This window comes from Notechis scutatus, chromosome Z (assembly GCF_049901735.1).
Source record: "Notechis scutatus isolate UNSWTSFEM ecotype Mainland chromosome Z, rNotScu1.2, whole genome shotgun sequence".
NCBI lineage: Eukaryota > Metazoa > Chordata > Lepidosauria > Squamata > Elapidae > Notechis > Notechis scutatus.
In genome coordinates this window covers 99,907,036-100,051,214 of record NC_142025.1, presented here as the reverse complement: position 1 = coordinate 100,051,214, position 144,179 = coordinate 99,907,036, and the positions used below count along the sequence as shown (strand labels likewise).

At 37.9% G+C, this 144,179-nt stretch overlaps 1 protein-coding gene across 1 annotated transcript; it reads right to left on the bottom strand.

Annotated features, from left to right (window-relative positions):
* Window positions 1-63,885: 63,885 nt before the first annotated feature.
* Window positions 63,886-137,666, bottom strand: NGFR (nerve growth factor receptor). Its single transcript, XM_087945900.1, has 8 exons — window positions 137,416-137,666; window positions 119,256-119,394; window positions 91,467-91,823; window positions 82,348-82,452; window positions 81,245-81,373; window positions 79,875-80,094; window positions 76,608-76,768; window positions 63,886-72,635 (listed from the first exon to the last, which is right to left on the bottom strand). The coding sequence occupies exons 1-8, from the start codon at window positions 137,461-137,463 to the stop codon at window positions 72,334-72,336; spliced, it is 1,461 nt and encodes a 486-aa protein (XP_087802026.1). The 5' UTR covers window positions 137,464-137,666; the 3' UTR covers window positions 63,886-72,333.
* Between the last annotated feature and the right edge of the window lie 6,513 nt (window positions 137,667-144,179).

Here is a 144,179-nt window from a genome sequence, read left to right as displayed (position 1 = left end):
GTGCCGTGCCAGAGCCGTGTGGACTGGGCAGAGCCAGGAAAGCGAACCGCAGGTGCACGCCCGCCTGCCAAGCAAAAGAGCCGGGCTGACCTGAGCTTGGCTTCCTTCCCAAGTCCCTCCAGTGCGAACCCGAAGGTGCCACCGGGAGAGGCTGCCTGAGGCAGTGATAGCGCCCACCTGTCTGCAGTGAGAGAGATCCCAAAGCCCCCCATCCTTTCCATCCCTCGCCCAGCCCGTCCCCATCCCCACGATCTCCAAATGTGCCGGCAGCTCCAAACGCTGCAGCGGAACTGGCATCAGGCAGAGGTGCTGACTAGGCGGGGCTCAGCTTGGAGGAGGACGCAGCGCAGGCCCTCACCTTGCCTCCCTGTCCACGGATGGGTGGGTGCTATCACTGCCTCGGGCAGCCTCTCCCGGTGGCCGCTTCAGGTTTGGGCTGGAGGGACTTGGGAAGGAAGCCAAGCTTGGGTCAGCCTGGCTCTTTCATTTGGCAGGCGGGCACGCACCTGCGGCTCGCTTTCCCAGCTCTGCCCAGCCCACACGGCTCCGGCGCGGCCCTGGTGGGATGAGCAGAGGGCCCAGCGGGGAGGCGCTCGCCTTGGTGAGAGCTCTGCTGCCGGGCAGGAGGGCCCGTCTGTCAGCTAAGCTGGGCGCCCCAGGTGAAGCTCTTGCCTGGTGAAGCGCTCTGCCCGGCTCCAGGCAGGGATGGCGGCTGGGTGCTTCTCCCGGGGTGGGCCAATCCTGCACTGCAGCCCTGGGATATTCGCCTCCCCATGTGGGGTTTGGCTGCCCTCTCAGGCAGGGGAGGCTTTGCTGTAGTAGGGTGTTGTTTTTAAAAGAATTCGCTTTACCTTCGAAGGCAAAGGGAAGGCGGCGACAGGAGCGCCTGAAGCCAAGTGTCTCCACAGGGCTCCAGTTGCAGGGAGGAGCCCTGGCTGGCCACACGTGGCTGCGCCAAACGCCGCGGCATTGGTCTAACGCCGCAGCAACAAGGGAGAAGGGAAAGCAACGGTGGCGGAAGGTCTCCTGATATGAAGTGCCCCACCAAAAGTATTTCCTAACGGCAAGCCCCCCGCCCTTCCCCCCCATTTTGCATGTTTAATGTGGGCCTTAATTTGGGGGGAGGGGCTTAATTTGATTTTATGCCAATAAAACATGGTGGGGCTTCCTATTGGTGGAGGCCGTATTGTTGGAGAAACACAGTATTGTGTGCTCTTGTATTGTTATGGTTGAAGCTGAAGTATTCATGACAGGTAGAACATTGCAATGTATGATTTTATATACTATACTTAGATCGGACCGAAGGCAGCATAGTTCTAGGTTTTCTAGGTCTAGAATTTCAAGTCTGGTGGCATAAGGTATTCTGCAATGAGTAGAGAAGTGGAGAACTCTTCTTGTGAAATATTTCTGGACTTTCTCAACTGTGTTAATATCAGATACGTAATGTGGGTTCCAGACTGATGAGCTGTATTCAAGTATTGATCTAGCAAATGTTTTGTATGCTCTAGTTAGTACGGATAACAGATAATCAAAGTTGGAAGGGACCTTGTAGGTCATCTAGTCCAACCCCCTGCCCAAGTGGGAGACCCTACACCATTTCTGACAAATGGCAATCCAATCTCTCCTTGAAAGTCTCAAGTGATGGCGCTCCCACAATTTCCGAGGGCAAGCTGTTCCATTCGTTAATTGTTCTCACTGTCAGAAAGTTTCTCCTTATTTCCAGGTTAAATCTCTCCTTGTTCAGTTTCCATCCATTATTCCTTGCCTGGCCTACAGGTGCTTTAGAAAATAGCTTGATCCATTCCTCCCTGTGGCAGGCCCTCACATATTGGAAGACTGCTATCATGTCTCTCCTGGTCCTTCTCTTTACTAGACTAGCCAAGCCCAGTTCCTGCAACCGTTCATTGTATGTTTTAGCCTCCAGTCCCCTAATCATCCTGGTTGCTCTTCTCTGTACTTTTTCTAGAGTCTCAACATCTTTTTTATAAAATGGTGAACAAAACTGGATGCAGTACTCTAGATGTGGTCTTACTAAGGTTTTATAGAGTGGTATTAGTACTTCCCTTGATCTTGATTGTATCCCTCTGTTAATAGGATTGCGTTAGCTTTTTTGGCTGCTGCTGCATACTGCTGGCTCATATTTAGCTGGTTGTCCTCTAAGACTCCAAGATCCCTCTCACAGTTACTGCTATTGAGCCTGGTTTCACCCAGTCTATATGTGTACTTTTGGTTTTTCTTGCCTAAATGTAGGACTTTACTTTTTTTCTACATTGAATTTCATTTTGTTAGATATGTCCCAGTGTTCTAGTCTGTCAAGATCCATCTGGATCTTGAGCCTATCTTCTTGGGTGTTAGCTATTCTTGCCAGCTTAGTATCATCTGCAAATTTGGTAAGTTCCCCTTCTATTCCATCGTCTAAGTTGTTAATGAAGATATTGAAGAGTACTGGGCCTAAGATGGAACCTTGTGGCACCCCACTGCTTACTTCCCTCCATGTAGACTTAGACCCATTAAGGACTACTCATTGAGTACGGTTTGCCAGCCAGTTGCAAGTCCATCTAGTGGTGGTGCTATCTATTCCACTTTTTTCTAGCTCACTAAGAAGTAGGTTGCAGTCTACTTTGTCGAATGCCTCGCTGAAATCTAAATATATTATGTCCATAGTATTTTGCTGGTCTACTAATTTAGTCACTGTGTTGAAGAATGAAATAAGATTGGTTTGGCATGATCTGTTTTTAACAAACCCGTGCTGACTGCTAGTTGTTTCTAGATGTTGGCAGATCTGTTTTTTTTATTATCTTTTCCAATATCTTCCTGGGTATTGATGTTAAGCTGATTGGTCTATAGTTTCCTGGGTCTGTTTTTTTTCCTTTTTTGAAGATGGGAACCACATCAGCTCTTTTCCAGTCCTCTGGTAGTTCCCCGATGCTCCAGGATTTTTGAATGATATGGTGCAGTGGTTCTGAGATGACCTCTGCCAGCTCCTTTAAAACTCTGGGATGTAATCCATCAGGCCCCAGTGATTTGTTTTCATCAAGATCAGACAGGTGTTCTCTTACTATTTTTTTTGCTTATTTTAACTTTTATTTCTGGTGTCTTTTACAGTTATGTTTTTGGTGGGTTAAGCTATAGTTTCTTTTTGCGTGAAGACGGATGCAAAGAATGAGTTAAGGGTTCTGCTTTCTCTCTGTTGCCTGTTACTTCCTTGTCATCTTCTCTCTTTAGTGGACCGACTGTTTCCTTGATATTTTTTTTCTTGTTATTTATATGTTGAAAGAAACTTTTTTTTATTATTATTTTTGACTTTTGTTGCAAGTCCTTTGTTCGTTCTGAGCCTTTGCTATCCTGACTTCATCTTTGCAAATTCTGGCTATCTGCTGATATTCTGCCTTAGTTGTATGTCCTTCTTTCCATTTTTTGTACTTGTCCTTTTTTTCTTTCAATTTGCCAGAGAGATCTTTATGCAGCCATGCTGGTTTCTTCTTGGATTTCTTGTTTTTCTTTCTCAGTGGTATTGTGCTGGTCTGGGCTTCTATGATCATACTTTTTACTTTTTCCCAGGATTCTTTATTTGTTTTCCCCATTAGGATTTTCATCCATGGAATCTTTCCCAGGTTCTCTCTGAGTTTATTTAAATCAGCTCTTTTAAAGTCCAAGACTCTGGTGTCATTATGTTCTGTTGCTTGTGTTTGTGTTATGTTGAATTCTAGTATGACATGGTCATTCTCACACAAGGTTCCTGCAGTTTCAACTCCCTCTATCACTTCTCTGTTTGTAAGAATTAAGTCCAGTATGGCTGCCCCTCTAGTTTCACCCTCTACCTTTTGGACAACAAAGTTATTAGCTGGGTTGGTTAGGAACTTATTTGATTTCTCACTTGGTGCAGAATTAGTTTTCCAATTGATATCAGGATAATTGAAGTCTCCCATTACTATTGTTGTAGGTTTCCTGCATATGTTTGTTGGTTGGCTGGCAAAAAGGACATTATATTTTCTGCTTGATTGGGTGGCCTATAATATACACCTATGGCCATGTCATTCTTTTTTTCTTTTATATTGACCCATATGCATTCTAGGAGATTTTCATCTTTGGTTTCATGTAGTGGTTTCATAGTAGTGTAATATTACCAGAGAAAAAGCTACGTAAGATTAGGTTAATGCCTTTTTGGTTATGTAGTTACAGTGGGTTCTAGCACTTAGATCATTAGAGATGAGTACTCCAAGATCCTTGACAGAGTTTGGATCATCAACAAGGTCTTGACTATTTAGCTTATATTTTATTTTCTTATTTTGTTTTGCCAATATGTAGGACAGAGCATTTATTTGTTAAGATTTGAAGTTGTCATTTCTTTGACCATTCTGATACATAGTCAAGATCTTTTTGAAGGGTAGTAGTATTGTCTGTGGTGTTGAATAGCTTTACATCATCAGTGAAGAGAACACAGTTGCTCTTAATATGATCACATCAGCACCATAGCACAATTTTTCCATGCATGGCCTTATCTTCACCCAGGGCCATATTTAGGAAGTTTTATAGTGCTACTTTATATTTCAATAATCTTTCCTGCTTAAGCTATTGGAAAGCCACCAAGTGGCAAATTCTGGTTTTCTCTTCCTCTATGATGGGGAATGTTGGGTTTTGTTTTGTTTTTGTTTTTTGGACTTGGCTTGATCTAAGATGCTCACAATTTCCCATTTGAAACTGGAATTGAATTCAATTCTACTTGAATTGAATTCAATTCTACTTGAATTGAAATCTGGAAAAATTGACTACAAAGGATGTAGTCAGGTTAGTATCTTTGGCAGCCTCTTGCATAATTGGATCAATTCAACCTCACCCCCCCTTTTTAAAGCAAACAATCAAGACCTAACTTCTGAATGAATCTAATGTATGCCAGTCATACAAATTGTGAAATACATACAGAATCTACTCTTGTTATTGTTTTTTCTCTGTATATCTTCCTTTGATAGGATCATTGAAGTCAGATCTAAACCTGGCAGGGAGCAAAGACGACACCACATTTTTTTGAGGTATGTTTAGGGGAGACACATACCCTGAGGCTAAGAGGTAAGCTTTTCTCTTTCTTGTTTCTGGGATAGGTGAGTGCTTTCAGAAGCCTTCATTCTGGAATGATGGTCTTTCAAAGGAAGCACCTAATTAGAGGTGATGGTTCCCAAAACCAAGTAATAATAAGATCAAGATGGGCACTGCTTGAAGTCATTCAAAATCAACATTGTGGGGAGGAAGAAATTTCAAAGAACAGAAAAAGGGTCCTGGAGTGGTGATGGGGAAGAAGACCATGCTTTTTTGTTTACTGAAGTGATCTTTAATAACTTAAATGCTTCTGTTTTCTACAGCTGGCTTTACATACTACACTAAACCCTAAGATCTGTCTGTGCACATTTGTGATTCACATAACATGCTATCCCCAAACACATGATGGAATACCTTAATGTAAATGCCTGGTTTGCAATAGCTAGCTTCCTACAACCTGCTGAATTGTTAACTACTCGATTTGAAATGGTTTAGTGACTTATTCAACAAGCCATTTGCATTTGCTAACTACATGCCCTCATTTTAGCCTAGCCAAGCAGCTTGCATTGAAATCAATCACTAATTCAATTTCTCTCTTTTTGGCAAAGTGGAGGGGGCAAAATTATGGAAAAGGTATTTAGTTGATGAGGAATTGAGGATGGATAACTCTGGCTTATGAAGAGTAAAAGGATACTAGGTATAGATATTGAGTGAAGGGATGATGTTTAGCAAACCTATTAAGAACAATTGATTGGTTAAGTTTCTACCATTTGTTTGCTAGATTTGTTTTTGTCAGTATAATCATTGTCCCAGCAGTGTCTTTTGAATGGAAACTATTTTGGGTGAGTTAAATAATTCTGTTTATGAAAGGCCAGTCTATTATGCAGCCTGTTAACTGCTAGTCCTGCCTATATAAGATTTTGGGTTTCTGGAGACATATTTGAAAAGGAAGATTAAAAGGATTTCCTTTTTGAATTTAGGAGGAAACACATAAAAGAAATGTTAGCAGCCAGTTCTGCCATAGAAAACCATCTCTAGACACTCCTTAATGCCATTTAGCCTAGGGAGGGAGGCTCAGGCTTTTCATAAAGCCAAAAGAAGAGGTGGAATATTTATTTATTCAAATATATTAGCTGCCCAACTCTGATGTACCCTGCTACAGATTGAACAAATTAGCAATGCTTTTCTATCTCAGCGTTTATATCGAAGTGTGCCCCTGTTGCCACTTGGAAAGCTGAGTGTCAACTCATAAAACATTCTGTATACACGTTTTATAGTTGAGAACAGAAAGAAGGGGGGGTTTCAAAAAGCAGGCAACAGTGTGGAATCGAAAGTACATTTCATTCATACTTTCTTCAAAGACTGATTAGATGGCTGAAGCTTCTGCTGTGAAAAAATCTAATTGAAGAGCATGATTGATGACTCTTGGCTATGGACATTTTTTGTTGGATGATACACCCAGAGAGGTGGGGGGGTGGGGGGAAAGCAGGATCAAGGGTGACAGTGAATTACATATCTCAGAGTTGGCTACGCCCAGGCTAGTGCCAGACATAGAATGGTAGCTTTAAATAAATCCTCTTTAGTTTTGGGAGTGTGGCTTGAAGTTCATGATTTAAGTGGAGCAACTGCCGGAACCCTGACAGATAGCCAACTCTCTTAATTAATCACTAGGGTGCCTGGGTCCCGATTCTTCCATTGCTCCCCGACATCTGGGGTGTGTGGAGAGAAACTCAGGTAACCATGGCAGAGGCTATCAGGAGAAAGCATGGCTTCCAGCCAGAAGCAAACAGAATAATTACAGAAGGAGGACAGCTCCTCTTCAACTCCAAAGAGCAGAAACCTGCTCCATTGGAAGGGAGAAAACCAGATAAGTACCTGATGGAATACCTGGGGAGAACCATAGAGCAGCTGAGGGAGGGATATGAACAGGCCAGCATTTGAAAAGATGGCCTGTCCTGCCACTCAAAATAGAGGGGAATTTTTACAGGGCCTTTTGAAGTGGGGAGAAGCAGGCAAGACCACAGCCCTCCTTCTCTACATACCAGAAGAAAAAAGAGTCCACAGTGGCAGCCTCCCCCATGCAGCATGCAATCCCTTCCTGCTGTGCAAACTAGAGCCGGGGAGAAAGGTTAGCCACCTCAAGTGCAGGCTTACAGAGGGCAACAGGGAGAGGAAGGACCAGAGCCCAACGAACCGCCTTGGTTCAGGGAGAAATTTGATGGAGACCCAGACCAGCTAGCTTTATTCCTTGACTTCAGCTGAGATCTACCTGGAACACTATGGACACCTCTACCCCTCTCCTAGAGCCATGGTGAATGCCATTTCTGAGGGGCTAGAGGGAGAAGCAAGAGGATGGCTAGCAACCCTCCACAAGAAAAAAGGCTGCCCAACTACATGACATAGATGACTTCCTACAACTGCTAAAGGTCAGTTTTGAGGTGGCACAGGAGACAACTCCAATATTTAATCAAGTGGAAGGGCTACCCCTTATCAGATGCATCATGGGTAAAGAGTAGGAATGTCCAAGCCAATCACCTTGTAGCAAGGTTCCATGCAGAAAATCCAACCAAGCCGGGGGGGGGGTTTCTTGAGCATAAGCTTCCATATCTGCAATCAAATTGATTTTGTGTGTGTTGTACAGGTCACCTTCAAGAAGTGAGGGGAGCTGAATGTCAACTTATAAAACATTTTGTATACACGTTTTATAGTTGACAACAGAAAGAAGGGGGAGGATTTCAAAGAGCAAGCAACAGTGTGGAAACGCAAGTACATTCCATTCATATTTTCTTCAAAGACTGACTAGATGGCTGAAGCTTCTGCTGCAAAAAAATCTAATTGGAGAGCATGATTGATGACTCTTGGCTATGGACGTTTTTAGTTGGATGATACACCCAGAGGGGTAGGGGGAAAAGCAGGATCAAGGGTGACAGTGAATTACGTATCTCAGAGTTGGCTACGCACAGGGTAGTGCCGGACATAGAATGGTAGCTTCAAATAAATCCTCTTTAGCTTTGGGAGTGTGGCTCGATGCTCATGATTTAATTGGAGTAACTACCAGAACCCTGATACTGAGCTGATTAAATCTGGGTGCAGCTTTGACATCAGAGAGGAAGCGCAAAGACGGTTCTGCAGTGTTTCTCCTAGGGCACTTACTACTAGTAGAAATTGAGTGGTTAGCGGCAGCAGGGTCCAACATTGCAGTGAGGACACCAACATGATGGCAGGTTGAAAATGGTTGGGGAAATGTTTCTAGACTTACATGTTGCACTGATGCTAAATTCCAACCATATACATTGTATTCTAGCTTTATATACTTTACATACCCTGCTTTGATTTTCCTTTTCTTAAAGAGGATATCTTTCATTTAATCCCAAAATTTTTATTTTTAGTTCCAAATTTTTTATTTTTTATTTTAGTACTGAAAAGGACAGTTCCTTGGTCCATTGAGCAGATTTTGATTTTTTTTTTAATTTGGTGTTTTTAAAATCCTGCTTTTACTATTTTTATAAGCAATTCAAGGCAGTGGCGAATATATTTAATACTCCTTCCTCCTGCTATTTTCACCACAACAACAATCCTGTGCAGTGAGTTGGACTGAGAAAAAAGAATGGGCTCAAAGTCACCCTGCCATCTTTCATGCCTAAGGCTGGACTAGAATTCATAGTCTCCTAGTGCCTTCAACACTAGACCAAACTCGCTCTCAATCAAAAGAATACATCAGATAGAAATCAGTAGCAAACCATTTTCATGCTCTTACTGTACCCTACCAAGAAATTACGTAGAAATATTATATGATATATAATGTTTTGTTTTGATAATCCTATTATGGGTTTCACTTACTGGGAAAAAGAATCAAGATAGTAACTCTTAGGGTGCAATCAAACTCTGCCCTTTTTATGTGTAGAAAGGGACAGTTTGCCCCTTTGCTTTTGTGATAACAGTAAAAAAGAAGCAAAGTTTCAGTTGTGTGGCTGTCTGATTGGGGCTTTAAAAAAACCACAGGTCAGCCTCACTGTAATATTATGAAGTAAGCCAGTGCAAAGGTTTTTTAAAAATGGGAGAAAAATCAGGCAAAGCTTAGTGTTCTCTCAGACTTTTGGTCTGCTCTTGATTATGGTATCACATTATGCTTGCAAAAGAAATTGTAAGTTTTTTTTTCTTTTTAAGAAAAGCAATCCTGTTGAAATAAACAGAGTGCAAGATCCAGTGTTTTCCTTTCCATGCATTCATTGTGAAGAGTGAACAATCACTGCAATTAATTGGGGCCCAATACCACAGAATGTGTGACACAGAGCTAGTGATGATGTCAGAAATTGGAAATAATTGGTTTATTATATACAGATATGGTGCACTAATTATGCATAGCTGTATTCCAGTTCCAAAAAATTCTTTTTTTTTCCTCTGTGGCACTATTGAATTAACTTCACATTTTGGTGGGTATATCAATGTTGTCCTCAGTATTTATCAGAATCCACTGATAATGTTGATAATATTTCTGGCAACTTAACAGCACCCTCAAGAGCATTTAGTTAAAGTTGCTGTTGATATTAAGGAGAGATGAATCAGTGGAAACAAATTCGCACTCCTCTTCCTGATTTGTCTATGTATCCCTGGCTTTTCTTAGAGGAAAATCTGAGGCAGGGAAAGAAATTCACAGTGGATTCTTCACACAGGATGCTAATAATCAAAGTGGTCTGCCCCAGGGTGCAAAGATTTTTATGTGATATTTAAGAAAAAGAAAAAAGCCAGTGAAGTGTGCTTATTTCATTTCATTAGTGTCTGTTTAAGAAAGGCATTAACCATCTGGCCCTACCTTCAGTCCTTCCCAAAGGCAAATTTTGCTGAATTCCAGCAACAATTCATTCATCACTGTGGTAAGGACAGTGAAGATCACGACAACATTTTGTTTTTGAAGCAATAAGAGGCAGAAAGCTGGGTCAGCCACTATTATTAAATTCATAGCTTCTGAAATGGAATAGGAAAACTGTTGGTGGATATAATTCCTTACATTACAATTAATATCAAGTGACTTGTTTGTTTTGCTGTCTTTCAGACTGTATTTCCTAGAGTTCTTAGACATTTGGTTAACCTGCCAATTTGGATCAACCTGATGTTTTTTATAAAATGCATTAAGGCGTTCTAGTCAGGTATTTCAGAACAATGTAATGCATTTAATTGTTTTAACTTCATTAAGACCAGTAGTTACAGCAATCAACTTGATGGACATAAGAAATATATCCATTAAGTTGATTGTTGTAACTACTGGTCCTAATGAAGTACAAGACCAATTAAAACAATGTATTGCATTGTTCTGAAATACCTGTCTAGAATACTTCTAATGCATTCTTTAAAGAAGTATGGACTTCAAGTATCAGAATTCCCCAGACAGCAATTGCTCTTCTATGCAATAAATGATTACTATTAGGACTACATGCACCATAGCCTCTTACTGCTGAGCATTTGTGCATTCCCAGGCTATGGTGCTTTCCTTTATTTTTAAAGAAGGTTTGTACTGGACAGCAGAAGTAGACTGGGAATCAAAACTGCCAGGACAACATGGGCCCCGTCTGTTCATGCTGTTTAAAAGCATCTTCCAAGAAAGTAGAGGTAGCCCTCATTCTCCTCAAAAAAATCTCCTTCCCATCTGATTATAGCTTTCAAGCCAAGCATTGGCTAATAGAGTCAACCTATATTTATGGTCTTCTTACATGAACCTTTGATTCTGAAAAAGAGTCAGGGCCACTTTGTATGGACATCCTCAGAAAGTGGCTCTGTGTGACAAGTATTCTTTAAATAAATTAAAAACAAAGTTCCATCATAAGTACAAAATTTTAAAAAGACAACAGCCAAGGAGAATGTTACACTTCATGATTGTTAACACAACCAAGAGATAGGACTCTTCACACATTTGGAGCCCCAGGCCCAGACACTTTAGGTCAGGGATCAGCAACCCCCCAGCTCTGGAGCCGCATGTGGCTCTTTCATCCCTCTGCTGCAGCTCCCTGTCACTCAAAATATGCATCACAACTGCCAATGTGTGACACCCGCTGGCCTGTGATTTATTAAGCTTTTTAACCCCTGGTAGGCCAACCATGGATAAAGTTTCAGAAGAAAACAGAATGTTTAATTCAACTACATATGCTAGTTTTGTGGCAGCTCAGGAAATAGTCAGGCAATAGGAAGGGTTTTGTGGCTCCCGGTGTTTTCTTTTCTGTGGAAAATGGGTCCAAATGCTTTTCTGAGTGTTTAAGGCTGCCGATCCCTGCATTAGGTCCTTATGAAAGGCCAGCAGGGTCTGGATCATCCTAATCTCTGTTCCATGAGAAGCCTAATTAATCACTCCTCTTCCATATTCCAGGCATCGAAAGGAGCAGAAGGTGGATCAGGGCTATTGCAGCTATTCCTTAGCTTGTCTCTTGACCAGTACACATGGATACATATGATGGTGGTGAGATGCCTGAAAAGTCACCTTCCCTACAGATGTCAGCTGATGGTGACCTGTGAATAGCATTTTTCTCCAACCCAGATTTTCTTGCTGTAGAATCTTGGATCGGAAGAGACATATAGCCTGCAGAGCCAACTAGAAAATGAGAACCTATCCCAAAGCCAGAATTTTCTAAGAGGTATTTGGCTCATTTCCTGAAAAAATAAAACAGTGAAATGTCAAATCAGCAATCATCGGTGATTGAAAAGGGTTTTTTCCCCCCCCCCCTGAAATAAAGTGCCAGAAAGGAAAACAGATATTCCTGTGTATGACGAGCGTTGTTTGCCTCTGTGAGAAAATCTGCAGGATGTTCAGCTGGGAATATCGGTCAGTGGACAATTTTGAGCTTTATAAAGCTCTGCTTGATTTGAAAAAAAGGGTATTCTGATTTGTTTTATATAATGAAAATGGTCATGTAATCCAGTTACGACAATTATGTTAATAGTCACTGTTTTACTTGTATTTCATGCAGGGATGGGTACCTTTCCTCAGGGCTCCGTACAGCCCCCTTTTTGTGCTGCTCAGAACCTAATTATCTGAAAGTCTTCTAGAAGACTTCCCACCATTTTGAGAGACGACATGTAGAAAAATGATATTAAACCCTACAATGCAGGATTCATGTAGCATGAACATGAATAGGAGCAAAACACACACAGAACACACTATGTGTAACATAGCCCTCCCCATTTTCCATCCTTACCTTACATATTTTCCCTGAAACTCACAAATATTTTTCCTATTGTCCAATTGGTTTTTGTGCTTTGCTGGTTAGTGAGAAACAATGTGCTGGTTTTCTACTGGCCTTGGAGCAAACACACTGGGACAAAGCTTCCTATGCTTTAGTGCTGCTGTTCAAAATCACTGGTTTTCTGCTGCTGTAAACTCACCTAATAGGAAAAAGAAAGAAAAACTTCACTGGATTTATACAACACACTAAATTAAAATTTGATTTGCTTGTTTGTGCTTTGTGTTGTGTGAAACCCCTAGCCAATTGTTGTTTATTATGAAAAACATAGCTTATTTAGATTTAAAAAAAAAAAAAAAAAAAAAAGAAGCCACATGATGCGTGAAAACTAGTTCATGCCTCCATCCAGAAAACTTGGTCAAGATTTGTCAGAATAAAGACAATCAGTGGGTATATGTTATGTTTGTGTGGTTGCCCATTTATCAGGGTTGTGCAGCATTTCAGAGTCAAAGGTAAAAAAGATCTCTTGAAGTCTATGCAGTAGTAATGCAGATGTAGCCTTTGTCTACTTTTATGGGCAAATGTATCTTTTTTTCCAGTATTGCAATGTGAGAATTGTGCAAAAAGGCACAGCTGCTTTACATTGTTAATAATGATTGTGTCTCCACTTGCTTCACAGTATCATTTTGCCATATTTATGAAAGCGTAAATAAATGCAGAATCACTCAGCAGGCGATGCAGTCCTTGGGGCCCTAAATATGACCCGTATCTATTATTAAGCAACTGGGTTAGGAGATTAATTTAGAAAATAACTGTGTAATAATAATAAGCGTGGTGTCTTGTTTTGATGAAGAAGCTAAGCGGAATGAAATCAGTACTCGGACCTGAATGGAAGAACTGATAGACTGTTATGAAGTTGAAACAAGTCTTGTAAAAAGACAATGGTAAATCATTTTTGTAAGATGCCCCAAATCCCTATGTAGTTATATCCATGAAGTCACCATGAGTTGACCCAAATAGTTTTTTTTTTTCAAAAGGCAACTGAACTTTCCTTTTTGAAGATGTTTTGTATCTCATCCAAAAAGCATCCTCAGTTCTGATGTCTTCAAGAAATAACAAGGAAAGTCTTACAGAAAAGCATCTTTGGGACAAGTATGACCTGGATGACTGAGAATCTCCATAGACATTCACCATTTGTTGAGTGTACTTTGAAGGACACTATATCTAATGCGAGATCCTTGCATTTAGACCCTAGGATTACAGGCTTGCAGCAAATTTACCTGAATTTAAACCTTGAGAGGAAGTTGGGTTAGGAACTATAATTAAAGGAAGAATGGTTGTATTTTGTGTTCTTGCACACCCCTCCATAATTTCAGTGAAACATCATAGGAAGAACTTCCCAATAGGAGTCATGGCTCCCAATTTAATTAGGAAAAAACAGAAAGAGTGCCAGAAGACAAAATTCCTGGGGCCAATTCTTCAAGTCAATTGATGGAAGTTTTATAAAATATTTCTTTCATTGATTGATTAATTGACTGATTAATTGCAAAGTGTTTGAGCAACTACAGTCAGCAGCTGAGGGAGATTGAAACCACTGTTAGAAGCTGGATTCATCTAATTTATCACAGCTTTGGGTATAAAAGATTTTTCCCCAGGAAACAGCAATTTTTATATTTTTAAAAGCATCATTAACAAAAATTAAAATACATTTTAGCCCTTTTTAGTCCTTGGGCATGTTATACCAGAGGACAGATTTTTTAAAAAAAGACTTTCTTTCTATGGTGAATTAATTGTTTCTGATATTTTTAAAAGTTATTTCATTGTCTTTGCATATCTGTATGTGAAAGGCTAAAATATTTCCTGTACAGAGAAATCTGAAACCATGTGAAAGTTGATTGACTTTGGAGTTTAATATAAGCTCTAAACTCAGAGCAGATTCTTGGAGATAATTTGAATACATAGGCTGAAATTCCTTTGTAGCCAAACATTTAACTTTTCAGCCTTACAGCTTTGCTTTGATGATGTCTGGAGATTTCCCTCAGTCTGTAGTCTTTGAAATGTGGAGTAAAAACTATTAAATTATTTAAATAGGCATGAAATCCAATTAAATCCATGTTTGGTATTGTTACAGAAGTTGAAAAAAACAGAGGAGTTTTACACACACGCATAAATACACAGGCAGGCAGACAGACATATAAATATAAATAAATACAATAAAACAGAAGTGGACAAGATGCAGCCCATGCTTGGAGCCTCTCGATTCCATTTCATTTCCCCACTATTCTGAATTATACGAAAATTACTTTCCCCAGCTTAGGAAATTTCCAGATGTGTGGATTTCACTTTCCAGAATCCTCAGTAATTGTACACTGACTTGGAAATTCTGGGAGTTAACGTTCACATGTCTGGAGGGCACCTATTACCAGAGGAAGCAGATGCTATGTAGGTCTAAAATAACTTAACAAACAACGAACAAACAAATAAGCCTTTTCCCTGTAACTAGGGGGAAAAAACCCCAAGATTTGTTTAAATGTGTATAGGTTGAAAATAAAATTAGGAGATCAGCACCCACAGCATAGCACCGTGTTTCCAAACCTTGACAATTTCCAGATGTGTGGACTTCAACTCCCCAGATTCCTCAAGCAGTATGGATAGGGCAGAAAATATGGGGGAATTGAAGCCCACACATCTGGAGACTGGGAAAGTGGGGGAAAATCAATTCTTCTTTCTCATCTGCCACCTGCCTTCTCCCACTCCCCCTATTTAGCACAGCATGATTCCACCTACGTCCCACTGACCACACAACAGGCCACACTCATTCTGTTCTCCTCCCATGTGCTCATTTGTCTGCTCTGGGGAAGAATGGACTCTAGCTCTCTTCTTAGTAATGTTATGTTTAAATATACAATAGATTTTTATTTTATTTTGTTATGGTTTATTTTGTTTGTTTTTCCTTTTCAGAACAGAACAGAAAAACAGAATTGGAAGGAACCTTGTAGGTCATCTAGTCCAACCCTCCATCCAAGCAGGAGGCCCTACACCATTTCTGACACATGGTAGTCCAGTCTCTTCTTCAAAGCTTCCAGTAGTGAAGCTTCCACAACTTCCAAAGGCAAACTGTTCTATTGGTTGATTGTTCTCCCTGTCAGAAAATTTATCCTTATTTCTAGGTTGAATTTCCCCTTAATCAGTTTCCATCCATGATTCCTTGCCTGACCTTGGGGTGCTTTGGAAAATAGGTTGACACCCCTCCTCTCTGTGACAGCCCCTCAAATATTGGAAGACTGCTATCATGTCTTCCCTGGTCCTTCTCTTCTCTAGATTAGCCATGCCCAGTTCCTGTAACCGTTCTTTCACACACACACACCCTTTGTATACTTTCCTTTTTTAAGTTTAAAGATTATTTTATTTAGTGTTTTTAAAGGCATTTTGGTATTTTGTTTCTTTTTTTGTATTTTTCTAGAATAAAACAAATAGTATAGATTGCCTAACTCTGATCATTACCGTATACCCTATACACAAAGATTAAGGAACTTTCCGTGTTTTTTTTTTAAATGCCACGTGTGTCTGGACCCAGAAAGTAAGCCTTCTCTTCATGGTGCTTGCTCTCTGGATTAACATTCCTCTCACTCCTCCCCACCCAGAGATCTGTATAAACCCCATCCTGGTTATCTTTTAAAAAAAACATTTTTTTCCCTTAAGCCTTGATTTAAAATGGGTGGAGACCGTGAGATTTTATTTTTTAATTGAATGTTTTCCTCCAGGATTATGTTGATTTCTCTTATTTTTAATGTTGTACATTGCCCAACATTATCCAGAGTTGAGTGATTTTACACATTTAATAAATAAATCAAAGGAAGTTAGAGAGATTTTAAGAATCTAGATATGTGTCATTTGGTCTATGCAGACCAAACCAAGAACTCAAAACCCTGACTAATCTAGAATTACTTTATTGATATTGGCTATAGTAACACAATCTGGCAAGTCTGGCTGTGTTTAACTCCCTACCTTCCTCCACCAATTCATGCAAATTAGGGGGGTTACTGCCTGAGTCTTCTGGGCATGCGGTTCCTTGGTTTAAACTTAAACCATGTTTTGGTAATCTTTCATGGCAATCCTGCAAGTCCCTTGGACTGCAAGGCGATCAAACTGGTCAGTCCTAGAGGAGATCAATCCTGACTGCTCTTTAGAAGGTCAGATCTTGAAGATGAAACTCAACTACTTTGGCCACCTAATAAGAAGGAAGGAATCACTGGAAAAGAGCCTAATGCTGGGAATGATTGAGGGCAAAAGAAGAAGGGGGCAACAGAGAATGAGGTGGCTGGATAGAATCATTGAAGCAGTCAGCGTGAACTTAAACGAACTCCAGAAGATGGTAGAGGACAGGAAGGCCTGGAGGAATGTTGTCCATAGGGTCGTGATGGGTCGGACATGACTTTGCAACTAACAACAAGATGGGATCATGTAGAACCACCCACCCAACTCATGCTTTTATTAATTCATAGGTTCAAAGACTAGGCTGAATTGGAAACCAAGTTCACAAGTGTCCCAAAAGTGCTTTTTCAACCAGACTTTCTGTTTTTTTCTTTTCATTTCACTTCTCATCCCAAAAATCTTTTTCAGAGCTGAAGAAGTTTCTTGGGTGAGAAGTGAAACATCTTCAAAAACAAACAAACAGAAAGTCTAGTTGCCTCTTGAAAAAGCATCTTTGGGACATGACCCGGATGAGTGAGAATCTGCAAATTCATGAGTGTTCAGATTCCTGATAACCAACTCTGTAATTGTGGACCTACCTAGAAAGGCCAGCTTTTATTAATTTATTTAATTACCAAATTATATACAGCACTTTTCCAAGGTTGTGACCCCAGTTTTTTTTTAAAAGCAGATAAACTAAATAGGACCACTGTGCTATGGTATGTTGCATGTGCAAAATTTGAATTACCAATAAGTGTCAGTATAGAATTCCGGAAGACTACTATTTGCTGCCATCTACTGGTCATATTTATTACAGCTTTTAAAATTATGTATACTGCCCAAAGTCTTTTGGGATCAGAGTTGGTTGTAAATACCATAAAAAGAATAAAATAAAATATACTACAAGATTACTGTAGAGGACAGAGGGACAGGAGGAGGCAACAGCCAGATAAAATAGCTCTTGAGTCCAGAACAAGAATGTAGTATGAGTAAAGAAGGGGCCTCCTGAATTCTCATGAAAGTAAAGGGAAAAGGGGTAGGGGGATTGAATTCAGACTTGCAAGATTCTGTTATTCTATAATAAAGTAACACTGATCTATGTAATATTGGCTTCCTGGTCTGGTTTGCCTTGAGGGGTGACAATTTCAAAACTTTTTTTTTTAAACAAACTTTATTAATTATACAACTAAAATGTCAAACAAACACATACACAACACACAGAAAGAAAAAGAAAAAAGAAAAAAAACAATTAAAAAACTAGCAATTCTATTATCGACAGTCTACGATTCCTTGTTTGTTATCAATATTGGTGACATATTTACAAATACATCTTATTGCGAGTATATAATTACTACCTCTTTTACAGTTTACGGTGTTTACTAATATATTTTCTATTTTTGTTCTACCCAGTCATACAAGCATTCCCAGCTTTTATAATATTCTGATGTTTCTTTTTCCTTAAGTGCTAAGGTTAATTTATCCATCTCTGCACAGGCTGTTATTTTCTGAATGACCATTTCCTCTGTTGGAATATCTGCTTGTTTCCAACACTGTGCAAAGATTATTCTGGCTGCAGTAAGAATGTGCAGTATTATATATTTGACTTTTTTAGAAATTTGTCCATTAAATATCCCCAGTAAGAAGAATTCTGGTTTTAATTCAATTTGCTCCGCCGTTATTTCCTCTAACCATTTTTTTTTATTCTGTGCCAGTATCTTTGGGCTTCAGTGCAGGACCACCACATATGAAAGAATGTTCCGTGTTTCTTTTTACATTTCCAGCAATTCAGATTCATGTTAGGAGACATTTTCGCTATTCTCGAGGGCGAGAGATGCCATCTATAAAACATTTTATAGGCATTTTCTTTATATGTTGTTGCTTTTGTGATTTTATTGTTCCTTGTCCATACCATTTCCCATTTTGATAATGTAATGCTACGTCCTATGTTTCTACTCCAAGCTATCATGTTGCCTTTGACTACTTCCTCTTCTAATGCTATCTCTAATAAATAATTATAAAATTTAGTTATATTTTTTTTATCTGGGCCTAATAGGATTTTATCTAATTGTTGTGGCTTAGCATAAATTCCAAAATTTTTCTTATCCTGACTATATCTATTTTGAATTTGCAGATAAGCCCACCAGTCTACTTGTAGACCTTGTTCTTGGAGATCTTGCCATGATTTTAAAGTTCCTTGCGCATCAAGAAGGTCTTTGTATTTTATCATTTTGTAAAGATCTAGATTATTTGGATGTATCATTGCCTCCATCGTTGAGATCCAGATTGGGATTTTTAAATAATATATTTTTTATTTTATTTTTTATTCCAATTTGCCAATAAGGAATCTCTAATTATATGTCTATGGAAATAGTTCTGTTTGATTTTTCTAGTGTCCCATAAAAATGCGTGCCACCCCCTCTGTAAGTCTTTTTAGAAGTGGCCTTCTAGAAATAAGATTCTTTTATTCGATAGGTTTACCCACTCTTTCAACCAGAGTAAGGAGGCTGCACTATAGTATATTTCCCAATTTGGGAGTGCCATACCTCCCCTGTTCTTCATATCTTGCATTTCCTTTAGGTTTATCCTCAGTTTTTTCCCTTGCCAAATAAATTTGGTGATTATCTTGTTATGTAATTTTTATGTATTTTTATTGGTATTGTTTAGAATAAGTAAATAAATTTGGGCAGAATGTTCATTTTTATAGTGGCAATCCTCCCTAGTAAGGAGATTTGCAATTTGACCTATATCTCTAAATCTTTTTTGACTTGTTGTAGTAGTTTATTATAATTATTTTCCATTAAGGTTTTGCATTGAGCCATCAACCAAATTCCTAAGTATTTAACTTTTTTTACTATTTGTAATCGCATTATCCTTTCCAATTTTAATTTCTGTTTTTCTATTAAATTTTTAGTTATTAATTTCATTTTTTCCCTATTGATTTTATGTCCTGCAACTTTCCCAAATTGATCTAACTCTTTCAATAGTTCTTGACCTGTTTCAATTGGTTCCTCTATGAAATAAACCATATAATCCGCAAATGACTGGAGTTTATATTCTTCTTTCTTAATTTTTAGTCCTTTTATTCCTGGGTTCTGTCTAATTCATGTAAACAATGTTTCCAAAGATAATATGAAGAGCAGGGGGGATAATCGATATCCCTGCCTAACTCCTTTCTCTATTTTTATTGAGCACGTGTACTCTCCGTTAATTATAATATTCGCCTTTTGTGAATCATAAATTGTAGTCACAATGTTTTCAAATTTAGTGCTTAAAATCATATTGTAAATTTTCTGGATTAGGAATTGCCAATTTAGGTTGTCAAAGGGCTTCTGTGCATCCAAGAATACAAGGGCTATTTGTTTTTCTGGGTGGGCTTTGTAGTATTCCAAAACATTTAGTACTATTCTTAAATTATTCCTAATTTGTCTATTGGGAAGGAATCCGTTTTGATCTTTATGTATATATTCATTCAATATTTTTTAAAATCTATTTGCTATAATTGTGGTAAATATTTTATAATCAGTATTTAACAGGGAAATTGGTCTATAATTTTGTATAAGTCGTAAGTCTGAGTCTTCTTTCAGAATCAACGATATCAGTGTCTCCTTCCATGAATCCGGCATTCTTGCTGCAAGTAGGACCTCATTATATACTTCCATCATGAGAGGTCCTATTTGTTCTCCTATTTTCTTATAAAGTTCCCCTGGTATCCCATCAGGTCCTGGGGTTTTATTGTTCTTTTGGTTTTCTATTGCTGTTTTTAACTTGGGCCATGTAATGTCTCTAGTTAACATTTCCTTCATCTCCTCCTTGATTATTTTATCTTTAGTAATACACAAATAATTTCTTATCATGTCCTTGTTTACCTCCTTCTTTTTATAAAGATCTTCAAAAAATTTATATGCAATTTCTTTTTTCTGTTCTATTCCTTGTTGGGCATCCCCGTTTTTATCTATTAGTTGGTAGATCAATCTTTTTTGTTTTTCTTTTTTAAGTTTATAGGCCAACCACCTTCCTGGTTCATTGGCCTGTTCAAAGAATATCTGTCTGGGTGTATTTAACTTTGAAACCATTCCCTCTTGTTCGATTAAATTTAATTTATGTTTAGTTATTATCTGATTTTTCAATTTACAATCTTTTGGGGTGTTTTGTAGCTGAGTTTCTAATTCTTTGATTCTTTGTTCTAATTTATTTTGTTGGGCATATTTTTCTTTATTTCTTTTAGCGGTGTATGATATTGTTGTGCCTCTTATTATTACCTTCATTGTATCCTAAATATTCTGTTTCGTAGTTGCCTCATTGTTATTTTCTTTTAAGAAATAGTCTAATTCCTCCTTAAGTCTATTCATAAATTCTTTCTCCTTAATTAGCTGTGTATTTAAAGTCCACCTTTGCCTTGGTTTCTTCCTACCCTTCCATACTATCTGAATTGGATTGTGATCTGCCCATTGATTTGGTAAAATTTCAATCTCTTTTAATTCATTTACTAGCTCACCATTCATCCACACCATATCAATTTGTGTCCATGACTGATGAGGATTAGAGTAAAATGTAAATTGTTTTTTCTCAGGGTTTAATTTCCTCCACATGTCTATCAAATTTAGTTCAATCATCATTTCCTCACATGTTTTTGGTAGTTCTCTTTTTTTCTTCTCCCCACCCCCACTTCTGTGATCTTTCTGATGGTCCACAATAGCATTGAAATCCCCCAAGATACAAATATTCCTTTTCTCCAATTCCACTATTTTCCCATGTAATTGTTTAAAAAATTACTTTTAGTTATCATTAGGGGCATAAATTACCATTAATAGAATTGGAATTGATTTAATCCAAATTTGTAACACCGGAATTCTTCCACTGGGGTCTGTTCAAATTAGCTCTGCTTTCATGTCATCCTTCACATATACTGTTATCCCTTTCTTTTTCCTAAGATCTGCTGGCGACGTATACAAATTCCCTAGCTTGGGGCATTCTAGATATTTTTCTTCTTCCTTCCATATATGAGTTTCCTATAAACATATCTGCATTTTGTTTAATTAGTTTGGTTAGTATTATTTTCCTTTTTATCCTAGAGTTTAGGCCATTTATGTTAATTGATAATATTTTCTTTTCTTCGTCCATCACCTAATTGACTCTTGCTCTTTGCCTTGTAGTTACTCCTGTCTCTTTTTTTGTGGCTGATTGTGTATCTTTGGTTCTTCTCTCTCTCGATGTTGTATATTTTTTGAGTTCCTATGATTCCCACCTTTATTCTTTTGATAGTCTTGGTTGTCTTGCGAATTTGTTTCTAATTCATCTTTATTACTCGATTCTTTAGGGCCTACCAATCGTTCATAGAATTCTTGGGCTTTTTCCACAGAGTCTACTTTAATTTTTCTTTCTTCCCATGTGATTAGCATTCTCTCTGGGATTAGCCATCTGAATATGATGCCTTTTTGGTTTAATTGGTTCACCAAGAATTTATAATCTCGCCTCTGTTCTCTCATTCTTCCTGGGGTTTGTTTAAGCACCAAGATTTCTTTTCCTTTATATGTAATTGTTTTTTCTCTAGAAAATTTATATATAACATCCCAAACTTTTCTTCTTGCAAATCTCACATGGACCTCTTTTGGATATTTATGTCATCTTGCATAATTTGTGCTCACTCTGTATACTTCGTCTAGCTCTTTCAGGATATCATCCTTATCTTTTTCCAATAGGTCTGCTAATATTCCTGCCATCACTTGTTCCACATCCTCTTCTTTAGATTTGGTTATATTTTGGAATCTCAAATATGCTGCAGCCTTGTCCATTTCCAGATATACCAAGGAATCGTCCATTTCTTTACTCACATTTCTTAATTGCGCAGCAACCATTGCCAGCTTCTTTTCCGTTTGTTCCATCCTTTTCTCAACCTCCTTTATTGTTGATTCATTCCTTTCTAGTGCTTGCTGTATTGTTTCAATTTTTTGATCCAACTTTAAGATGTCTAATTTCATTTCTGCCTTTAAGTTCCCCATCTCTTCTTTTAATTCATTTGTGTCAGCTCTTGTTTCAGTATGATTTTTCACCATTATTTTCTGAAGCTTCAGCATGGATTCTTGTAAAGTAAGAAGGGTCGATTGGATATTGGCATTCGTGATGACGGGTTGTTTCTCTCCAGGTAGAGTTTCTTCAGTTGTCTTTTGTGCCATCACTGAGGGTGATGGCATCACAGTTCTTTGTATTGAAGGGGTCTTCTTTCCAGTTTTAAGCATTGTGTTAGTCATAGAGGTCATTTCTTGTATAATTTGTTTTTGTATTATACTAAATATGTTGTCCCAATTTAGCATTCACTATTGAGAAGTGAATGTATCAGCTAGATATGGCCACTACTCTAATTAATATGATATGCTATAGGGTTAACCTCTTTTGTCAATATATATATTCTCCAGAAAAATTTTAGAGCTATTTTCTAAATCAAATATCTGGATTTGTAGATCTTAATAATATATCAAATTCCTCTATTTAAATTTAAGTACTATTAATTTGTATATCTATAAATGCTATAAGATCCCTAATCTCAAAATAGTGTTATAAGATAATATTTCAAATACTTACAAATCTAAATGAAAATATATCAACCTTGCTATACAATAATTAATTAGTTAATCTGTAGTAATCACAATTAGTCACAATTAATTATTTAATTCAATATAATCAGCGCCTATAATCAAATATCAATACCTAAAAAATTAATTAATTATCACCTCATTTTTTTGTGTTATAACCAAATATAAACTTCAATATTTACTAATGTATCAATTCGAAAGTCAGTTTAGTTGGTGTCAAGAAACAATTATTACAATCCGCAAAGTTTAAAGGCTTAGAGTGTCTTAATGTAGTTGTTCAGTTCTTCATCTCTAAATCAAAATTCCTTCACCGAGTGCACCGGAAGCACAGACTTGCTGAGTAATGTCTCTGGTTTCACCGTCTCACCACACTTTCCGCTGTAGCCGTTTCTCCTTTCATTTAAAAATCTTGTAAATCAATCTTTAAATTCATATAGTCTCTTTCTTTAATAAATCTTCTCCACTTACTACAGCTCCGGTCCAATAATCCAAAAAGAGTCCAGTAAATTATTCAGTTTCGTCCGTGGAATATTTAAAGTTGTAATAAGACTATTTAATTCCTTACTTCGGATCTCCCCCTATCTCAAGTTTGTCCTTCCAATTTTCCCCAAAATCCACAGTTGAAATCTCTCGAAGTTCCTTTAAATTAAATTCATTGTTCTTTTTTTCCCCCCCCACAATTATTGTCAGTCACTCAGGTCCCTCCGATTCTTTTATCTTCTCTATCCGATCACTTGCGTCCTTACCCTCTTTCATTTTACAAGCCCTTTCGCTTTCACTGCCACTCGTATCTGCTTTGGCCGCTGTTTTTGGGCTTCCCTCCGACTAAGGTTCTCCAATATTCAGCGCTCAATCAGGATCGCAAATTCTTTCACTCGCACTCTTCGTTCACCACAGTCTGTCACTCACTTGCTTCCTCTGTATGTAACAATCAAGACTTCAGGACCGCCATTACTGACAGTCTCTTGATGTCGGTCTCCACAGGGTCTCTCTGCGTCGCGATGAGAATCACCTCCTCCACACCGTGACTCGAGTCTCCCCACACTGGCACGCTTCTCTACAAGATGCGTGCACCCCTAAGGGTCACTCCAACAGCAAGAGGAGATAGCGTGAAACCCAGAGCGAGTTTCAGCACCTCCATTCGTCCATATCTCGTCATCGGAAGTCTCAAAACAACAACCCCTAATTTCAGTGGCAAACCATTCTTTCAGTATGAAATAGCAAATATTTTTTTCTAAAAAAGGATAATGAGATTATTAAAAATCACTTGATATTACATATATCCCATAAAATGCCCACTCAGTTTGAATATTTTTTTTTAAATTCAGTATAAATCCCTTTCTCTTCTTGCCTGAAGTACATATACTATCTGAGACCTCTCCAAAAACAACAACTGAATGAAATCTGGTAACCTTCTACCGCTGCACCATAGAATATCTTAACTTACTGCACCTCTGTATGGTCTGCCAATTACACAGTGGCAGATAGGAAAGCACTCCAGAGGGTTAACGTCATTGCCCAGAAGATTATTGGTTGCCCTCTCCCCTTTTTGGAAAAGCTTTATAGCTCCCACTGCCTTAAGAAAGTTCAAAACATTCTCAAAGATCCATCTCATCCTGGGCACCTTTTTTTTGAACTGTTAAAATCTGGCAGACGGTACAAAATAATAAAAAACAAGGACAAATAGGCTGAAAAACAGCTTCTCTCCCAGGGCAGTAGCTCTTTTAAATTCTACTGTATAGTGCAGTGTTGGTGCAATGTTGGGGGTTTTCAATTCAATGTATAGAATGTGAAGGATGTTTGTTGTTATTTTCATAGTCATAATGTACACTGAAGATGGTATTTAATTTCATTGTAGGAGGTGCAATGTCAATAAACTAAACTAAACTAAAGCCAAACAAAAGCACCAGGTTTCCCCTCAAATATTGTGTTCCCCTTTGTTTCAAATAGATTAAAAACGTATTTATCAGTATATTTAGCAAAAGTCTATTTTCTCTTATTTATGTTTTTATAGCTGACAGAGCCTGTGGGGTTAATTCCATCAAGGGAAAGCTTTATCTCTTTCTTCCCTCAACTTGCTAGCTTCTCTTAAGGGCTTCTGTTCAGATGAGGTGTGTCTTTTTGAGAACTCTACAAATGAAGAGTAAGGGGGAAGAAAGGAAAATAATAAGCAAATATGCAAACATGCAGAAATGCTTGAAAAAATAAAACTTGTGAATCCTACCAGCTGAGTTCATCCATCATCTAGAGCCATAGATTTGTTTAACTATGGCTTGTTGAATGCCATACTGTAAGATTGTTTTCATATACCACACTAATTTATCAAAATCTGCAGGTCATGGTTGTTGAATTCAGTCATTATCATAGGATCAAACAAGCCATATTTAGGCTGAGCTTGATGAATGAACCTAACTATTCTGTGAGACTTCACTGAATAAAGACCAATTCTATAGACCCCAAATTGGAGGAAAGCAGTCAGGATATTAAATAAGATATCTTAAGTAATATTTTTTTTAAAAAAAAAGAAGGAGGGGGGAGTAACTATCTGATGATACAAAATCTGCTGGTTTTGATTCTTAAAATGAAACTGAACAGGAATAAACAATCTTTATCGTATGCTTTAGATTAAAATTCCTTTAAGCTTCAGTCAGTAATGATGGTAAAGAAGCAACTATTTACCTATTCCTGAGCTAGGTGGACATGGATCAGATGAGTCTTGCTTGCTCAGTATCCTCCAGATGTGTTGTACTTCATCTCCCACATTCTCACTTCTTAACTGGAAATTATATCTACTACAATAAAGATATAATTCAATAATAAGAACACACATTATTGCACATGGGCCAAGAGTTAATGAGAGGTGTCTTCTTTCGTCCCTTAACCTCGCTCCATCTGATCTCCTCTGGCAAATGTTGTCTAATCTAATTCCTGTTCTTTTTGCTCCTTCTCTGTAGCTCCCACAGAATGCATCAAAGAGATGAGGGGACTGACATTCCCTTATTAGGGGAGAACCTGAGCTTTCCATGGAAAGATGGAGCTCCTTTGTCTGAAGAGAAATCTTAGCTGGCAGAGAAGATATTCAGATATCTAAAGAGAATAAAATGGCACACTGGGAGGAGAAGGCAAATGGGTGTAATTTTGTAACCTGATCTCCCTCCTTTCTCAGCAAACAAAAGAGAGAGAACAGAGGAGGCTTTGTCAAGGTGAGGAAAGATGCTCTCACCAATGGAAAGGAGGGAGCTGAAATCATCCGAATCTTTTGTCCCTGCCAGGTGACACATTGTAGTTATATGTCACCCTTTAGTCCTCAAGGGTCTGGAGCATTGGCTCCTCCACCTCATGTGGCGGCTGGTTTGAAAGGATGGCTGTCATGCCAATTCCTTGTGAATGCCACATTGGACAATGCAGTGGAGAGGCAGGAAACTGAGGAAACTTAATAATTTTTGAAAATGTCTCTAATTCAGGTACTAATATCCAAGTTATCAAACTCCCTTTTACCCAACCTCTCCCATTCCTTAACAGCCTGTTTCAGTTTTCCTCGAGGTCAGGATGACACAAAGTAAGGCAAAAAGACCACTTTACTCCACTTCTGGAGTGAGAAAATGATTCTCACAAAGATCTTCATTGAAACACAACACTTTGTCTGTGTCTCTGTATGTCTGTGTCGAGAGGGGTGTCGATTTCATTGAGGGCTGCTTCAGAGTTGTGTTTAACCTTGGGGGCTGGGGTGGGTGTAGCCAGGATGGACATGGACAGCAGGGGCATGACTCATGTCGTGGGGGCGCCTGTGGCAGCCCAAGCATTCTGCCAGTGAAAACGGACTCCTGAGTTTCATTTTCAGCTGCAATGGCTTCCTGCAACCCTCTGCCAGCGAAAATAGAGCTCCATTTTTGCAGGCAGAGGCACTGCAGGCTGATCTTTCACTGGTTCCAGGGCAGCCCTGCGGGCCAGATCTAAGCATCCCATAGGCCAGATCCGGTCTCTGGGCCTTGAGTTTGACACCCTGATGTAGCGCATTACATAGCTCTATACATACACTGCTTTTTAGATAGTTATTTTCCTGATACAAAAAATAATGTCACAGAATAACATTAAACTTGAAGCATTGTGTTTATCATGAGGAAGTAGTCTCCTGGGCACAGGGACTCAACACAGGTAGGGCATCTGCTGAGGAATCTCAAAAAGAACCAAGGAGTCCACTATTTCTATGTCATTGAAGTTCCACCCATGTATGAACCTTGATATTACAATGCAGTATTGCAGGTCTATATCTGACTCCGCCTGCATCCTTTCAAGATCAGTAAAATGAGGAGCCAGATGGTTGGGGGCAATATTCTGACATTTGTAAACTGTTCCAAGAGTGCAGTGAAGCGCTATGGACCGGTATAGAAGTCTAAGTACTGTTGCTATTGTTAATCATGTGGATACGCTACCATCTTGATTTTTTGAACTTCCCTCCACCCTGGTGCCCTTGAAATTGTCATTAAGACTCTAAATATATATCATATGAACTGTGCATAGGCATCCATTACTCAAGCAGTAAGCCAACAATGAGCCAGCTGTGGATATGTTGCCACCTGTTTTATTAAATGTATAAACTTCCTAAAAATTTCATGGAAGGAGCCAATCTTTTCTGGTTCCACAAAAAGTTGGCCATGCCAACCTAATGCTGATTAGACTGCCTTTACAAAAATTTACAATGCCACTTTTCAGTTTGGCTGTGCTAGGTTTGCCACCTCCTCCTCTGGATAATTTCAAAAGACTCAGTAGGAAAGGTCACCAAATAAATGCTTAGGCCATTATGCATGTAAAATGCCTGAACAAATGTAAATAACTTCAGCCTTGGCACTCAAAAGCTTGTCTAAATTTGGGCAGGAGGCAAATCCATTTAAGAATCCTAGTTGTGTATATGTGGGCAGTGGAGAATGAGAAAAAGCATAATTTGCCTGCAACAGGAAACTGCCTGAACCACATTTTCATAAAAGGATGCTCCCTTCCCCCCATATAAAAATGATGTTTCTTTTCCTAACATTGTAGGTAAACAGCTGGATACCAGCTTTATGAAAGACTTACTACTGGTGAAGCAAAATGTATTATGGCACTTTTAAAATACACTGATACAACTTCAGCTTTACTGAGAACATTTATGTTTCTTTGGTGCTGGAGAATGGGGTGTGGTAGGGAGAAGAAAACTGCTGGTGTTAATTTTTCACAGCAATTCTGAAAGCAGAAATCTGTTGGAGGATTTTGGCATGCCAATGACAGTGCTCTTTAAAGCTATGAGTGTTGCAAATTTATCCAGTTGGCTGGTTCTTGAACAGAGGAAGATTAGTGTTCGGATCTTTCTTTCAATGAAGAAATAATTTGCTATGGCAATGCGCTAATTGCACAAAGGCTGGTGCCTTATGTTTGCTCTTCAGAAGCTTGAGTACTAACATTTTTTGTGTGACCACTAAGGTGAAAGAATCAACAGCAGTTTGCAATATGGCATGAGGTCTGCCAACATCTTTTCGCTATTATAATCTTGGAGCAATATGGGAGAGATTGGGTGCACATGCTTACCTATCTGGTTAGAAAGAGACAGGGGCCATCTCCATTCAGGGTCTGAAGATATTCTGAACCTCTTTCAGTGTTGTCTTGCTGCTCTAAAGACTTGGTGGATTGTGCACATGGTTTCATTTGTAGGGAGAGAGGAAGACCATCTGTTTTATCCAGTGCCAAAAATGGGAAATATTATGAGTTGGAATGCTTAATCTAGCTCAGCCATTCTCAAGATGTTTTAAGTGGAAAGGAGGAAATGGAGAGATAAATCTCTTGGAAGAGAAAGCAAATGTATGCTTTTTTAAAGTGTTTTTCCCCCAAAGTTGAATGTGGTTGAGGCTGTTAATACAAATCAAAAAGTTAAGTACATTAGGAGAAAGTGTTTAAGGAGTAATGCCAGGTTTAAGCCTCCATTATAAATAGAGACAAATGGACACTTTGCTGAGACCAAGACTGATCCTGAGCCAGAACAAAAGCAAACGCCACACCTCCTTCAACTTCTGAAACTGTTTAAGGTCCCAGTTTGTCACCTTCCACATCTGTGATAACCAATTAAATAAACTGAACATATGTAGACTGTCTTATCTGTGAATGAACACAGCAGACTGGCCTTTCAAAAATGTTAGCTGGAAAAACAGATACATCCAGAGGTTTTGGAGCATCTAAGGCATCCTTCCTTCCAATCTCATATTTGTAGGTTCCCACCATAACTAATGTTTTTTTAATAATTTTTTTTTATTTTAAGAAACAAGCATATACATACGAAACATATAAACATAAAACCATCTTCCATTTTATATACATACAGTGTGTCAGTTGGTTACGTATCTTTTGTGCTATCCTTTTGTAGTCACAATTTATATCAGTCTTCACATTGTCAAATTAACATATGCTTATATATTTATCAGTTATTAATCATCCATGACTAAACTATTTATTCCATCATTTTTTACGAGATGTTCCAAGTTTTGTCTTAAAATTTGTGTTATACTTTCAACCAGTGGTTATATATATCTATATTATGTTTTATATCAATATATTAAATTTCTATCACAAAATTATCTAGTCTATTACATTACCATGCCTTTATCCAACTGTTGATAAAATAAATCCCATATCATATAAAAATGCTTGTCGTCTTGTTCTCTAATTTCAAATGTCAGTTTACGCATTTCAGCACAGTCCATAATTTGTTTGATAACTTCCTCCTGCACAGGTATTTTGTCATTTTTTCAGTTCTTCGCAAATACAATTCTAGCCGCTGTTAAAACATTTACAATCAAATATTTCAGTTCTTTATTATATATGTCTAGTATGACTCCCAATAAAAAGATCTCTGGTTTAAAGTCTATATGTTGTTTTATCATTTTTTTCCAACCATGTGTAGATTTTAGTCCAATATTTATTTGCATCTGAACATGTCCACCACACATGGTAATATGAACCAGGTATCTGATGACATTTCCAGCATTTATCTGATTTGTTCTTAAACATTCTCGCAAGTCTCATCGGGGGTAGGTGCCACCTGTAAAACATCTTATACAAATTTTCTTTATATGCAGTTGACATTGTCATTTTATAATTTTGAGACCACAATTTTTGCCATTTTTCTAAATCAATCCCATATCCAAAATTTTTTCCAAAGCAATCATCATTTCTTTAATTTGTTCCTCCTCCAATTTAAATTCTAATAGATATCCATAAAGTTTTTTAATTATCCTTTCATCAATACCCATCAAAATTTTATCTAAGTCAGTCAACTTATCATAAATACCTTCTGCCTTAGAGTCTTTATCAAACCTAGATTGTATTTGCAAATATGAAAACCAATTCATTTTTACACCTTGTTCTTCCAACTCTTGCATAGATTTAAGTTCACCCTTTTCATTCAATATCTCCTCATATCTAACTGTTCCTTTTTATATATTATTGGATAAGAAAAAGCTTCAATAGTTGATATTCATGTTGGAATTTTTAAATAATATTGTCTTTTTATCTTCTCCCAGTTCAAAAACAATGCCTCACGAATGTAATGTCTTCTGAAATACCCCTGTGTTTTAGTTCCCTTATACCAGAGAAAGGCATGCCATCCCAGCAGCAAGTCATAACCTTCTAAAGTCAATAATCTACTGTTCCTTAGTGTTATCCATTCCTTTACCCACATCAAACTTGTCACCTGGTAATACAGCTCCCAATTAGGCAAGGCAAACCCTCCTCTTATTCTTGCATCTTGTTTTAATTTTATTCTTGCTTTTTTACCCTGCCAAATATATTTCAACACAATTCTATTTAAATCTTCAAAAAACTCTTTCCCTAATTGAATAGGAATTGTCTGGAATAAATATAAAACTCTAGGCAATATATTCATCTTAATTGTAGATATTCTCCCAATGATAGTTGCAATTTTTTCCCATTTCATCAAGTCTGTCGCGATCTGCTGTTTGAGTTTAACATAGTTATCTTCCTTCAGGGTACTACATCTTGGTGTAATATGAATCCCTAAATATTTAACCTTGTTCGTGACCTGTATTTTTAAAGTTTCTTCCAACTCTTTCTTTTGTCTTGTTAACATATTCTTTGTTAATATCTTTGTTTTGTCTTTGTTTATTCTCAAACCTGCTACTTTTCCATATTCTTCTATTTTTTTTCTATTAATTTGGGTGCTGTTTCCAATGGGTCTTCTAATATATAGTAAATACCAGGTCATCTGCAAAAGCTTGTAATTTATACTTCTATATTTTGAAATCTTAAATAAAATTCTGATTTGTCTATTTCCCATCCTAATGATTCACTCCTGCTCTTCTCGACATCACTCAAACGAATATCAATATCTCCAATTTTCTTATCTCTTTCTTCAATTTTTTTGAATCTGTCTTCATATTTCATCATCATCAGTTCAATATTTTCCACTTTTTCATCTGTCTTTTCATTTTTTTGTTCAATTTTCTGAATTCCTTGCATAATCATCTGTAGTGTCACTTCCTTCTCTTTCTCTTTCTCTTTTTCCTGTTGTAATATTGTCTGTATAGATCATTGTCCTCCAGATGGTGAGGGGGTTGGTATTGAAGAAGCTGGGGCTGTTGTCTTTCTACTCATCTTGTAGTGCTTATCTGTAGAGAAAGAGAGAGAGAAAAGAGAAAAGAAAAAAAAGAGGAAAAAAGAAAAAGAAAAAAGAAAAATGAAGGCAAACAATTGCTATTCCAAAGGAAAAAAGAAAATCTTCAGGCACTTGTATACCTTAATCCAATTAATTGCAATGGTAGATGTGAAAAATAAAAAAATAAGAAGAGAAAAAGAAAAAAATTCTATATGTTCCTCTTAATAAACAAAAAGAAAACCAAAATAAAAAAATTACATTCAAGTTCCTGGTTTAAAAATCAAAATCTAATTTAAGAGAAAAAAAAAAGGCCCAACTGGGGGGGTGGGGTAGAAAGGGAGGCAAGAGGCAAAAAGCAATTCTAATATAAAACAAGCCTCTGCCACTAAATATCCAAGGCTCTTTGATAAATCAGCTCAGAATTTTTCAAGGTCACTTCAATCTTCTTTCTTTCAACTTCAACTCCAGACTCCAGCTATCTTTTCACAAATGAGCACCTGAGTAAACAAACTGCCATGCTCATCTCTATCTTTTCCAAAACAAAGCTTGGAATCCTTGACTGTAACATAAGCTCATAGGGGGAAAAAAGAAAGAATGTATCCAAGCCTCTGGGCTGCAGTGCTACTTATTTTCTTTCACTTTCACTTCCCCCTCCTCAATCTACAACCAGGAACTTAAAAAAAAGTAAAATCTTTTCCCTTCTTTTTTAAAAAAGGAGAAAAATAAATCTTAATCAAGCAGAAGAATCCTAATCAAAAAGAGAGAGCGAAATACAAACAAAAATAAAAAGATTAAAAAGAACCAGTCCAGCTTAAAGTTAAACAGCTTTGCCAAATTTAAAGTTACAATAAGAAAGAAAAAAAACTTCCACTTTAATAGTTAATCATGCCGCTTAAATTCTTTTCTCTTCACTTTTAGTCCACTTTCATTTTTTTAAGGGTGTCCTCTCCAAAAAATAATAAGCAAAAGTTCATCTCACCAAACTGACACACTTTCTTTCCAATCTCTTCCGTTCTGGAGCTGTCCCAGCTTCAGCAGTTTGGAAGGCTGCCTCTCTGCTGCCGGCAAAAAGGGCTTTTTCTGGATCAACCAGGGACTTTGCGATGTCTCTGGGATCAGCAGGATGTGCCCTTATCGATCACCGTCTCTACGGGATGGTTTAGGTCCATCAGGACCATCCAGCGGCTGAGATATCGATGGCGATCTTGGATGATCAAGATTGCCCGTCGTACTGCTGCGACGCCAGCTCCGTCCTCTCCCCATAACTAATGTTTAATAGAGACATTTCCCAAAAATATTAGGAAAACTTTTATCACTTGTTAAGGTGGCCATATCTATATAGGTCTAATAGTTCATCTATGTGAGATAGTAATGTCAGTTGGATATTAGAATGCAAATTTCAATCCACTCTCCAAATGCTATTTTCCTTCAAATGCCCACCTCCTCACCCATGCTTTCAAAAGAGCTTTTGGGCAATCATAGCTTTTGTGTACCACCAAGTACAGTATGTTTCAAAGATGCAACATGCTCAGCTTTATTAGTGAGATGATGCTAGAATGACCACAGGCTACCTATATAAACAGGAAATTTTTATCAGCCTTGCAAAACTGGCTGTAAGATTAACATTGAGTTGATCTGATTCTTTTACAAAATGGATTGTGAAATTCACTAGAGAATAGGCAGTATGCCGATTTGTTGGAGGAAAAAGGGCACTCATTTTCTTGGCTTTTCTTTGGCAAGCCCCCCCTCCCACTAAACTAGGTACCCTCTAGGTAGGATCTCATCAGTTCCCAGAATTCTTAGAAATGGCCACACAATTTAATGGACACCCTGGTTGGGGAAATGAATGTAAGGATTGCTGTGCAAAAAAGGAGTGATTCATCAAAAAAAAAAAAAAGCCCCTTCCCCCCAAAAAAATTCTACATGAAATGGTCAGGAATGAAAGAACCACCATGTAAAGATTTACAGATATAAAACTGAAATATAAATCAGATGGCAGCACAATGGATAGCAGCCAACAAACCCATTGCTGTCACTTGCTAAAACTATATTGTCTTTCTGATATCCCATTTCTTTGGGTATGTGGCTCATGCTGATGTCCTAAACACAATGGATGTTGCACTATGTCTGCCGTCAGCAACTGCATTACTGTCATGTGCCTTTGGAGCAGTAGGAGCTTTTTGGAAAAGTTGGTGTGTCATACAACCAAAGAAATTTCAGTGTAAATCCTGCTCCTGTGCCCTACTTGTCAGCAGACAGACCAGCATTTGAAGGGTTGTCAAAAAAATCAGCCTCTGTTTGAAGTACTGTCAGAATTCATGCTTCTATTGACCCAGAGAGCTAGCCTGACTCAAAAATTGTTGATGGGACTCCAGGTCCAACTCCTGCTGGGAGTCAATAAGAGTCTGGGAAAATCAGCAGTCATTGAAGGTTATTGCAAAGTTCCCCTCTTCTCAGGAATTCTCTGTTGGCAGAGAAATAAGTTCAGAGCTGCCAAATGTAAAGCACAAAGGGAAGATCTTGCACATTAGAGTTTGCCTGTTTTCGTATCTCTGCTCTCGCTTTCCAAATCTCAATAAGGGTTGGTAATTCGAATTGATATTTTATTTTATGATTCTGGCAGATAAGGTTTAGGCCTTCCTTTAATGCACGAACTAATTTCAATGACTTTTCAGATGCTGGGAGTAACAGTAAGAACAGAGTAAAAATGGAAAAGCAAAGGACTTTATTTATCTTCAACCTGATGCCATCTGATTTTGTTGGACTACATCCCTGTTATATTCAATTAATACAATTAATTCCCCCCTAACCTCTCCCCCTCCCCCTCTCCCCTCTCCTTCTGCTGTCCAGGTGCTGAAATTGACTGGCAATTTCCAAATTTCTTTTTTCTTTCCCCTTATGTGTCTAGTTCGGTACTGGATGGCCTCTGAGACAGAGGCAGTCTTTTAGTTTTTTCTGCTTCAATCAGAAAAATGTTCAATGTAAACTAGGGTACACGACCACCCTGTTTCCAGAAATATAATATCCTATATTATATCTATGTAGCTTTTCACCTTCAGACTTTTCCACCAAAGCCTCTATTTTACACACACCTTTAACCTTCCCTTGTTCCATATTGTATGGCACTGCTGCCCCCAATATAGAATCAGAGGGTAAAGCTCAGGAGTTGCCCTTTAAAACTAAAGCAAATTAATCAAGGAGATAATGAAAACCAGAAGCTCAACAGCTCCTTGCATTCAACAAATTGTATGTCCCCAAAGCAAAGTCCAGATGTTGTAGAGCAGTCTTTCCCAGGAACTTTAGCCTTGACTCCACCATAAATGTCTTAACTTTTTTATGTCATTTGAGATGAGAGATGGAGAAAATCATCCTGAAAACTGGTTGGTTATGCTTAGAAATGTACATCCTCCTCTGAGTCTGCAGTACATAGTTGGTCAATAAAGACAATAACCAAAGTTCAGGCAAAATGAGGAATCTTTCTTTTTCACTTTTCTCCCCTTTCCAAATGAGAATGTGATTGAAACAGCCTGAAATGGAGAATATTCATTTTGCTTTCACAAATAATATCCACAAAGAATTGGGCTTTGGTTATGTTCCATCAACTAACCTGATCTTCCCTTAAGTATTTGAATATAATGGATAGTTCTTAAAAATATTGGTCCAGGTTAGCAGTATAAAGCACCTTCTCAAACACTGTAAGAAAAACTAAAAAGATTTTATATTAGCATAAGCCAATGTTGCTAAGAGGCCACTAAACTTGAAGGTCATTGTAGTAATTCTAAAGGATCTGAGGTTCTAACCTTGAAAAGTCCTTGATAAGCTAATTAGGATGTAGGAACATATTATTAAGTGTTTTTGACAATTAGATATGATAATCTGCTTAAAGCTTGGAAATTTCCATGTTTGTACTATTTGTTTTGTATTATAATTACACATAACAGAAGAGATGTTTAATTAAAGGAGTGAAGTTCAGCCACAGAACCTATGTTTTGAATGCAGAAAGTCCTCTATAAAATCTCTACATTCTCTAAGTTGTCTGACAAAGACAATGGCCGAAAGTATTGCCTGTCAATTTGTGTCAGCCAAAGGAATTAGATGAACTAAGAGTTGGACAATTATAATTTTAAGACAGTTTCTTACAATCTGAGAGTGTGCCATTTCACATTTGATTTTCCAAAATGGTAGGAATTTCCAAGCCAGCATTGGATATAGCCTTTTAAAGATTCTCTCTCTCTCTCTCTCTCTCTCTCTCTCTCTCTCTCTCTCTCTCTCTCTCTCTCTCTCTCTCTCTTTTCTAAACAAAAGTAAGCAAGCAAGGTCACCTTTAAAATATTTTGGAGTGCTTTAAAATTGGCTTTCTATATTAAAAAAACACAGCATGTTGGCCATGGGTTGTTGCTTTTTTGGTGCATGTTTGCTAGCCAACTATAAAAACTCTCTCTTTCTTTTAAATCAGAAAGATGGGTATCCCACAAATACTGGTTGTGACATTTATATTCTGCAATGCAGCAACTATGGAGATTGAGAGTGGGAATTATGGAAATTATTAACCCTTGTCTGAGACACCGTTTCCCCCCATAACATCACACTCTTTTCCTCATTATAATTCCCACAGCAAGGCTTTCTCGTATTACAATGCTAATTCTACCATTGGGGAACATGAGCCTGATGCTTTAGAAAGCAGATAAGGAGGACTGAAGCTTCAGCCTTGCACATTTCTTCCAAGACACAGAAGGCCAGCCTGTAATACTCCAGATGTTCCTTAACTGCAGCTCCCCACATGTCTCACCTTAGGTCACATTAGCTGTGGATGCTGGGAGTTTTAGTTAAAAACATCTGGAAAGTCTGAGGTTTCTTCACCTTTGTCCTAAATGGATCTCATCATCCTGATTGCTTTGATGGTGATGATGGTTCTTGTGTGCTGCTTGGACTGGTTACTGCCTTCCCCAACCACTTTCTCTATTGTTGGGAAAGTGGATTGACTGAAAATGAATGGAGACCTGGAATCAAGACTCTTCATTCCAAAAGGCAACCTGAGTATAATGCCTAGCTTTTATTTTACATAAGAAATTCCCAGCCTGTCACAGCATGAAATGAGTGGTTGATGTTGTATTGCATTGATGAGGCTTGTGCACTGGTTTCATTTTCTGCTTGGGATTATTGCTTGGAAGTGCTTGCTTGGAAGTGCTTTTGGGGAAGATGGCAGATGGCACCACTATAAGTGAACCAATGTTTGTGGCAAAAGAATTGATAAGTAGACCTGTTCCTTTAACACTCTCAAAAATATGATCCCCCAACCTATGCTCCATATCACCGTTTTTTATAAGAAATGAATCTCTGGAGAGTAAGAGAATTGGGAGCTGAGGGAATTTGCCATACTTGCACCAGCTACAATCACTGCCTTTCAAAGACTGCTAAATTCACACTTACCTTGCTAGCCACTTTTGAAAATTGCTTATTAACTGCTTTAAGCAAGTTAAACATCTTTCAGATGATAAGTACCAGGCAAAGTGCTTTCAATTCTAAATGTAATAAAATGCAAATGAATTTTTATAATATTTAAGCATTTAAAACAAACAGCAAAAAGTCAGACAAGGTTTTGGTTTTGGAAAGTTTTAAACAGATTAAAAAATAAGACTTTGAACTAAATTTTAAAGAATAGGTGCATTTTTGTGAGAAAGAAGATTGTTTTTTATATTGGAATCATAACAAGTAACTTACAATGGTGTTCAGAGACATTTTTGAATAATTGCATTGGGAATTTGAATCAATGCAGACAGCTATGTTGTGTGTTCTTGGAAACAGTCTGTTCCTAAATGTTATAGAAAAAGAGCTGCAAATTATACCTAAAAACAACATAAAAAAGAGCATGAATAAGAATTTATCTATAGAGTAAAAAACAAAAAGTGGGAGAAATTTTAAAAATTAAGAAAATAAAAATGACAATTCCAAACAGAAATTGGGATAATTCCTGTTTTCTAGGCTCACAAAAGAGCTGTTTAAAGTTTTGAAGATATTTGAAACAAGGATTAACAATAATCTGAATGGATTAAACAACAAAATTGCTTTATGTAAAAAGAAGAGCACAGGTTGGTTTATTTGACCAGGGTTAAAATGAGAAATGTTGCTATTTTGGGTACTTCTTGTTGAGTTTGATGACATAAGGGCTGAAAAAATGTTAGATTTGCTCACAGTTAACATGGTGTTTAAGCCTTTTTTCCAGTGGTGGGATTCAAATATTTTTACTACCAGTTCTGTGGGCGTGGCTTGGTGGGTGTGGCTTGGCTCGGTGGGTGTGGCTTGATGGGCATGGCAGAGGAAGAATACTGAAAAAAACCTATTCCCTCCTCACTCCAGGGGGAAAATTACTGCAAAATCCTCCCTCCCTACCCCAATAACCTGCTTTCCAGCTCCATTCTCCTGTGCAGGGCAACAAAAGAAGACCTAGCTGATCAGTTGGGACTTAGAGGCAGAGAAGAGATGGGGGTGGGGCCAGTCAGAGTGGTATTCCAAACTACTCAAAATTTCCACTTCTGGTTCTCTGAACTACTCAAAATTTCCACTACCGGTTCTCCAGAACTGGTCAGAACCTGCTGAATACCACCTCTGCTTTTTTCCTATAGCTACTTTATATATTCTAATCTGATAGTATTTAATTGTTTTTCTACTTAAAGCATTTTTATGAGCCTGTTTTCTCTAAAGGAGATATTATCCCTCTTGTTAATGCTAAATTTTAATATTCTAAATGTGCATCTGTTTGTAGTTAAGCTTTGAGAGAAGGTCCCATTATTTGAATGGGATCTATTGTTATTCGGGGTGATTCTCAGAAATACATACACCCACCCCCTTCGTCTGTGAACTGAGATACCTTTTATAGGACTATTGTATTGCCTAGTCTCTGGCTCTTTCTTTTGTTCCGAAGGTCATTCCCACAATTACGGAAAGTTTGCAAATTAATATTTAAAATAAGAGATTTACATTCAAACTTGATTTTATTTTGTTTCCTCTTGGAGACTCTGTCTGGCTGTTAATTAGAGGTTGCAAGAGAGAAGGGAACCTTACTATTCTTACTTATCTTATCATTCCACAAATTTTGCCCAAATTCCATCCTCCAAGAGGATGCTGGACATAGAAAAGGGTGGAAGTGCATTAGCTGATATTACAAATGGGGGAGGTAAAGGTACATATGGAATTGTTACCACCTTTCACTCTATTTAAGGCCAGGTAGTACATCTTTGAAATCCAACCACTTTGCAACATGATTTTTAGTTGCAATTTCTTTAATCCACGTAATTGCAACTAAATGGCATAATTCTAGCTGAGGAGGAGGAGCACTAAAAATGGGGGCATTTTATCTCCCAGAGGTCTGTTTCCATTCTCATTATTATTTTCCCGCTTTGAAAAGAAATTTGTGTCACTGGTATTGGGCATTCTGGTACCGTTATAATGATGTAGCCACATCTTTCTTGCATGAAATCAAGGTAATGAAGGCTGCCCATACCTGAAATAAAATCATAAGCATAAATAATATCACCATCATTTTATCAAATCTTCCACAATCTGGCACCTTCAATTTTTAGTTATTTTATGCCTCTAGTTGCCAACATGACAGCATGGGTGCCCATCTGCCCGGTAATACCTCTTTTGTCACCTGTCAGGCTCCATCTGATTTTTATTTTTAAATAAATGGAAAGAAAATGAGACACTGGCATATGTTCAAAAAGGTTTTGATTCTTATAGGGACTCCAGGCAAAAGCGTCATCAGGAAATAAAACATGTTAGACATGATCTGAAGTGGTAGAAAGTGAATGTATGGGCTATTAGAACTTGCATGAACCCATTAGTTTATATTTTTGTAAAATGAGTATTTTATATCTGTGTTTAATCTCTGTGGCAAAAAGCCTTGTAAGAGTGCCTGGGACAGGTGTCAGAATTCCAGTTGTGCCCACACATCCAAGAAAGTCCTTGATATCTGTTTTACAGCATTCTCTGATTACTTATAAATCACTTTGGGGTTAAGAAAAGAGACGTGCCATGCAAATGTATTTGTAAATTAACTACATTAAATTCAGTACCCTTCCATTTTCCAGCTTTATCACCCTAATGTTCTTGTACTCACATTAATTAGTTTCCTAGTGCTTTAGTTCTATGTACATAAAATAATGTTCTTTATTTTCTTAGCAAGCTGGACGAGAAAATATTTTGAAAATCCATCACATGGCATGCTTACAAATATATCTGAAGTTTTGCAAAATCTCTGGGTTCCAGCTTCTACTCTTTTCGTAATAAGTGTAGATACAAAATATAATGCACTTAATTCTTTCTTCTTCTTCTTCTTCTTCTTCTTCTTCTTCTTCTTCTTCTTCTTCTTCTTCTTCTTCTTCTTCTTCTTCTTCTTCTTCTTCTTCTTCTTCTTCTTCTTCTTCTTCTTCTTCTTCTTCTTCTTCTTCTTCTTCTTCCTCCTCCTCCTCCTCCTCTTTCTTCCTGCCAAAAGAACATATAAACTCTAGGCTTTGAGCCTGACCCATAGAAGCCAGGTGCTTGGCTGATCAAAAGGGAGACAGCTACTTTGTTCCCTAGAGTGAGTTCCTGCGTTTTGATTAGATGCTGGCATTGATCCATCAGGTTTATAAAGCTGGCAGGAAAGGAGGAGGTGTGTCATCCCAGATGCTTAATTGTCACTGACACATTTATCTTACAAGCCTGTACAACAATCAATGTAAATATTTCAAGGCGTTCCAGAGGAAAAGGTTTTCTAAATCTTAAAAAAAAAAATCACTATTGTGAAGTTCTTTATGAATGTTTTCCCTCACTGATTATTTTCCCTTGCCGATTATGGACCCAGGATATGCCTGGAAAAGGGGGCCAGCCAGGTGCAGGAACACAAATGCTGCAGAGGCCATAAAGCTGATCTTGGCAATCTTCAACAGAGGAAACCCACTCTCCTTCCTACTCTCAATCCCACTAGCTGTCTAATTGTTTCAGGGAATGTCAAAAAATTTCCCAGCCAGATCCATTTTCATAAAGATAAACACTAGAATACCAATTTTAATCCTTTGACTGGATAAGAGAAAAACATAACCAAGCGATACATTATCCGCAGCATAAGAAAGTGAGAAGGAGAAAAATAACATGATAAAGTATGTTTGGGGAAGTGGAATTTACTGATAAATCCACCAGATCATCATAAGGAGAGGATGGTTTTGTAATTTGTTTCTGTGTTTGGATTCCATGGAAATCATACATATACACATATCCATCACAAATTATATATATATATATATATATATATATATATATATATATATATATATATATATATATATATATATATATATATATATATATATATATATACATATATACATATATATATATATATATATATGGTGTTCGGCTTGGTTCGGTATTTTCCCACGCCATTGTAGTTCTTTTAAAGTTGTAGCAACGTTTCAGCAGAATCTCATCTGCCATCATCAGGCTTCTGTATTGTGTCCGTCTGTGGGTCAGACTTTTACAGTGGTTTCAGATTTAAATTTGGGGCAGCCTATTGCTGTGCCAGAATGGTTTTTTTCTTGATCCCATGGGATCACCACTGTCACCTGTCATTGCTAACCTGTTCATGGAAGAATTCGAATCCAGAGCCCTGGCCAATGCCATCCTCAAACCCAAACTATGGTTAAGATACATCGATGACACATTCGTGATTTGGCCCCATGGACAAGAAAACCTAAACAATTTCCTAACACACCTAAACAGCGCACACCCCAAAATCAAGTTCACCATGGAAACAGAAACAAACAAACAACTACCATTCCTAGATGTACTAATCTACAAAAAAACAGATGGCACACTAGGACACACCATATACCAGAAGAAAACACACACCAACCGCTACCTCAACGCCCAATCCCACCACCACCCAGCACAGATAAACTCCGTGGCTAAAACACTAATTACCAGAACCAAACGCCTGACAGACAAGACACACATTAAGACTGAACTATGCACCCTGACTAAAATACTGACAGCCAACGGCTTCCACAAAAGCAAAATCACCAGCTTGATCCACAAAAACACACTGAAACATAATAGAGACCCAGAAGATGAACAGACCTATGGAACAGCTGTCCTGCCCTACATAAGAGGTACTACAGACAAAATTAGTAAGGTACTACACAGACATCACATCAGGACTGCCTTCAAAACAGACAGAAAAATAGCAGCCATCCTTAGCAACCCCAAAGATAAAATTGACCTGGAAAACCAAGGCATATACTGAAGTCCCCTGTGCATCATGCCCGGCCACATACATTGGACAGACCAATAGAAGAATAAGTACCCGCCTGGATGAACACAAAAATGCAGTCAAAAAGCTGGAACACACTTCCTCACTAGTCCAACACATGGAAGCCACAGGTCATAGCATCAACTTCAATGGCACCAAAACCCTGGCCACTATGGAAAACCCTAGCCACAGAGTCATCAGAGAAGCCATAGAGATTGAAAAAGACCAGAAAGCATGAATAGAAGAGATGATTCCACCAGGCTGTCAATCATTTGGAAGCCTGCACTCACAAACAAAAAAATCTCCACACCACAAGCCAGGCAAACACCTGGGCACAAACAGATCCCCTGATACCTCCAGCTCAAACACACCCCAACCAGGCACCCAGATGAAACCCAGCTTCCTAACTAATGATAGCCGTCCATTTACCCGGCTGCTGCACTAAAGGCCTCCATTAAAGTAACACAATGCTGCCAGCCAATCAAGATACAAAAAGAGCCAAAAAAACAGACAGAAGATATCAGAGACACCCATCAAGCAGAACACAGCAAACTCCGAGACCAATAAACACAGACCAAGACTCCCAACCAATCAGGATGAAGAAAAACCATTCTGGCACAGCAATAGGCTGCCCCAAATTTAAATCTGAAACCACTGTAAAAAGTCTGACCCACAGACGGACACAATACAGAAGCCTGATGATGGCAGATGAGATTCTGCTGAAACGTTGCTACAACTTTAAAAGAACTACAATGACGTGGGAAAATACCCGAACACCATACATGTAAGTACCCGCGAAAACTTAAGAATATATATATATATATATATATATACACACTGTACGATCCTAATAGCAGCATTTGAACAGGACATGAAAGTCCCAAATAGAACATGATCTACTTTAGATTATATTCTCTGAGCAAACCTAGGCATTTATTCACATACAGATAATACGCATTCTGAAAGGAAGAAAAGTAGAGAGAAAACAGCACCCATGGAGCTTTGATTGCAAGGTTGTGATCACCATCATGACTTTTTTTTTTTTTTTAAACTACATTCTGTGGACACCCCTGAAAAAGAAAAAGTACTCTTTTATTCCACTGGCCAAACCAATGAAAGGGAGATTCCAAAGAACTCTTTGTGGAGAAAAATAGCTTTCCAAGGCCATGATGGAATCATGGAATCACTGTGGATTCTAACGTTTTATTCTGCCCTAGTCACTTCTCCTCTTATTTTCATATGTCACTTTTCAAGGAAATAAAAGACTTGTTTATCAGTGCCATTATCCCATTGTGATTGATAGATGTTTATTTTTTTCCATCAGTCAGCTCTATCTAGGTAATGGTTTATTTATTTTATTTAAATAATTAATCTCACAATTGTTACCAAGGATGATATTCAAGGACTAAAATCCCAACAGTTAAAAACAAGTATGTATGACAGCTGAGGAATCATGATAGATTCTACTCCTAAACTCACATCAACCACAGATCTTAGCTGATCTCATTATTTCTGTACAACCAGAGTATTTCAACTTACTTCTTTCTTTTGTTCATCTACATTTACAGTACATCCAGTCTACAAACATTCAGCATCAATCCATTCTTGATCCTCTCCTTGCTTTACACACATAGCTCTTTAGTGTCCTATTTTCTCCGCATTCCATTTACTTGGCAACAACCAGGTCTTCGGAGGCTTATGAAAAGCTAATTGTATGTATTATTTAGCTCTCTTACTTGTTTTTCCCTTTGCTTTCCTTTTCTACTCAGAAATATAGAACAGAGCGATTTACAAATGATCTAACAGAAGGATACATCTAAGGAACAGAATAAAGAATGAATGAAGATATATATGTAAAGAATGAACAATATTTTAGACATTACACATCCCCAAAGGACATTTCTAATTCCTTTGGGGATGTGTAATACTATGCAGACCATAGATAAGGAGTAAGAAATATTGAGCTAGAGAAATAAAAGTTAAAATGAGATAAATATTATAGTTCTCTATGCTTAGGTGTTTTTGTTTGCACTACTTCTGAATGCCAACTCATCTACTGCCTTTTGTTTTTAAGTTTTTCACTTGTTTCCTTTTTGATGATGTCATCTGTTTATTTATTTTATTTATTTATTATTTATTTTGATTTGTCAGTCGCTTACAAGATAATAGGTATAAGTATATACATAGTTATTAATACATGAAATGGGTACATATAAGAAAAATAAAAGAAACAATAGGACAGGGCATGTTGGTGTGTTTATGCACACCCCCTACAGACCTCTTAGGAAAGTGGTGAGGTCAATAGTAGACAGTCTAAGGTTAAAGTTTTTGGGGTTTGGGGAAGAAAACACAGAGTCGGGTAGAGTATTCCAGACATTGACCACTCTGTTGCTGAAGTCGTATTTCCTGCAATCAACTTTAGTGCAGTTAACCTTGAGTTTGTATCTATTGTGTGCTCTTGTGTTGTTATGGTTGAAGCTGAAGTATTCATTGACAGGTAAGTCATTGCAATGTATGATTTTATATACTATACTTAAATCAGACTGAAGATGGCATAATTCAAGGTTTTCTAGGTCTAGAATTTCAAGTCTGGTGGCATAAGGTATTCTACAACAAGTAGAGGAGTGGAGAACTCTTCTTGTGAAATATTTCTGGACTTTCTCAACTGTGCTAATATCAAATACATAATGTGGGTTCCAGACTGATGAGCTGTATTCGAGTATTGGTCTAGCAAATGTTTTGTATGCTCTAGTTACTAGTGTGATATTACCAGAGAAAAAGCTATGTAGGATTAGGTTAACAACTCTTAATGCCTTTTTGGCTATGTAGTTACAGTGGGCTCTAGCACTTAGATCATTAGAGATGAGTATTCCAAGGTCATTGACAGAATTTGGATCATCAACAAGGTCTTGACTATTCAGCTTGTATTTTATTTTCTGATTTCTATTTGCCAATATGTAAGACAGAGCATTTATTTGTTGAGATTTGAAGTTGCCATTTGTTTGAGCATTCTGATACATAGTCAAGATCTTTTTGAAGAGTAGCAGTATTGTCTGTGGTATTGAACAACTTTACATCATCAGCGAAGAGAACGCAGTTGCTCTTAATATGATCACAGAGGTCATTTATGTAGAGTATGAAGAGAGTTGGTCCTAGAACACTGCCTTGGGGGACACCACTATTGACAGGTACAGAATTTGATAGGACACTCCCAATTTTGACCATTTGTTGTCTGTTTGACAGACAATATCCAGTTATGCAGTTGTCCAGAGATACCATAAGATTTTAGTTTTAGGAGTAGTTTGTCATGTACCACTGAATCAAAGGCTTTACAGAAGTCTATGTAGATTGCGTCTATTGTTTTGCCCTGATCGAGTTGTGTAGTCCATATGTTATTGCAGTGTAAGAGTTGCAGATTACTTATGCCATCCAAGCACACCTTCCTCTAACTATGCACTCTTGTTTGCAGTTTGATCCTCATTCATTTTTTCCCTATATAACCAGAGCACCTCAACTTACTTCTTTCATACTATTCACTCATGTTTACATCCAGCCTACAAATATTCAGCCTCATCCATTCTTCATCCTCTCCTTGTTTTACCACACATAACTCTTTAGTGTCCTGCATTCCACTGCACTCCATTTACGTTTCTCTTTGCATACAAAACTATAGATGGGCAGGAGAGCATTCTTATACATCCTTGACCCACAAAATCGTTCTGCTATATGATTCAAGGTGATGTCAAATCAGTTTTCCAATTTGAATCTTTGAATCGAATTAACAATATTAATTTGGTGTGTCAGTTTAAAGCAAGCACCTTCAAACTAATCCTTATTAATTTCTCATAGATATAGATAGGCAATCATTTTAATTCATTGGTAATATTTACAAGAAAAGATAAACTACAGTAGAATCTGTGTTTCTCCAATACTGCTGAACTAAAAATTCTAGCAGTACCGATAAGTACTGTGAGATTTTTAATTCTTGGCGTAACCAAAAAGGCTTTCTAATTAAAGAGAAAATTCCATTCATCCATAATAACTTGCTCATAGTTTCATCATCAGTCTCAGATAACTAAGACCGAAGCTGGGATCTCATCTGGGGTGACTATTCTGCAACCTTCATATTAATGCATGTTGGGCTTGGCCTAATTTCCAGAAGCCTGGAAATATCTGGAGAATATTTTGCAAAAATTTGTCATCCCTACCCCCAGGAAAGAAAGCACTTTTTGAAAGAAATGGATGATAGTGATCCCAATTACATTTGGCTCTCATCACATCTACCTGTGGCTTGATTTGGCCCACTCCTTTTTGTTGTCTAGTGCAAGCAACAAAAGTTTTCCTACCCTTGAATTAAGACTTTTGGTATTCTTTTGCCTATTTGACAAAGTTACCTTGAACAATTCCTCAAGCAATTGTTAGGAAATTTTAGGTTCATTATATTTGTTGAATGTTGGCGGTCTCTATCTTGCCTCTATAACCTTTGTTTTGGCTTCCTGCCACATGACAATGTCTTGATTTCTGGGGTGCCAATCTGTCTACTACTACTAAAGATATCCACTACCATAAAGAGACATTGTACTTCTTTTATATTAAATCTTCCATCTAACAAACATCTGTTGGCTTGAGGGTCACATTAGGATTTGAATGCCATATTGCACTCAAAAATTGATCCTTTACAGTTTTAGATATAAAATAGATGGCTTGCAATGTCTGAGACACCTATTTTGAGCCTCAACTGCCCAATGCAAAACAAGAGGAAGACCTAAATGTCAGGCTTTATCCATGCTGGTGGGCACATAAGGGATGCTTAGTGGGCAACATGTGGTCCTCAGACTATACTTTTCACACCACTGAATAAGAATCAGAATAGATCTGGAAGGGACCTTGGAGATCTTCTAGTCCAGCCCACTGCTCAAGCAGGAGATACTATACCATCACTGTCCAGTCTCTTTTTTTTTTAAACAAGTTTTATTAATTTTCAAAACACACAAATCATCATTATCCATTACATGTTTAAACCTTTTTCCATTATAAATTTAACAAGTCAGATAAACTATCATTCTGTTTTAAACCATTTCCATATAAACATACAAAAACCTCTTATCCAATTTCTCTTTATTTCTCTTTACTCTTATTCAATTTTATTATTATTATTTCATCTATTTCTTTCTGACTTAGTTACCATTATTCTCATTCTATATTTCTGCAAGGTTTTATTAATTCTCCCCCCAAAAAAAACATATACACACAACACACAAAACATAAAAAAATCTTTTTGGAAAGTAACTTGGACCCAGGTATCTCTCTCTTCATGGACTTCAATTATATTCATGCTCATCTTACATATCATTACTTATTTTATTTACCATTCTAAGTCTTCTATATTAACTTCTCCACATATTTCACTCTTCTTAATTCTATCTTAATTAATCATCTTAATTTGAGTCATTATATTTGTATCTTTTGTCCATTCTTTATTGTCCCTTTGTCTCGTTCCTTATAAAAAAAGAAGAAGTTTCTCCTGAAATCACTAATCAGAGTATGATGCCTTTCTATCTCCCCACTAAATTAATCAAATTAACCTTTAAAATAACGCCCAATACCCAATCCGATTTTGCTTGGTACATTACATCCAGAATAATTAAATACATAGTTAAACAATAGATCTAAATATTAAAAACAAATACTATAATAGAAATTTTATAATAACATCAATACCATAATCTTATTAATCTCTTTAATTAAAACTCAATATTCTAAACCTCCCTCATATTATTAAATTTTAAAACCAATCATTATTAAACATTTCAACATTTTAATCTCTTATCAACTCTTAAACCATTTAAGTTTTCTATTTCTAATACAATACTACAATATCATCTTATGTTACCTTGCAAAATCTCTTTGAAGAAATTATACTTTATCCTTTATCCCTAAAAAGATTCCTTTTTCCCATTTAATTTCAAAACTTTGTAGCTTTTCTCCACCTTTTCCCTTTCTTTCTTCTTCCAACAAACCTTTCTACCCCCCTTCTTCTAGCCTCTGCCTTACTGGCTTCCCTTCTCTGTCGTATTCCTTTTCCCTTTTGTTTACTATCATTATATTGATTTTGCACCTTATTTTTCCCTTTCTTAAGTGTTTTTTTAAATCTTAAGTCCTTTATTTCTCTTCCTTTCCCTCTTCCTTCTTTCTTGGTCGAGTTCTGAAATTTATTAAAAATGGCTTCCTCTCCTTCTTCTTCTTCTGCTGTCTTCATCTGTTGTAATGTTTGTTGATAGTTAATAAGCGCCATTTCTAAAAAAAAGGAAGGCTTCTTTCAAACCAGCTTTACCATTATTATTTTTTGCTTGTTCATAATCTTTTCTCAGTTCCTCAATAGAAAGAGCCATTATAAATCTTTTCTTTTCTTTTCCCCTTCTTTCTTCTTACAACAACCAGAATATTCCAAAGAAAAAATAAAACAGTCCCAAAGTTATCAATCAGTCCAAACCAAGGCAGAGTTCTCACTTTCTCCTCCTGGGGTAGTATCAATCAGAGAAAAAGAAAGTCCAAATCTGTTTCTTAAAATCTTATTGCAATATATTTTAGTCTTCAAATCCTTAAGGCATCTCCTCCAACAAAGTCTTAGCATACAAATATTTTTTTTTTAGTCCTCTCTCTTCCCACTCATCGCTTAAAGCCAGTTTTCACCTAAAAAAATAGGTTTCTTAATATTCACTTATTTATTCCGTAGGAAAAGAGGGTAAGCTTTCCTTTCAGCACCATCAAACTGCCGCTTTTTCCTCTCTTCTAGAAGGTATCATTCAGAAAGTCATACTTTTCAGGAATTTTGTTAAATATGTCTTAGAGTCCTAGGAACCAAGAAAAACTTTCTCCTTTCAAAAACTTTCTCCACTTCCTCCTGCGCATTCTTACCCGGCTGCCAGCTTCTTTGTGGTGGCCATTACGGACCGCCGCTGCACCGTCTTGGGAAAAGGGGGTTCTGCCGGCCGGGGAGGGGGTCTGCAACACCCCCAAACCCCTCTCCGGATCCCCCTACCTTCAGCTGCCCCTGCAGGGCAGCCTAGCTCCGTACCCGTCCGAATCGGAGCCCCAAAAGCGGCTAGCGCAGCAGGGATCGCGCAGCTTCGCGAATCCCTGCCGCTCGCGAAGCCAACAAACCGGAAGTCCCCTGTCCAGTCTCTTCTTAAAAACCTCCAGTGATGAAGCACCCACAACTTCTGGTGGCAAGCTGTTCCACTGGTTAATTGTCCTCACTGTTAGGAAGGTTCTCCTTAATTCCAGGCTGCTTCTGTCCTTGATTAGTTTCCATCCACTGTTTCTTATTTATTTATTTATTTTATTTATTTATTTGATTTGCCAATTGTTTACAAGATAATGAGTATAAATGTATACATAGTTGTGAATACATGAAATGGTTACATATAAGAAAAATAAAAGAATAAGAGAAACAATAGGACAGGGACGGTAGGCACGTTGGTGCGCTTATGCACGCCCCCTACAGACCTCTTAGGAAAGGGGTGAGGTCAATAGTAGACAGTCTAAGGTTAAAGTTTTTGGGGTTTGGGGAAGAAACTACAGAGTCGGGTAGAGTATTCCAGACATTGACCACTCTATTACTGAAGTCGTATTTCCTGCAATCAAGTTTGGTACGGTTTACTTTGAGTTTGTATCTATTGTGTGCTCTTGTGTTGTTATGGTTGAAGCTGAAGTATTCATTGACAGGTAGGACATTGCAATGTATGATTTTGTATACCATGCTTAAGTCAGACCGAAGACGGCGTAATTCAAGGTTTTCTAGTTCTAGAATTTCAAGTCTGGTGGCATAAGGTATTCTACAGCGAGTAGAGGAGTGGAGAACTCTTCTTGTGAAATATTTCTGGACTTTCTCAATTGTGCTAATATCAGATACGTAGTGTGGGTTCCAGACTGATGAACTGTATTCGAGTATTGGTCTAGCAAATGTTTTGTATGCTCTGGTTAGTAGTGTGATATTACCAGAGAAAAAGCTATGTAGGATTAGGTTAACAACTCTTAATGCCTTTTTGGCTATGTAGTTGCAGTGTGCTCTAGCACTTAGATCATTAGAGGTGAGTATTCCAAGGTCCTTTACAGAGCTTGGGTCATCAACAAGATCTTGACTATTCAGCTTGTATTTTATTTTCTGATTTTTTTTGCCAATATGTAAGACAGAGCATTTATTTGTTGAGATTTGAAGTTGCCATTTGTTTGACCATTCGGATACATAGTCAAGATCTTTTTGTAGGGTAGCAGTATTGTCTGTGGTATTGAACAGCTTTACATCATCAGCGAAGAGAACGCAATTGCTCTTAATATGATCACAGAGGTCGTTTATGTAGAGTATGAAGAGAGTTGGTCCTAGAACACTGCCTTGGGGAACACCACTATTGACAGGTACTGGATTTGATAGGACGCTCCCGATTTTGACCATTTGTTGTCTGTTTGACAGGAATGCTTCTATCCAGTTATACAGTTGTCCAGAGATACCATAGGATTTTATTTTTAGGAGTAGTTTGTCGTGTACCACTGAATCAAAGGCTTTACAGAAGTCTATGTAGATTGCGTCTATTCTTCTCCTGCCCTCTGGTGCTTTGGAAAATAAATTGATCTCCTCCTCTATATGGCAGCCCCTCAAATATTGGAATACCATCATGTTCCCCCCAGTCCTTCTTTTCTCTGGACTGGCTGCTCTCAGTTCCTGCAACCATTATTTATATGTTTTAGTCTTCAGGTCTTTAATCATCCTAGCTGCTTTTCTCTGTACTTTTTCTAAATTCTCAACATCTTTTTTGTAATGTGGTGACCAACACTGGATGCAGTATTCCAGTTGTGGTCTTACTAAGGATTTATAAAGCAGCACTTCACGTGATTTTGATTCTATGCCTCTGTTTGTATTGGCTTTTTTGGCTCTGCTGCACACTGCTGACTCATATTTAAGTGATCATCCACTAGGACTCCAAGTCTCTCTCACTGCTACCTAGTTTGGATAATGAAACACCTGCAAGGAAACAAGCAAGCTCAGAGAGCACCAAGGACTCCCCCCCCTTATTAAGATTCTACTTGCTCCAAATCCTCTGGTGCATAGCTTTATACAATAAAGCCACAACTTTTAAATTTGCAAACATACTTTCTTTCCGCCTATCACCTTTCCACCTAGTATCACTGATACTAATATTTTTGCAAGCATCATCAACTTTAAAATCCATTAGGTGATCTGTATAAATTTTGCTTTAAATAATGCTCAGGGAAGAATTTGGGAATTTGTGCATTCTTCCAAAATGTTTGTCCTGCCTTCTTCCACCTATCTCTCTATTCCTTTTACCTTTTGTACTTACCTTTCTGCCTCGAAAGGCACTACGAAACCTAGCCCTGATGGATTATGTGCATACTTCTTAAAAAAGCTCTCCTCTGCCATAGCGGAACCCCTAAGCATTATATATGAGATATCATTCAGAACCAGCTCCTTACCATACCTATGGTCCTTAGCTACGGTCATCCCTATCTTCAAAAAAGGTGGCCCCAGGCCTGCTTGAAAACTACAGACCAATCTCAATGTGTTGTGTCATGAGAAGAGTACCACACTCCTCTGCTCGCAACAGAATACCCTATATCACCAGGCTTGAGATTTTGGGCTTGGACAATCTTGAACTACGCTGCCTACAGTTGGACTTAAGAGTAAGTAGTACACAAAATTATCTGCTACAATGTCCTACCAGTCGATGACTACTTCAGCTCCAACCACAACAATACAAGAGCACACAACAGATACAAACTCAATGTTAACTGCTCCAAACTTGATTGCAGAAAGTACAACTTCAGCAACAGAGTGGTCAATGCCTGGAATGCGCTACTCGACTCTGTTGTTACATCCTCTAACCCCCACACCTTTAACCTCAAACTAACCACTATTGACCTCACCCCATTCCTAAGAGGTCAATAAGGGGTGTACATAAGTGCACCATCGTGCCTACTGTCCTTGTCCTATTGTCCCCATTTATTCGTACCTATTTTCTGTATTCTTACTCATGTTTATACTTATATCTATTATCCTGTAAGCAATTGACAAATCAAATCAAATCAAATAAATAAATGATAACTGTTTATAGTGCATAATTTTTTCATTTCCTTATTCCCATTTAAAGTATAATTTGGAAGTGAATTGCCTCCATTGTTTGAAGGGAAGCATTTAATTCTGGAACCTCATGTTTACACCATAACCTTAATTCTCTCTATAGGTTCCAAAAGATGGTATTAAAGGCCAGTAATAAAAATTACCAATCTTCTCTATTCGGCAGGCTTTTATTGGTGTTTAGACTACAGTTTTCAGAATTCCAAAAACAGGGCCAACAAGATATTAGAAGATAACCTTGGATTCAGAACGTGAAGATCCCCAGCCTGTGGACTTCGTCTAAGCTAGTGTGGAATGTTGGGGATTGTAGTCCAAATTCATCTAGATCAGGAGTATGAAACTCACTTTCATGGTGGGCCACATCAGGGCTAGTTGACCTCAGGTGGGCAGGCATGGCTGACTGGGTGGGCCTGGCCAGCTTGACACCACTCCCCAAACTGCTGGCATGTTTTTTCTTCACACTGGGTAGATCAGGATGAAGCCATGCTAGCCCAATGTTTCCTCTTCGCATTGGGTAGACCAGGCTGAAGCCACATGGGCCAGCCACTTTTTGTTTTCCAGGATGGCCCTGCAGGCTGGATCTGACCACATTGCAAGCCAGTACAGCCTTCAGGCCTTGTGTTTGACACCTGTGATCTAGACAAAGACTGTAATATATTTATAATAGTCCTAAAGAGGTGAGTGAGGTATCAATTAAAACACAGAACTAAGTAGAGTTTGTATCACTCTTTATTTCAGTATTTTTCAACCTTGATGACTTTAAGATGTGTGGTCTTCAACTCCTAGAATTCTCCAGGCTGGCTGCAGAATTCTGACAGTCAAAGTCCACACATGTTAAAGTTATCGAGGTTGAGAACACTCTTTTATTTGGTGATCAGCTAAGGAAACTGCGTATGGACAGAGAAAATTGAATTGTTTATAATCTCTTTACAATTTTTCCATTTGGCCTCAAGCACTGAAAAAAAAAACATTTTCAACTCTGTTCTATCTCAGATTAAAAGCCCCAGTCTGCACAGAGACATGTCATCTTTCCTGAGATGGGGAGAATGAAGTGTTTTGTCATTTTTAATCTTTTCCACAAATGCCTTGGCATCTTGGCTAATCATTCTTCCCAGATTTGCTTCTTGACTTCCATGACTCTTTCTTGTTAACAGCATAATTTATTCTTTTTTCTGGGATATCTGCAGGGCAGCATCAGAAAAATCAAGATGGTGTTTCTTCTTAATCATGACCAACAAATGGCATAATGAGAAGGCCAATCAGAGTTCTTCACTGGATCGTCACAGTCAATCATAGAGAAAAATTTTTTATTGAGCCATGTAATGCAGCTCTATTGTTAGTCCAAAGCACTGAGGTTTAATCATGCCATTGTGGCTGCTGCTGCCTTTTTTTTTTTTTTTTTACCATGGATCCTCCTACCCTGCCCTCTTCTGACTCATTTATCTACAACAGGGGTGTCAAACTCAAGGCCTGTAGGCCGGATCTGGCCCACAGTGTGCTTAGATCTGGTCCACGATGCCACCCTGGAAACAGAGAAGGATTGGCCCATGGTGTCTCTACCAGTGAAAATGGAGCTGGGGTGGGCCACACATTGCAGGAGACCGCTGTAGCCAAAAACGGAGCTCTGAAGCCCATTTTCGCTAGCACTGATGCCACCACCGGTGCCCCCTACACTAGTGATGTTGAGCTGGCCATGCCTACCCTGGCGATTCCCACCCCTTCTCCCCAAGGTCAAACACAATCCCGATGTGGCCCTCAATGAAATTGAGTTTGACACCCCTGATTTACAAGAACAAGAGAAATGAAATGCAAACCAAAGAGAGCAAGAAATGGAGGCTTGGAATACAGATCTCTAAGGAGTTCTAGTCAGATTAAATATGAAATTTTACATACGAACTAACTTTGTTTTCATATGCTATGGATTTGAAGCACAAGGCATCATTTTGGGTGGGGGAAGGGGGTTTCTATTCCCTTAATATTCTTATCTCTTGTAGGAAGTTTTGGAAAATCAGAACAAATAACTGTGGATAATAACACATTCCATTCTTAAAATCATAGCATATTTTAGGAGCCACATTCTAATGCTTACTCTCATGACCAGAATTAGTGAAATATTTTAAATTTTAAAAAAATCAAAACATTCAGAAATCTCACAAGTTGAGGAAAATGTCATTTGAACTCTGAGAAGCATCTGTTGAATGGCAGGGACACTCATGCTGGCCTGTTTCATTCATGCTGGCCTGTTTCACACATTCAATTCCAATTCCAGGAGGAGGATAAATATTTTAATATAGCATTACCTGACTTCTTATAAGGACAGTGCGCAATTTGAAAATTATTGAAGGAAGTGCTGAGACTTTCACATATATACAGCACCTCTCTGAAATATATTTAACTCTTTCCAGAAAACTGAAAAAAGCCCAATTACTTTAATGAATAACAGGCAGGTACTTGAGGGCTGAAGCATTCCTTCCAAATTATTGCCAAGTCCCAAATTATTGCTGAGTCATCTTAACTTCCTTAGTGCTTCTGTGATCAGCCATTTATTTCCTCTGTGGCAGAGAAGAGTGACACATTGTTTATTATCAATATTGTGGCATGGGAAATATAGTACACATGATTCTCATGCATGATGACAATCTTGTGTAGTTAGGAATATTATGGATTGATCCCAACTTGCCTTTTGTCAGCCGGTACAATAGAAGTACATTTATTAACCTTATTATTAAATCATCACCTTTTTCTGGATATACACAATACACTGAAGAGAAAATGACCAACTAGCTAGGCTTGCCTTCTTTGCTTAAATTCAAATCAGCTGACTAAAATTAATTCATATCTATCTTAAAATATTGCACAAATGCAGTCATCAGGCTTTCACTGCTCTATACAGATGTGACATTTTTGTAAATTACATGGTAAGATAAACATAGTGGATTATCAGCTACTTTTTCTTACTTGAGAGATATGTTAAATCTAGTGTTGCTGATTGTGCAGCAAACAATAATACCAATAATGATGATGATGATGATGATGATGATGTTTGTGATATAAATTATATGGGAAGAGATTTAAGGAATTATACCACAAAACGCTGATGGTTTTCATAGTCCTTGATGGTAGGGACCTGCATTGTGTTAAAAATCTAAACAAAGGTGATAGAAGGGGAAATGAGATCTATGCAGGAAAGAGGAATAATTTTGCACATGGTCAGAGGCACTGTTGTCTTCACTATTATTCTCTAAGGATGAACAATGCTCTGTTATTAAAAAAAAAAATGCTGCCTGCCTTTGCATACAACATATTTCACAGCAAAATGGTGGGGCTAAATTTCTTCCAACATGGGTTTTTAAGTAGTCAAAGTAATCATCACTGCACATTTTGGAAATCTGCTCTGGTGCATGTATCTTTCAAGGCTGTCTAGTGACTTCTTTCAGATGTTGTTGGCCCCCAAAGTCAAACATAATTATTTTCAGTCATTTTCTGCTAGGGCTGTCATGCTTTTGCAGGAATAGTCAAGTCAGGACTGACTTGTTATCAGTACCTCACACTTCCTACCAGTTTTCCATGTATGTTACTTGCTATTTAGGCTGTTTAAAACAAAACAAAAAATAGCTTTAACGCTATTCCAGAAGAGTGTTGGGCCCATGATCTGATGTAGCTCAGCCCTCATGACAGAGATTTGTACCAAAGAGCACCATCAGAAGCACGCCTGTCTGTTTTAGCTTGCATCCAAGTTGGAGCTTGCGATTTATTTATTTATTTTATTAAATTTTATTTGTGTTCTATTCATTACATTTCTTAATGCTTAATAAACATCATGTTGTCTAGGTATTTAATTTGCTTAACAATACAAATGCCATTCTTGACCTAGAACTAAACTTCCCATTTGAAGCATCTGCAACAGAACTTGTCCTGTTTCACATTAGAAAGAGCAATTGATCATTGCTTTCCTGCTAGCAGATAATGCTTGAGCAGGGTTGGGTTGAAAGTAGCCTGGGAGAATTTCCCAATCCCTTTCTTTGACTTAACTTTAATAAATAGGGAGAACATCATTTGCTGACTTATGGCAAAGCAAGAATTAACAATCGGGAGACAATCAATTTTAAACCAGCATACTTTTCTGCTGGCTCAAGATTGGGGGTATTGCTGACTCAGTTATGAGGTAGAACCCTCGGTTCTGACACTTGGTCAAGCCTCCTATTGGGTGCTCACTCAGATAATTTTTTGAGAAAGTGCCCTACAAAAGCTAAGCTTTCTGGAAGAGCTTTTAATTTGCTTGAATATCCCTGTTATAACAGAGATCAACACCAACTGCATCTCTGGGACTGGGATGTTCTAACCCCATCATGTTTTGACATTGTGAACAATTTTGCTTCAGTGAGATTTCTCCCTAGAAGGACCTAAAATTGAAACGTGACAGATATCTACCACAGAGCTGTGAATTAGATACATCCTCATTTCCTTTCGCAGCCATTCTTTTAATTTGTGCTGGGAATAAAATTCCCACATTGCCTCAATCTAAGCCAATCTCCCAGCTGAAAAAAAATAAAGGAGAAATAAAATGCAAGCTGTATATTCTATAGGTGATGGACTGCATAAAGAAGAAAAGTAGCTTAGATGCCAAGTTTGGATATGTATTTCTATACACTTATTCAATGGATTGGATTAAACAAAAATGATTTGTCTTTTCAAGCAACCAAAGTTATTTAAAAACAATGGAACAGGAGGATTGCCCCCCTTTTTTTGCTGTACAATGCTATAAGCCATGAAAGAAAGAAAAGTGAACACTTGGTTTCAGCCAAGAAGGTTGGTGACAGGTGTTGGTTGAGTGGCAGGGCAACTAAGTTTGCAATGGTTGTTTGCATGTATGTCACTTTCAGCCCAAATTAAGGCTCCAAAATTATATTGGCCATTCTGTAAAGCTTCCTTGCCCACTCACTGGAAATCTAAACCATTTTTTAGATTTTTTTTGTCCTTCAAATATAGGGGGCGGAGAATTTTGGTGTGTGGGGATGTATTTGGGGATTGTCATGCGGTATGGATGTTGTGTCTGGTCTCTAGGTGTTATGTGAATTTAGTTGTATGTGATACTGTATGTGTGTGTGTGTGTGTGTGTGTGTGTATGTGTATATATATATATATATGTTTTCTTAAGTTTTCGCGGGTACTCACATGTATGGTGTTCGGCTTGGTTCGGGTATTTTCCCACGTCATTGTAGTTCTTTTAAAGTTGTAGCAACGTTTCAGCAGAATCTCATCTGCCATCATCAGGCTTCTGTATTGTGTCCGTCTGTGGGTCAGACTTTTACAGTGGTTTCAGATTTAAATTTGGGGCAGCCTACAGACAAACACAATACAGAAGCCGGATGATGGCAGATGAGATTCTGCCGAAACGTTGCTACAACTTTAAAAGCACAACTACAATGATGTGGGAAAATACCCATATATATATATGTTATGTCCCACCTTCAAAAGCAAATAAGCAACGCCGAAAGCAGTCGTCCTCAAAAGCAAAACAAACGAAGAGGAGTTTCAGAAGATAACAGCTGCTATTATTCACAGTCTACAGCACATTAATCCTAGCTTAAATCCACAAGCCTCCGAGCTTTGACCGTTGCTTCTCCACATAAATTAAATGCTTTGTTCCTGACAAATTTTCAAACTCAGGCGGATCCTTTTATAGTTATTAGGGCAACAGTTAATTTCCTTAATTACTGACTTGACCTTCTCCTGCGTTCCAGCTGGCCTTGCCTCTTAAAGCGGCGTCTATTCCTAACATCTAACCAACAATTCTCCAAGTTCTCGTCTCCACTTGAAGACTCTCTTAAAACTTCTCTGTCAGTCATTCCCGGCTGATGATCAGATACTGAACCAGAGGAGGTCGAAGGTCCTGACCATTCTACTAAATCAGGTCTGTCCTCTCTTGTCACGTCCATCTCCTCTTCCTGATTATCATTCCAATCACTGAGCCATGCTGGCTCATATTTCTCTGCCATGTCCTCCTCACTTGAGCTCATATCAGCCACAGGAGCTGAATCCAAGTCCGGAGCCACAACATACATACATACATACATACATACATACATACATACATATATATATACATACATACATACATACATACAATAAAGTATTATGATTGAATTGTGATGGTGATAATACTGATGTGTTCCTTGTTTCCTCATTTTATCAAGAATAGAATGGTTGTAATTATTTTTAAATGCCTGGAATGTCACAAACAGGAAATTTCAGTAATCCCGGTAAAGATTGAGGCGACCCCATATTTGTCCTTCAAAGTACAGTGTTCCATTAAAGACTCAGATAGCCTCTGGATTTTTCCCAGTGTTTTTGGCAAGAAAGAAAATTGTAGATTGCAGCATGATGAGATTTACAATAGGACATAACACAATGTTCTTTGGGGCCTTGGGATCGTAGAAACTCCTATTTACTGGATAAATCATTTTAAGTTGATAAAGCACATTGTTGTTTTTTGTTTATTGTAAGTTTGCATCTCTGCAACTTAGGTAGGCATGAATTAAGAGAGGTCCCACTTTCAGTAACCTGCTATTTTAGTAGAAAAATTCTCATCTGGCCAGTCCAGGATTTCTAGATGCCACCAAACTAGCTAGGCTAGAGAGAGCAACTCATACAGATAACCAGAAAGGGGACAGAATTGGAGGCACAATTCCTCCTTTTTATAAAATCTTGGCCCAAAGAGGAACAAAGATGTTGCTCTGCTCTTTTCTTCAACTGCAGACTCTTGCTGAGCATCCTATAAATGCTAGCTACCCTCGCTGGTGGAAAAACAACCACTCCCTGTAGAGCAAATGCCAAATGCCCAAAGGGATTTGTACAAATGAATGTGAGTCAAGAAGCAGTGAGTAACAGCACAAAGCCATAGTTGGATGTGGGTTGTCTGCAATTGAGCCAAATCATTCTCTCTCTCTCTCTCTCTCTCTCACACTCTCTCTCTCTCTCTCTCTCTAGGAGGGAGAGGGAGAGAGAGAGAAAGATTGTTTGAAAACACTCCCCCCTTCAGTTGGCAGGGGCATTTCTTCTGAAGGTCACAAACAAGAGGCTCCTGCGTGAGGGGGAAGTTGTTGTGTCATGATGAAGTATAACAAATAAGGCAGTGCAGACTGAGTAATATTTGAGGTTTGGGATTTAGGAGAGCAGGAATCACCCCATGCTAGCCACGTCTTGCTCAGTGTGTTGTAAGGATGTATTCAAACAACATAACTTACATGCCCATGTTTGGGTTTTTGGTATTATTGTGTTTATTTTCTTGCACTGACCAATTTGGGAAGGCATATTCAAGCAGCAAAGAGAACATACGCTGCAGGCTCTCTGCATAAGCTATTGCCCAATGGTTCTTTGAAGTGGCATCCCAGGAACTCTCAAGACAGTTTAGTGTTTCTTTACGTCAATGAGTTTCTAATCCTCATTTACTTTGATGCTAGAGCAGATCCAAAGGGAACTGCATCAAAAACAGTTGGGGAACCATCATCTGTATTGCCCGCAACATAGGCAGAACTTGACTCCATGCTGGAAGTTGTCTAAGTATTTTCTCTCTTTTAATATGATAATAAGAGTTGGAATTCACTTTGTTTTTCCCGTCCAGACTTGTGCAGACAGCACTTTAGAATTTGAGGCAAAATTGTTTTGCCCACTTCCTTTGTGGGTTTTATTATTTTCCATATTTATTGAAATTCCTACCTTGCAAAAGGTGATATGCACACAATTCTTCACAAAAAAAACCTATAAGAGAATGAAGTTAAAAGTCTTCTATCTGAACTAAGGTGCTACAGTTATCCAATGAGCTTCAAGGTCTCTGTATCAGCCTGATATCCTGGAAAGCTACTTTGGGCAATCCATCCAGATGGCACTCTAGCCCTACGGCTAAAAATGGCCTGGACTATATTACAGCCTTCATCTTCCCCTTGCATTTCTGTAAATATTCGCTACCATGATCTCCTTATATCTTGACATAGGCATTGCTTCTGGTAATCTCTCTTTCAGCCCAACCCACCTCACAGGGTTGTTGTGGGGAAAATAAGAGGAGGAAGGTGTGTTTCATATATTTGCTGCCTTCAGTTATTTGTAAAATAATAAGGGTGGGATAAAAACAAACAAATAAACTAACATGCCTTTTCTACTAAGGATGATTGAACATGATGGTTAAGGATCCTTTCCTGTTAATCTACTTTAATTCCCTGTTCTGCTCAGATGTTCTTTGGTTTAAGGAGATTGGTTACAAATTAACCCTAGTCTTTAAGGTTTGTTTGCTCCCACATTCAAATCTTAATACATATGAAATTATATACATACCAAGTTGGTGAATTGTAATAACTTCTTATTAAAAAATGAACCAAATGATATTATTTGTTAATCTGTGGAATGGCTAACGTATACACGTCTTCCATGTAGCTTTAAAAATGAGGAGCAAGTCAAGGCTGGGGATGGATATAGCAACGGTCTATTTCAAGACCATAAATGTGTGTGAATGTGCAGGGCTTTAAACCCAAAAGCATTCTAGAAAGTGTGTCTATAGAGAAGCAAATAGATTTGCCACACATTCAAACTTCATTCAGAATCTCATCTTTCCATTTTGCTAGTAAATGAATATCTGAATGCTTGCTAATTCTTAATTTAAGAATAATTTTTCACCCGCTCCTAATCTGACCCAGAAGTTCCCGTCACTTTAGGAAAAGAGTGACAAGGGATCTTCTTACCAGATCTTTGCATCTTCTCCACATCAAGCCCTTCTCGCTCTGAGCTTATAAAGACATGAAGCTGCACTATTTTTTTTGGTGGTGGGGGGGGGCAAATTTGACCTGCAGTCTGGCATGTAGCCGACATGTTGCTGCCTCTATAGGCTTTGCAAAAGTAACCTGTTTTGCATTACTGGGGAATGCAACTGCTCTTTTCTACATCTGGGAGACAGATTGTGCCTTGGGGCACATGGGGTGGCAAGCACACAGCTCTGCTTCACTGCCTGACTCCTTGACTCAATTCCAATCTCTGCCTTCGCCTTTTCATCCCAAAAACTAATAAGAGAAAGGAGAAATGGGGGTGGGGGAAGGAACCAAGAAGTGAACCCTTTTTGATAGTGAACAATTTTCTGAGATAATACAGACCCAACAAAGAGTAGTGTCTAAAGCCCAATTAAGATGGAGAGGACCAAGTGTAAAAGACTCCAGTGAGCACTTTCTATCTCTAAGTCACACCCTATGACCATGTATTTTTGTTTCACTACTTTTTTTTTTATGTTCACTGAAATTAAGAATCTGCAAGGAAATTCAAAATACAGAAATGCTTCTACTGAGATTGTATTTTGCCTTCACTCTATTCACTATCTTGAATGAAACATTGGATTGTACTTTTTACAATTGCAATTGCTTCAAGGTGCATTGGTCTGCAACAACCTTTATAGTATTAGTATTATAGTATGTAATACTATAGTATTCAAGACAGTATTCAAGACAGCAGCTCAATTGACTACAGTGACTGGGAATCATGGGAGGAGAATCCCACATCACCCAAGGATGCCTGCTGCAAGACTTATGGAGTCATAAATGTCCATTTGAGACATCAATAGATATATTATTACATCTTAGTAGATATAGCCCCATTTCTCTCTTTCTAGGACAAATATAGAGAATCTGATGGAGAATAAGGAATATTTTTTTTTAAAGTTTGTCACAAAGTGAATAGGGTAGATGGTAGCACAGGATGTTCAAAATCAGTTATGATGCTAAAGAAGGAGTTTTGCAAGTGGATCCTGAGAGGCAGAAAAAGAGAGAATGACTCAGTTCACATGTTACATGATGTATTTGGTTCTGGCTCTGGGTGCTATGGTTGTTCAACTACGATAATACATGAACTAGGTTGGCTAAGCATTCATGAAGCATTGCAGCTAATAGAAGTGGCATTGGATTTCAAAGCACAATTCATTCACATGGAATGATTGAATTAAGAAATGTGAAGGGACATCAATCCTCTGGTTCAAAGATTTTATTCTGCAATTTTTCTGCTACATGCAAGAGCTTTAAAGGACAAGATAGGTCCAATCATCCCTAGATTATTTTCCTTTATTATTGCAAAGATAATTGCAAAGATTATTGCAAAGAAAAAAAAATGATAATCTGTTAAAGAGCAAAAGATGGAATAGAGTAGCTGTGCAAGTTCTGTTGACAGTAATATTAGGAGTTGTCCAACTGGAAACAACACAGATGTTTATTAAAATAAAACTAGCCAATTTTTGTTAGTGATCAAATACTCTCTGTACTGTTCCTCACTTGAAAGCTTTCTTCACCACTGGACATGCCAGCTTGGAATGATGGGAAATGTTATCCAGCTCATCAGAAAGAACCAGACTGGCCCAATTGGTGAATCTAATTAAACCAGATGTAAGACGTTTTTCTTTCATTCATTTTTCTACTTTTCCTTTGAAAGCTATAAAACTGCCAAAGAAGGGGAAATCCTTTGACCTTTCCTGTTTCTCTCCCTTCTCCAACCTGGTATTAGCCTCATGTTCATTTTCATCTTCTGAGGATAATATTTTTGCCTCCTGCAATAATTATAAATTGTTAGGGATAGCGGAAATACTTGTCTCCTGATTCCTGCCTATTTGACCACCTTGGGAGAGCAGCTCATCTGTTTTTGTTTTTCCCTGTTTGGTTCCCATCATACTTCTTCTTCTTGTCTCTATCTTTTTCTATTATTTTTAAACTCTTCTCAAAAGATAGCTGTGCACCATCAAGAAGGGGGAAAATTCAGTGTTAAGGCACAATTTATTGGTGCTGCCAATAAAACAAGGAGTTATCATATACCCAGTGGTGAGAAAAATGAGGTTTCATAGGTTTAGAAGAGGGAAGGGGTTTTTCATTACTTAGCCAATTTTTTGCCTATGTTTGGTCCATGATACTCTACCTGAATAGGGTGGTGTATTGTTTTGAACAAGTAATTGTGCCAGAATTAGCTTCGTTGAAGTCAAGATAATGGCCACCATCAGGTTGCATGTAAAAAAAAGTGATGGAATTTTAATTGTGTGGCTGTGCCTGCCCTCTTAATTTTTGGGATTCCTCCATGGACACTCCTGTCCTCATGCATTTCCTTGAACAGCATGAGCAAATTATATGTTTACATTCAATTACATGCTTCATGAACTGCATTGGTTGCCAATTGGGGAAAAATTCAAGTTGCTGAATATCATCTATGAAGTTTTCAGTCTGCAAAGTTTTCCTAACAAGAAGCACATTCAGAATTACTAGCTCTAACTTTATTGTAAGATTACACTTATAAAATCTTGCACGTACGTCTAAAAGTACATCTCTCCCCCATTGTGTTTATCTTCCAGCAAACTAGGGAAGGTCCCCTCTGAGATGTTTGCCATTTCCCCATTCCTTATCTGACTGTTCCTGGTCTGCAGTTCTTCCTTCTGTCTCCCATGGTCATTCTCACACACCATTATAGAAGACCTTCATGACAAAAACTCAGTTTACTTGAGGGACTATATGTAATGTTTCTACCCATCCAATGAGGTTAGCTAAAGTGGCCATGCTCCACGTTCTATCCATTAAGCAGCCCACTTTTGGACGGGCACCTTCTTGGTGATGTCTCCTGTCCTGTGAAATGATATCGTCCCAGAGAACCATACTGTTTCTGCCCTTTTGGCTTTCCCCAAATTGTTAAAGAACTGGTTATTTTCTATGCCCTGGATAAGGATGGTGGTTGAGCCCTTTGGTTTCCCGTTTCTGTCTTCTATCATCTGTTGTCAGTCTTACCAGATAGAACAGACAAAGAACATACCAGATGAGTTAATTCTACTTTATTGTAAGGCTACATTAACAGAATCTTGCAAGTCTGAAAGTACAAATCTCTCACCATCTTCTTTACATTCTGAAAAACTAGGAAGGGTATCTTTTGAGTGCAAGTTATGCCTTCTCTTATTTCATCATTCCCTAGTCAGCATCTCTTCACCCCATCTCCCAAAGTCTTTCCCACCTATATTCTTTTTTCTTGGAAATACGTTGATTAAAAATAATTAATTGGCCAGAGTTATCTTAATTGGCCAGAGTTAGCTGGCCAGAGTTACTGTGGACTCCAGCAGGCTCAAAATAGAAACAAGCAAGCAAACATTTGTACATTGTTTCATGTGTGAAAGGATTCAGAAGGTGTTCTTAAAGATTTGCCTCAAAAACTAATGTTAGTTTCACCTTCATCACTTTTATATAAAATCACTTCCCTATAAGGAACTTAGGATTTTCCTGCTGTCGTTTTTAATCTGTTAGCACTGTGCTAAGCCAAATTTGGTTATTTAGAAATAAGGCGGCTGGATGGATAGATGAGGATTTGAAGCTTGTCAATTGGTTAAAGATGAAAAGAAAACTTTTTCCATGGCCACAGTGGAGCATGAGTTCCTGTGCCTATAAAAAGAGCCTTCCCCATCTCCTGGGAATAACCACATAATCTCCTTTCCATGTTGAGATTATGAAAGATTTCCACTTTCAGATCTGCTTACAAATGGTTGATCAAGATAATAACACAGAATTAAACAACCTTGGGTATCTCTTAGCACATAAACAAGTTGTAAAACAAAACTTGACTTTTAAATAAGGAACATCTGGGCAGCTCTCCTCATTCTGGTACTGGGTGCTTCTGTCAATGTCTGTTACTTACCGTTTAGATTGTCTTCTGCAGGGGGAGGTTTGAAGTTTAGACAGAAACGGATTCAAATAAGTCGTTGCTTCTGGAGTCAGAAAGTTGGTTCATCCACTCTTTGACCTGTTGGCATTGTGTGTATTATTTTTAGGTGGTTTCTAGGTAAATAGTAGAGGGAAAAATGCCAAAAGTTATGCAGGGGCATTTGAGGGGTGGGGGTGTCAAGAAATTCACCATTAACAGTCACAACAGTTTGACTGAAGTGCTGATCTTTTTATGTGCTTGTCACATAAAAAGTTTCAAAACATTTGTGTTTTAATTGAGGCAAGGACCTTCTAGTATGTATTAAACACCTTCTCTTTCTAATGAGCAAATCATGACTTCCAAAATGGCTGTGTTCAGACAATATGCTTCAACACTGAATACCTAGCGGCTACCTTTGTACAAACTCCTAAGCCTGATTAGTAATAATCTTAGTTTGCTCTTCGGGCCTGATGCTCTTGCATGATCCAGCCCAGTAGTGGGATTAAAAACTTTTTACTACCGGTTCTGTGGGTGTGGCAGGGGAAGGATACTGTAAAATCTCCAGTCAGATGTTGTATTTGCCGGTTCTCTGAACTACTAAAATTTCCGCTACCAGTTCTCCAGAACTGGTCAGAACCTGCTAAATACAACCTCTGATCCAGCCCATTTAGTTCATGGTTCTGTGTGAAATATAAAAACATTGCACTAGTTAAAGTACTGTGCAGGGCATGTCAAATTTTTCAACTTTCAATTTCCAAACATTACAAGTGGTCAAAAATTATGACATGTCTTGGGGATTGTAAAGACATTTTGGTTACTTTAACATAATTTAGATGTACTTGGTAAGTAACTATACTTTTTAACATTTAGTTTGTTTCATTGCAGTGTGAGTGTATTCATTTAGACTTAAGAAGAAATGACAAAAACAACTTACAATAAGGAATGTGACCCCTTTTCAAGCTGAGCACCACATTTAACCTTTAAAGGGTGTTTAAGCACAGTTTCCATAAAATGGACAAATCAAAAAGATAAAGAAATGAATGGGCCCAGGACAAAATGCACTGATTGGATTCAATAATTACTCTCAGAGTATTTAGCATTTTGCCCCTTATTAAACATTTCAATGGGATGGCTAGTTGTAGAGGATCTTGATTCTTTATCCTAACCACTGGATTTACTTCTAATTCTCAAATTGACCTGAGTTGGGAAATTTGAATTCAGGCCAATACATGAGATCAAGTCATTCGGCTCCTATAGTAGTATGGAGCTTCAAATAACATGCTCTTATTTGGGACATTACTTGCAGTTTGATACCTGGATTACAGTCTGGAACTACCAAGGCTGTTCTCCAGTAAAGCTTTATTGTATTGTGACCATAATTTATTTACTCCAATGTGATGGTGTCTACATAATACTACCTCTCATTTAAAATTCTCTTGAATTTTGTAGGTGGTGTTTTCCATGACTGTTGAGGTGGAGGAAGAATAACAAAGTGTATGGCATTAGATTGGTTTAATGGCAAAAGATTTTTTTTTGGGGTGGGGGGGATGGAACTTTGATGTTATATACGTTGAGTGCATCAAGACTACTTTATGGACAAAGATAGAAGACATTTTGATTCCTACAATGGACAAATGGCTGCAAAAGTCAATGGAGTTAGCAGAGATGGCTAATTTGACTGTTTTGATAAAAGAAAAAAACATAATTACTTTTGTTTCTACTTGGAAACTGCTTCTGGACTTCGTGCTTGAGGTGGAAAAAAATAAAACTTGGATTTTTGAGTTTTATTGATTAGATAGATTTGTTGTTATAGTTTATACTATTACGTAAAACTAAAGAGTTGAGGTTTGATGTTGCTGTTTTATTCTACTGCAACAGAGGGAGTCGGAAGTCAACACTTTTTTTCTTTTTTCCCTACTTTTCTACACTTCTCCTTTTGTTTTCTCCTCCCTTATTTTTCCTACTATTTGTTTTTGTATTTTTGTATTTTATATTATAAACTAATAAACTTTATTAAAAAAAGATTGGGGAGACCAAAAGATGTAATAGTTCATCATCCTGCCTGCAATTTAACTAGATGCCCTTTTCACCATCATTCATTTTTAATTGCTTTTCTCTCACTCCCTCTCTTTCTCTCTCTTTCTCTTCTCCCTCTCTCTCTCTCTCTCTCTCTCCCTCTCTTCCTCTCTCTCTCTCTCTCTCACACACACACATTTCTGGTCTATAATAAAATAGAAGTAAAATTATGTATAAATGAAAGTGTGTTACTAATGAAAGAATATTCTTTCCAGTCATAGCTTAGCAATATGACCAATAGTAGTTTTTCAATTTTTTAAAAATTATCTTTCTAATGCTTAAATATTGCATTAAAATTAAGCTACGCTAACAATTAAAAAAAAATTGTTCCAGACTTTATCACTGACTACTTGTTAAAATAGTTATATCTGGAAACATATTGCATTATGACATCAAAGGGATAGAACACTTCAAAACTTTCATATAAGCAGTGTTTTGCTGTGACAGAGCTGGGAAGATATTTTGGTGCTATTTAAAAGTAAATTTAAAAACAGAACCATATTACAAAAGAAATTGATATTAAATGGTTATCTAGGTTAGGTTTAGCTGCTTTAAGTCCCTGATTATGTCAAAGCTACATCTTTAAAAACATAAAAGAATAGTGCTAAGGACTTAGGCATGAAATAATACAATTGGATGAATGCATGAAAAAGCCATAATGTCTCTTAAAGGAATGGAAAGTCAACTTTAGTTCCATTTTTTTATAGTGCACATCTGAAGAAATATGTTCTACTAGTGCTACAATCAATGTTTATGAAAGCACTCTTGCTTCAACTGAGCTTCTAAAGGTAAACAGGTTTGGATCTGAGCAGCAATTGGATGGGAGACCACCCATATACTAAATAGCCGATGCATATTGTGAAAAAGAACATGGATACAACACATAAAACTGAATGATTTTGTTGAATGATAACTCTACAAAGGTGCTGCCCTTCAAAGTGGTTTGTTGCTAGCTAACCACATGCAGTCTTGGCTAATCACCAAAACTGATTAGCTGCTAATCATAATTCATCAATTAGTTGAAATGAACTCAAACACATATAACAGTTTAATATAAGCCATGGACTCCAACATTTATCATTAAAAGCTAACATCTGTGTCTGTACTGAAATGTCTGGAACAGCTGTAGGCCCATTAGACATGTTTATCTAAATCTGCTCAGTTTGTCTTTTTTGATTGCAAAGTAAACTTTGAGGGGCTGCAAAATTTAGGGAATACTTTGTGATGTCAGTTTGGTTCAGGGCATAGGGAAGAATGAGGGCAGAGAAATTCAAACCCCTTGAAATGCAAGAAATGCATCTAGGGGGAAAAAACCCAACTGAACACTTAATATAGTGTACCCTTTCTTCATCGGATTTTTGGAATACATACATAAGGTTGTGAGCACAACTATGCCTGCTTATTCATATTTGCACAGTACACATGTACAGCTGGCCATGCAGCTGTTACAAAATCATTTACAGTCACACATGGGTCCTTTTTCTCCTCAGAATCTCTTTTAAGTCACCCATCCTTGCCAACTTAGAAGAGAAGGGACTAGATCTTCAATCCATCTTTGTGAAACCTACTAACCAGTGGTGGGATTCAAAAAATTTACTACCGGTTCTGTGGGCGTGGCTTAGTGGGCATGGCAGGGGAAGGGTACTGTAAAATCTCCAGTCAGAGGTGGTATTTGCCAGTTCTCCAAACTACTCAAAATTTCCACTACCAGTTTTCCAGAACTGGTCAGAACCTGCTGAATACCACCTCTGCTACTAACCAGGCAATGCTTCAGTCAAGAGAAGTATTTATTCGGTATTTTGGGATAAGATATAAAACCCTCACATAAACAAATGAAGAAGCAAAGCAGTTTGAACTACAAATTATCGTTTAACCAAGATTGGAGAAAAAGTTCTAATTTTTAAGGAAGAAATTCAACATTGGAAAATTCCTTTTGGGGAAGGGTTTTTCTGGATTCACCAGATATAGAAACCCAATTGCCTTCCCTAAGTAACATGGATTCTTCACCTGGAAATGTGTGTATTGGGTATATACACACTCTCTCATACACATTTTAAGTAGCCCTGAGAAAATAACCAATTATTCTCCTTCAATCCTCTAGCAGAAGACTAGCAAGAACTATTGAGTTTTCCCGATATTCTGGCATTTGAACCCACAAAGGAAAGCCACAGATTTACTGTGCCCAATTGCAGTTCAACGCAGTGAATAAAATGGAGACATATGCCAACAATGATTTATAATAAAGCGTCATTTTCCCATTTTATTCTCTTCTACACATATCTTTTCAACTAAGCATGGCTCTGATATAGAGATATACTCTATTCGGGATAATTTATTCCAGATAAAATAGGCCAAATTTCAAATAAATAGGCTCTACATTTCTTTGTCCTATCACATTTTCATCTCTTTGTATGGGTTGTTAGCATAAGAATTCAACATCCTTTAACTTCCTGGTTAAAAAAAGAAAAAGTTGTACTCGAAAGGCACTGTTATTCACTGACATTGTGTCCTTGTTATTGATATATGAAGACGGGTCTTCATATGCAAGTCCCAATCAATCATATGGTTATGATATTAAACATAACTGTACCACATTTCTGATTTCATTCCAAAAAGAAGCTTTGAAGTACAAACATAGGATGTCACTGCAACATTTTAAAACAGTCCCATCTTTTCCTAGGATCATGCAGTTGGAAACACGATTTTGGGAAGAGATGTAGCTGTTGCATAACACAGTTACAATATAACACATTTATACCTGATTATTCAAGAATACTAATCACTCAGTCTCTTATATTGATTGGTTTTCTTGTTTCTACTCTGACTTCAGAATAATAAGGAATAGCATTTAGAAGAAGAAGGACTTCCTTTCTTTTGCAGAGAAGCTCCAACTCATGTGTGTCATGTGCCAAAATTTACCTGCTAAGATAAATTCTGTTTGCTATAACCTGAAACCTGAATTCCAGTGGGGTTTCTATCTTGCCTGCATCTCTTAATCTGTGGGGATTTTGTTGCCCCAAAAGAAAAATGAAGGGCTTAATGCAGTAAATCTTAAAAGGTAGAATTATTTAATGGAGTTGCATGTTCAAGAAAAGCAAAAACATTTGGCACTCTGTTTGCTTCTTTTGGGATAGTTACTACACAACAAGGGACATATCTCTACAAAAAGAGAAAAGGGCAATTGGAGTTATCTCCAAATTGTATACCAAGAGGTTGAACTAGTTTGTGAGTTGGATTTCTGAGGTAAAGTGCCTGTTTTGTGTGTCCAGGCTCTTTGCCCTTCATACCATAAAAAGGGAATTTGGGTTTCAGAATTGACATGAAAAGGATGTTAAGCTAGGTGGGCCAGTAGTTAGACCCAAAATCAACAAGGCCACAAGTACCTCCATGTATCTCCATATTTTCTTTCTAAAATTTTTGGGAATTCATTAGATATGTTACTAGCTCTTCCTCTGGCTTCTTTATTATTGTTGTTATGTAATAGCAACATTCTACGAATAAAGACATGGTTCTAGTTGTTCTGTAAAAAGTTTTTAAATAGAAAGCAAACATGTAATTAACTTTCCTCAATCTGTTGTACCATCCTATTTAAAATTGCTACTAAGGTTTGTTGACAGCAAAAATGTCAAGGTTAAAATAGAAGTTTTCTGGTGAGGCAAACCATTAAAATTGGTATGATGACAGAAAAGTGATTAGAATAGCAACACTTAGTGCAGACTGCAAAGCTTCCCTAATCATCTCTTGGTTGAGAGGGAAATTAATTAGCATTCCTAACTAACATTCCCCAGGAAGTATTCCCATTACTTTCTAAGTATATATTTATATATACGTGTGCGTGCATACATATGATGGAGAGATTTCTTCTCCACGGTTTTAAATCAGAGAAACAAGATGAGCAGCTAAACAATACCCATGAATGGCCCAGTCAACTGTTTAAAAACCTATCAGTTTTCAAATGCCACCATTTTTTTCATAAAGTCTATATGAGTATCATCAGAATAAGAATAAAAGAAACCAACATTAATCTTATAATACAGATACAGAGAAAAGGAATTGTACAGTTCCAGTTCTTTTTTTGTTTGTTTGTTTGTTTTTTCTCAAGAGCTTTTGGTGATTCTTGTTAGCTTGTAGAATATTTCCCCACCATCCTATTCCCATAGTGCTTTTATATCCCTCTAATATTTGAAAACAGAAAATAGCAGGTTGCTTTGGTGGCTGTACATCACTTGACCCAGGAATAACATTCAGCAAAATTCTACCTCTGAGAGCAGCTACGTTTTCATATAGATTGCTCCCTGCTTTGTGCATTAAGGCCACTAAGGGATTTTTTGTTTGCTTGCTTGCTTCCCCTTTTAATGCAACAGAGGTTACAGCTTCTTAACACACAGTGATTGGTTTACCAATTTGAAGAAGAACATACAGCATGTGGCATCATCAAAGCAGCATCCCTTGGAAAATGAATGTATATGTCTGACCACTTGCCTTGTTTGCTTCTGATTAGGTCCACACATCAATGCGGCATATCTGGCTCCTTTAAGCAAGGGTTTATATGACTTTACTGGTTTCAGTCAAACTCAGAAAAAGAAAAATGGAAAAGGGTTTTTTTTAATTAAAAAAATCCTTATTAGCTAGAGAAGAATGCATCTGAGCAAGAAAACAAGGGCGGGATCAAATATAATTTTGATGTGGTCACCCATACTTGGATGGAAATGTCGTTATTTTGTCTTTGGGTTCCATCCCTTAGCTTCTCACTTTGATCTTCATACTGTCAGTTTTGATAGCTAGAAACCTGGTCCACATTTCTTTTCTCCCCACTCAGAGCCCCCTCAGGAGGTTGCCTCAAAACAAATGTTCACTTGTCCTCTAAACACCATATGTCTCCTTGTTTCAGGCCTAGCATTCCAGCTCTTTCTGCCTTCTTTGAATCCTTCATCACTCTGTAACGTATCTGGCTGGTCTCCTTGGGTTTTTTTTTCCTTTCCTTTCTCCTGATTTCAGATGTGCTTAAATAGGGTAAACTGGTGACTGAAGGAAAGAAGATGTGCAAGAGAAGAAAGAGAACTGATGTTGATGGGATCATGAGAGAAGCGCGTGGGATAAATGCCAGAGGCACCTGAAAGGGAAGTCAAGCAATTGGCTTTGGACAGATGTATTTCTTCATTCTTGCCTCAGTTCAGAATCAGCCATCCACTCAAAGTCCAGGAGATTTAAAGGAGCACATACAGTATAAACAAGACATCCATTCCTTCTCCTGTCTTTCATTTCCTTTTACCGTCTTATTGTTTGTTACTAGCAAGAGCTATTGGATGAAAATACCAGGACAGTAGGGCAGAGAGGGAAAAATAACTAAATCGGTGCTTACAAGGATCATTCCAGTGTCCCCAGAAAGAATGAGCTCTATTTTTCCTCCACATGTCCTTCTTCCAAGTGGCACCAGTGGGGCAGGGGAAATGAGGAGCTAACTCTACCTCTTCCAATCGCCTCTGCCCTCTCTTTCTCCTTCACACTGGAGAACTAGCAGTGGATTCACTATAAAGGCTTTCCACAATGTCCCCCCTTTGGATCTTGCGCAGGGCTGAATAAAGGGCATCCATGGTGGAACTGTCCTTGCTGGACCAATCCGAGAGCAGCGCACGGACGGGGTATTCCTCTTGTGTAAAGGAGTCTATGTGATCTTCCTTGTAGCCTAGTTCACCAGCCAGGTGGCGCCATGTCTCCTCTGTGGAACCATTCAACAGCTTTTCAACCTCTTCACGTTTGTTAGGGGGCAGGCTGGTGTAAAGATTCCCATCTCCTTTAAGACCTGAAATTGAGGAATGAGTTTGGAATAGATAGAGAAAGGTTAAAAAAGATCGTAACTTCATGCAAGTCATTCACTTGCCTTCCATGTTCCCAAAGATGGTTTTAGCTAGAAATAGTTGACTGGAAGCCAACTATTTAAATTCCCCACAATGCCACAGAACAATGTGACAAATTTAAAATAAATACCTTTAATTGTCCACAACAATCCTCAGCAATTGTGCATGCTCCTGGGGGAAAATCCAGGAGGGAATGGGGAAATGATTAGCTATTATTATGGGAGCCATAGATAGTCCTTTACTGTGGAGACCCAGCATTTGGCTCAGACTCTTTTTGGTCCAAGTCAGTTTCATGTGAATTTATTCCATCCTATTTCTGTACTAACTGAATACACACACACACACACACACACACACACACACACACACACACACACGTAGATGCATTTCACAGAAAATTTCTGTTTGCATTTCATGTAAAATTCCTTTGATGAAATATTCTTTTTAGCACATATTGTAGTATCTTTTAAAAATAGCATTAGAACATTCTGAAAAGCATGGAATTATTGATCTTTGTGTTCTGTGATTTATAAGAAATAATAAACAGATCAATATGCTTTCAAAGGAAAACCATATTCAAGATTTGAATGGAGGTTTTTCTGGATAATTTCATGAACTTCAAGGGGCAAGGCAGAATATGAATTGTTCTAAATAATTCAGGTAAGATTATATCCACCATTATTTTCACAGACATAAACTTTCAAACCCCCTTTAATATTCTGATACTTTTTCTTTGCCTGTATTACCAGTAATGTTTTAACCAGTCCATTCTAAAATCTCCCAAATTAAAAATATATAAATATTGATTTTAGTTCCAGGATTTCTTATTTGGTACAATCCCAATTCATTTGTAGAAAGAAAGAATGCTGTCTCCAAATTTTGAGAGATCACCATCTGAGCACAAGTGGGCTTACAAATGAATAAAGGACAAAACTATTCACTCACCCTTTCCATGCAGCACTTTCTAAGCGCTAAGCATTTAGCCTGAAGGATAGGCTTCTGTCTTGCTGTGTGTTCTAGGATTCCAGATGGCATGGAGAGCTATGACATTTAAAATAATCCTTGTTCAACTTATCCTTAAGCCTCCCAGCTAAACATGTGGAGAGCAGAAAAAGAGGGCAGGGCTGCCTGTGAAAACCCAGAATCAGGCAGGGGAAGTTCAAAGAAGAAACTAAATTGTGATGGTGTTGTGCTTAAGAAGTGACAGAGGGCTGGGTTTAAATGCATTTCTCCAGCCTCCTTGGCTTCTCATACCCCAAACTAACCTCAAGGGAAAACCTCAGGCCAAAATTCTTCTCATGTGGCTTTTTCAGGAGTGATGTTCGTTCCTCCACAGAGTAGAAGTCCGAGCTCTTTGTTCACTTAGAGAAAGTCAAAGAAATGGTCTATCCAGTTCCTCCACACTCATTCTCTATGTTAGAGAATTTTGAAAGACCCTTTGGGCCCAGTTCAGTTCAAGTCTTCATGCAGTTTTTACTACATTGTTTACTATTGTAAACTGCCAAGAATGGCCTTCAAACCAAGCCAAACCAATGACCCAAAACAGTTACTGGGAGATAATGCACTGCTCTTCCACATGCATATGATCTTGCAGGAGCCTTCCTTCTCCTCATATTAACATTTACTCATAATAGTCCAGTTGGCATGGACTTCCAAAAATAGAAAGAGAGTAATTTTTCTTACTTACTCTTTGCTCCATTTACTGGTTTTAAGAAAAACGTGGCCTATTCTTTTTGACTTAGCATGATCTATGAACTGTAATTTATAATTTATGGCTTACTAGGTTTTATGAAACTGGCATTATGATTTATTACATACATTATGACCAAATTAACTAGTGTTTATCATGACAAGTGAGATTATTACTAATTATTTGTTTTCAAAGAGCACAGAGGTAGAAATTGTGAAGTGGAATAGCAGAGGATCTAAGGATCAAAAAGCCACAAATGCTCACCCTCTCAATATAAACCTCATGTCATAGGTTGATATCAACCTAGTAAAACCTGCTGGGGGGAAATGGGCTCACAGAATGAGTCATAACTAGTGGATGACAGAATTGCAATGGTAGGCAACTTATCTCATCTACTATGAGTTATTGAAAACCTTGTATAGCAATTGCACTACAATAGCACTTAGACTTATATATCGCTTTATAGCACTCTCTGAGAGATTTACAGTGTCAACATATTGCCCCCAACAGTCTGAGTCCATGTTTTACTGACCTTGGAAGATGGAAGGCTGGGTCAACCTTGAGCTGGTCAGGATCGAACTCCAGGCTATGGACAGAGTTTGCCTGCAGTACTGCATTCTAATTACTGTGCTACCAGGGTTCATGCTGTATATTTAACAAGTGCCTTATTTTTCATAAATTATTTTTTTAAAGCATGATCTCAATGGTTTATGCCCCTAATCCTAATCCTGAAGTGAAACTATTGGGTTGATTTTTTTCAAAAATGTGTAACCCAAAATAGTCCACATGAAGTAGAGTGAGACTTGACACGATTTTTACAAGAATAATTTAGTTTTATGTTCTAAGGTATAAAATGCCTCCCAGTTACTAGGAAAATATGGTTTTAATGACCATACCTATTTGCCTAATAGAAGTAAACTAACTTTCATGCCAATTGCACAGAAATTCATCCATCTGGAGTGAAAATTGATCTTGACTTTTAGTGTAGGAAGCAAAAAAAAAGTATACTTTTGAGAGCTGTTGTTTTTATACTGCAAATGTTTGTATTTCATATGTACTTCTAGCATAAATAATTTGAAACATGGTAGAATAACAGGCAAGAGACCCAGTTTGGTGTAGTGGTTAAGGCATCAGGCCAGAACCCGGGAGATCATGAGTTCTAGTCCTACCTTAGGCACAACGTCAGTTGGGTGATCTTGGGTCAGTCACTCTTTCTCAGTTCTAGGAAGGAACCTATGGCAAACCTCTGAAAAACCTTGCCAAAAAAACCTGCATGAATTTGTCCCAGCAGTTTCCAAGAGTCAACACTGACTTGAAAGCACTAAAATAACAACAATGGATTTTCCAAACTATGTCCTGGGGCTGAAACCTGAGTCTAAGTTCAACATCAAGCAGTGTCCTATAGTATTTTTAAAGAAACTAATAATTTTCCAAACTTTGGATTTGTATTGGTATCTATAAAATAGCGAAGACCAGCCTTCTTGCCAGGAATGGGAGAAAAATGTGTTTAGCTTTATCTTTAAAAGTAACATGATCAGATTTTGCATTTTTAAAATAAAACATAGACCAAAACCGATTTTCAAATCTCTGAAGACTGCATTGGGGCTCACCAACAATTAAAATATATATGACAAGTTTAACCCAAAATGCATGAATTATATACAAAAATATATTATATTACTAATTGTCTATTATACTAAATAATTATTTGTAAAAATGGTGTATATAAGTAAAATAGGTGACAAAAAAAGCAACGTGCACTACAATGCACATAAATTTTAGTATAAACTAAAAGTAGAATTTCCAGAGCAATGAATTTAACTTGACATATGTGCTAAAAGGAGTGAAATGGAAAAACACTAAATATGATATTTCTGGAAAAATGTGAAACGTGGGGGCAGAGGAATACAGCTATTTGCCCCACCTTGCTTATTTTCCCCATTGTAATTTTACTTGGTTTGTTAGTTACAATTGCATCAACAAAAACTTGCATATGCTTGCTATCTGCCCAGGGCAAATTATAATTGGGATTTCATTGGTTGGTTTACAGGACAAGCAACAAGAGGGATGTGATCTAGAAAGTAGATAGTTCTTGGATTAACTGTCCTTTTGGTGTCTGCCAGGGCTATAGTATATTTTGGTAATTAGAGTTTTCCTGTCTTTCTGAATTGCATTCCTGCTCTTTGGTTTCTTCCCCTCCCAGCTTCAGCTTGACCCCTCCTCTTGCCTTGTAAAGATGCTGTTTGGGTTGGTGGCTGTTGATCGTGGAGGCTTTGGCTATCAACCGAGATGCCGCTGTCACTATGAAGTTTCTCTCCTTCTGGGGAAGGTGTCTGGTTGACAGGACGGTTGTTGGCACCTTGTTTGTTCTGTTTGCAGCTGTTCCACCTAGAGGTGAAAATTTTTGACAGTTGAGGCAAGAATACCTGTTCTTTCTTCTGACCCACAGTACACTACAAAATTGGCAGGGCCACCGAGATTTAATTCCTTCCTACACATCATGAAGTTTGGGTGTGGTGAATGCTACCTTTTCAAGGCTTGTCCAGACACAACTCTCACTGTATGGATTAATTTGCCCATCCAGATAAGGGTGCTTTCATTGATACTGGGTCCTGAAAGTCACTGCAATTGCCAACACTGATTGTGAATTTGTAGGGTTAGCTCTCTTTCTTCATACAGAAGAAAAAACATACATTTATGCCTAGGATAGGGCAGAAATCACTACTGAACTGCAAATCTTATCAGCCCTGATAAACATGACAAGTGATAAGGAATCATATAGTCCATCAAAATCTGGCGGACCCATCCATACTAAGATGCTTTCTTAGAAAGAACTGGGCACAACCATGATGAATCAGGAGACCAAGCAACCACTTTTATAAGAGCTTGGAATTGAGTCAATGAACTCCTAAATAGATAAAGTGATTCAGGTATATGTAATGATGTCATCTAATATAGATGGTTCAATATATTTGAACTGGAGGATGGATGAAAGGATGGATTTGGATCCACAAATAATCTACTTTCTTATTTCCTATTTGCTTTTTCTTAATCATTTCCTAGGCCCAGTCTAGTCCCGTTGCTGATTACAAGGTAAAGCAATCATATGATTCTTATTATTTTCGACTTTCATTCTTGGAGAAGGAAGTCCAGTAGGCATCAATGGAAAGAAGAAGAGGCAGGAGCATGGGGTCTTTGGGTTATACTTTAGGAAATACTTTCCAATGTAATCCAAGACAACTGGCTTTCTAAAAGCAGAATATTTTATATTTAGGGATTGGAGCTTGAGAAATAAGATAATGGATTTTATCTTATAATAAAAACCAGCATTCTTGCAAAAAGGACTAATGTCTATCAGTCATAGAAAAAAGCAACAACAAACCAACTTACATTTGGCTTGCTTCTATTCTTTTATCAACCACTTGGGCTAAAGCAATCAGCCAGAGATAATAATTCATAGCATGGATATAATCATTATCATCTTCCCAATCTTTCATGGTCATATGTGTAGAATAGCTAAAATAATGGCAATTTTAGAGGCAAGATATTCCTGGACTGGTACTGAGAAGGTGTTCTGACCCAACCAGGTTCCCAAAGAGCAAACACAGAAAAAGGCAGCAGCCCCCACCTTTTAAGGTTTAATAACGAATTCTATTCCTTTACAGATAAAAGGCTGCTTTCCACTAATTAGCTCCGACAAGAAAGAGCATTGCCCAAGGTGTTCTCAATGCTGCCCAAAACCCAGAGATAAGAACTAATTTACAAGATTCACCAAACACGAACTAAGATGTCCACAAGTTGAGCTTCAGAACACTTTTCCAAACCTGGCTTTTATCCTCTTGAGGAAGGGGCCATTACCTTGCAGCCTTACTCTCGAGTTGCCTGTGCTGCTGTAATTGTTCTTTCCTCCGAGTAATCCTTCGTGCACGTGCACTTGGCACAGGCTCCTCAGGAACCTCCTCATCACTGCTGCCAGCCCCCACAATCTCTGAAGGCAGCAGCCCACTCCCTGATGGTCCTGGCCCCTCCTCAGAGTCATCGCTCTCCTCAGCCATCTGCACCTACTGCTGGCTAACCACAACAGAAGGGTCTAATTTCTAACAACAGCAACTTAGAAATTTCAATCCTGAACAGTTATTTCCAGGGTTGGGATTCTACCAGTTCACACCTATTCGCTAGAACCAGTTGTTAACATGCTAAGCAGTTCAGAGAACCGGTTGTTAGAAGAAATTACTGGCCTTATCCTGTAAGGAAGGCAGGAAGGAAACATTCTGGTGTTGCTTACAGAAACTGCCTCTCCAGTAACCCTTATTACAGTCTTGGCAGGATTAGGCTTCCTGCCTCTGGAACTTCTCTGGAGGTTTTTTTCCCCTCCTTTGCTGGTACTTTGCTTGGTGGAGTGACCATTCAAAGTTACAGTGGCACTGAAAAAAGTGACTTATGATCATTTTTCACACTTACGACTGTTGCAACATCCCCACAGTCATGAAAGGCCAGATGAGGAGATGCGTGCCTCGATGTGAGTGATATTGAGTTGGCCATGCCCAGCCAATAACATGACCACCAAGCAATGTCCACTCAGTCACATGACCACCAAACCACGCCCACTGACTAAGCCATGCCCACAGAACAGGTTGTTAAAAAATTTGAATCCCACCCCTGGTTATTTCTAGAGGATGCTCATGCTTGCTATTCAAGGATAATTGCATGTGGCCAGCTTTGAAATTATTGAAGTACATCTAATTGCCTTTATAAAGATGCCTATTGCTTAAGGGAAGGGTGTAAAATACATGTAGAAGGAGGATGGGAACAGAGAATGGTTCCATTCTTCTCTATTGCATGCCAGAGACATGGCCCCTGAGCTCCACCAAAATATTCTTATTAGAAATTATTAAAATATGAAGAATAATCATCATATGAAAATAAATCAAATCAATTTGCATTATATCCCCATATACTTTCTTCAGAGTGTCCTAGGAATTATATTTAAAGGTCAAATATGCTCTGCAATACTGTATGAAAAATGTGCGCCTGTTGTAAGCACATATTCACAAAGTGGCTTCCTCTTCTGCTGCTACCTTTTTCTCCTTTGCCTCTTAGCCTCCCCTGCTTGCAAATTATGTGGGGTTGCAGGAAAACAACAGTATTTAGGCCCTAGAGGACTGTTCAAGATAGTCAATGATATGACACTTTACATGCTATTTCTTTGAAAGGAAAATGAGAGTTGCACGCAAATCTCATATTGTCCTGTTATGCTGGAGTTTATAGTTTTTAACTGCAAAATGTGCTAATCATGAATTGTTTTGCCATGGTCAGCCAAAATTACATCCTTAGAACAGGTACAGGAAGTAGTTTGAACAACTGAAGGACATCTAGACAGTGAGCAAGATCAACTTTAGACACTGCCTGTCATTGCATTCCTCTTGCACATCACAACATTCCATCACAACATTCCTCCCGCACATTTGTCTTCTGGACTGTCTGTGCTACTTACCTCTTGAAGGCAATGTATGCCACCAGACCCACCACCACAGCTGCCAAAATGGAGCAGTAGACAGGGATGAGGTTATCGGCTGTCCCACTTCGAATGACAGGCTGGGAGCTGCCCATAATAGTGGTCATTGTAGTGCTCATTATAGTGGTCTCCAAAATATCCAGAGTCTCTGAAAAATTTGTAATGGGAAAGGGACTTTTGGGTGTCCCTGGGTAAAAATCTGGAAAGGTAAGGAAACAGAAGAATAATTATGGAGACAATATGCAAAATGAGGCTGCATTTAGGTTAATCTATTTTCCTTTACATATATGTTGTAACTATAATATTAGTGATCCAAAAGCCAATTGTTCAGATGTTGGCTAGTGCTGGGGAATCCAGATTCAAATCTACACAGGTTCAACTTTACACTTAGTCATAAAATCTTGCTGGGTGACTTTGGACCTTTCACTATCCAGCCTATCACACAAGTTTGTGATAGACAAAAGAGAGAGAAGGAAATGTTATGTTCACTACCAAGAGCTCCTGAATTTGGGTAGTGGATAATAATCTAAACCACCACTACAACAATGCAGATTCATGTCTATATAGAAAATGAGAGCTTTGTATGACAACATACAAATATATATTAGGTTGTGCATTCATATAATGTCTTCTAATAAGAAAGTCCTTTGGGTTTTATGAGTTTTAATCACTAGTAAGTCAGTATTGGAATGTAGCTTCAATCATTCTGGAATAATGCTAGATAATTAGGTCACTTCACATTCTCCATCTCTGAGTTAAAGTTGAAAAATTATTTGTTGATTAGTTTTATCATCAGGGCAATTCATGCATCAGAATGTTTGGCTTTCTGAAAAATGTAAAATTCCCTTGGGGCCTAGACACCTTTTTTATGAAACATAAATATACAAATGTTTTTCTTTGCTAATCTGGGTATTTTTGTCTGCATTTGCAAATAGTTAGTGATCTGCTTCATGTCTTAATCATTCTTACTGTATATCCATATTTATCATAAGCATTCAAAAAAAATATAGAATAAAGTAAAGCTGGAGGAACATTTCCATACTGGGGATTAAAAGAAGTTCTTTTTTTTGTCTCAAAATGAGGTCACTGATTCTGTTAGTACTTGCAATCACATCATACTATATTACCTGCAAATAAAGCTATAACGGTTAGTTATACTTTCACTTATATGGCTTCCCTCCAAAATGCTTGGGAATAATAATTTCCTTAGGGCTCAAAAATGTTGTTTTAATCCATGGTCTTAACTATTTTATGCAGTCAAGGGTTTCAGTGGGATCTTTGTTGGAGTGAGACCAACTAAGCAAATTAGGAACTGTTTCAGCAGGGTAAGGAAAAAAACAACAAGATACCATGTTCTATATCTATGACTGCATCAGGGTCTGTGACTACATCGGGAACTATGAATGCACCTGGGTCTGCATCACTAGTGTTGGAATTCATTGGGGTCTTCGTTGCCACTGCAAATTGTGGATTAGTTGCTGCCAAGGAAACAAGAGAGAGTGAAACAAAAGAGAGTGAAAAACTGTGAGACAATTAGGAATGTATCACTTAATTAACATTTCAGTAATTAAGCAAGTGTGAACATGATCAAAAGTTCCCACCCCATCTTTGCTGAAACAATGTAATTCCCTCAAAAGAATTTTGTTTGTTTATTTAACAAGGCTTATAGCTGCTCCAATATGGAGGGACTCTGGAGAATGGACCACTGGTAATAGAATCAAAAATGAAAGAAAAGAAAACATCAAGACAATGTAATCATTAATTCAGTAAAGTTTCTATGGTCCCACAGTCAACCAGGGCTAAAGGTTTGTTGAAGATGGATTGATTTTACTTGCTTATGAAATATAAGAATAGTAGGGATCATATGTAACTTCAGGAAAAGTGAGATTCAAAAATGCAAGGTACTACACGAAGTTTTGTCATGTGTCCCATGATTTATATACCTCTTGAGGAAGGGAATTCTCAATTGACCACTTTTGATGTAAGGATCAGACAGGCAGATTCAAGAGGGACAAGATGTTGCCTGATATGTCCCTGTGTTACGTCTCTTTAAAAGAAATAACCAGCACTTTTATAATTGGATCAGAAGCCTACTACAATAGTCGTCAATGCAACAACTTGTCAATGCACCAAAAGGGGAGGGCTCCATTCAGGGAGAACTTTGAGTTCTGTGGGACCTGCTTAAGCACTTCCTTCCTATGACCACCAGTTGGAACTACTAAAGATAGGAGAGAAGTCACCATAAAGTGATAACTCTAACTCTGATCATTATTGGTAAATTTACATCTATGGCTTCTCTCCAGAAAATTTTTGGAACAATACCTCCCCGAGTTGTTGTTTTAGTCCGCGGTTTTATTTATTTCATGCAGTCTAGTAAAGCCCTTGTGGGAGTTAGATGAATTGAGCAAATGAAGAACTATTTCAGCAGTGTAGGAAAAGGAAAACAAGATACCGTGTTCCATATCTACGATTACATCAGCGTTTGCATCTGCATTTCTGTCGCTGGTATAAGGATCCATCGGGACTTTGGTTGTCATCGCAAATCTTGGATTAATTGCTGCCAAGAAAACCAGGAATAACTTAGAAAAGAGAATAAGAAATTTTTGGCAATTGAGAAATTTAGAAATGAATCACATTTAACTAAAGATGTAAGATATGAAGCAGATGTGAATACCCAGACATTCTCATCACACCATAATTCTTGCAAGAAAAAGTAGATGAGAAGGTCAGACATGTGACACCCTTTCAGAAGGCAGGCTGAAGAGTGGCAGATGTGAAGGGTTCTCATTTTGCCACACAGTTTGCTTTATGGCCTTAAGTAAGTTGATGTCCTGTCATTTAAACTTAATCTGTAATAAATACAGACTGCCACATTAGGTATATTTGAACAGTCCTGAATAAATCACTTCCCCAGTGCCCTGCTATAGTACTAAATCATTTTGGTAACAAAATATACATATGTATCATTTTTCCTGTTAAGAACCCAAACAAATTAAAATAATAAGATAGCAATCAAATCACAGAGTGAAACTATTCCAAAACCATTACACCAATTAAATACTGGGAACAATAATAAAGGTCAAGATGTGCTTGTTTTTCTTAAGAGAAAGGTAAGCAATCACAGTTCTGGAGGAATCAGAAAGCTTTTTCTCAACATTTCTGATCTTAGTCCCTATGGAAACCTTGCTGGTAAATCATATTAACTGGTCAGATTCAAAACAAGATAGGTGGTCCTTAGAAAGTCAGAAATCCCACACAATATCTTGAGAAATGTGTTCCTTCTTTTCAAGATAATCTGTAACGTAGGGGTTTCTCAACCTTGGCAATTTTTGTGGCTGGGAATTCTGAGAGCTGAAGTCCACATATCTTAAAGTTGACAAAATGGAGAAACTCTGTTTTAATGCCTCTAAATGTGATGGAGGTTTTGGGAAAGAAAAAGAAAAAAAAAAACCCTGTCCCATAATATCCTTTCTGGCACCTTTTGTTCATCTAACATTATCTGGGTGGGGCAAGCTCTGCCTTTTGATTGTTTCATTCCAAAGAAGAAACCCAAATGCCACACAGAGAGAAGAGTTTCCTACTCAACTGCAGGCTACCGCTTCCTTTTTTTGAGTGGCTTTTATGAAATTTGGCCAGGCCTGAGGGAATAGTTGAACGTCTTGCCCTGCAGCCTGCATAATTTTGCCCCCACCTGGAACAGCTGACATCAGAGCAATATGGACTACGGACTCATCTTCAGGCAATATGTTCCAGCCAGAGGTGGTATTCAGCAAGTTCTGACCAGTTCTGGAGAACCAGTAGTGGAAATTTTGAGTAGTTTGGAGAACGGGCAAATACCACCTCTGACTGGAGATTTTACAGTATCCTTTCCTCAGCCACACCCACCAAGCCACGCCCACAGAACCAGTAGTAAAAAAAAAATTGAATCCCACCACTGGTTCCAGCCATTAATTTTCTATTCATTGGCTAGAAATTAGCATTTTCTAAACTGGGAAACTACAATTTAAGGGCTTTCTCAAGCCATTATATAATATACTGATTTTAACAAACTGAATGATAAAAAAAAATTAAATGAAAAAAGTTTCAAAATCTCCTGGGAAGTTTGGTAAGAACACAAAATGTCTGCCAGAGTTTAGCCTTTGGGGTTGATTTACATTTATTCCATTCCATTATTTTAAATGAAGGCCACTAAATAGATATTTTTAAAGGGACTTCATTTCACAAATGACAACTATCAGTTGCATTAAACATGTCTGCCACTTTGAGATATTTGTAAAAATAATAAAGGCAGGAGGCAAACAAACAAACAGAGAAAGACAGATTCTCCACACTCTCAGTATTATCATGAGCATTTAATCCAGCTTTGGTTTTTGGCTGCAGGAACTCCAAAATCCAAGTGTTCTTTAGTTCAACTAAGATTTATTACTTGAACCCAATACTACACTGAGAACCTTTTTTGTATTTTATTTCAATATCCACATTTAATATCTTTAATATTTACATTTAATGTTGCAAAGCGTAGATGAAAATTACTTGGTTGCAAACATTATGTTTACCCCTCAGAAACTTAAATTAAGCATTTTAATCAATGTGTTGAGGTATAAGATTTAATAGCTGCCAACTGCTGTAAGGCTGAGGCAATGTAAGGATGATGTAATGTAAGGCTGATGCAATATAAGGCTGATGCAATAAGGATGAATCGGCATAGCGTGGGCAGGGGTGGGATTCAAATTTTTTAACAACCAGTTCTGTGGGCGTGGCTTAGTTGGTGGGCATGGCTTGGTGGTCATGTTACTGACTGGGCGTGACCAACTCAACATCACTCACATTGGGGCACGCATCTCCTCGCCTGGCCTCTCGTGACTGTGGGGATGTTGCAACAGTCGTAAGTGTGAAAAATGGTCATAAATCACTTTTTTCCGTGCCATTGTAACTTTGAATGGTCACTCCACACAAGCAAAGTACCAGCAAAGGAGTGGGGAAAAACTCCAGAGACGTTCCAGAGACAGGAAGTCTAGTCCTACCAAGAATGTAATAAGGGTTAACAGAGGGGCAGTTTCTGTAAGCAACACCAGAATGTTTCCTTCCTGCCTTCCTTACAGGATTAGGCAGTAATTTCTTCTAACAACCGGTTCTCCAAGCTGCTTAGAATGTTAACAACTGGTTTTAGCGAATAGGTGCGAGCTGGTAGAATCCCACCCCTGAGCGTGGTTATTGCCTTTTTTAAGACTAAGAAGGGGTCCACAGAAGTTTTACCATCTTAAGAGATTTTATATAAGGCTGCCATTATAGAGGGTGTTTTCTCTCTCCTTGGATCCTGTCTCCATTGCAGAGTTCTCCATGTAAAGTTAAGAAGATTGATTGCTTGTAAGGTATTTGCCTGCCATATATATTTCTGTATATAACTGTTGTATATAAACCACTCTTAAATATCTAAGTCTCTGTGTACTGTGTTTTGCTCCTGGCTTGTCTCATAATAGCAGCCACACTGCAAAAGCTCTGACACAATGCTTGTGATAAACTGGTTTTGTCACAACATAATTAATCAGAATCACCTTACTTTCAAGGAAACTGTTTTAATATAAAATTTAAAAAACAAGTTTTATTGAACTGAGAATGTTCTTGGAAGTATATTCAGTTTAATCATTTGTTATTTGGTTTATTTAATCCAGATGCTATCACTGCCTCAGAAATTATATCATAATTTGAGGTTTTGGAAGAATTAATAGTAGCTCCTAAGCCAAAACCCCATTTTTATAAAAAGCTGAAGAAAAATGAAATGATGAAATTGATTTTTATGTTATTTATGCATCACATAAATAACTGCTATGATGCCTCATCTCTGTAAATTCACAGAAGATCACTGTAAATAATGTGAAAATAACTTTTATCATCTTAAAATTAGGTTAAAGCAACAAAAATGTTTGTGGATACAGGACACCTCAGAAATTTTTCACGAAAGCATAGTTAGAATTTTAGAAGTAAGTTTAGAACTTACTCTTGGAGATATGATTCAAAAGCTAGAATAAAAATTCATATTATTTGATTTTATCCTAATATTGTTGCATGTGGAACTGCAACATCGACTGAACATGTCATCCTGCATTACTGAACATGTCATCCTGCATTACTGTTATATTTACCATAGATGTTCTAGCTGCTGTAATTCAACATAAGTCAAAATGAAAATGAAATAAAAATTCAATAGATAACTAAGTAAACAAATTGTATGTTTAAAAAAACTATTTGTTCTCTTAGCTACATCCAAAGAGAAGACTTTTGAGAAAAATGGTTGATTTTTGGAGTTGTTCTATTTACAACTTATTTTTTCAGCCCCACTGTTTTTCTTCTTCCTCCTTTTTCATTCTTCTTCCTATTTTTGAAGTTATACACTTTCACAAATACTGATGATATTGTTGTTTAGCTGTATTTATATTTTCTTTTTCTCATTCACTTAAACTCAAGATCACTGTGGGGCTACCCTTGAAGAGCATCCGGAAGCTCTAGTTGGTGCAAAGTACAGTAGCCCACATGGTTTTGTGCAGACCCCAGTGTGCAACATGTATCACCTCTCCTGCAGGAGTTGCATTGGTTGTCGATTTGCTTCCAGGTGTAATTCAAGGTGCTGGTTGCCACCTTCATGGCTTGGGACCAGGTTATCTGAGGGAACATCTCTTGCTGGTCACATCTACCTGACTCAACATTCCCGAGGCAGGGAATGTTGCGGGTCCCATCCCCGAGGGAGATACACCTGATGGGAACCCAGAAGAAGGGCCTTCTCTGTGGTGGCTCCCTCTCTCTGGAATATCATTCCCCCAGAGATTAGAACGGCCCCCACTCCAATATTCTTCTGGAAGGCTCTGAAGACCTGGTTCTCCCAGTGGGAACCCAGAGTGGGATGGAGCCCATTAAATGGCTTGTGTGATCTGCTGTCTCCAGGGCAGGGAGTAGGAGTTGAGGAGTGATTTGTTTTATATCGTACTATAATGTATTTGATTATTTTTGTTAGTTTTTTATTGTTTTTGAATGTGGTTTTATATTTTGTAAGCCACCTTGAGTCACCATGGGCGAATAGGCGGCAATATAAATTCAATAAATAAATTAAAAAATATATAAAAATATTTTGCCCTTTTTTTAAAAAAAAAAAACATTTTAATTAGTTTGGATCCCACTGTTACCCTGAGGAGTCATATTGTTAATACCGGCTGTTGAAGGAAGGGGAGAAGGGGGAAGAGAAAGTGGGCAGGGACAAGATTTGTAGCATCTGTCTTCTATAGATCACTGTTTCTCAGATTGGAGTTGTTGCATCTGAATCAGTGAAATTGGAATGCCAGGAACCTTCATAGCAATCTTGAAAAATTGCTATCAAGATCAACATAACAAACTCTGAAAAGTTAAGCTTATTGAAGATTGTCCAGGAACTCCCTTATTCAGCTGGGATCAGAACCAGCTTTCAAATCAAACCACATCAGTTCTGACATTTATCATATAAACACAATTGCTTTATTCTCGGATACAGTAGTGGGTATAGAACTGTAATTTTGTTTAGGGTTTTTTTAAAGTCAGCTTTGATTTTTCCCCATGGCTCATACTGCTTAACCATGCTTTCCTGGAGAGACTCCACTTGGCTCGGTTCACACTAAGCCGGGATATTAAAACCGCAATGGCTGAGTTCAGATACTGAATTACAAACAGTTAAACCACACTATAGCTTAGCACAAGTGTGAACATAGTAGGTGATTATCTTCATTTTCTGTTTGTTTGTCTTATTTCTGATTTATTACATTCAACTTCTACAGTCTTAAAATAAAGCTGAAGAATGGGGTACCTTGAACAGGCATATCTTAGCCGTTTCTCCTTGTTACCTTTTTCCGCAAAACACCCCTACCCATTTCTCATTGTTCTTTCTTCCATAAATACAATATGCAGATATTTGTATTTTGATAATAACTCTACTTGCTACTATTCTGCAAAGTGGGCCATGCATGAAAGCTTGGAATGAATCAATGTCATATTGGAATTCCTATCTTTTAAATAGAAATGTTGCCAAGCAAAATAGATTGGTTTCCACATTCTGTATTATACTGTCAAATTTTCGCTTTCCACTATGAGAAATACAACACATCAAATAACTGTTGGGATTCTGAGGATCCCTATAAATATTCTAATGACTTAATAAGCAAGCATTAGATAATTGGGCATAACTAAGATTAGGCGGAAGATGGGTGTGATGACCCATTTAATATATAGGTTCTTTTTCAATGGTTGAGAAAAATGGGGAAAATGGGATTTGGCAAAAGGACCAGCACAAAAAACTATACAGTCATTTCCATGCCAGAAACCACCATTCACATTTCAGAAGAGAATCCACTATTGATCCAGCCCAAATCTTCTGTTTGCTAGACATAGTGAAGCACAGAAGTAGATGGAAGGAGGAACAAGAACAGAATTGGAAGGGACCTTGTAGGTCATCTACTCCAACCCCCCCAGGCAGGAGACCCTACACCATTTCTGACAGATGGCAGTCCAGTTTCTTCTTGAAAGCTTCCAGTGGTGAAGCTCCCACAACTTCCAAAGGTAAGCTGTTCTATTGGTTGGTTGTTCTCACTGTCACAAAATTTCTCCTTATTTCCAGATTGAATCTCTCCTTGATCAGTTTCCAACCATTATTCATTGCCTGGCCTTCGGGTGCTTTAGAAAATAGGTTGACCGTTTCCTCTCTGTGGCAGCCCCTCAAATATTGGAACACTGCTATTGTATCTCCCCTCATCCTCTTAACTAGACTATCTGTGCCTTATTACTAGTTCCTGTAACCATTCTTCATGTGTTTTAGCATCAAGGAAGAGGAAGAGGAGGAGGAGGAGGAGGAGGAGGCCCAATCAAATGGGGAATGTGTTTTAAGAATATGTTTCCAAACAGTCCTCCAATTCTGATTTTGGCACAGGTTGCTAAGTTTAGAATTGCATCCTATTATTACTGTATAGGTTGCCATTTTCCCTGAAGCAAATAGCAAGAGATCCTGTTTATCTCCATGCCATAGGAAGCTTTACCTGTTAGCTTCTGCAAGTCAAGACATTCTTAGGAAGCAAGGAGAGAGCAGGTTGATTTCTGTTTGTGTGTTATCAGTCACAGGAAAAACTCGTCCCTCTGTGGATTAAGCAAAACAAATCTGCCTCTATGTTTATGTCAAAAGATGGGCTTCAACTTCTTCCCAGGAGAGAACAATTCTGATAGTTTGCACTCATGTCAGAGTGCAAGGGGCTTCCAGGTTGAAAGAATTCGTTGGTGACATCACCGTTGCCTGCGGGATGCCTAGTTGAGGACTCCTTTCATGTTTGAAGAAGTTGGAGAAATTGGAGTGAAGGATGGAAGTTCAACGTTGCCCCACAGAAGCAGTTGGTTCTCGAATACGGGCTTGACAACCTCCATCCCAGTATCCTAACCACACAAGCCACCATACTCTTCTTCTAATAGTTAACCTGGAACTATTCAGGAAGTCCCCCAAAAGAGGAATGCATCCTGGGTGGTTTTGTTTTTGTTTATTTCAGTATATTTTATGAAAAGAAATATGACAGTGCTGGGAGAGTGATAATATCTGGGAAGAAGGACCTGGGAGAGGGATATGCTTTAAATTCATGAATGTATTAAAAAAATTAAAATTGTAAATGGAAAATTGTAATCATAGCCACCTCTCATCAGTGGAGGTTGAATTGGGCATGTCATTGGCTCCATATCTCGGCGTACATTTATGCAAGTACACAATATGTTTCCACTTCTGATTTGATTTGTTTATCTGGTCAAAATGTAAACTTGAGAGTGAATTTTTGAAAATCGGAAACAAAAGACATCAGGGACTGTTAACTTGCTTTGCACTCCTCCGGGGAGAAACATTAGCATAATATTGAGTGAATATTGTTCCCTGCAAATATTGTCATGTACTTATAGCATGAATATACAGAGGAAGAAAGGAGTTGCTTAATAGTCCTTAAGCTACAGCCCCATTCTCACATGCACATGCATGTCAAGATCTCATATGCTCAGGAATTCTGATATTTGTTGCACTAATTAAGGTACTGGCCTAGAAACCAGGAGGCTGTGAGTTCTAGTCCCACCTTTGGCATGAAAGGATGTTGTGGGGAAAATAGGAAGAAGAAAGATTATTAGGTATGTTCACTACTTTGAATTATTTCTAAAAATAATAAAGGCAGGTTTAAAAAATTGTAATAAATACATAAATTATTTTCATTCACTTCTATGGTCACAGGCAATCCATTTTGACCTTTTAAATGTACAAAAAAGAGTTCAGCTGGCAGGATGGACTGTATATATAGTATCCATATAGTATCAACCTTGTAAATTCTCAAGCTTCCTCTTTCTGATATATATTCAAGATGGACAGTGATGTGTGTGTGTGTGTGTGATGTGTATATGTGTGTTACGTATGTGTACACTTTTGAGAGCAGGCAACAGAATTTTATTTTTTAATGTTGGCAGTGTGCCCACAGTAAAAATGACAATAAAGGTTATCTATATTTATCTATATCTATCTATATTTGGATGGAGATTGTACTAGGAGTAACGGTATCATTATGAGAAAGTCAGCAAAAGTGGGCATAGTTTTGCACAAATTTCACATTTTTCTCATTCGAAATACTGAAGTTTACAATAATTGCTAAGCAATTAAAAAAAAGACAACCACTCACCACTGAGAGAAACTCAAACTAGGGACTTGCGTACTTGCTCAGCTGCTGCTGCAGTCCCCCCCGGGTAGCAAAGCCCCCTGACTGTTTCTCTTCTTAAAAATTACTTATCTTAAACTAGTTTTGATCTGGCGTACCACTGGGCAGCTCCATCCTCCCACCGGGGGCCATCAGAATTTACTTTGTAGCTAATAATCCCAAATGGCTCTACTATTTGTTTTGGTTTTTTGGAGGTTCAAACAACAAGAAAAAGAAAAGAACAAATCAACATGTTTCTTTCCTTAATTGTGCCTAGTAAATGAAGAGACCAGGAAGAGAGACCAGGACTGTACCAGGAGAAAACCAGGACAGCCTTGGGGGGGGGGGTCAAGAACATTATCCAAAGGACATTTTGCTGAACCCCCATCCCTACCTCATTGCTTGAAGCAGTACTGCCTAGTAACCTATTTCTGGATATCTGCTGGGCAGGGGCACAGGATTATTCACATTCAGAGGTGGTATTCAACAATTTCTGACCAGTTCTGGAGAACAGGTAGCAGAAATTTTGAGTAGTTCAGAGAACCGGCAAATACCACCTCTGATTGGCCCCACCTCCATCTATTCTCTGCCTCCCAAGTCCCAGCTGATCGGCTGGGTCTTCTTTTGTTGCCCTGCACAGGAGAATGGAGCCGGAAAGCAGGTTAGTGGGGTGGGGAGAGAATGGGATTTTGCAGTAACCTTCCCCTTGGAGTGGGATAGGAATGGAGATTTTACAGTATCCTTCCCCTGCGACGCCACCTGTAGTAAAAAAAAATCGAATCCTACCACTGTGCACATTGTTAAGCTCCATCTTCTCCCGACCACCGCCACCATTTTAAAAATGTATAATTACCTCTGCACTTGGCATCTGAAGTTGCAGTACAGTCCTTCTCCATGATTTCATCCTCCTCACACACTGTGCAAGGAAAGCAGGGGTCCACATGGTTGGCTTCATCAGAATACGTCCCCGCCGGGCATTTCTCACACAACGTATTCTGATTTTCCCCACAAGGATAGACAAGCCCGTAGCCTATTTCACAGATGCGGCACTTTTTACATTTATTGTTCTTATCCCGGTAGAAGCCATAGATACATTTGCAGATGGTGTTGTCCGATTCCACACAAGGAGCCGACATGCTCTCCAGACCCACACACTGTTTACAGGGCTTACAGGGCTCGGTGGCACTCACTGTGTCTGAATAGCTGACGCCTGTAAAACATTGGAAAGTTGAAGCAAGTAAACTGAGAAGTGGGTTACCATATCAAATGACAACAGTGGTCTCCTTTCACCCAGATATAGGCAACCCCTGGGAAGCTGGGGACCTACACAATATGCTCCATGGCTAGGGGAAGTCAAGGGCTGAAATGGATGGTGATACAAATCGCCATTCTGCCATATAGGTGGCAAAAGCTCACATGCAAAGTTGGGGAAGATGTTTATTTCCTTTTGGGCTTATTTTGACTTATGTCCAAGGAAGTAATGTGGATCCCTTGTACAACTTAAGACACCTTTCACAATGCCTGTCAAGGTGACCTTCGAAAAATCTCAGAAAACACATGTCTCTCGGGAACAAGTTCACACTGGGTATTTTGTGATTGATCAGACTTTTGCGTTAGGCCAGGCCAGGAAACAGAGGCAATGGGTTTGCCTGAAACTATGCTTTATTAAACTTTACTTCTTTTGTAACTATTTCTCTAACATCATCGCTATGGCTTCCCAAATGACCAGAATAATTGTTCTACATCCATCACATGCTCTCATTTCCAAATGCACCATGGCCTTGCTTATTTGTCACTTACATGAACTTAATCTAAAAACTGGAAAACACCACACAATTTAGCTGTTTTTAAAGCCTCTTTAAAGCCTCTATCAATGGAAAAGGCTTTGAAGAGATGCAAAAATGGGTTTTAGAGATTCAGCTTGCTCACTCCTGCTTTGGCAGAAGATTAAAAGGGTTAATATGGCTTCTTCTCCCAAAGAAAACCAGTCTGAGCCTGATAAACCTTTATGGTGATGATGACATGATCAGGGGCTAAGACCTACCCAACTTTCCTTGGATACTTGTACCTGTTCTTCCCCTCTGGTCATTGAGGCCTGCTCTCCATGGCCATTTGGGTTGGGCAACGAGAGAGACTAGAAATTTGGTTTCCACAGAGACATCTGATCTCTGATGGTTAAATCTGTTTAGAGGGAAACAGGTGCACACCACCTGTATGGGAGATAGATTTGAACCAAGAAAAGGGCTGGTTCTGCCAATTGCAAATTACTGGTTCTGTTCCAATTTTCTGCTGCTTTTTCTTACAAGAAAAAGTTGTTTGGTTGTGCTTTTTACTATTTTTAATCATGGTGAAGAAGTGCTGTTTTCTCTATCCAGTTTCTCCTGCTCCTCAAAAGTCTTCCTTCCAGAAGACCAATAGGTCTTGTTCTGTGGCAGCCACAAACAGATTATTGTGATGAAGCAACTGTCCTTTAGCAACCTGCTGTTTAATTCCTGACATTCCCCCACCCTTTTCAATTATCTATCTATCTATCTATCTATCTATCTATCTATCTATCTATCTATCTATCTATCTATCTATCCTCCTTCCCTTTATCCCTTCCTCTCCTCCTCCTCTCTCTCTTATCTATCATCATCTATCATCTGTGTTATGCTGCCCATTTTCCCCCAAACCTGCCCCACCACATGTGGGTGGGGGAAAATAAATCCAGAAAAATCCACCAACCACTGCCCTTAAATTGTCCCACAGAGGTAAGGGGTATGTAAGGATGGATGTCCCAGTCAACCTTTTTTAATCTGTACACACAGATTAGAGTTTAGGTGTGAGAGTAGCGCCAATTGTGCAATCATAGTTTTTTGCCTGCTCAAGAACTGGATGAAAATGCACTCTGAGGAAGAGCTTTATGTCTAGAGAAAAGGAAGAAGGGGTCCTTTATAATTTTGTCCAGGCATTGGCAAGTTGACAGGGCTGTATAATTAACAATGTTAGCACAAAGTCTCTTATTCCCAAAGATTTGCTCTGTTCGCTTACAGAGCAAGCAACTGCTCTGTAGTTCAAGATTGTTGCTGAGGCTCAGCAAACAGGTTGTTTTATTTGAAAGAGGCTAGAATGGATGCAGGTATTCCATGATATCACTGAAGCTTGACTGGTTAGTATTTCTGGGGGTGGGTTGTAGGCCTGACATTGAAGAGTGGCTTGGATTTGTGGACCAAGAGAAAGTAACTTTTTTCAGTTACACATTTTTTTCCATACTGAACTTTCACCTCTCTTCCTTGGCATTTTTTTTTCTCATAGAAATTTGGCAGTTTGACCTCTGGGATCTCAAGATTGCAAAACAGGAAGCTACATGTTACAAACTGTTTAGACTTATTTAAATCAAAGTTCAGAAATGTTTTGTTGACAAAAAATAATAACAGGTAATCAGTTCAATGGAAAATGTTTGCCCTTTCTTCCTGTTTTTTCACCTCAAACAGCAAGATTCTGGTAAGTTAATTCAAATTTTTTTTTTTACAATACAATCATGTTTAATTGAAGGAACCACAGACCTCCTGGACTTTAATGCTTCTAATCTCTTCTTGGCCTTTTGGGGGTAAGATAAAATAAAGTAGGATTTTAATTTCCCCAGACCAAAGTACTTTCCCATCACTATTGTTTAGTTTCTATCCTTAGAATATCTTTGAAAGTATCTTAGTCTCAACCCACAGAAAAAAAGTAGCAAAGAAGGTTGTAATAATACAGAAGTTCTATTTAAATATAAAACCTAATATCTCCCTATCCCCACTCCCCGATACAAACATTAAATCATTGAAGCCAATGGTCACCATCACCTCTTTGGTATGAATTACATGAATTAATTACAGCTTGTATGAAATACAAGTAATCCTCATCTTACAACCATTCCATATGTTCAAAGTTAAAAGGCTACAGAAAAGAAATTATGACCAATTCTTTACACTTATGACTATCCCAGCATCCCCAGCATCACGTGATCAAAATTCAGGTGCTTGGCAACTGACATGTATTTATAATGGTTGCAACCGCCCCCAGGGTAACACGATCTACCATTTGTGACCTTCCCATTTGGCTTTTGATAAGCAAAGTCAGGGGAGGAACCTGGTTCCACGAAATAACCATATGATTCCCTTAACAACTGCAGTCTTTTACTTCACAACCATGGCAAAAAAAGTTCATAAAGTTGGGCACGACTAACCTTGCTTAGCAATGACAATTCTGGTCTCTATTGTCATAAGTCAAGGACTACCTGTATTGTCTTTTGAAATTTCTGACTTTGTCAATGAGTGTTACTGTAAAACTTGAATTCCAGATTATGGAATATGAGTAAAACAGTTCTCATTTTCCATACCATACGTGACTTTCAGGTTTTGATACCTGAACAGTCCTTATTTTAGCAAAATTATTTTGCATGGTTTCTAAAAAGAGAAAATGGTTTCTAAAAAGAGAAAGTGATAGTTAAGGGTACTTTTCTGCAAAGCCTAGAAAATTAGTGATTATTATTGGTTTTCCCATTTTTCTAAATGGAAACAGTTGTAGGAACTTGTGGGAGTAAAAAGGTTAAGTCTTATCTCTTCTTAATGCCATAGTCTTGCTCTGACTCCACTGCCAGGTTGCTCTTACTTTAGAGCAGTGGTCGCCAACAGGTGGGGCATGGCCCACTGGTGGTCCGCAAGAAAATTTTGGTGGTCCACAGAAAAATGTCACCTGCAGAGCACCTCCAAAGCAATTAATCCAGGCTGCGCCGCCCCCATAGCCCACGGGAACCCTCACCGCCCACTCACTCCTTACCTGGCAAACTTGCCTGCTAAGTTGCTATTTTTCCTTTTTCTGACCATCAGGTGTGCCAGGAGATTTAGATTAGCTAGAAAGCAGGAAATCATTGGATTTCTTGCTTTCTAGCTAATTTTTAGATCTTCAGCTCTGCTTTTAAGCAGAGCCAAACCTTCCTTAGGACTGAAGCAGTGCAGACGGAGCTAGCCAATGGCAGAAACACAGATATTTAAGTGAATATGTGATTCTTTGAGCAACTCAATCTGCCTGCCTGCTTTGCCTGATTTTGGGTAAAAGTTGCTCTTTTTTATATTAAAAAAATCAATATATTACAGACATGATGTTTTTGAGTTAATTTTATGAGTTTGCTTGCTAGCAAATTTTTTACATACAAGCCATGCCCAGCCAGTCACATGACCACCAGGCCACACTCACAGAACTGGTTAGTGGTCCCCAGGATTTAAAATTATGAGTTTGGTGGTCCCTGAGGTCCAAAATGTTGGCGACCCCTGCTTTAGAGTAATGAAGTATTCAGTGGCTTATGCTCTACACTGAACATTATGAGGACATAAACCATTTGGACTGGGGAAAAATATTTCACAAAGAAAGCCAGATGCCCATAGGAAGACTTCAAGCAAGACAAAATTAGATCTTGCATTTCCCAATAACTGCTATAGAATAGAATAGAATAGAATAGAATAGAATAGAATAGAATAGAATAGAATAGAATAGAATAGAATAATGAATATTGAATATTGAATATCGATATTGAAAGATGTCAATATAATTTCTATTACATATTTTTTTCTTAATATTTTTAATATTCTGCTTTTTGTAAACCTTTTAATATCTTGAACTTTAATAAAGATTTTTTTTAATTAAAAAAAGAATAGAATAGAATAGAATAGAATAACAAAGTTGGAAGGGGCCTTGGAGGTCTTCTAGTCCAACCCCTTGCTTAGGCAGGAAACCCTATACCATTTCAGATAAATGGTTATTCAATCTCTTAAAAACTTCCAGTGGTGGAGCATTCACAACTTCTGGAGGCAAGTTGTTCCACTGATTATTTGTTCTATCTGTCAGGAAATTTCTATTATAAGCTAACTCTCCAAAACTGAATATAATATGTAGAAATTGTGTCTAACAAGCATTAATAAATTTAGCAGCCATAAACTGGTCCAATCTTCTTTGTTTCTATTAGTGGGCATCATTACCTGTCACAGTAATGAATTCCACAATTTGACTGTGCTCTACTTCAAGAATAATTTCTTTTTAATCTGTCCTAAATTTCCCAATATTCAATTTCACTGGGTTCCCCTTGAGTTCTAACATGAATCACATCCATTTTGTTCACATGTGTAACGTATTATATACAATTATATTAAGCCATCCTTTATTCAACTCCTCTTTCCTTAAGCTAAAACCCCATAAATCTTAATCAAGTTCTTTGATTTTATATGTACTTTGGCTATTACAATGCAATAGCAATTCCTATAAAATTTAATAAATTTGTTTCCAGAAATTGGAAATGGAATTCCATACCGATTTACTTGCTATTAAATTCTAATTATTCCATAAAGTTTACTGTTGGATAGTCATGTATGAGTGATTGATTATGAGCCACCAAGACAGCTGACTCTTAGTGACCACATAGTTAGATTTTCCCTAAAATAACTTGTTTCCAACTTTGTCCTGCAGATCTTCTAATAATGAATCTCTTCACTGTAATTGGGTCCATCCATCATACTTCTGGCCATCCTGTTTTCCTTCCATCTTTCCCAGAATTATAGACTTTCAAAAAGGGTAGGTCTTCATGTATCCAAAATATGATAGTTTAGCCTGATTATTTGTCCTTTGATGGATAATTCCAGGTTGATTTGTTTGTTCTTGATTATCCATGGAATTCTCAAGTGTCTTTACCAAAAAAGTTAGATGCTTTTGAGATCACAATTAATTAACCTTTTTTTTCTTAAACTGCAAACTTAAACATTGCCTTACCTTCAAATTTTCCAAACCTAATGACTTTTGCTAGATTTTTTTTTTTTGCACCATTTTCAGTCCATAGCAATTAACTTGGAATAATAATCACTCAGTGGTATTTCCAATCTGAGAGATAACCATGGATTTCAGATAATTCTTTCCCACTTACTTTGTTATTCTCAATTCCCCTTCTTTTAAGGAATAGAATAAGAACAGAGGGAGAAAAAGAAATCTAGGCAGCCAACCAGCAGATCTGAATGAGAGGATGGGACATTGGGACATGTCCTCATATGTTGCTGTTTTTTAAAATCAAAGATGTCTATGATTCAGACTCTCCAAAGTGTAGGATCCTTGATTTATGGCAATTGTTCAGCCCTAATAAACCATTGCCAGATCAATGTATTTAAATAGATGTCCACATTATAAATTAGGTTCAAGACATTTCTGCTTCATACATATTATTTTATATTCTTTTCAAACTATCCAGTATTATCATGCTAAGTAAGGATAAGATAACTCTAATTGATGATGACATCATAGCAATTTTCCAATATTTGAGAGACTGCCACAAAGAAGATGGGGTCAACCAATTTTCCAAAGCACCAGAAGGCAAGACAAGAAACAATGAATGGAAACTAATCAAGGAATGAAGCAACCTGGAGTTAAGGAGAAACTTCCTAACAGTGAGGACAATTAACCAGTGAAACAGCTTAGAAGTTGTGGGTGTTTCATCACTGGAGGTTTTAAAGAAGTGACTGGACAGCCAGTTGTTTGAAATGATGTAGGGTCTCCTGTTTGAGCAGGGGGTTGGATTAGAAGACCTCCAAGGTCCCTTCCAGCTCTATTTTGGTTGATGCAGTTGAACATACTTTCAAAAAAAACTACTATCTGTCACCTTTCCTAAGTGTATCCTTTGCTTGCCCCTTCCGGTCCCAAATTAAGCAGTACCTTGTGAGTCCTGAAGGCTGGGGGAAGATATTTGTGGATCTTTGGAATTTGTGTAACTATGTCTGGAAGGCAAAATCCATTTGCTATTAATTGCTGCACAGTTATCATCTGCTCATATCAATAAAATTGACCCAATTCCTTCATAGGATGAATCATACACCACTGAGTATTATAAAAGTGCATTTTACTGCCTAAAGAGGCCATATATTATGATTTAATGGGGAGTTGAACTAGTGGAAGGAGCTCAGCACACAAGCTGACAAGGTTAAACAATGCATTACGGTTTTGCTTTGGCTCCAGTGAGCCTGCCTACATAGAAAGCAAGAGCAGAAGCTCTCCAATTTCACAGGTGTGAAGAGCTGGAGGTGGAGCAGCACTAAATGTCTATTGCTAAGATCAGGCCTCTAAAGAACCGGGTATATTTTTGATGGCACAGAAGGAACAACATTACCAAGTGATACTCTTTCTGACTGCAACAGCACACTCTAAATTGATCGGAGAATTTGGTCCTTAGTCTCAACAGCTTCTTAGGAGTATTCAGTTGAAAAGAGGTCCATGCAGGAACATTTTTCTGATGTTTTTCCTTCAGCTCTAATTCAGTTGAAGAATTAGACAAATAACTTCCAATGTTTCTTTCAAAGAAAAGGATGGTTTGTCTGAAATTCTAATCATGAGTAAAACATTGTTGCATTTATTTATTTGGAAGAAGCCCAAGGGTCTATCAGTGAATGTTCAAACAGAAACTTGGAAATGAATTTGAGTATCTGCAGGATATTTTTTTTCTATCTCCATTTGTCTTATACAAGGCAAGAAAGACCCAGGAGATGTGATGGGAGCTAGCACAATGATTCTTTTCAGAAGAGGCAGGAGAATAACCATGTGGCCGATCTTTTGTCTTTTTTTCAGACAGTTTTCATTACAAGCATATTCTCGTTTGTGCTCACTTTTTTTCTCTCTATTATTTTTTTCTAACTATTTTTTAAATATATGATACATTTAATATATCAGATGTTATGGATTTCTTTAATTACATTACAAGAATTTTAATAGGATTAATCTTGTCTTAGTTTCCCTAATTTTATATCAAAGGTCTTGCATTTACCAGCTGCATTTGAATCCAAAAGTTCTGAAGAGTGGAGGCCAGATGGTTGATTAGAGGTTGCAGTGAAATCTTTTTAGTGGTCTGCAAATATCTTCCTGAATTCTCACATTTCTAGTAAAGAAAGACCTTCTAAGGCAAATCCTCCCACTTAGAAGGAAAAAAGGAAAGGATGGGGAAAAATGTAACCAAAAAAGTGGTATCAGCAGTATTGACATTCACCATTTCCAACAATATAATAGCGCTAGAAGAAATTCAAAATAAATTATCAAGCCCCTTAAGAATAAGAAAAATAGGAACTCCTTTCACACAAAGAGAAAAACAAGGGAAATTTCAGGACAGATAATATTATTTGAATCCAATTCTGACTACCCATCCCAGTCACTTCTCCGTGTTCACAATTTACATCCGTTTGAATTGCAATGGACTTTAATCTATGCAAAATGTTTCTCTTCTTCCCATCAAAGCAAACAAATAAGCCCATATGAGGTTAAGAGAGAACTTCAGCTAAAGAAACTTCCTCTGAAAAGTACGGTATTTATGGATTTGATGAAGCAACTCGGTTCTTGCTAAGCTATTTCAAATTTTTTCTCTTGCCAGTTACTTTATTAAGGAATAATAAATTTATATATGTGGTCAACAAAAGATGGACAAGGACTGGGAAAAATTATTTGTTGGAGGCAAAGTCCAAATGACCTTAAGGGGGAAAAAACCCTTCAAATTTAAACCAGAACCAAATGGAGAGAATAGCTTAAGAGGAGGTACTGAGGCTACAGTAGGGAAATTATGAGGCATCCTAAAAACCTCATAATTAAATACTTGAAAAAACTGGAATTTAATGTTCAAGGCCTTCAGTAACTCTCTTTATATCCGTTTATGCAAAGTACAAGATATGAGAAATTAATGAGTCTGTAATGTCTCCTTCCAATTAAGCTTAATACTTGAAGACTTCATGAACAAGTTCATACGGTTTTTATTTCAACAACAATGATTGACTGTTGTCTTTTTCTCCGGTGCATTTGACTTCCCAATGCAGTCTAGGGTCATGGAATTCTTGGGTGCTCTCCAATTTAGTTTTTAACCAGATTGTCTGAGTTTTCAAGCTCAGACAAGATCAATATGGTGCATGGTAGAGGTAAAGGATGGTGGGCAGGGACAGAGAGGTTATAGGTGTAATTGAGACATGGTAGGATGACTCCCATGATTGTAATGTAACCACATAATGATACATCAAAGAAATGCCTCAGAAAAAGGATGAAGTAACATCAAAATGTCAAAAATATGTCAAAAATACACCCATTGAGAAAATCCAGACAAATGAGCAAAATGGAGAGCATCTAACAGAATGCAGAAGCCATGTGGATGAATTTGGGCCAGTCATTCTTTCTTAGTTCAACATGTTTCATAAGGTTGTTGTTGTAGTGGTGAAAATAGGGGTGGGGAGAATACTACATAGGCAAACCATCTTGAATTATTTATAAAAATAGTGCAGTAAAAGTGGAATATAAATAAATAGGAAAGAAGGCATGAAAACAACACTTGCTTGGACTCTATAAATCAAAGAAAAGGTTCCAGCAACACTTTTCTGAGACAAATTACAGATATTTGAAAAGAGTAAATATAATTGGATTATAATATGCAGCTTTTCTGAATATATATGCATATATATATATATATATATATATATATATATATATATATATATATATATATATATATATATATATATATATATATATATATATATATATATATATATAGGAGAGAAAATCTTTTCTCATTAAATGTGCCTAATAGGATAATTTGTTTGTTTTTCACGTGTCATGGAAAAGCTTTCCAATGCAAATTACTCAATGAAAATCAGTCTAGCTGCAAGTGATGCGAAGTGATATTTTTCTGCAGCAAAACAATCTAAGAGTTTGGTACATATGCCTATTGATTTATATATTTATTTACAACTGCAGCAAAATTCATCTAAAATTACAACAATCCATATCAGTTCCATACATCATGTTTAATATTAACAGCACTATGTGGCAACATGTGTTTTTGTACATGTTGGCTGCATAATGATTTGTTTAAGAGATATTTGTGGGTAAGTAACTATGCAATACATACTTCAAATTCTAGGAAAGCCAATTTTAACAATGTTAAAGGAATGTTAGATAGGATTTTTAAGCAAGAGACCAAATGGCTAAGATACCAAGAATTGACGGAATGGGAGTGAACCGAAATATCCTAACATGTTCAGACATTAACTTGAAGACATAAAGGCTTATAATACACTGTATCTTGGTAGCCCATAACTTCCCTAACATGCTGTCACACAATTAAGACCTTTAATCAAATAAATTCCTAGATTGTAGTGTATTGTACTCATTTTCAACTCTCCTTCAGAACTTCCAGGTGAATGTGTGGAGACTAAAGGGCAAGGTGCTTGGACCACAAGGGCAGTAAAGATACCAAGAGGTCTGCCCCTACTATTCTACTCATTTTCAAGCTCTTTAATATGCAGCAAATGTGTGGGAGTATTATTTCTTAGATGTGACCACTTTAAGATATGTGAGTTTCAGATTGCATCATTCTATGACTGGGAATTTGCTATCCTTTTTTATTTCTTATTTATGAAGTCAACATGCTGGCTGGGGATTCCCAGAATCTAGACCCATCTAGATGCTTTAAGCTTCGATTTCCACCAGTCCCAACTACATTATTTGTTGTTGTTTTTTATGATTTATTAAATTTGTTTGCCACTCACTTCACCACAAGCATAAACTTTGGGTGTATGTAATAAAATATGTCTTCCCAAACCTACTGGATTGTTTACTTGGACCAAACTATTGCCACGGACAGTGATAAGGAAACTGAAATTCAATTGTTAAGGGTTGTTCAGTTGCTATTGAGCAAAGCTGAGAACAATGATAAGGGATAAAGAAGAAGGAGATGATTTGCAGTACCAAACAGGTGGTGAATCATGAACAGGCAGCTTTATTGTGATTTTGGAGAGAGGGAGAGAGGGAGGGAGGGATAAAGAGAGAGAGAGAGAAAGATAAAGATGAGGGATACTGATAGATAGATAGATAGATAGATAGATAGATAGATAGATAGATAGATAGATAGATAGATAGATAGATAGATGTGTATGTGTGTGTGTGTGTGTGTAGTTTCCTTTATTAACATTTTATAAGCCTTGTTAAAATCTCAAATCTCACACAGTAAAAATAGGCTTAATGCTAAACCTCTTCAAAAGACACCCAAAACAAAGAAGCCTTGATCTTCAATTTCTTCAAATGAATCAAAAGTTGGTACTATTCCTTCTAAGAGCATACTTGGGGAGTCAACACTGAAACACTGATGTCACTAAGACATCTATCTGTCTGTCTGTCTACCTGACTCTCTACCTACCTACCTACCTACCAGTTTCCCTCCTCTATCATTATCTATCTATCTATCTATCTATCTATCTATCTATCTATCTATCTATCTATCTACCCTACCTACCTACCTACCTACCTATCTAATCTATCTATCATCTATTTATCTCACCTATATCATCTTAGTGGCTTTAATGTTTCAGTGTTGGCTCCCTTAAGATGCATGGCATCTTAGAAGGAATAGTACCAACTTTTAATTCATTTGAAGAAATTGAAGATCAAGGCTTCTTTGTTTTGGGTGCCTTTTGAAGAGGTTTAGCATTAAGCCTATTTTTACTCTCTGAGATTTGATAAGGGTTCTTCTTTTTTAACAATGCTTATGAAATTTGTTAACTAAGGAAAGAAGGAAATAAATAACATCAATCTGGCAGCCTTCCACCATCACCACCTTTGCTGCATATTATATGCGGGTGGTAGTTGGGAGATCGTGTTTGATCATGCTCTGACTTGCATCTGTTTTCCGTCCATTAGTTATGGGAAAGATTTAATATGGTGGTGTCCAATGTAAACATTAGATTAGAATGCCAAGATTGCTGACTTTCTGCTGACCTGCCGCTTTGTTCCTGTGTCTTGAGTTTCAGTTGCTCTCTGCAGGGAATTTAGTTTTGAATGTAAAGCAATCTTTCCTTGACCTGTCCCACATCTGCAACTTGCTTGTCTACTTTTTTCCACAGAATTCCCCATGCCATCATTCCCCCAAAATGTCTGAAGAAGGAACAGTTGTTTTAAAGGTTATAGGAACACAGTCACCAGCTAGCTCAAAAGAATTGGCCTTTTATGTGAAGAAATAAGAACATAAGCATTTATTGATATCCAGGATGATTATTTACAGCATGAATACTTGGCCTTGGAAGCCTCCCTGTGGTCTCTGATTTGAATGAAGAATAGGAACAGAAAAATACCCACTGAATTATTTTGATCCTAAACTATATATAAAAGAAAATCTATTCCATCATTTACTTTCCCTTCAGGAACCTGGCCTTTTCCTTTCTCCCACCAGTTTCCAAGTTCTTCCTAATGTGGAGAATTATGTGGTCATCATAAACTTTTATGGATTATTACATGAACAAATCATGTAAAACATTTTCAACAAAAGGTGTGCTGGCTGGGATAAGGGTTTATCAAAAGATTTTGAAATTAAACTACTTATTCCTAATTTATTTATTTTAATTTCTCGCAAATATATTGTACTTGAAATAGAATATTTATCTGGTGCAAACCTATCTATTGCCATTGCTGGAATCCAGTGGCCTAACTTCCAAACTCAATTGAGAGAGTAATCCTTGAAGGTACAGTGCCTTTCCTAAAGATGTAAGCAATCTGGGAGTCCGGGAACTAACGTCTAATGTCCTAGCTGCTATTTTTAAATAATAATATTTTAAATAAGAAGCAAAGCAAAACTCCAGCCTCTAGCAACATATTTATTTATTTATTTATTGGAATACCTTGATTCTCACAAAAATCCCCAAAAGATTGTATAGAAAGCATCTTTGCAAGGACTCATTCATCTCCCAGTAAATAGGAACTTGGGATTGATAATGCCCACCATGGGAAGCATTTTGTAAGCCAGCTGAGGAATTCTGGGAGTTGAAGTCCACAAGTCTTAAAGTTGCCAAGGTTGGAGACCCCTGTTCTAGAGCTACTATACTGTGAGCACACATGCCTCATGCTCCCTAAATTCCAAGTTTGCCCTGGGGCTCCAAAGACATGCCTCTTCTCTCTCACATAGTGGATCTGCTGTTGCTTCTGTAAATTAGAGGCTCCCATGGTGAAGAGTGCAAAATTTTCTTAATCAGATGAAACAGTCAACCTGGTAAGCTGGTTAGTTTTGTCCTTGGTTAGTTTTTTTGTGCAAATCCAGCTCGCTTAAGACTGTAAATTGAGTTTTACTAACAAAGTTAAATGTGTCATGTGACTCTAAGCACAACTTGGGTAAAATCCAAACCACAGAAAAATTACTTGGCTAGAAGATGTTTGTGCTATTTGGGCAGTTATAGCACATGCATATATGTATATGTATATGCGCATATACACAAACATCTTTGGGGGGAAAAACACTTTCAGAATGGGCACAGTTCCAACAGTATTCAAAATAAGCACTTGGAACCTCTCATGAGCGTAGCACTTTCTATTATTTATTCAAGCCATTAAACTCTTTTCAGACTCCTGCATGAGCCTGAAAAATAGCTGTGGCTATTCTGAGGGATCATGCACCACTTAAAGCAGCCACAACTTTCTTTTTCAGGCACATGTGGAAATTCGGACTGTGTTAATACATAGCAGAGCTTTTAGTAAGGTAAAGTCTGAGGCAATTCTGAATATTTTTCAAAATGTATCCAGCCCTATTTCAGAGACCACAATTGACAATTGACAAATTATGGTGGCAAATGAATATGGGGCATTTTGGATTCAGTATGGACAATGATTGTGCCATGCATTTTCTCTGTGCCCTTCTTTTATCAGCCCACCAGAACTCCACACTGAGTGAAGGGATTGATCTACTTTTCCCATGAGTGTTAAAGGGTTCAGCTTTAATTTACCACTGATCTGTCTCCTTCCTTCTTGCTTTCAGACCAGTCTAAGACCCTGCCCACTCACCCCCATTTGGCTCTTCCTTTTAATGTACCACATTAGTCTTAATGAGCTCTCTGATCTCCTGAGGACATTCTTGGGAAATAGCCATTTTTCTTCTGAATAGCAGGATGCAGAAGTCAATCTACAGATTGAATGCTTCCATCTCAACATGCTGGGTGCTCATTTAAACTTGCCCTTTGCTGTCACTATCAATGAGAGCATGGCCTTTGTCCCTGCCCTCATTAGCAGCCTCTGTCAAATCCCCCCTTGTTAATTCTTGGGAAAGGAGTAATGAATCCTAAATTGCAAGAAAGGAACATTAAACAGCTGGAAGATTTTTTTTGAAAACATTAGTTGATTCTGAGAGCACCACGGAAGACTTCTATGACAGGGGAAGTGCTATAACTTAGTGACTGAACACATGCTTTGTATGCATACCCCAATACAATCTTTGCACTCTTCAATTAAAGCAGGGTTCCAAAGGTTTCTCTGGGGTGAAGATAACAGCTTTTCACTGCTGTGCTCTAAAAAAGGTAGTGGGAAGGGCCAAAACAAAATAAGATATTCATTTCCTTGTATTTGTGTCTGTGTGTCTATGCATGTCTGCATATGCTTTTGGATCATTGTTGTCTTCTTGCATCTATTTGAACTAATCTCTGTTAGTCCCTAGTCAACATTATCATTCTGCCCACTGGAACCTTTGGCTCACAAAAAAAAAAATAAGTACAATACCAACCAAGCAATTGATCATCACAAATTATTTCAAAATGGATAACTGTATCAAGGAAACTGGATTCAAAATGGTAAGGTGAAGACCTCTTATAGATCAGGATGAGGTAAGAAACCCCTACCTTTAATGCGTTAACTAGGACTTTAAGATCTCTCCTGAACCGACTGCCTGGAACTAAAAGGAATTTACAATGAAACTTTAACGAAAGGAAAAGAAGTTATAAAAGACAGAAACAAGATATAGAGAAACAGGGAAAAGGTATAAGGATTGAAAGTATAAGCCAATTTAGAGATAATGGGTGAAAACTTAATTGAAAAAGGGATTCTGCAAAGGTACATAAGGTAGTATTTTTATATTAGAAATAGAAATCATTTTAGAAAATATGAAACAATGTATGATTAAAATGATGGATAAAATACTTATTGTAATGCAGTAGAAGGTTTGTTAATAAATAAATGAAATAAAGTGAATGAGAGAATGATATTAGGAAAGGATGGGAACATTTTAATTATTATTAATGATTTATAAAAATATAAGTGAAGAGAAATATGGAAAAAAGAATTAATTATGGAAAGTTTATAAGTGTTCACAAGGAAGTATGATATTCAATTGAAAAGAAATGTTAAAAATGTTAAGATTCTAACTAATATTAATGATAGAATTGAATTGGAATGGAATGAGTGTTTTATTTACTATTGTCATATATATATAATTTTTTAAGAACATAGTGTGTATTTTAAGAATTACCAAGCAGAATTCGATTGGAAGTTATGTACTATATTGAATGTTATAATTTTAAAGGCATAAATTGAAGTTTAAATAAGAGTTGAATGGATAAAATTAAAAGATATAAAGGTGTCATACTCCAACTAGTAACTACAGGGGAACATTTGTTTAATGAGAAAAGATAATATGAAATTGAAACAGGACAGGCAAAAGTATAAATATAATGATTGGAAAGACATTGAAATTTAGAAAAAGATATATAATTGAATTTAGATATGAGATAATTAAAAATAAAGTTGAGAAAACCAAGAGAGGGGAAAATTATGGAGAAAATGTTAAAACAGTAATAAGATATAGAATAGAACACAAAGATGAATATGAAATTGAGTTTGTGTCTGTATGAAGAAGTGATAACCTGGGATCATGCTATTCTCAAAAAAAGATGCTTTATTTGTATTATGTTTTTGTGAAAACCCAAATAAAATTTATATATATAAAAAAGATCTCTCCTGAACCAATCACATCCTGTGATGGATACTATTTCTTCTTTTACTTCACATGACAAAATTGGAGAAAACTCTTGTTGTTATTCCATAGTGTTGAAAGTAGAACACAAATAAGGTTCCATAAAACATATGTACAGCTCTATCTCTAGACATTAGATCTGTATGTGATTCCACCAAAACTGAAAAGATACCCACCTAAGATGATGATGAAGAAGAAAACAAATTACATGTCAAGACAAACTAAAGATAAAAATAAACCGTGGAAATTGTTAAAAACAAAAGAGAAGCCAAAGCCAAGAAAGGCAGACATCTCCAAAAAGAACAAAGAATTTCAGAGAGCCATGGAAAAAGACAAGAAACAGTATTACAACTATTGGTGGAAACAGACATGAAAAAATTAAGAATGTCTTCCAAAATATCTCTGAACTCAGGAGCAGGTTTCAGCCTCAAATTGAAAGATAACAATGGACAGATAGTAACTAATTCAAAAAGATTAAAAAATGGAAAGAGTATATTGAAATACTGTAAAGATGTCAACATCCAAATATTTTAGACTTTATTACATATTTATGTCAGTCTTTCTACCCATTATAACTTTCAAGAAACTTTAGAAGATGTTATATCAGCAATCTGTCATTGCTAAGTCAGAAGGCTATAGGTATTGATGGAATACTCAGAATAAGAATCAGCAAAGGTTCTAACCAACAAATCTGAACAATGATAACTGTGGGAGGGGAGAATCACTCAATCCACATTCCAATAATAAAAACCAAAGATTTAACAAAATGGGCAAACTATCATACAGTATGCTTAACTTCACATGCTATTAAAATAATGCTTAGGATCATACAATGCATGTTAGAGCCTTACATGGAAAAAATAATGCCAGATGTTCATCTTGACTTTAGAAAGGCTCCAGGACACAAAATATTGTTGTTGATGCATGATGGGTAATTGAGAAAGCAAAGTATGCACCAAGGAACTCAACATGTGCCTTATTGATTACAGAAAAATATTTCTTTCAATTACATGAATTTCTTAAAGTTGTTTAAAAAAATAGGAATTGAAAAATATTGTCCTCATACAAAACTATATACAGGCCAGGGCTTTAGACCAGACAGCAAACTATCTCCTGTTTGGACTAAGATACTCTCCTTATTTATACAATCTACATGGTGTGTGCGGGGGGGCGGGGGGGGGAGAAGGGAAGGATGGAGGGAGGGAGGGAGAAAAAGAGAGAAGGAAGCAAAGTTGAATTGGAAGAAGACATGTATGGTTTCAAAACGAGAGGAAGAAAATTCAATAGTCTGTGCTGATGACACTTTTCCAGTAGCCAAAATTCAAAGGATCTGCAAACTGTATTGATAAAAATTCAGAGGAAGCAGAATAGAATGATAGAATGGCATTGACACTTTTGAACTTTGGTGTTGCAGAAGACTCTTGAGAATACTGTAGCCAGCAATAAAACAAACAAATGGATCATCATACAAACTAGAGGTATTACTTGCAGCACAAAAAACCTTGGCTCAAATTATCGTGCTTCAGATACATTATCCACAAATCTAGTTCTCTGGAAAAAGCTCTTGCGCTGAGAAAGGTGAAAAGAAAGAGAAGACAAAGATAACCAGTAGCAAGGTGGGTGGATACAATTACTCAAATCAATCAATGGTGATTAATGCATTTTTAGAAGAGGAGAAGGACCAGATTAAAGATAGTTCATCATGGGGAAAATCTATCTGGGTGGTTGCTAAGAGTCAACACCAATGTAATGACCCATAATCAATAAAAATCTCCAAAGCTGCAAAGCCTGCACAACCAAAAGGGTAACAAGATGACAGGAAGTCCTGATTGATTGTCCTTAAAAATCACTTGCTAATATTCCAAATATTACCTTCCACTTTAGAATATTTAAATGTTCCCAGAAATTGCATCTTGGTCGAATGAAAAAGAAAAAGTAGGCTGATGTAATACTTTAGGAATCTGGGGAGTGCTTGTGCTTTAGGGTTAGTTCCAAAAAACAGTTTTGTTTCACTGGTATCTTATTGTTTCTTTACCAATTGCATTTAGATTTATGTACCACCTCATAGCACTTTACAGCAATCTCTGAGCAGTTTGCAGTGTAGATGCATTATTTGCATATTATCCCCAACAATCTGGGTCCTCATTTTACTGACTCCAGAAGGATGAAAAGCTCCTTGAGCGCCATAAGGATTGAACTCCAGGCTGTGTGCAGAATTTGCCTGGAATATTGCATTTTAACTACTGCACCACTAGGGCTCTTCTTAGCCACATATCTTCTGTAAAGGAATGGCTCTATTTGGTGAACATGCTGCTACCATCCTACTCCACTGCAACAGTAGTTCTAAGATCATCCCTTATCCAGGAACATCCTTCTTCTAATTTTTCTATTTGTAGAGTGGAATGGAATGGAATGGAATGGAATGGAATAGAATAGAATAGAATAGAATAGAATAGAATAGAATAGAATAGAATAGAATAGAATAGAATAGAATAGAATAGAATATTCTCTTCCTCTTCTTTCTCCTTTTCTTCCCCTTCCTCCTCCTCCTCCAATTGAACACTCATCAACCTGAGAGATTTTCCTGTCATTGCAATCTCTGCTCCTGAACTTCCATGTCCTTCTCCATCTCATTAAAATAATAAACATAAATGTGGGAATTGCAGGAAATATAATTAAGGAGTTTCATAGTTTGCATTTATGCCAGTTATAGTAATACATGGACATCTGAAAAATAATGATTATACATTTCTAAATTTCCTATTAGCAAACTGACTCTTCTCTTTACTAGCTTTGCCCTTAGCTGACATGCAAAGTAACTGTGGCAAAATCTTCTGAATTCACACCAGAGGAAAATTTGGAAGTAGTGTCCTCTGTTAATTTTACATCTCAGATCTAGGACAGCTAATCTTGAACTGGAGAAAGACATTTATTTCTAAAAGAGCTGAAAATGATTTGGAAAAGCTGCACTTCTCAAACTGCCATTGGTATACATACTTTTTCCAGAGTTTGGAAATAATAATACAAATATTAGCACCCAACAGATTTACAAGAAGAAAATGACAACGTTCTGAGCATCAAAGCCTCTTCCAAAACTATAAGAATAATTACCAGCCAGGCAGCTGTAACTTCTTACAAAACATTCCATTCTGTTCCACACACTCTCGCTATTTGAACTCCTGCAATCTTTTAAGATAGCTTGAGTATTAGGATGCTTGTTTCTTGCACCTAGACAACTGAATTCATTGCTAATGTATTTCAAAAGTGCACTAAGGGTTTTGAGCTACACCTTGTCTTGAATTGGCAAATCTGGGGTTGTGTTACCCCTCTCAGTGGACATGGCCGAAGTAAAAAAAATGCTAGCAAAGGCAAGATAAGAACACAATATGATTTAATTTCAATTAAATCAAATTAATAAAATGAAATTACCATGAACACTTCCCTTTTGTATTAGAGTTCTCCTTCTTCCTGAGCCAAAACTGCAACTGTTCTTGGAAGAACTCTAGGGGATCTCATCAAAGGCTATTGAAAGGCATAGTTATGTATCATGATAATTGTGTATCATGATAGTTGTGTATCATGAAACCAGGATACCTACCTCCACTCCAGTCAGAAAACATCATGGTATCCCTACTGTTACCAAAATGGCACAAGAGATCTCCACATTCTTATAATCTGCTGAGACCTTCTCTCATCTCTGAATGAAGTGGAATTTACATCCGGTTTTAGCTGGACTGCCCAAGCACACAGCTGCCATTAATCTGTATAAGCCCTTACTCTACACTGAATTATTAATGAGGATGATTAGACTGGTGTAAGGACAGCAGCACATTCAGGGAAGGAAAATGAATGGGCCACATGGTTGAGTTTTTCAGCCTAGAAAAGAGATTAACTAAACCTTACTCCTTGACACAATGATAGACCTGAAGAATATATAATAAATAATTAAACCTTTCATTGCCAAAGATCAGGATCCTGGGACCCATAATGATAGCAAATCTCAATATTTAGAAAGGCCTCAATTCCATTTCCCACTTTATTCCAATCCTTTAAACTTTTTTAAAATGTTAAAGAGGTTATGAACAACAACCTGTCCCAAAGCCTAGTAGAAACTTGGTCAATTAAACCTGAGATATATTCTATATTGATGAGGAAAACATTTTTCCATTGGTAAATCAGTAGTTGAGCATATATGAATATATAGTTATATATACTGCTTATGTATATATTTAGAAATGGAAGGTTAGCTAATCTAATAGTTATACACTTGCTTGTGGTTATATCTATAAGTCAAATTGTAAATATGAGGGTGGGGTCAGAAATTTGGCTTTTGAGGAATTGTTTCGAAAGAATATGAAGCAAGTGAGAACTTTTAGGTTTAAGTCAAAATTCTGTCCACTAGAAACTTTGAGTGAAATTTAAGATTGAACTTTGGGTTCTTTCTTTGGGTTATTTACACTAAACAAAAAATATATTGTTCATATATTCTTAAAATATTGTCAAATAAATATGCAGGCCTTATTAACTCTTAACTGCATTCTTACATGCATTTACTTAGAGGTAAATTGCCAATGGTACCGACTTCTGAGTAGGTATAAACTCAATCTGTGCATAAGGATCATTTAAAAAAAAAAGCTAGCTAACTTGTATTTCAGCCTTGGAACAAACTTTGTAAACTGATCTCTCTCATTTTTTAGGGTTCTGAAAACTCAATTTATCTCACTATTGTCTGGTATTTTGGTTAATTCTAATAAATATATTTTCCAATTATGAATTTTGCTTTTTTTATTATGGTCAATAAAGCAACTTTTTCCTCTGAATCCTTTCTAACTTAAGCTTCATCATTTTTCATTGGGAGGAAACCCTTAGAATGGTTTATTCATTTATCTTTCTTTTTTTTCTGTCTTGATAATATTCCCTTTGGGTCCATGGATTCCAAGTCAGAGATTCCCATTTTACAAAAGTTATGAAAATCTCAGAACCACAAGGACAACACCAAGGTCAGCTGTATGCAATGCTAACATAAAACAGAAGCACATGTGTTTGTCCCCACCACCGCCCACACACATTATTGTGCAGCATTCAATGTGGTAGACAAATGTGGGAGTTCTCGTGTGGTAGACATAAATCTGTAGTTCCAATGTGGTAGACAAATAATTAATCTGTTAATAGTAAGCCTTCTTCCCACCCATATTCTCAAATAGCTCTCCCATGTGAGGCAGGAAACATTGCCATCTAATAACATTCTGGAATTTGATGCTAAGATGAATAAGAAAAAGAAGAAATGAGTTCTTAACTCAGTAGGAGTTAAAGTACTCACTTAATCTGTACTCATAGAACCTAGCCAAGTGCAGTGATTGTGGCTGCCATTGACCTGCATCTGGAAGCTACAGCAAAATGGAGCCATGCAGGCAGTTATGTGTGCTCCTTGTGAGATTTGCTTTGGCTCCTACCTGATAGAAAATATCATTTCTTGGGACACAAGAAGGCAGCCTTTCCTGTTGCAGCATCTACCTTTTGGAGTATCATCCCTCTAGAGATCAGACTGGCCCCAATCCCACTGGACTTTTGTAAGGCCTCAAAACTATGGGTATGCCATTGGGTTTGAGAATCTAACATGGAATAAAACCTATGCCGTGATTGTGTTGACTGTCAAGTGTTATTATACTTCAGCTATAGGTTCTGTTCCATAGGTTTTATATGGTTTAGTTTTTTTTTATATTTAAAATTGCATTTTGCTGTTTTTGCAGTTTTTTAATTATCCAATCATACATTTGAGGTTTGATATGGACGGCTATATGCATTGAAATAATTAATTAACTAAATAAGTATGAGGAATGATGGAATCATTAAATCCCAAGTCTAAAATTTCCTAACTCATTGCTATCTGATACTTTGGAAAATTATGAGAGAGGAAATCCAAGTTCTCTTAATAGTACTTGCACAGTGGTATATGATTTCTGCAGTACTGCGCTACTTCGTTTTAATTATTTATATTGTTTTCTTTATATTTAGTAATACAATGATGGTTATTGTTCACATACCTCATGTATGCTGCCCAGGCTGAATCTTTCTCTCTTTCTCTTTCTGCCTCCCCCCAAATTGTAAAATAAATTTTAAATGAGACATAGATAAAGTTTTGAAATGATGGCGGGCCATTTTTTGAGCAGATTAAATGAACCACCCAGCTCAAGAAACTGTTTTTTGGTATAGCTATGTGTTCTTCTGGAAAAGTACTAAATGGGTATCTGAGCCCTCTGAGATTTGACAAGAACCTGAGACACAAAACCAATTTGCTTTGTATTTCTTCCGGGCCCCCTTGTCTTGCAAAACATGGCCACTAGCTTCTCTATTTTTTTTTCCTGCACTGTCAAATGCCAATACAGCAACTCTTCCAAGGTCAGATTCTTGGTTGGTATTTGATATCCTGCATCTCTGCTGCCCTTCCATGTTGAGATTAAGTAGCAGCCATTGATTTTGTACAAGAAGGTTATTTTTAGCTATTTTAACAGATGCTGTGAAGAGCAGAAGAGACTTTAGATTTCCTCCACCCAGCCCTCTCATTGCCAGGGTCCTCCATGCATTTGAAGGGGTGGAAGCAGGATCTGCCTGATCCAGGATGAGATCTCCTAGAATTTTGCAGAAAAAGGCATTTTCATATTTAGAGATAAGCTCCAAAAAGAACCCCAAAACAAACAGAATTGATTGCTTAATTTCTATAGGTGCCTCTGAGTCTCCAATGTTGATTCTGGGGGAAAGAAAATGCCTGTTGATTTTTCGAATAAATGATGTATCTGCAAGTGAAGAAATATCAGGATATAAAAGAGATCCATCCGAGGAGGACATTAGTTGAGTTACTGCACCATGATCAAGTCTAGAAGCTCTTTCCTGCTTGCATCTAATGCATGCCCAGGTAACCATTAATGCTTTCTCCCAAAACTTACCATCTTGTTCCCAAGCCATATTTGAGGCAGCCTAAAGCTGCCTTTAACTATTCCAGTAATAAAATAGGGTATCTTCCTTTAATGAGCCAATATTCTACAGCAGTTTTACCATGTTAGAGTTCGACAAAATTTATCATTTTGTTTATGGCACTGTCAGGTGATCCTTAGGGGAAAGGCATCTGCACAGAATCTTTTGGCCATTTTTGACTGGTTGTGGTCCTGGGCACTTTCCGCCATGGTTTCAAACTTAGCTGTCTCCCTTTACACATAGGTGTACAAACCTAGATCAATCTGAACAGAGGCAGGTGGGTGGTAGATGGAGAAGATGATACATGCTGGAATAGGACAAAATGAGATGGATTTCTCTCTGCTGCTGCTGCTTTATGGTGTAACTCTGGCCCCATTTAGGGTGCCTGCTAGGTGCTATTTTGAACACAGCATTAAACTATGTTCAAAAAGCAGCCTGAACAATACCTGAGGAGTTGGATGTGGGATTGTATAATGAAGCACCAGAGAAAGGGGTTGCTTATGCACGTTCGTTCCCTATCAACTGTTGTTGAAGGTGCTCTTAGCACCAGTTTCGCACTCTTCCAGAAAAATATTAAATAGAACCCAGCTACCCAATGGGTTGGTGTTTGCACAGCAAACGGAATGAGGGAGTATTAAATACCTTATTTTTCTTTCAGCCTCTGAAGCACAGTTAAAGTTAATTCTAAAACATAAACAGAAATATATAACATTTTGGAGAGGTATGTACTTTAATAAGTTTCACAGTATCCCACCCAGAAAATGAAAGGCAACATAAAGCAATAACCACAGCAACACTATAATTATTCCTACTGCTCTTGGAGAACTTCCAAAGCCTAAAATTAAGCATCCTCCAGAAGCATTAACATACAATTTCCTGAATGGATTACTATTCTGGGCCTAGGAGAGAGTTTTAAATATGTTTTCATTGATTTATTTGACTCCTATCCTATAGAAGGAGTTTGGAGTGGTATTTTACTTTGGCAGAAATTCCACAAGAATGCTGAAGTGAATGAAAGAAGGGCATATACTATCCAAGCTGACGTTTGGTTTGGTGGCAGCAGTGCCTCAGATAGAAAGTCCATACAGAGAGTGGTACGGACAGCCAAGAAGATTATAGGAAGCTCGTTATTCTAGGAAGCTGTTATAGGAAGCTGTTATTCAGAATACTGCTTATAAGTGCTATGTGCTTAGTTTGAAGCATCATCAGAGACCCCACACACTTATGGTCTGTTTCTGTTACTCCCCACTGGGAGGAGGTTTTGCAGTGTTTCTAGCAGGACTACCAGGTTCTGTAACAGCTTTGTTTCCTATGCCATCTGTCTGGTAAACTGGCAAGATTCATTTTTCTCATCATGTACATATATACACCCAAAGTAGACTGTATTGTTTCTCCGTATCATATAATATATGCGGGTATAAGCATAAATGTATTTATTTATTTAGTCATTTATTTTTTGTCATGTTTGTCATGTTTATGTAGAGTATATTAGAGGTGGAAACCCTTTGAGAGCCCATATGCAACAAAATTTCATTTTAATGTGTGTCGATTAGTGCACATTCAAAGTGACAATAAAGTTAAAGTTCTACTATTCTATTCTGTCCTGTCCTGTCCTGTCCTGTCCTGTCCTATTCCATTCCATTCCATTCCATTCCATTCCATTCTATTCCATTCTATTCTATTCTATTCTATTCTATTCTATTCTATTCTATTCTCCTTTAACTCGGACCAAACTTATTTTGTTTGTTTATTGCTTTATTATTATTGTGTGTCCTGCCCTATGGAGTCTTCTAAAGGAACAGTCCTATTATTGTAAATGTGCCCTGGAAAAACATTGCCCTATCAAAATGCTGAGTTGTGATATTTAGGAATGTATAGGTACTCCTTGACTTACAACAGTTCATTTAGTGACCGTTCAAACAACCCTGAAAAAAGTGACTTATGACTTTCACACTAACAACCATTGCAGCGTCCCCAGGGTCGTGGGATCAAAATTTAGACACTTGGCAACTGACTCATAGTTATGACACTTGCAGTGTCCCGGGATCATATGTTCACCATTTGTGACCTTCTGACGAGTAAAGTCAATGGGGGAAGCCAGATCCACCGTGTTACTAACTTAACAACTGTGGCAAGGAAATTTGTAAAATTGGGCAAAATTCACTTAACAAATGTCTTACTTAGCAACAGAAATGTTGGGTTCCATTGTGGTCATAAATTGAGGACTACCTGAATAGATTTCTCCAAATTTGTCTACATTAAATAATCTTTATTTGCAGGATACTGGTTGTAGTGCTGCAACCTCCTTGCTCAGAATAAATTTGTACACAAAGAATAACTTATTTGATGTCCTTTTTGGGTTGCTTATATGTTAATATTATTTATAGGCAGACAAATTATATTGGAATGACCAATGAGATAACCAGAATATGAACATCTTGCATGCCATTATTTATCTAAATTTACTAGAGAAGTAAATGTGATATTTTTTGAACATACAATTAAAAACAACCTGCAATGAGAGCAGTGGCTGTTTTGGTTAAGAAGGAACAATTTGCTTTGCTATTTACTACTGCATTTGGTATACAGTGATCCTGGTTTATGGCCACTTATTCAGTGACCATTCAAGCTGAACAAGTGGTAATTATGATCAGTCCTCAAAGTTCTGGCTATGACATTGTCCCTATGGTCACTGGTACTTGGCTACCTTCAATGATGACATCACTGAATGAGCCATGGTCACATGATTACAATTTCCGAAGTTCTAAAGCAATCAATACTTGATTCATAATAAACGCATTCATGCAGGAAAGCACTTTAGCTACAAATTTTGTGCAAGAATTAGTGAAGATAATTTTCTAATTAAAGCATACAGTAAAATCAGTGACATTTGACCTAAGACATGTACATACAATAAAAAATATATTTAAAAACAGCTTATTTTACAGACTGCAACTTTCATAACTTTTTTCCTCCTCTTAAAAAAAGGACTTAAATGGAAGAAAGAATGGACATTGTTTTTCACTGTTAAATTAAACTCTACCCAATTGTCACAAAGTAAAATTAATTGACAAAGGCAAAATCAGTATATAAGCAACTTGTTACCTGAACAATTTAAGCAGGGGTGCCCCAAAAAGGCACTTTCTAAAATGAATGGACTACCCTGTAATTATGTCCAAAGTGCTAATGATCATGAAACCAAACCATGATGTGGATTGCAGCTCCACGTAATGCTTTTGATCCCAAATTCATTTAACATTAGCTTTATATTATGTTTTAAAACTTCACTCTGTATTTTCTATTATATAATTAGTTAAGCTAACTTTTCTACCTAATTAAATAGAAAGGTAGAATATAAATCAGTTTAATAGATAAGGTCTATGGAAAGCATTAGGCTAAGAAAAAAAACTACATTAATTTTTTTTTAGAAAGCTATTACTTGTTGGTCTTCCCCTTTGCCTTCAAAAAGCATGCTTAAAAATGGGTTCATGTGCAAATGGACATGCAACTTTAATCCTCTTCTTAGTACAAAGGAATTATTCTCTTAAGGGATGTTCACGACAATGCTCATAATATGCAGGGGTGGGATTCAAAAATTTTAACAATGGGTTTTGTGGGCGTGGCTTAGTTTGTGGGCGTGGCTTGGTGGCCATGTTATTGGCTGGGCATGGCCAACTCAATATCACTCACATCGAGGCACACATCTCCTTGCCTGGCCTCTCATGACTGTGTGGATGCTGCAACAGTCGTAAGCGTGAAAAATGGTCATAAGTCACTTTTTTCAGTGCCATTGTAACTTTGAACACTCCACACAAGCAAAGTACCAGCAAAGGAGGGGAAAAAAACTCCAGAGAAGTTCCAGAGACAGGAAGTCTAGTTCTGCCAAGAATGTAATAAGGGTTAATGGAGAGGCAGTTTCTGTCAGCAACACCAGAATGTTTCCTTCTTGCCTTCCTTACAGGATTAGGCCAGTAATTTCTTCTAACAACCGGTTCTCCGAACTGCTTAGAATGTTAACAACTGGTTCTAGGAATAGGTGAGAACCTGTAGAATCCCACCCCTGCTCATATGTTCTCAAGGTACTAAAGCCCTTAAAGTTTCTTAGTGGTCTTTGATACCTTTGATTACGGTATTGTGCTGATTTTCAGTGGTGACTGGGGACCTCTCCTTCCCCACTATGAACTGGAACTACCATTTGAAGGAGTACCCCCAATCCCTGCCCTCCACACAAGGTCCAGTAGGATATAATAGTCACTGATCATAATTGAACATCTACTCTGCCTTTAAAAGGATTCTTCTTTGACCTAGGTCAGTGATAGCTAACCTTTTCGTCCTCGCATGCTGAATGTGCATACATGCATGCTTGTATGCGTGCATGTGTGCCTGCACCCATAATGCAATGCCCATTCAACCCCCCTGCCCCCTGCATATGTGCATGCAACCCCCTATGTGTTGCACGCTTCTGCGCATGCGTGCATGTCTCCCGCGCATGCCCTGCACATGCACGACAGATACCTGACAATCGGCTGGCTGGCAGGAGGAAAGCACGCATGTGCAGTGGACCTGATCTGGGACAACGGCTCACATGCCAGAAGAAATGGCTCTGTGTGCGACTTCTGGCATGCGTGCCATAGGTTCGCTATCACGGACCTAGGTGATCCTTCGAATACTGGGTTAATCAACTGATCCAAAAAGTTGCAAAAATTTCAAGCATGGAGCTCACTACTAGTTTTAGACCAATCTGTTTTTCCAAGTTCAGCCTATGCAAGAGAACTGTCCCTATGGGTTATATTATAATGAAGAGAAACCTTGGAATGTTGTCTCAGAACTGAAAGAAAAAAAGGGGGGAATAAGTGCAATGTTACTTACTGTCCAGGCAAGGTTCACAAACAGTTTGGTTTACTCCACAAGGTTGGGCAACTCCTTCCCCAGAGCTACAGGCTCGGCAGCATTCTCCGCTGGCAGTAAATTTCCCTGTGGAGCACTCTTCCTTGGTCCCTGCTGAGCCCTAGGGCAAGATAAAAAGCAGGAACAGATGATAAGACCACTTCTAACCCTGGACGCAAAGATACCCCCAAAGACACTGTTTTTTGCTACAGGCAAGCTCTAAGACAGTGGTAGTCAACCTGGTCTCTACCGCCCACTAGTGGGCATTCCAGCTTTCATGGTGGGCGGTAGGGGTTTTGTCCCCTACTTTATAAATCACCATTACTGTGGAACCGGTGGGTGGTTAGAGAAAACTTATTAAAAACATATTTAAAAAACGTATAAAAAGGTTGACTACCCCGGCTCTAGGACTTGGCTAAGAAGATTCTTCAGATTGGCAAATAAAAAAATAAAGCACTTTATGAATTGGATCATTGGTGTGGAACCAAGGAAATGGACTTACCTGAAGACCTAATGGGCTTCATGCATCCCAACTGTCCAAAAGGGAATTTTCTCAAACTCTCTGTGCTGATTGTTTTCTTACAGATGTTTCATCACCTGAACTAGATAACATCTGGGTAACATACTCAGAGCACTGATTATGCTATCTAGTTTGGGTAATGAAAACAACCAAGCTCAGAGAACAGCAATGACTTCTCATCTCTATTTTCAGAGTTGCAATCTATTAAATAGATTCCTAGTGAACCTTCATTATTTCTTAGACAGGGATAAAGCTACAAATTCATATAATATGAGAGTCAGAAAATAATTACATAGGCATTTGAGTGAAGAGCCACAAAATTTCTGTTTAGAATTGTTTTGTTGGAAAGTCGTGGTGATTTGGTGAGAAGGACTAATTGTCTGATCTAATGTAATATAATTTTAATCAGATATTGAATTTTTCTCAATTGATATTCCTACATTAGAAGCAAACAGAAACCCAACTAAAAGTCTACATTCTTCAAACAAATGCTATACAGATGTGCTGTCCTATAATTTTCACACTTCCCAGTTCAGTCAAGCCAGAGTCTTTTGTGAATTGTGGCCTCTGGCAATTGTACTACAACATATCTAGAAAGCATCCATCTGAGGAAATCTGCTTTAGTCCTTTAGATCAACTAGGCCATTTTAAAGAGTGACCAGTCATGACCATTGGTGAAATGGTGATCTGGAAAGTACATGTAGCCAGCCTTGAAAACATATATATATATATATACACTCAATATAATACATAACTTCCATTTGGATTCTGCTTGGTACATTCTTAAACTACACACAGTATTCTTGAAAGAAAAAAGAAAAAAGAAAAAATTATAAATGTATATAATTAAAACAACATTCCATTCCAATTCAATTCTATCATTAATATTAATATTCATTAGAGTCTTAACATTTTTCACTTTACTTTTCAATTAAATATCATATTTCTATGGGAACAATTATAAACTTTCCATAGTTAATCCCCCACCCTCTTCACTTATATTTTATAAAACATATACTAATTAAAATGTTCCCATTCCTTCCTAATTCAATTTTCTCACTTATTTTATTTCATTTACTTTATTCACAAACATTTCACTAAATTACACTATTTTATCCCTCATTCTAATCATATGTTGTTTCCAATTTTCTAAAATTATTTCTATTACAAATATAACAATACAATTTTATGTACCTTTACAGAATCCCTTTTTCAGTTAAATTTTCACCCATTGTCTCTAAATAGGTCCTGTTTCTTTATATCTTGCTCCGGACCTTTGTAACTTCCTGTCCTTTCCTTCTTCCCTCTCTTCTTCTCTCTCCCCTTTTTACCCCTTTGTCTCTCTACCTCTATTTCCCTCTTCTGTATTCCCCTTTTCTGTTGCTTTCCAGTATTATACTTATTTTTTGAATTATTTTTCTTTTCTTTGGTTGTTTTTTTAAGTCTTAAATTCTCCACCCTCTTTCCCCCCTTTCCTTTTTCTTCCCCACATAGAGTTACTTGTTCATTAAAGATGGCTTCTTCTTTGTCCCAGTCTTCTTGTTTTGCAGTCTTTTCTTGTTATTTCTCGTAGTTCCAGATCTCCATTTCTAAGAATTGAAAAACGAAGCCAAAAGAACCCTTCCCTTCTTGTGCATCTTCTTTGTACTTTTTAAGTTCCATTTTCAATTCATCCAAAAGTGATACCATTGTAGAAATTTTTAAACAACCACCCGATTGATTTTAGTCATTCAAATATAATAACCAAAAATCCAAAAGTCACCAAGTAATCCAAATACACACAAGCTGTTTCTTTTTGCTCTTTCTTTTTTTTCTACTTTCTCTTCCTGGGGTTACTATTTAGTTGCAAAGTTTCAGTTAAAATGTATCTTTTAGAAGTCTTATTGAAATTTTACTTTAGATTCTTTTAAAGTCCAGGCAGTCTCCTCCCTCTTCCAGATCCTGCCCTTATTCTTTTTCTCTCCCTTCCTGCTTATAGAAGAAAAAGTTTTTAATGTCCAGAAATCTTTATTGTCCCTTTGGCATTTAGTTATATTTTCAGCTTAATTGCCTATTAATGCCAAAGCGGATTTTTCCAATTTCTTATTTAGGTCTCTCAGTTGTCAATATAAGGAAGGAGAGAGAAGAAGAAAAAAAGCCAAACCTTTCCCTTTTCACTTTCTTTCGCTGCTTCCGACTCTTCTTTAGGAGCGATGTTATTTCTTGTAAAATTTAAATTCCAGGGTACCTTAGTTATTGCTTTTTCAACTTAGCCCGGTCAGCCAAAACTTTCACTTCTTATCTTCCTCCTGCACGTTCTTTTCCGGTTGAGTTCTTTGAGGTGGCCATTTCTGACCACCGCTCCTACCGCCTTCGGGAAAGGGAGTAATGGCCAGCTGAGGAGGAGAGATGCGGCTCTCCTCGACCCTGCTGGCGGTCTCCCCCCTCTTCACCACCTCTACGGGGTGGCTTAGCCCCAAAGCCAGCCGGCTCGGGGCGCTCCAGCGGCGAGTCCAGGCAGAAACCGTGCATGATCACGGATTCCTGTCTGTCACTGAAGCCCTTCAAACCGGAAGTCCAGCCTTGAATATTTTGAAGAGCAAACTTAGTGTATAAAATCCTGTGCAGCATCTACATCATTTCAATTTACAATTCCCACATTACATAGGAAGATTTTCATGTAGGATATAATCACCGACTTCAGAGTAACAATGTGAACTTGTCATTTTTATCTGAACAGGAGAGTATAACCTTAAATCATCATGTTGACATTCAGTGTCCAGAAGCCCATTCTCATTAAACTATAGTTTATTGCCATTAAACTGTAAATGTTGACATGATAAAAAAAAAACACAGTTACAATAAACTATTTCTTTATTTGTTAAATGTCTATATCATCACAACGTAAATCTGGAAGTCTACTGGCAGCTAATGCAAGGTAAATGTGATTCTGGCACCTAGTACCAGTTGGTAAATAGACTACTCATTTTGCCTAAACTGTGGTATCTGGTAGATCATTAAAAACAGCCCCATGAGGATACATTGCAAAAATGATATGAGTTTCCTCTGAGTGCAGGAAAGCCTCAACAGGTGCCCCTTTTGAAGCCAAAAGATCTCCCAGACACCTTCTACCTGCCCATATAGCAATAGCCATTAGTCCAAGAGGACCCCCCAAGTTGCAAACCTACTGCTTCAAGGGCAATGACGCTCCCTCAAAAGACCACACAAGAGCCTTGATTAGCAAACAGCAGTTCTGTCTTCTTGGGTTCAACTTCACCCTATTTCTTCCAATCCAAGCCCCAACAACCTCCAGACATTGGAAAACATCACCAGCTGTTATACAAAACAGCCAAAGAAAGAATGTGAAAAAAGAAGCAGCTGAGGAAAAAAAAAACTGGGAACAATCCAGAGGCACCATTTCAGAAAACTTTCATCCATGGCAGCATCACTGTCATATCCCCTGTCTTGAATTCAGCAGAAACACTTGAATGCATGGCTAAATACAAATTTTACTGCATTTTAAAATGATGATGCTTTAGGGAGTCAATTGCCATTTGGCAGAATGAGAGCACACTTCTCTTATACCCAGGGGTGGGTTTCTACCGGTTCTGTCCACCTCTGTAGAACCAGTAGCTCTGAAGAGCAGCAGACATAGGACCGGTTCTATGTCTGCTGATGTTTTTGCCCACCCGCCCACCTGGGCTCTTACCTGATCTTTATTTCCTGATTTTTCAACTTCAGTTGCCAAACGAGGCACAACTGCAGTTAAAAAACAAGAAAGAGGGCTGTTTCAAAGGCTGCTTCTCAGCACGCAGTGTGCTAATGACCTTTAACAGGCTCAGCTCACAGTGGGCAGGGAAGCTCGTAAATCCCAAACCCTGTAGTTAACCCTGTCGTATCCCACCCCTGCTTATACCCTTGCAATTTAGGCTGGCTACTTCTTTTTCCTGCCCTTCCCATGACTTAACAGATATTTATTTGTGTATTTATCATGCCTAATATCAGGTAATAATTCAATGTTGACATAACTGGCATTCTCTCCTAGAGAAATGTGAGTTCTCAATACATTCCTTTGCATCTTTTACCTTCCTCTTAAAAGCATCTGGAACGATCAGGAACTATTCCTCATTCCTGATTCAGGAAGGCAGAAAGAAAACTTGTTTCCTTTCATGTTCCCTATTGCCATTGCAGAAGGCCCCCAGAATAAAGACAATAGCAATAGGTGCCATTTCCTCTTCCCTTTTTGGTTTCTATCACAGAAGCCCCACCTTTCGCAGAAGCCATTGAGACTCTCCTTTTCTCTTTCTAGAAAGATACAATTTTTCCAGTGTCAGAGCTGAAAACCAATAGATCTATACCTGCAGCTCCCTCCTTATTCGCCTAAATTCCTGCTTGTGTCCTACACTAAGTCTCCTTGCTTAGAATTAGAATCTCCACCAACTTTCTCAGCTAGCCAATCACATAGTTTACAGAGGTCTTTCTGGTGGATTTAATAAAGAATGTGAAATGTGTAGACATCATTTATGGCTTTCTAGGAAGTAGCCTTACAATGAATCAAATTCTTAAACTATTCTTTTGCAATAAGGGGCCAAAATTAATCCACTTTGAACAACTCCTTCTCTTCCACAGAGACAGAAATAGATTCAATGAACAAATTTTGGATTCTCTGGAGTAGACTTTGACAGGGAATGAAATGAAATAAAATGAAATATATCTTAGATACTTTGCTTTGCATTCCTCCGGCATAATGCTAGATGATAGCAGGCTGTTAATATCAGAATTCTTGCCTTAGAAAATTCCAGCATGCAATGTATTTCCACAACCACTGCTCACATCCTTTTGCCCAATAAAATAGATGGAAAATGGAGATCACATGCATCAGCCAAAATTCAATAAAGGGCAGAAGGCTACAAGGCTGCTGAAAAGGAGGATATGTATCTTTAGTAAAGCTCCTCTGGAATTGATTTAGAGGTCTGATTATTACATGAATACATACATGTTTTTTCCTTAGCAAAGACATGAGTGCTTTCTTCACAGATGATATTTACAGATATATTTTAAACATCCCAATCTAGCCTGCAGGCTTTTCAAGTTCATGTCAGGTCCAATCTGCATAGCATTTTCATGTTAAGATTAGTCAAAGTCAGGCATTTACTTCCACCTACTAAGAAAAAAAATGGAGATTCAAAGTTGAACAATGGCAACATTTTCTGACGTTGATAGAAAATTTATCAATATTAACAATCCTCATTTAAGCACAACATACAATAAGAAACAAGAACTGATGTAGCCAAGATTCTTTGAGTCATCTGAAGACACCAAGAAACAACAGGGCAGCAAAGAAGTCCAAAAGGCTAATAAATTACTAGACCAGAAGTCTGAATATTAGAAAAAACAACTAAATTTGATATTAGTAGAAGTTGGGAAGAGGTAAAAGATGCATGCTAATGAACTGGGCTTGCAGCTTAATTGGAAAAGAACAAGAAATGTATTAAGAATTGAAGGTTTACTTTGAAAATGATTAGAAAAAAATGCATCGGACAGACCTCACACAAACATAGCACCTTCCTGCTACTTGCTAAAGCATCCTTACTATTTTTCAGCTGACATTAAAGCTAATGTGATTTTTAAAGCACCTGCTACATTTCCCCCCCAAAAAAGCTGAATCTTAAAAAAAATAATGTAAAGTTTTAATGAATACCAGGAAGGTGCTGGGTTTCAGCACTTTAGAAACATACATAGCCCTTTGAAAAGTCCAAATTACCCAATAAAAGCTAACAAAGATGAGAGTTCATCAGATATTGATAAAATCAGAGCAGTGTAGTAAGAGCTATTTGAACTGACCTACAGTTAGTTCTGGGTGCACAGAGTTGGGGAAGTAACTGTGATAAATGCCAGATTCATCTACAGGAAAAAGTCATAAATCTGGCTTGAACTACAGATGTGGAAGAATTAGCTGCTTTTGGGGGGCTAGGTGTTGAAACTGACAGTGAATTGATTTCTCAAACTGCAGGATGTTCCTTCTTCCCTTGACATTATTCATTGCTGGGCAAAACATAGAAAGTTTCCTTAGGACATTTCTCATGAAATAAAGCTCTCCCACTATACAAATGAAAGTATGCCTTTCTTAGCTATGTTAGGGTTATAATTATGTTTTCTTTGAAGAAGTGCTTTTGCCATGATCTGAGTACTGTTATCCTTGTAGACTCAAAATGGAAATGGAAGGATCTAGCTTTCAGTGGCTTCTTCCAATAATATGGTTCTATTATTCCATTGTTCAGTGGAGAATCTCCAGTACAAAATGCAACAATGGTATCCCTGCCACTTTGCCATTTAATATTTGTTTAAATTCAAATGCAGAAGAACCTATGACATTCTGCTAAAAAAAACTCTTCCATTTCTCTCAATGCATTCTAAAATCTGCTTTCTTAACATTTCCATCCGTTATTTCTCATTTTGATCTCTGGAACAAGAAAACAAATCCTGCTTCATCTTCCATCTGATAGGAGCTGATACTTATAGATAGCTATCACAGCTCCTATCTGGCAGACTGTTGCCTTAAAATACAGTATAATCTTTTTTTATTGGTGAAAATAAACCCTGCCCCAAAGCTATCATTTATTGCTTGTGTAGCAGCTGACATCTGGAATATGGATACACAGAGTTGCTGCAGGTCTCTCTTGGCCAGCATCTCTGACATCTCAATGAATACCTGTAATATTTTTGTGGTTTGGAAATTCTGGGAGTTGCTGTCTCAGTATAGTTGGATGACACCATATTGAGGGAAATTATCTGCTGGAGCTCCCCAGGGATTAAATTCTGAATTGAAATTATGAAGATCTAAAACATGCAACTCTCCCCCAACCACCCCATTCAAAGAGACACATATTCCTGATAACCAGATTAAACAGATTAACAGAGTTGGAAGGATTTATGAAATCAATGTTTTTTTTTTAAATATATATTAACTCATCCTATTGATTTTATTCCAACTCTGTATGATTAAATTTGATCTCTCATTCAGTCCTTTATAGTTTATTTCTTTTGCTACTTTAATAGTTAATTGTGCATTGATTTTTTTAAAAAAATGTGATTCCATAAGATTTTTTGTTATAAAAGGCCAGATTTTACTTGGATTTTTTAATAACAAGTAAAGACATTCTACCATTTCCATATTTTTTTCAGAGTTGTTTCTTCCACTGAAAAAAAGACTCCAGCAATTTAACTCCAGCTGGTTAAATTCTAGAAGCATAGCTGACTGTGTTAATGCCAAGACTACCCCAAGCATGACACATTCAAAAATGAAAATCCACATTTTCAATGATGTGGAAAATTTAACTCCCATGTTAATTAAAAATAATAATAATGAGGAGGAAGCGAAGTTGAATCTAGCATCTTGAATTACACTTCACCTTCAGTGTTTTCTAGAAACACCAGAATTTCCTTCTTTTCTGTCCCCATATTGGTATTCTTGGGTAAGGGCACATGTTCTTCATTAGATTAATCCAAATGTGTTTACTATTAGCATGACTCTTGTTGACATAGTTATTAGTCTGATAAAACATTCTGACAGGTGGAACAAAATGGAAGGAAGTCGGAAGAATGAAATTTGAAGATCCTTTAATTGCTTTTAAGTTGGATTCATGTTTTGTTTGTATGTGTATGCAATGGAATACAAGGAACTGGGGAGATAAAGTTAAATTTCCAAACTGCTTTACTTTGACTTAGAAGTGTTCTCAGTTTATGAATGGAAAAAGGGATACCTGGTATCCTGACCAATGACTTTGTTCTAAAAGTCCCACCATTCATCACTATATACTACACTACATATAATCACCATACTGATTAGGGGTGTTGGGCACTAGAGAACCCAGGTTGCTTAAAGCACTGCTTAAAAAAAGGAATTGAGATTTGCTTCAGATGAGGTAAATTTTCTCTTCTATGTATGTTGATTTGACTGATATCAGCAGCATTGTTTGTTGTTGAGATTGGAGGAATAAAGCTTTGTAACTTGTTTGCTGTATCAATTTTGAAGATGGTTTATTCAACAGGACAGGGCATTCTGCACATACCTCTTAACATCAATCTTTTACTACGCTTTGTGACAACACAGTGCATTTGAATAAACCAGCTAGCAGCAAGATAGCTGAGCTAAGTGTGAAGGATGGTGAATGGGTTGGACAGGAATCTAAATTTATAAACAAAGAATGCAGTCCTAAACACCAGAAGATATCTGGAGGCATCTTTTTCCAATTAACCAGTTTGTAGCTCTGTATCAATCAAGCCACTGTATGAATCTGGCAAAGTGAACTCAGTTTATAAAATCTTTTGCCTTTTAACAAAATGCCTTTAATAAAGCAGTCACTAAGCAAGGATTACCTGTATGTAGAGACTAACTGGTTAATGATGGTGTCTTTGTTTCTTCATTGTGGATCTTGCATTGAGTAGTTGCCTCTAAAAGGATATTATTTCAAAAATTCTTACATTACAGAACAATTCAATTTTGAGTAGTTACCTCTAAAAACATGTTATTTCAAAAACTGTTAAATTACAGAACATTTTTGATTTTATGATTATTGTAGAAAAAGAAAAGATCTACTTAATGATGAAGACATGATATGATTAAACCACTCCACAGGAGTAAACGCCAAGGCTACATGATATTTGTGCTGGTTAAACAGTATATAGTTAGTTTGGGAATGAGAGCTGTCCCCTTAAGGGAATGCCTCATGGGAAATGTAGTTAATGCCTCATGAGAGATGTAGTTCATGTCATGTGGTCACATCTGTAATCCTGATTGGTCACTGAATTGACCTCTGATTGGGTTGGGGGGAGTTTGGGTCATTCTTACCTGGACCCAACAACGTGCTGGAGTCTCCCCTTGCTGTATCATTATGGGATGAAGATAACTATCTTTTCACACTATGAAGACGACAATGCAAAGATTGGACATTAGATGAATCTCAGCATAACTGTGAGTTATACCTTGAGGATGCCTGATATAATCCAATAAAGAAACTTTGTATGGAAGCCTTTGTAGTGTTTAGCTCCTTATCCTAGGTATTTTGAAAATATAAGATTACCTGGGACAAGATAATGTTTTGGCAAAATTTTCATTTTTACTATTGCAATACAGCCTAACAAAGATATTTGTAATTTAGCACAATTATCTAAGTCTTTAAATATTTGAATTGTTAATATATCATAATTATATTTTTTAATTGATGAGCACCTAGCTGTCAGCCCTATCCCCAGATATTTTACTTTATTTACCACCTGTATCCCTAATCTCTTTGCTAGTTCTTCCTTTTGTTCATTTGTACAGTTTTTTGTTATCACTTTTGTTTTTTCTTTATTAATTTTTAACCCTGCCACCTTTCCATATTGTTCATTTCTTTCATCAAAATGGGTGTCGTTTCCAGGGGATCTTCCACTATAAATGCCATATCGATCCCAACAATTTTTATTGACTGTTTCCTAGTATGATTTGATTGCTTATTGTGCTCTGTGACTATTATTAAGTGTTGTAGCTTATGATTCTTGACGAATGTATTTTTTCTTTTATATACACTGAGAGCATTTGCAAAGACAAATTCCAATCACACTTGGCCAATAAAGAATTCTATTCTATTCTATTCTATTCTATTCTATTCTATTCTATTCTACTCTACTCTACTCTACTCTACTCTACTCTACTCTACTCTATTGATGTTACCATTCATATGGTATTTGCCCTACAAATACCAAATATATTCCTTACTCACAAATCTGGTCTTATGATGACTCATTTGGACTAAGTAGTATAATTATTTGCCCCATTCAATTTCTCAGGCAATGAAAAAAGTCCTACCTATAATACCAATTTATTATAGGACACTCTCTTTCGTCCTCAGTTTCCTTATCTGTAAAGGGAATACAAGCATGACCTTGCTCGATCGAAATTTATCCGAACACAGATTGTAAAAATATGCCACAAGAGCAAATTATTAAATGTGCTCTGTGAGTAATAAGCATAAACAAAAGCTATTTGAGCTGTTTTATGGAGGAGAATCTAATGAATGCCACATGGAGAAATTTTACATTCCCATTCAAATTTGATGAAAGAGAATTTGCCACAGCAGATACTTCAAAGGACAAAAGAATTCCAAAGACATCCTTATGGGTGGGGTGTGATGTTCCATTTGCTGAGTGACAAGATAGCCAAAGAATATATATGAATATTTTGTATTTCATTGTATTCATTGTATTTCATACTCGTCTCTCCAGATGTGCACAGCCTTTCTAATTCCATTAAGTCATACACACATGTATTACACGCAATACAAAGCAGTACCCCATGAGGCTACTTCACTAGCAGTACTCCTGCCATTAATGGGAAATACTAACCTTGAGAAATGGTTGGAAAATTGCCTCTATCCTTTGGAGAAATTCATTCAGCCAATTTCTTTGCCAGCAAATGTGGCGGAGAATTTGAAAAGGCCATTTGTCTCTATCTCTCATTTTAACTTCTCCTCCTACTCACCTTAAAGTAGGTTTGCAAGCCAGTAAAGCTTTGTAGGTCAGTTTATTCTTTATTGATTCTTTAAAGACAATTTGTTGAAATATTACAGCTGCTGTGATTTTTTCACGCTCTTCCAAATCCTTAATGGCAGAGCAAGCTGTATTGATTCTTTATCTTGTGTTTGTCTGGTGGGGGTTACAGCTTTCTGATTTCCGGGTCACTGTACTCACACCACAAAAATGCACTTTATTTATTTATTTATTTATTTATTTATTTATTTATTTATTTATTTATTTATTTATTTATTTATTTATTTATTTATTTATTTATTTATTTATTTATTTATTTATTTATTTGATTTGCCAATTGTTTACAAGATAATAAGTATAAGTGTATACATAGTTGTGAATACATGAAATGGGTACATATAAGAAAAATAAAAGAAGAATAAGAGAAACAATAGGTGTTCCTTACTTTGATCACAATTCTTTTCCTTGTCTAAATTGATCCACCATAGCAATTTGTTATTATTGTTGTTTTTTCACTTCTTTGCCCTGAAGAATATTTTAAATAATGCATTAGGCAGCTGGAAAAATGTAACTAGTAAGCCTGCTCTCTAAATCCGTGTTACTTTGGTTCTTTCTCCATCCATTGACTGCAGGTCCTGAAAATTATAGGGACATGAATCCTCTTCAATGCCTGACTGCAGTGGAATAAGCTCTTCCTGGCACAGGTAATCAATGAGCCTCTAAGGTGCCATCAATCAATTCAGGATCTCTGTGAGCTGTTTCTTTTGGGGGATTGATGCATTATCAAAGTTGGCAATCCTGCCATGTAAAAGTGAGAGCAAGTAGGTACCAGACAGTTACTCTAATGACAGTGAGTGTGTAAAATAGTTTAAAAGAAAGATATTTATCCCAAGCTGTTTTGGATTAGCTGTACCTTGCAGAATTCTCAGAGAGCATCTGGACAGGGCCAGGTTGGGAAAGGCTGGATTATCAGACTAAGGCTGGAGAGAACTTGTTGATACTCCTTCAGCTACAGAACTCACTGATCCCAGTCTAACCTATTTCATAGCCTTTGAGAGGACAAGATGGGGATGAGACTATGTGGCAGCAAAGATTTGGGTGCAAGAACTTATGAGCTTGATCCTCAGCACTTAACTAAGAAAACACCCTGGCTTAATTCATAGGCTAAGATCTTGAAAACAAATGTCCCTTTAGGATACATAAGGTGCTACCAAAGGACTGGCTTCCATTTGAGGGTATTTTCTATTCTAAGAATACTTCAACCCGCAACCCTTCATTTTAAAAGTGATCTTAAAATTGACTTTAAAATTGCACCTCAGCGGTTAGCCCTCAAAGAACAGGCATTTAACAGGAGTTGTGGTGATGCAGTATTAGAATGCAGTATTGCAGGCTAATTCTGCTAACTGCCAGCAATTTGATTCTCACCAGAATCAAAGGTTGGACTCAGTCTTCCATCTTTCCAAGGTTGGTAAAATAAGGACACAGATTGCTGTGGCAATATGTAAAACGCTTGGGTTTTAAAGCACTATGAAGCAGTATATAAGTCTAAGTGCTATTGCTATATAATTATGATCATGATTTACCACTTGTTGCTTGTATGTACACTGAGAGATTCTCACCGGATACACATTCCTTGTGTGTCCAATCACACTTGGCCAATAATGAATTCTAGTCTAATTGTTATTTTTTAAAATGACCTCTGTGTTGGCTTAATAAATATACCACATAACTTTCTAATGAGCTTTTCAACTTTCTTTCATATGGCCCTTTGAATCTAGCCCTCCACCTGACATCTAGTAATGGCCTTTCCTACTTCAGTAATATACATTGCTTGTCCAGTCAAACTATAGATATAACTTCTACGTCTAAATTTTTTATAGGTAAGTTTAAAATTAGGACATGTACATTTTGTGCAAAACAGTGCCTTCATCTTTTTATTTGGAAATGCACAGGGGCCTCCCTCAAAATCAATAAGAGCAGGCTGGACAAATCACCTGTTGGAGTACTTGAAGCACGGTTTATAGGTTAAGGGAATGGTAGCTGGGTAGACGTTGTTGATTGTAGCAGATCAGATAGATCAATAGTCAGACTTGTTATATGTTTTAAAGGGAAACTGTCTTCAAGCAGTGCTTGGTTTCTAGAAATTATACATTGGCATATACATGACTAGTTTGCCATTGCTTTCTTCCAAAACCATTTTTCAGCTGTCCATTCTCACCTACAGCCCTAGAAGATTCCAATTAATCAGATAGCAAGCAATCTCTTTAGATGTGTAGACATACTGATGCCCTTATAAAATGCTTCCTCAGAAAGATTTGCTCTTCATTCCCATGGCAAGATCTGATTCAGACTCTAATGTTGACTGTTTAATAGTTTAATTCAGAGAACAAAAAAAAAAAAGACTTAATTGTTTACAAAAAATGATGTTTGCATTGGCTTAATAAATATACTATATGATTTTCTAACAGGTTATTTTTAACTTTCTTTCATATGGACAATACAGTTCCCTTTTAGTTTTGTTCTCAGTATTGCATTCTTGTGGTCACCTAGCATATTTTAAGAGGTTCAGGGCATCAAAAAATTGGATAATTATACAAAGTGGAAAGGTGTGTCACACACCTGGGCAGACCTAAATCTTAATGAAACTATAATTTTTTTGCTGGAACTAATGGACAGATGGAAAGAAAAAGACTTATGAAAAATTGTTTTTGCACATGGTAACTGCAGCAAATTTATTATATGCACAAAGATTGAAAAACTCTGAAGTATCCACAACAGAGGAATGGTTGGTAAAAATGAGAGAATTTGTACAGATGGCAAAATTGACTTGTTTAATTAAAGGCAAAAACCATTATTTTTAGTGACTAAAAACGTATTGTGGGACTTTTTACTGAAAATACTGTGGGGGAAGTAAATTAGTGATTTATGGGTTTGAGAATTACAGAGAGTAGAACATAGAAAGAAAGATGCCATGATACAATCTTAGAGAAAGGATAAAACATAAATGCATATATCATTGCTGTAAAAAAGATCAGAAGTTGCTCCTTTATACTTTTTTCCTCCTTTTCTGTATTTTCCTTAGTTACCTATTACTTTTCTTTTTCTTTAAATGTGTATTGATTTGGAAAATAATCAACAATTTTTTAAAAAAAAGTAATGCTAAAATATAAGTTTCACTTTGAGTGTGTTTCCTATCACAAAATACTAGGGGACCAGCCAGCCAATGTTTTTAATCTTTGACCTATCCTAATAAGATTTAGCCCTGCATGATCTCAGACCAGAAGATTTCATAACCTCTGCTAACTCAGCATTCAAGCCAGGCATTAATGAGATCTTTTAAATGCAAAACATGACCTGTACCACTGAATTATGTATGGCCTTTTTCACAGCTTCATGGGTGTCTGAGGTAGGCATTCCATGGATGTAACCGATTTCTTTCCCATCTTGTTCCATCTTCACCTGGTTATAACTTCTCTTCATCAGAACCTTATATATTCTACACCCTCTGCCCCACCCAATTTCTGTTCAAAGAACAATGACTCTCAAGCAATGGCCTGAATAACACAGAGGCCTCCATGCCCCTTTGAAAAGCCAGATGATCACTATTCAGTATTGCTGTTTCTCTTTTTAGCAACACAATAGCACCAAAGCCCCCTCTGGCAGAAGGCGCTTTCTGGAAACTGTGCACATCAGATTTCTCCCTTCTCTTCGCTTCATCAAACTTAGGAATAAACATGTTTTGGAACATTTTAATTGAATTGCTTGGGCTGTATTTTTGATGCTTGAAGTGTTTTCAGTCTTAGAACATTTACTTCTTATTTTCTAAACCTCCCTCCCTCCCTCTCTTTCCCTCTCTCTTTCTCTCCCTCCCTCCCTCTCTCCTCTCAATCTTTTGGGCATCATTGCAAGCCTATAGAGCACTCCTCCTTTCCACATCAAAAACCAATTGGTTTCGCAGTCAAATCTTATTTGGGGTTGGCAATGGGACAGCATCTTCCATGACACCTAAAAGCAGCCAGCTGGTTTACCAAGTCGAGGGCAGCAGATTGCAGCACACACAGCTATGCCTTCAATCCCTTACAACCACTCCTTGCCCTTTGGCATCTACTTCAGGCAGCCGACTCATCCTTCTAATTGCAAGACCATCCCTAAGCGGATACACATTTTATTGACTCTGCTATACAGAAGCCCTGCCAGAATTAAGAATATATTCACTACTGGGGGGATTACTTTCAGTGATGGGATTCAATTGTTTTTACTACCGGTTCTGTGGGCGTGGCTTGGTGGGAGTGGCAGGGGAAGGATACTGTAAAATCTCCAGTCAGAGGTGGTATTTGCCGGTTCTCCAAACTACTCAAAATTTCTGCGACTGGTTCTCCAGAACTGGTCAGAACCTGTTGAATACCACCTTTGGTTACTTTCCAATTTACCCCTCTTGAGTGTGGAAGGGAGGGAGGAAGGGAGAGAGAGAAGGAAGGAAGGAAGGAAGGAAGGAAGGAAGGAAGGAAGGAAGGAAGGAAGGAAGGAAGGAAGTCTTTTGCTAACTAAAAGAAAATAAAACAGCATGACAACATGGCACTGATTCTGGAGTCTTGTGAGGCTCCAGGATCCCAAGGAACTGGTGTTGCAATCCCAGTTACAGATGAGCTCTTCCCCTACTTTTCTCCCTCCCCATTCACATTCGCAAACAGGCAGAAGGGCACCTTCAAAGATTATGCTCAGCACTGAGGGAAACATATTCCTCTGTTGGAAATTGCCCGAGGAAACAGGTAGAAGAGATTGTAGACTCATTTTAAAAACTGGGTTGCTAGGGCTGAGAAACCACACCCTCCTTTCCTCACTTATATGCCTGAGGCTCTCTCCACCTCTATTGCCATCTACTTTTCATATATAAACTCTGGGTTTACTACAATGCTCATAACACTTTTCCCCTTTGGGGGATAACTTCAGACCAGTTGTGTTTGGATACTCTGTTAGCCATGAGAACTTAAGGCCGAGCACTTGCAAACCAGGTAAAGCTTAGTCGGTTTGAACCTGGAGATGTTTTGCACATAAGCATGCTTGACAAACCCAGAACACTTATGCTTTGATGTGTTTTATGAATGGCACATTAAAAGCATTGCATCAACAAAAGCCTTACAGTAAATGTTGGTAGAAGTCTGCTGTGTTTGAGGACTGTAACCTTCAGGGCGAACTCGTGATCTTGAGGACATGACTTCTCTCTGAGCGCCTCATTGCTCATCACTTTTTCTATAGAGCCATGCATAATCCTTCCCCAGCTACACTTTAAATTACAGGACCTAAACACAACGCATTAGATTCCATTATATGTATCACTTGTTCCCTGTCTCCATGCCACCTTTTCTCTTAAACATGAGGTTCTTTGGGATAGAATTCCAAATTGTTTTTTCCACTGAACCTGCAAAGTACTTGGGGGTATATTGATATTTCAGCATGATGTATAAATGTATCCGTAAATCATAGTTACAAGAAGGCTTTCACTCGAAGGACTTCCCCTTGAGCAAATGATTATAAAGGATAAATGAGAACCTTCTTTATGCCCTCTTTGCAGTCACTTCAAGAGAGAGACTTCTGAGCAAAGTCAAAGGGGCTTGCTGCTTTTTCTAGCCTGTCTTTCAAAGCTATAGTATAAAGTTACATATCGATGGAATCAAAGCTGTTATTTCTTGGGCGGAAATATTTATTCCTGGGAATAAATATCTAGGGAGAGAGAGAAAGTTAGCCATTAAAAAAATAATTGTGAAAGGACAAGTGTTAAATCTTTCCCCAGGAGCTCGTTTTCAGTATAAAAATGTGTCCCTGCAGGTTCTATTAGCATTTAAAAAGAGCGAACATCCTTCAACGAATCTTTGCCTTTCAGCCTAATTTCCTTCCCAGAAGAGATGTGAAAGGAAGGTGATCCTCTTCTCCCCACCTTCGTTTTCTGGGAGGAAAAATCGGTGGGAATTTGGTAGCCTTTTGAAGTTTTGCTGCTGGATTTGTGCTGATCTGGATACCCGCCCCTTCATCCACCCGCATCCCGTTCTTCTGCCATAAGATATGCTAAAGTGCTAAAGTGCTTACTCTGCACGAAGAGAAAGCGACCAATCATTTCTGAAGCCGTGTGAAAATGTTCCTCCTTTATCCCCTATCTCTTTACTCTTCTGAGAATCCAAAAGAAGGAAAGTGGAATCAGAAGGTAGGACTTCAGAGGTAGGACTTTTTTCATTGCCTGAGTCTCAGAATCCCAAATTAGCTCTTTCGCTTTCCAACCGGGGCGCTTCCACCCCGCTTCCGCTGAGAGCCACAAAGAAAGGAGCTGGATGGGAGAGCCCACTCGCAGAAGCGCCACACCCGCTCTCCGGATCGGGGAAGCCTTTTGCCACATTCCGCCCCCACTCAAGACTCTAATCGCCGTCCCCAGATTCCTTCTTCACGTCTTCCTCTCCCGCGCGGATTTCTGTTCTGGGGGAATCCCAACCATCAGAAGCAAGGTGTGGTAGGCGGAGAGGGCGAGAGCGCGGGCTCCAGCGCTGTCCCCTCTATAGCTCTAAGAATTACCCACTCGGTCTACACAGTCTGCACAGTTTGTATTTGTTATTCAATCTGCACAGTTCAGTCTGACAACACCATCGTTACCATGTCATCATTATACCGGACTGGAGCACATCAAAAGTTCACTCCAAATCTTCTCCCCATGCCAGGCTGATGCCTCGACTGATACCTTCTGCTCTCGCGAAGGTTCACTCGTGACGTACGCGAGCGCATCCCAACCTTCCCACGCCTTCCCATGCCCCGTGGACAGCCGTGACCGCCTAGGCCCCCTTTTCCTGCGCCCTAAATACCCTCTTCCACCCCAAATCATCTTAGACAACATCCTGATATTCACCGGTCCAGGTTTCCCTCTCCTTACCCACCCACCCACTCCGGAAAAAAAGAAAAAAAGCCGCGAACTTGCCCCCGTCCCAATTTTGCCTTCTTCGAGATGGAGCGGCGCTGGCGCGGAAAAGCGGGGTCGCGTGCCCTCCATTCTCCCACCCGTTCCCTAATGCCTCCCAGCGTGTCACGCTCCGTCGGTCCCCGGCTGGTTCTCTGCTGGCACGGTCCACTCACCCCGGAAAGCAGCAGCAAGCCCCATAGCAAGATCGCCGTCTTCTGCATGTTCGTCTGAGGTAAAACAGGGCGCAGGAAAGGAAGATGCAGCCGGGAGATGAGGGGAGGCAGGAGGCTTCTTAAACACCCCCTCCCCAAGGGGCGTCTCGGGATGAGGGCGGGAGGGGAGAAGAAGAGCGTCGGTGGCGACGGAGGCAGCGCTAGTAACTGAGGGAGTTGGACAGCACCTGCTTTCTGTAACTGTTAAGCTCGGCCCCCTTTTTTTAAATTAGTATTAAAACGATCGATGTTCTCCTCCCACTGGTTGGGTGGTTTAAGGAGCGTACAAATAACCAAGACATGACAACTCCTCCTTCTTTCAGGCCCCCAGGAAGAGCATATCAAAGAAAATCACTTGGTTCATCTTTCTCACCCATAAAACTTTTTTTTTTTTTAATTATCCTGAAAGTTGAGAAAAGATGTTGAGGAAAGTTGTTAAAATCCTCAGTGGTGAAGTTATTTTAGTTAGATAACTTCCAGGGATTCCACCAGTGAATGGAAAGCAGAGGTGGGGCCCAAGTACTAGAAGCCTTGACCACTTTTGGGTTCTTGCTGTTTCTTTGCCCTTTTCCTTCCTTCCTTCCTTCCTTCCTTCCTTCCTTCCTTCCTTCCTTCCTTCCTTCCTTCCTTCCTTCCTTCCTTCCTTCCCTCCTTCCCTCCTTCCTTCCCTCCCTCCTTCCTTCCTTCCTTCCTTCCTTCCTTCCTTCCTTCCTTCCTTCCTTCCTTCCTTCCTTCCTTCCCTCCCTCCTTCCTTCCTTCCCTCCTTCCTTCCCTCCTTCCTTCCTTCCTTCCTTCCTTCCCTCCTTCCTTCCTTCCCTCCCTCCTTCCTTCCTTCCTTCCTTCCTTCCTTCCCTCCCTCCCTCCTTCCTTCCCTCCTTCCTTCCTTCCTTCCCTCCTTCCCTCCTTCCCTCCCTCCTCCCTCCCTCCCTCCTTCCTTCCTTCCTTCCTTCCTTCCTTCCTTCCTTCCCTCCTTCCTCCCCCTGCAAAATCTGCTAAAAAAGAAAATCTGGCCATGGAAGGAAGGCTTTAGGGAATGGTGCTCTCTCTCTTTGGAAGCACCCCATGCCATCTTATAATCTTGCATTTCTTTTATCTTTTTTTCTAATCAGATTCCACTGAGCTGAAGAGACAAATGCAAGTAGAGAGTAAATCTAACCAGGAAAAAGGTAAGCTGGCCAACTAACCAGCAGTCAAATGTAGTGTGGGATGTATGATCCATAGAAGTCATCCAGATGGCTATAAATTATCTGGTGCCATTATTTTAATGTTATGCCCCAGCCTTGCAAATCCCTTGGCCTCCAGGTGGATTGACCGTGCTGGCTGAAATTTACAGGAGTTGTATTCCAATCTATCTGGAGTAGTCAAGTTGGGCTAGACTGATATCTAGGGCTAGGCTAGATATTTTGATAAGAAGCAAAATCAGATTGACACTTCAGGGCAAAATGGAATACAATTAAATCTGATGTTTAGGACACACTTCACTTAGATTTTTTTCTGTACAGCCTATATAAATTTCCATTTTTTCAACATGTGTATCAGCTCATGGAATAGATTATCAGATGATTATACACACACACACACACACACACACACACATGCTATATATATAAATGCATATTACATCATTTCAAAGAGGAAAAAATAAAGCTAATCATAACAAGATATAGTGAACAAGGAAAGACCTGCTTGTATGTTGCAGCTAAACTAAAACTGCTAGCAAGTGGAGTTCATTTATAATTTAAATTATGCATATGAGGAATCAAAGTGGACTTTCTTCCTGGAAAATCTCTAGGAATCCATGGCTTGATGTCACAGATCAATGTGGTCTGAATATTTATACTGTTTCATAGGAAAAACAGCCTTACTTTTAAATCTTCCTTCCTTCCTTTCCTTCCTTCTTTCCTTTCCTTCCTTCCTTCCTTCCTTCCTTCCTTCCTTCCTTCCTTCCTTCCTTCCTTCCTTCCTTCCTTCCTTCCTTCCTTCCCTCCCTCCCTCCCTCCCTTCCCTTCCTTCCTTCCCTTCCTTCCTTCCCTCTCTCCCTCCCTCCCTCCTTCCTTCCTTCCCTCCCCCTTTCTCTTAACATATTGCAATGCATTTTCACTTCTCTCATCTCAGACAACTGTTTTCCACATCCTCTATTAGATCAATTGTAACAGAAACAAGGATCCAATTGTCTGACTCAACAAAATTGGCTATCTTTGTGCGCAGACTCAGAGCTTCCTGTATCTGGCCAGTCTTGCCTTGAACTTCACGCCATTGACTCCTCATCCCCAACTTGCCTGACTTAAGAGAACTAAATTGCCTACTTGGTTAAGAACCAGCATTTCAGAATGCCACAGCTCTTTCTTCTGCTCAATAAATCAGCTCTGGGTATAATGCAGCAACAGCATGACTTAGTTTGAATAGGCCCTCTAGTTGCTCATCAGACATTTTATGGCTTCAATTGTGGCTTTAATAATGAATGCCATGTTAAAAGTTTAGCCGGGATCCTTTCTACTTCCTTGATAAGTGCTCTGTGAATCAGATATTCAGAATGGAGCCAAGCCCCTCTCCCCTTTTTAAAGAGATGGATTGCTGAACTTATTCCAGGGGTGCACCTATCACTATTTGAAGAATGTGAATCTGCAGGGAGGAGTTTGAGGTATATATATTTGGTATTTAGAGGGTGAATTATGAGGAGGCGGGGTTCAGGAGGCATCTGTGGGTTCAGATGGCTCTAATTTGAACACTGGATGCTCAAAAGTCTGATCCTTTTGCTTTAAAGATGTGATATGCTTCAGTGCAAACATCTGGTGCCTCGTGTTGAGCTTAAGGACCAGTCCAAGACTTTTTGTAAATTATTTCCTCCCCATACTGCCCCCATCGATCTCCAAGCTCAGTCAAAATCATGTTATTTCTATAGCTGGGGTAGGATGGGGAATCTATCAAGTCTTTTTCTCTTTCTTGACAATAAAAATCCATTGAAGATCACTTGCCCTGGCAATTGCTTCATTGGGCCTAATGATAGAGACAGCAATGGGAATGTTCTGCAGAATGCTCTAGAACAGGGCTGTCAAACTCGCGGCCTGCGGGTTGGATGTGTCACGGGCTAGCCACACCCACGCCCAGTTTAGCGAAAGGGGGGGGGAAGTCCCGATATATCAAGTGACAATGCCATGATGATGTGAGTTTGATATCCTTATTCTAGAAGCCTTATTTATAAGCTATTTTAGAAATAGTTCTTGAACTGACTCGCATATTTATCCATTACATTTTATTCAGCCTTTTTCTTCTCTCGAAAAATAGTTTATTTCCTGTTCTATCCTATCCTTGGGCAGGATGACCACGGGACAATCAGCATCTCTCAATATAATCTCCTGCCCAGGATGGTGTAAGGATAGAACAGGAAATAAACTATTTTAATATATAAAGAAGAAAATTTTACCTTTTGTGTCTTGCTATGAACATCTGACTAGGATGAATCAAAAAGTATGAAACTGGCATTTGGGACTGGATTTTAGAGGGACGTAAGCAACAAAAGGGCAGAAGGCTAGTTTAAAACTGAATCAGAAACATCATTCAAACTTGAGTACCCCATAAGATATAATTGTGTTGGTCTTCCTTTCCTAGAATCTTTTATTTGTACGATAGTTGTCTTTACAGCACTTTCTCTGCTTTTTCTTTGATAATCTTTCCTTTTAACTCTCTCCAGCTTGCCAATATCCTCTCTGTAATGAATGGTTCCAACCAACTACAATAGTGTGAAAGGTAAGGATGTGTTTTTTCAGATGCTGATCGTAAAATCACTTTTTATAACCTTCATTACCACTTAGGCTTTGTTGCCAGCAAAGCAATATAGTCTTTCAACCTTCACTTTGATAGAGAAGGGAAGAAAAAGGAAGGGAAAGGGGAAAAAAAAAAAAACCTTTTTCCAGGAGTCAATACACAGGCTGACCATCCATATGTATATAGCTCTTCTTACCATACATTCATTTATGAGATGATGGAATAGCCATGGGCAGTGTCAATATCCTCTGGCCAAAGTTAGGTTTTTCTGCGCAACAAGGCTTTTGCACAGAAACAAATGACATTACTTCAAATGTGGGGGGGAGGGTTCTCTCAAATGTAAAAATTATTGTCCTAAATAGGGTTGGTGGGGTGTAATTGCTTTGGTTGAGCTGCCTGCTCTGATTGGCAGCTACAGAAGACCTATCTGAGTTTTAAGTGACCCAGTTTTTGTTTCACAGAATTGGAGCATATTGTTTAATCTCCTTTTGTAGAAGTACAGCAGCTTTCAATTAAGCTGTAAAATTAGGTAAGTATGCCATGGCTTTTTTTAATGGATATCTAAGAACATTTTGACCAATTAAGTAAACACGTAATTCAGAAAGCAATATTTTCATGTTGCTGCTACAAATAATGAAGAAGATGCATCAAATGAAATCAGAAGTGGGTATGTGAATTCTAAACTTGCTCTCAGTATTATGCTCAGTGTGGGACATAAATCAATTTGTATTTGTATTGTTGCACTATTGCCATGACCCAGTGTAGAAAGAAAATACTTACATGCATTTGCAAAAGTGCTTTGTTTGGACTTAAAGCCATATCTCTTGTTATTAAAAATACGTGGAAAGATTTTTATTCTGATCTGTCAAAATTTTTATATTCTTTCAAAGATAATAGAGGAAAGTCCACATTTTTGATTTTATACAATTTCTATAAGGTACAGGGTTAATTTTTTTAAAAAAATCCTCCTTCTTATTCTGCTAGAAATCTGTAAAAGATTTTATTTAAGGAATAAAAAATTAGCAGAAAAAGCAACGTTAGCTTTACAGTACTGGTCCATGAGGGGAAAAATAACCCTCAAAGTTGTTATAATATGTGACCATACCCTTATTAGGGCCGCATTAATTCAAGCATGCATGCAATCTTTCAAGCAAATTGAAAAGGGAGTTAAGAAGAAATATTTTAAAAAAAAACTTCAAGTTTGCCCAATTACGTTAGATATTATTGTGTACAAAGATATTGCCTTGGGGTGTCTGTTGGTGTAATAACGTACAAGCAAAATGTACTGGTTTTCTTTAGCTAATTTTGGCAAGGATTCACCATAGCAATTCCTAAAAATGGAAGAGTTGTCGGTGTTTCCTTCACATGGAAGCTGCTCTGTCCTATTTCCCTTCGGGTTTCCCTTCTGGAGAAGATTGACAGTGGGTTTCCATCTCCTTGGTTTTTCCTAGCCAAAAGATTCTGTTTTAAGAATTTATTAGGTCCCCCACCTCCCCCGCCTTCTTCCTATGCCTGCTTAAGCATGTGCAGGGACAAGTTTTAGTAAGTCTGCTCCAAATGTCTGTGAAACTTACTCACCCCACCTTTTCTACCCTCCCAGGGTCCCCTACAACTCAAAATAAGATTTCTTCCTAGTGTTTTTTTTTTTAAAATATGATTATTCAACCATCCATCATGCTTTGCCACTCCAGCCTTGCTATGAGTTTTTTTTTAAATTGCACTTGAAGTGGTTATATACGTCCATTTGTGTTTTAAGGCTAGTCGCTGGCTTTGCAAGCCCAACTAATAGTTTCCCTTTATATGGTTGTTTTCCAGGAAGAATAGAATCTGGGTGGGAAGACAAAATTGAATATGTTTTTCTTCTTCACTTTCCTTCCTTTGGTTTTGTAAGCTTTGTTTGAGTCCTGGTTGTGATTCATGCTACCTTTTCCTGATGGAGTCGCAATGTAATATTACTATACATTGGCAAGTCAGTGTTAGTCATTACTTCACATGGCAGCCTCTTCATAATGATAATTTCTGCTTCTGGCCTGAGGTGAGGATCCAGGCTTCAATCAATGGGACTGGTTATCCCAAGCATACTAAGTATTCTGTGGCCATTTCTAATAGTGTGACATCACATCAATTTTCCCCATTGCCATTGTCTAGAACCCCTTCTGCCTCCTGGCTATTGACTTCTATGAGCAGCATTCCCACTTTCTACTAAAAACTGTGTTAAAAGTGTTAAAGTTGTGGGTTTTGGTGTGTTCTTGATCCAGGCTTTAGCCTAAGGTCGTATATAATTCCAAATACAATAGACATTTTTGCTCATTGGTGTTTTTTTGACTCTCCTTGAGATCTTTTCCAGGGGTGGGATTCTACCAGTTTGCACCTATTCGCTAGAACCGGTTAACATTCTAAGCAGTTCGGAGAACTAGTTGTTAGAAGAAATTACTGGCGTAATCCTGTAAGGAAGTCAGGAAGGAAACATTCTGGTGTTGCTTACAGAAACTGCCTCTCCGTTAACCCTTATTATATTCTTGGCGGGACTAGACTTCCTGTCTCAGGAACCTCTCTGGAGGTTTTTTTTTCCCTTCCTTTGCTGGTACTTTGCTTGTGTGGAGTGACCATTCAAAGTTACAATGGCACTGAAAAAAGGGACTTATGACCATTTTTCACATTTACGACTGTTGCAGCATCCACATAGTCATGAGAGCCAGGCAAAGAGATGCGTGCCTTGAGTTGGCCACACCCAGCCAATAACATGACCACCAAGCCATGTTCACCCAGTCACATGACCACCAAGCCATGCCCAGCCAAGTCCACAGAACCAGTTGCTAAAAATTTTGAATCCCATCCCTGATCTTTTCCCCCTATGGCTCATTTTCCTTAAAGGGCTTTGCTTTCTGAATTTGGGGGTGTTTTTCTTTGGGACCCAGAAATCCCACAACAAGCTTCTTCTGCTGCCTTCTTGTCCCTTT

Bases quoted from the DNA above. Each gene is read 5' to 3' on its own strand.
- NGFR (XM_087945900.1), bottom strand. From the start codon at position 137,463: ATGCAGAAGACGGCGATCTTGCTATGGGGCTTGCTGCTGCTTTCCGGG. The intron at 80,095-81,244 runs GTATCTTGTTGT...TTACCTTTCCAG, and splicing joins AGTCATAGATATAGAACATG to ATTTTTACCCAGGGACACCC. The intron at 76,769-79,874 runs GTAAGTAGCACA...TTTCACCTCTAG, and splicing joins GCATACATTGCCTTCAAGAG to GTGGAACAGCTGCAAACAGA.